General features: G+C 34.4%; 1 pseudogene; it reads left to right on the top strand.

The window, feature by feature from the left end:
- Positions 1-14,734: 14,734 nt before the first annotated feature.
- LOC131035206 (ent-kaurene synthase TSP4, chloroplastic-like) lies at positions 14,735-84,039 on the top strand (annotated as a pseudogene).
- Positions 84,040-144,179: the final 60,140 nt, after the last annotated feature.

Raw genomic sequence — 144,179 nt, forward strand, 5'->3', positions numbered from 1 at the left:
TATTTGAGGATACATACGTTTAAACTTGGCAAAAACTTGTGTTTGAGTCATATCCAAAAAATGTTTCGGATGTGGATCACGGATTTTACTACCAATCCTCCTTCTTACAACATCTCTTTGATTTGGAGAGACCCTTGTGTTATTCTTCCAAAAATATTCAATTAGGGATCTCAAGGCTTCAATAATTGCTTTATCTTTTCATGGTAGTCTACTAGAAAATGCCCATCACTCATTGTTATATGGATCCTCCGCTCTTTGTCGCCTTCCCAAAGCTCTCATTAGAGTTTGTCTACTTATCTTCAATTGTTTACTTTTCTTTCTAAGGAGGTGAGCTTTCTTAGTTTGAGTGCTTACAATTATTGATGTAATGACATGTCGTGTGGCATTACTATCTTTTGTGCCTGAGTTAGAACCAACAGTATCACATGCATTCATCAGATTCTTCACAATAGATTTGTCGCTTGATTCAATCGATGTTCTTAGCCCAAGAATCTTCATTATAGGCCTAAATTTCAGATTTCTCATCATTTCAACAAATAGTTGACATCTTCCTGTCTCATTTAAAGGCTCAAAAAATATTTTCCATATCCGGTTAGCATGTCTTCGCCAAGTACGCTTCGGAAACTTGTCAACCATTGGTTTCAAGACATTAGCATCAATATCAATCAAATACTTAGGCTTTCTATGCAAAACTCTAGGAGGTGTTCTCAAACTTTGAGTTATCTCAAGATTAGGAATGTCAACAACATTAGGGATAGGTGGCATACCTTCAAGCGGAGATGAAAATGATGACATACCTTGAAATTGAGGTGTACAAGATGGTGTAGCTCCAATACTTGATGTCAGTCATGAAGTACTTGCAACATCAAATGTCATAGAGGGAGTGCATTAAATATGAGAGGTTGTAGACACCAATAGTGTGCCAATAAGAGATGGTGTGCCTTCAACTTGAGATGTAAGAGATGGGGTGCCTTCAACTTGAATTGCTGTAGACATGCTCTCAACCTCAGCATTCAATTGTCTCATTTCATAAAGGTTTTGCATCCATTGCCTTTGTGTGGCCAATTTTGTCTCTCTCTTAGATTGGATGGATATTTCATGTTCCTCTTCAATTGGCACCTCTTCAATTGACACCTCTTCTTCTATGGTATTCAATTTCCTTTGTTCATGAAGTTTCTTCATTCCTTCTCTTTTTTTTGCATTCTTAGCTTCACGCTCTTCTAGTGTTACATTTTTTGGTCATTTCCTCGGCATGATGATGATGCTACATATGTTAAAATGGATATATGAAATTGAAATTATTTCATGTATTCCTTTTCTAAATTATTTCATAAGATCTTAAAAAGGATGTATGAAATTGCAAATTTTGTTTTAAACCACCAAACAATTAATTTTCTTATGCAACTTCCTTCAAATGCATTGTTAAATCTAATGTAAATCTAATAGGATTATAATCAATTTTGACTCACACTTTTATTCTAACATTTAAACAAAATAACACTTAATAAGTATTTGAATTCTAAAAACAAGAAAATACTACCTCAATTATCCAAATTTGATGAAAAAACAAAGTTCTTCCTCTTTGACGTTGCCAAATGAAAAAAAAGGTGGTGGAGAGATAATGGAATGTATAAAATAACCTTGCATAAAATGTCAACACCATGCAAAAAGCATTTTTTTGTCTGATCATGCGTAGAAAGAAGACAAAAAGAGAGAATGTGGGCTTGGATCATGGGTCAAGGGTCCCATATAACCATTTTTTAGTGCAGCTCATTTGGCTAGCTCCAAATATGGCGCTAGCCAAATGACTTCCATTGAAATTTTTTACCTTAAACTAAACACTAGCTATATACCCTATAACCCTTTTCTTGTGCAGCTCATTTGGCTAGCGCCAAATATGTATCCATATTTGGCGCTAGCCAAATGACTTCCATTGAAATTTTTAACCTTTGATAAATTTCTACTCTATATCCTATAACCTTTTTTTTGTGCAGCTCATTTGGCTAGCACCAAACATGGTGCTAGCCAAATGACTTCCATTGAAATTTTTTAACCTTTGATAAATTTCTACTCTATACCCTATAGTTTGATAGCCACAACCATAAAAAATAAACCATATGACTCTTTAGGACATAATATGGTGTCTTAGGACACCATATGACCCCTTAGGACATAATATGGTGTCCTATGGGTCATATGGACACCTAAGGGGTCATATGATGTACTATTGGGCCATAGGACCCCATATGACCCCTTACGTGTCGTTATGGGTCATATGGTGTCGTAAGGGGTCATATGGTGTCCTATGACCCCTTAGGACACCATATGACCCCCTAGGACACAATAGGGTGCCGTTATGGGTCGTATGGTGTCCTAAGGGGTCATATGGTGTCTTATGACCCCTTAGGACATAATATGGTGTCATTATGGGTCGTATGGTGTCCTAAGGGGTCATATGGTGTCCTATGACCCCTTAGGACACCATATGACCACTTAAGACACAATATGGTGTCGTTATGGGTCGTATGGACACCTAAGGGGTCATATGGTGTCCTATGGGGCCATAGGACACAATATGACCCCTTAAGTGTCGTTATGGGTTGTATGGTGTCCTAAGGGGTCATATGGTGTCCTATGACCCCTTAGGACACCATATTACCCCTTAGGACATAATATGGTGTTGTTATGCATCGTATGGACACTGAAGGGGTCATATGGTGTCCTATGGGGTCATAGGACACCATATGATGCCTTAGGTGTCCTTATGTGTCGTATGGTGTTGTAAGCGGTCATATGGTGTCCTATGACACCTTAGGACACTATATGACCCCCTATGACATAATAGGGTGTCGTTATGGGTCGTATGGTCTCCTATGGGGTAATATGGTGTCTTATGACCCCTTAGGACACCATATGACACCCTAGGACACAACAGGGTGTCGTTATGGGTCGTATGGTGTCGTAAGGGGTCATATGGTGTCTTATGACCCCTTATGACACCATATGACCCCTTAGGACACAATACGGTGTCATTATGGGTCATATGGTGTCATAAGGGATAATATGGTGTCCTATGACCCCTTAGGATACCATATGACCCCTTAGGACACAATATGGTGTTGTTATGGGTTGTATGGACACCTAAGGGGTCATATGATGTCCTATGGGGCCATAGGACACCATATGACACCTTAGGTGTCGTTACGGGTCATATGGTGTCGTAAGGGGTCATATGGTGTCCTATGACACCTTAGGACACCATATGACACCCTAGGACACAATAGGGTGTCGTTATGGGTTGTATGGTGTCCTAAGGAGTCATATGGTGTCTTATGGGCCCTTAGGACACCATATGACCCCTTAGGACATAATACGGTGTTGTTATGGGCTGTTTGCTTTCCTAAGGGGTCATATGGTGTCCTATGACCCCTTAGAACACCATATGACCCATTAGGACACAATATGGTGTTGTTATGGGTCGTATGGACACTTAAGGTTTCATATGGTGTCCTATAGGGCCATAGGACACCATATGACCCCTTAGGTGTCGTTATGGGTCGTATGGTGTCGTAAGTGGTCATTTGGTGTCCTATGACCCCTTAGGACACCATATGACCCCCTAGGACATAATAGGGTGTCATTATGGGTTGTATGGTGTCCAAAGGGGTCATATGGTGTCTTATGACCCCTTAGGACATCATATGACCCCCTGGGACACAATAGGGTGTCGTTATGGGTCGTATGGTGTCGTAAGGGGTCATATGGTGTCTTATGATCCCTTATGACAACATATGACCCCTTAGGACACAATACTATGTTGTTATGGGTCGTTATGGGTCGTATGGTGTGCTAAGGGGTCATATGGTGTCCTATGACCCCTTAGGACACCATATGACCCCTTAGGACATAATAGGGTGTTTTTGTGGGTTGTATGGACACCTAAGGGGTCATATGATGTCCTATGGGGCCATAGGACACAATATGACCGCTTAGGTGTCATTATGGGTCGTATGGTGTCGTAAGGGGTCATATGGTGTCCTATGACACCTTAGGACACCATATGACCCCCTAGGACACAATTGGGTGTTGTTATGAGTCGTATGGTGTCCTAAGGGGTCATATGGTGTCTTATGACCCCTTATGACACCACATGACCCCTTAGGACACAATACGGTGTCATTATGGGTCGTATGGTGTCCTAAGGGGTCATATGGTGTCCTATGACCCCTTATGACACCATATGATGCCTTAGGACATAATATGGTGTTGTTATGGGTCGTATGGGCACCTAAGGGTTCATATGATGTTATATGGGGCCATAGGACACCATATGACCCCTTAGGTGTCGTCATGGGTCGTATGGTGTCGTAAGGGGTCATATGGTGTCCTATGACATCTTAGGACACCATATGACCCCCTAGGACATAATATGGTTTCGTTATGGGTCGTATGGTGTCCTAAGGGGTCATATGGTGTCTTATGACCCCTTACAACACCATATGACACCTTAAGACACAATACGATGTCGTTATGGGTTGTATGGTGTCCTAAGGGGTCATATGGTGTCTTATGACCCCTTAGGACACCATATGATCTGTTAGGACACAATATTGTGTTGTTATGTGTCGCATGGTGTCCTAAGGGATCATATGGTGTCTTATGACCCCTTAGTACACCATATGACCCCTTAGGAGACAATATGGTGTCGTTATGGTTCGTATGGACACCTAAGGGGTCATATGGTGTCCTATGGGGCCATAGGACACCATATGACCCCTTAGGTGTCGTTATGGGTAGTATGGTGTCCTAAGGGGTCATATGGTGTCTTATGACCCCTTACGACACCATATGACACCTTAAGACACAATACGGTGTCGTTATGGGTCGTATGGTGTCCTAAGGGGTCATATGGTGTCTTATGACCCCTTAGGACACCATATGATCACTTAGGACACAATATGGTGTTGTTATGGGTTGTATGGTGTCCTAAGGGGTCATATGGTGTCCTCTAATCCCTAGGACACCATATGACCCCTTAGGACACAATATGGTGTCGTTATGGGTTGTATGGACACCTAAGGGGTCATATGGTGTCCTATCGGACCATAAGACACCATATGACCCCTTGGGTCTCGTTATGGGTCGTATGGTGTCGTAAGGGGTCATATGGGGTCCTATGACCCCTTAGGACACCATATGACCCCCTAGGACACAATAGGGTGTCATTATGGGTCGTATTGTGTCCTAAGGGGTCATATGGTGTCTTATGACCCCTTAGGATACCATATGACCCCCTAAGACACAATAGGGTGTTGTTATGCGTCGTATGGTGTCATAAGGGGTCATATTGTGTCTTATGACCCCTTAGGACACAATAGGGTGTCGTTATGGGTCGTATGGTGTCGTAAGGGGTCATATGGTTTCCTATGACCCTTTAAGACACCATATGGCCCTTTAGGATGCAATATGTTGTCGTTATCAGTCGTATGGTGTCCTAAGGTGTCATATGGTGTCCTAAGGGGTCATAGGACACCATATAACCCCTCAGGACACAATATGACCCCTAACGACACCTAAGGGGTCATATGGTTTCCTATGCCCCATTAAGACACCATATGGTGCCGTTATGTGTCCTATGGTGTCCTAAGGGGTCATATGGTGTCCTATGACCACTTAGGACAATATATGGTGTCGTTATTTTTCCTATGGTAACCTAAGAGGTCATATGGTGTCCTATGACCCCTTAGGACACCATATGGCCCCTTAGGTGTTGTTAGGGGTCACTTTGTGTCCTAAGCGGTCATATGGTGTCCTGTGACCCCTTAGGACCTAGAGAGAGGAAGGAGTGAGGAAAAAACTAAGGGAAAGAGGTGAGAGAGGGAATTAGATGGGTGTAAGGATGAAGAGGGAGATAGCTCAAGGGATAGGAGAATAAGGGAATTGTGAGAGCTAGAGAGGGGAGGGACAAAGAAGAGTTTGAATCTATTCCACATTTGGCATGCACCAAATATGGAGATTGCCAAATGTGTACATAGAAACCCCCATCTCACCTCTCCCTTCTTTACCTCCCTTCCCTCATAGTTCCATCTCTCTCTATGAACTAGATCTCATATTCTCTCTCTCCCCTTACCTCTTCTCGGGCTCTTCATTCTTATAGATACATACTCTTCTTTGTCCCTCCCCTTTATAACTCTCACAATTCCCTTATTTTGCTATCCCTCGAGCTATCTCCCTCTTCATCCATATTTGGTGCATGCCAAATGTGGAATATGGACCACATTTGGCGCGTGCCAAATGGAATATCCATTCATCACATTTGGCGCATGCCAAATAGGGCAAGCGCCATATTTGGCGCATGCCAAATAGGGCACTCACCATATTTGGCGAGCGCCAAATGTCCCGCTTTGGGAAACACCAAACCTATGGTTTGGATTTTCCTTGGGCATCCAAACCAAAGGTTTGGATGACCATTTCAGGCTCAAGACATGTTTTTGTCAGAACAATGAAAATTTTGACATATTTTTGGTCGTGCTCTCCATCAAGTTTGCACGTGTTTCAATGAAGTTAAAAAAAATACTGTGGTAAACTTGAGCTCCCTCTTAGCTATCCCAAAATGTAATTTATTTCAAATTTTGATTTTGTTAAGTCTTTCATCTATAATTTCTTTTGTTAGTGTGTCTGTTTTTTGTCAAAAACCAACATGCACTATTTTGGGTCTAGATTTTTACACGTTCATCAGATTTTGAAAAAAATTACATTTTTTGAAACTAGACTCCATTCTACAAAATTTCAAATAAAAAAGTTTTGATTTTTGATTTGTTTTCAATGATTTTAGGGGGGAGCACGCTCAAATTTCTATTTTTCAGGATGTGTCCACTTCGAAAATTAGTAAAAAATCATTTACTCATTAAAAAATTAGCTGAAAATTCTGGCATAAACTTCAATGTGTTAGCTAATTTCTCACCGAAGTGATTTTAAAAATAAAAAAAAATAGTTAACATTTTAGGGGGGCCACAACAAATGCTATGTTATGTTTTTTGCGTAAAAACAAGACCACTTTTTGTGGCCTCCCTTTTTGAATCCCTTAATCTCCACCATTTTAAAAAAAAATTAGTAGTTTAGAAAGTAGACTCAAAGCACTCTGACTCTTGTTCTTGTTGCATCTTCAAATTTGGAGTGTAACTATCTTCAATTTGTTGTTGAAGTTCAGACTTTGCTGATTTTAGAAAAAAAGTGGCATCTTAAGACCCCCTTTTGGTACCACAACTTGGTGCACATACCTAAAGTTTCTCTATTTATCAAATAGATAGCAGTATGTACAACATCTACCCAAAAATGTAAGGGCAATCCAGCATGCAATGTCATGCTCCTCGCACGTTCCATGATAGTCCTATTCATTCTCTCTGACACACCATTTTCCTGTAGAGTTCCTGGAACTATCTTCTACTTTCGAATCCCATTTAAGGAGCAATAATCTTCAAATGCTTTGCTGCAATACTCACCTCCATTATCCAATCTGAGACACTTCAACTTTTTTCCTGTCTCATTCTCAACCAAAGCTTTCCATTTCTTAAAAGTTTCAAAAACATCTAATTTTTGTTTTAGGAAATATACCCATGTTTTTTTGATTGAGTCATCAATAAAAATAACATAATAACAAGAGCCACCAAGAGATGATACCTGAGCCGGTCCCCATACATCTGAATGCACAAGCTCTAACTTCTCACTCTTCTTCTCTTTCCCAACCTTGAGAAATCTGATTCTTTTCTATTTGCCATAAACAGTTTTCATAGAACTCTAAATCAATCTTCTTTAGTCCTGGCAATAGATTTTTGGAGTGAAGGATTTTCATCCCTTTCTCACTCATGTGCCCAATCCTATGGTGCCACATTATCGAATCTGTTCTTGCAACATCTATTGTTGTTGTCCCTGTAGTAAATTTATCTATAGCAGCTAAGGTAGAGTAAGTGTTACCAGTACACAGATATAATGTGCCTACATTCGCACCTTTAGCTACTACTAATGATCCTTTAGTGACCTTCCAAATATTGTCTGAGAAGGTAACTATGCAACCTTCACTACCTATTGCCCTGCAGAAATTAAATTTCTTCTTAAATTAGGAACATGTCTTACCTCCTGCAGAAACTAGTCATTTCCATTCTGCAACTTGATCTTTATCTTTCCTTTTCCAACAATTTGATAGGGCTCATCATCACCCAAATATACTTGTCCAAAATCACCTTGAACATAATCTAGAAAATATTTTCTATGGGGTGTAGCTTGAAATGAAGAACCAGAATCTATTACCCAGGAATCATTAACATTATCCAAACATAAGATTAAAGCATCTTGTAAAGTATTACTTGCAATATTAGCTTCCTTACTGTCATTTTCATTTTTTTCTCCTTTGTTTTTCCGAGACCAACAGTCTTTCTTTAGATGACCAGGCTTTCCGTAGTACCAGCAATCTTTCTTTCCTCTAGATTGAGAGCGTCCTTTCTTTGACTTCCCTCATGACTTCTCATTCCCAGGGCCTTTTCCTCTTTCCTTTGATCTTCCTCTATTCTCCACATTCAAAACACTACCCGATGATGTTGGAGTCTCACCTATGCTTTTCCTTCGCATTTCCTCACTTAGGATAACACCAACAATATCATCAAATACCAAAGTATTTTTACCAGAGACAAAGTTACTTATAGCCATAACCAAGCTATTCCAGCTTTCTGGCAAAGAACATAAAATCAAGAGAGCCCTAACCTCTTCTGCAAAGGTAATTTTTACTGAAGACAATTACTAGTAATTGTATTAAATCCATTTAAGTGCTCCGCTATAGATCCTCCCTCACTTAGTTTCAAATTAAACAAACGCTTCATAAGAAATACCTTATTCAAAGCCGAGGATTTCTCATACAACTTAGCCAATGTCGCCATCAAATCTACAGTCGTTTTTGCTTCTGTAATATTGAATTCTATAGACGGTGCAAGGTACAATCGAATGGATCCCAGTGCCTTTCTATCTAAAATGTCCCACTATTCATCTGACATTGCGGTCACTTTCTTTGCCTTTCCTTCCAATGGCCGCGACAAATCCTTTTGATATAGGTAATCCCCCATCTGCATTTTCCATAACTGATAGTTCTGGTCATTAAACTTTTCGACCTTGAATTTGGAATCCTCCATTACTCCCACTCAAATCTGAAAGTCTTGCCAATTTACAGGAAAACCTCGCTCTGATACCAATTGTTAGGGTTTCAAGTAGATCCGAAGCAAATATAAACTAACAATCATATGCAAATTTAAATACAAAAGATAAAGAAATAAAAGATGACAAAGATAACATAGAGATTTAACGTGGTTCATCCAGAATGGGTTACGTCCACTATACACAGCCGTCCAATCTTTCTTATTATCTAGCAAAAATAGTACATCAACCTTACAATGTCTTAAGCATCCCAACCGCTTATAACATACATTTTTAGGGCGAAAAAAAAGTCAGCCTTTTTAGGGTTTTATTACAATGTTAGTTTTTATAAAAAAAATACCCCAAATTTTTTTTTCTCAGGGGCTCCCACCCTCGAACCCCTGCCTGGGGCCCGACTTGGCCCCCAACCCCGACAAGGATATGTGTTGAGTGTACAATACTTTGCTAATCAGTCACCACATTTCAACAAAATCCTCTTCCCATGAAGAAACTTTGGTGCAAGAGGGAAAATGTAAACATGTTAATATTAGTACATCTATCACTCTAGATCCTCCATATTCTGCAAGAGGTTATCTTAATATAAACAAAATATTTTAAGATAAGATGACATTATGTATTTTATTCATGATATGTCTCCTAACACAACATTGAGTAAAGATGAAACTTTAGATGAAGAGAACAACCTATCAAAGTGGACATGGATACTGATGATAGGAATAAAAACCTCCAAAGAAAGATCATTCCTCAATCTATTCATCATGGTGAACCTTCAAGATGTACTTATACAACAAACTTCAAAGAGGTCCATAATTAAAATCTCCCCCCTTCCCTATTAATTATTTTACCACAAGAGAGAAAGCATATTTCTCTTGATGATCACTTAAAAAAATCTTTAAGAGATTTAAAGATGACAAGAATGTTAATTTTCCTCATAGAAAGTTAAAAAGCAATTTTAAGGTAAGGTGATGGCAATATATATTGTCTAAATGATCACACTCATTCTGATTCCATTGTTAATTATAGAGATTTCAAATAATTTTCTCAAGATTTACATGATACCTTACTCTTATTCGCATTACACTATATCTCATGATATTTCTTGATCCAAATATAAAGTGTTGGAAGTTTTTCACCCTTCATCCCCTTGGTTATTCAGTGCAACCCTCAAGGATTCACAACATGGCTTTACCACCTCATGTGGTTTGTTTATCTTTGATGTTTGTATTGGGAGGTAAAAGGTCAATCTTTGAGCACAATGCCAAACCTTTGCTAAAAAATAGTATCAAAGCTCAAGTCATGAGTATAGGAGTTGAGAAAATACAACACCACAGGAGCCCAAATAATCTCTGCAAGCTGAAAAAACTATTACAAGGAGAAGCAATGAAGCAAATCACAGAAGGAAAGAATACACAGGAAAAATATGCTCCAAAAGATGAGAGCTCAATAATCTCCAAAATGTATTGACAATAATAATCCTTCTTCATACAATGAAAAGAAAGAACTCAACCTTTAATAGGTCAAGAAACCCTAAAAGGGAAAACCTAGGTTTGCACATAATAATTAATTAAAATAATTAATTATATGCACCTAAAGTTAGCTTAAGTGTAAAAGAGATAAAGGGAACTTAAATAATTAAACAAATAATGTTTAATTAATAAAGTAAATACCCGAATACTCTAACAATGAGTTTTAATCCCTTTATCATGTTGGAAGGGATTGTTGGAAGGTATGCACCCCTCATCCCCTTGATTGTTTAGGACCACCCTTAGGGATTCACAACATGGTTTGATTTCGTCTTGTCATTGTTTATCTTTAGTTTTTGTATCAAGTTTTAAAAGGTTGATCTTTTGGCACAATGGAAAACCTTGGCTAGCACCCACTTTAGTGGGAATATGAACTTATGCCCATACTCATGGTAAATTAGAAATTAATTGATAGAGAATCTAAGAGAATAACAAGCTAGGGATAGGATAATCCAAAGTTTGAGGGATGTGCAAGACCACAAACCTAGGATCCTATAAATCCATGTAAATAACCTTCAAAAAATAAAACAAAAGGTTCCAAGTCATCTAACACTAATATTACTCTTGATATTTTATTACAATTTGAGCATAAGTGGAGTTATAGAAAAAACTAGGATGTACACTAATTGATGGGGTAAGAAACCATGATACAGTAACTACCAAGGTATGTTATGCTATGGGTACATGGAGAGAGAGAGAGAGAGAGAGAGAGAGAGATAGAGAGAGAGAGAGAGAGAGAGAGAGAGAGAGAGAGAGAGAGAGAGAGAGAGAGAGGGAGGGGAAGGGGCATGAATTCCATTGGCCAACAAGTTATGTTTGATGCTCGATGATGATATTAACCTGATGTGATTAGGGAAAGAGATGATACTCTTATCAGATGATGCCAATATGACATTATCATGGATGGAAATTTGTTGAGATGGATGGCATTGGCATCAAATTATCATCAAGGATCAGGGGTAGCAAGGTGAAAGAAAGGGTTCTTAAAAAGACATGGATGAAAGCAATTTGCCAACATGCTAAAAGTCCAACAAAAAATTCTTAGGATAAATAAATTTGAATTTTGAGGATCAAAGGGACTTTTTTGAGGTATGAGAATAAAGGAAGTGCAAAAATTCTAATGCCCTACACAATCAACATGTAGGAAATATTTCAAGGCCTTCAAGTGAGTTTTTAGAGGTGATTGGAAAGGCATACTAGTATGGATACCCTCAAAATTATAATGCTCTGATAACTTACACTTAATAGTACTAGATTTCCATAATCCATGAGACATTTACTATTGTTTCCTTTGGATTTTATTGTGTGAATATTTATGCAAAAAAATTCATGCAATCAAATCTAGAAGTTGCTTCAGTAAACTTACACTTGGTCATTTATTAGTTTTTTTAAACTTGGGAAACTAAGGTTAAACATGAAATTGAAGCAATAAAATGCCTAGAGGAAAATTATATGCATGAATAGTCCATTTAAAATTTCTTAGATCAATTATATGCCTAGGCCAATCAAAGCAAAAATCCAAATATATAGTGTAGAATACAACAAAATGAAACATGACAAAATGGGGTGCCAACATAGTTTATGTAACATAACTACATATTTCCTGAGGAAAATAAATAAGGCATTAAGAGAACTTATTGTTCCTTATGTCATTATTTACTTGGATGTTATATCTCACTTTTAAATACAACATATGAAGAGCACATAGAAAATCATTAGAAATTTAATAATTTTTATAAGGAGTATAAGCTGTATCTAAATGGTAAGACTGAGCCTATACAACAATTAGTTGTCTACTTTATATATGTGATGAAATTTCCTAACCCATGTTATTAAAACAAGGAGCTTCACAAGAGGACTATTTTTTTGAGAAAAAACTATCAAATATTTTTCATCCATAGCACCACCTTTGTAGATATTAATGAAATGAAACCTACATTACATATACAAAAATCATAGATAGATTTTAATACTAAATGAAAAATGAAAGAAAGGAAATATAGATAATTTCCTACATTAACCATAACATGAAATTATTCTACATTGATCTTATGAGTGAATATGCCACAATGGTATGAAAAATCAATTGATTCCAAGAACCTTTTTTCCTCAATCACACATATTAAAAAAGAATGACAAACAAAACACACAAAAGAGAGAGACTATTGTACCTTAGGAAAACTTTTTTGAAAATCTAGCCTCTAAAGTAGTAAAAAAACATATTTCCAACAATAAAATAGTCACAATATAGTATTACTTTCCAAGTCTTTCCATGGACATTAGCAATTTCAACATAGAAGAAACCATGCAAGTTGTGACCTTCTATAGTAGTAAGTAACCATTATTATTATCCCCATAAGATTGATTTAAGAATAAATGAGAGTCAACCATCTCACTCCATGCTCATCAAGATTTTCTTAACAAAATATCCAAGCTGAATATTAAAGCTCTAAGTTCAACATACAATGAGAAAATACAAGATGACTAAGTGACGAATGACTCGTTTCCAAGCTTACTATTTATAACAGAGAGAGGCATAGGTAAGAGTAAACTCACTTGAATCCTCCTAGCCACTTTTGCCACCATTATTTAATTCCCCAAGAAAAAATAATCAATGCACACTTATGCACAAATAGTTAATTCTCAAACATCTCACAGTGACCCCAATGCTCCTTCATTATGTTGACTTGTAATATGTATCTAAAGAATATTTTGTGAAAGGCAATATTTTAGTAGAGAAAATTGTATTTAACATTATAAATGCACTTAATATGAATGGTCTATTATGAGGAATCATTCATTTGGTGAGCACATGGTTAGGTAAGCACCTAGCTAAGTGAGCTCACTGAAAATATTTTCAAAATATTATATACATTTTATAATCAACCAGAAATAATAATTCTTTCTAAGTAAGCACATGGTTAGGTGAGCTCATTGAAAATGTTCTAAAACATTAAATGCATTTTATAATCAACCAAATAAATAAATCTTACTATTGAACTTTTATATTATTAAATAAATCCATTGAATATTGTGAAAGCATCTTCACTAAACCCAACTGACTGGGACTCCCTAAACGATGATCATACCTTCCCAACAATTAATATAGAAAATAATTTAAATCAAACTACCAGCCACAAATTTGGAGTGATTCGATGAAGTATGCAATAATCAAGACAGAATTGTGGGTCCATGACTGCACAAACCAACAAACCGTCCTTTGGAGCATCTCTCGACTGTAAATTCTGCTTCATAATACACTATATAAATCCTAATGTGTTGTGCTCATAATACACTATATAAATCCTAATGTGTTAGGCTCATAAAGATAACGCAACATGGGAGTACAATACACTAAATGAATCCTAATGTATTGTGCTCGTAAAGATAAGTCAATATGAGAGCACTTAGCTTTTTCAGCATCTCCAGTCCTGCAAACTATACAATTAGCAGGCTGCCGTTTCCATACCCTCCAGCCAGATTTTCTCAATGGCAGTCCAGAACTACAAAGTACCATGTTTTGACGAAGTCTACAGGTTAATAATGCCATTTTGTTAGATATCTCATTTTGTTGCTTAGGACATTTTGCTCATAGTAGAATTTGCAGTTTGGAGGGTCGGATTAATGGTTAATCTACAATTTTAAATGTGTAATTTCCTTTATACAATGATTCACATTGATTTTGTTTCTTTTCAACTGATTTAATCTATTTAATTGTCAGCAGGGTCTTCTAATTACGAGTTCGCCTATGGAAGAAATGAATCTAACAGAAGATCAAATGAGGACGTAGAATCAACAAGCCCATTGTTAATGGAAGATATCTCCAAGGTATTCAACTTTATAGCCACATTTACTTTTATACTTCTGTTGTTGTGCGTTGAATTTTATTAAATTGTCAAGGATTGAAAACCACCATCAGATTTGATAACCATGCATCTCATCGTTTGACAGCTTGTTCAAGAGACGAAAAATAAAACTCAAACTCCATCTACTTCTATGTACATACATCTATTTCTGCTTATGATACAGCTTGGGTAGCCATGGTCCCCTCTTTAGAAAACTATCAATTACCACAGTTCCCACAATGTCTTTCGTGGATAATGGAAAATCAACTCAAGGATGGATCTTGGGGATTATTAGACTTGCATTATATCAAAGATCAACTCTCTCACACTTTGGCATGCCTTATAGCACTTAGAACATGGGATATCGGCAATAAAAATGTGGAAATGGGTAAGAGTCTTCTTTTCCCTCAATCAACTTTGGCCTATAGACAATTTTCATATAAATATATGATAGTATATTTCATGAATATCTTTTTTAGTAAGATTTACATAATGTTTTCTAATTTGTCTTTCTAACTAGCTATAAGGAAGCAAGAAGTAAGAGTTTCTACCTTTTATTTTATTTTATAAAGCATCTGCTTCATCAAATTTTAGTAACAAGCCTTCCTCAGACTTTTTGGCTCAGTCAAATAGCTGATGAACTTGTGATGACCTATGAACCCAATGGAGCCACATCTCCACTAGTCCCGATTTGTGAGTCAACTCTCTAGTAGTCATTGTATTTGAAGGTGCTTTTGTTGGCAATATTTATTGTCTTGGTCACCCAGTCAGCCCCCAATGGATATCTCCCCACCTACTTGTTAGGAGAGAGCTGAAGCAAGACAACTTGGAGATAGATTTGAACAGATTTTGGGATCCAATCCCAACTACCCCTAACATGAAGTGTAGATTGACAGTAACAATTAATTTGGTAGGTTATTTTGAATTTTAATTTTGAGGGGGAATTTTGAATGGAAAACAAGTAGACAAAAATGGAGAACATTCTCCAGTCAATTAGTAGTTGCCAGAAAATCTCCAATAGAGAAGTGCAACTCCAAATTGAGTGTAGAGAATTTTGTGCACTACAACAGCCTATGTGTTTGTGTGTGTTTTGTCCGTTGAGCAAGATAGCTCATGACTGTATGGTGTGTTAGTTGAGCAGAGATTGCTCCTGACCGTGTGCAGCTCCAAGTGAGCATTGTAGTGAGCTTAGAGAAGCTCCACTTTTTGTAGAATAGAGCAACTCTTGATCACTGCCTGTAGAATTGTAATCAATAGTTAGTTTACAGTTTTTATTCTATATTTTATTATTGCTAGTCATTTAATAGAAAGAAAGAAAGAAAGCTTGCATGTCTCCTTATCCGTTATTGACTTTATTCTCGTGGGTGTGTTCCCATCTTCCTGGGAATTGAGATAGAAGTTTATGTGCATTTGTTTGGGTCTGCCCAGCTTGAGAGATTGTGATCTCTCCACATGGTATCAAAACTATACAACTATAGAGCCCTAAATCCTTGTGTTTGGGCATTTGTATTTTTTGGGTGTTTGAGTTTTGTGTATAGGAGACATGGCTGGAGATAAAGGAAAGAGTTTGCAGCAGCCACCATCCTTTAATGGACAAAATTAAGATGTTTGAGCCAAGAAGATGAAGACCATCATGGTTGCAAATGATTTGTGGGAACTTTGTGCAACTAGGTTTGATGATACAACTGACCCAACTCAGTATGCTGCCGTCACAAATAATCAGAAGAACTAGTTGAGGGAGACAAGGAGAAAAGATGTTAAGACATTGAGTTTGATTGAAGCAACCTTAACAGAGGTGATATTTCCTAGAATAGAAGCAACTAACTATGCTAGAAGAAAGTATGGTAAATCCTCCAAATGAGCTACAAGGAGACTAATAAAGTAAGATTGGTGAATCTCCAGATACTTAGAAGAGATTTTGAGAATCTTCAAATGAAAGATAGTGAGTCCATTTCATAATTTCATACAAGAGTCTTTGCTTTGTTGAGCAAGCTGAGAACACATGGAGAAACCATGGAGGAGTAGAGGATTGTTGAGAAAATCCTTCAAAGTTCTCCTTCAAAGTTTGACGCAATAGTGATTGTCATTAAAGAGGCAAAGGATTTGTGAGTGTTGGCAATTGATGAGTTGATGGGTTCTCTTCAAATCCATGAGCAACACCTAAATAGGTCTTCTACTTCTTCCCAAGAGAAAGCTTTCAAAGCTCAAGCTAATGCAAGAGGCAAGGGGAGAGGAAGAAATGGTAAGAGTTCAAGAGGTAGAGGCTGTGGCAATGAAGAAACCTCCAGGAGGGAAAATAGTCAAGAGGGAACAAGCAACTCTCAAAATAACTCCAAACAAGGCAAGAAGAACAACAATTTGAATCAGAGGTATGACAAGACCAATGTAGTGTCCTTTAACTATCATAGGTTTGGGCATTATGAAAGAGATTGATGGAAAAAGCAAGGTAATCAATCAAAGGAAATGTTAATGTGGTTGATGTGAATGTGGGTGAAAATAATCAGTTCACAACCTTCATCATGTGCAATATTGGTGAAGAAGGCAGCTGTAAAGTGTGGTATTTGGACAATGGTTGCAGTAACCACATGAGTGGTAATGAGAGTTTGTTCTCATTCATTGACAAGAATGTCAAATTTGAGATCAAAATGAGGAACAATGGAATAGTTCTAGTTGTGGGAAAAGAATCTATTATGATCCGCACCAAGCAAGGTGAGAAGAAGGAGATTGAGAATGTTTATTTTTCCCCAGGCATTAAACATAATCTCATGAGTGTTGGACAACTAATCCAAAATGGATACAAGTTGCTGATGGAGAAGGGCAAATGTGTCATTTTTGACAAAGATGGGAGTAAGAAAGTTGTTACAGCAGGCCAAATGGCAAAGAACCTGAACTCTTACCATGTTTCTCTTCTTAGCCTGCAGTTGCACCTCCAAAGCAAACATGTATATAAATGCAACAATTGAAGGCCCTCAAGAGTAGCATTGAAGATCCTTCCAAGATATGGGCAGGTATGGACACTTGGGTTATGTTGGGATGAGTTTATTGTCCAAGAAAAGAATGATATATGGTTTACCAAGCATAGAAGAGCCTAGTAGCAAGTGTGAGGCTTGCATTTTGGGTAAGAAACATAGGCTTCCCTTTCAAAAGGGAAACTCAAGAAGGGCAAGAGCACCATTGGAGTTGGTGCATACTATTTTGGTTGGCCCTATGCATACCATATCTATGGGTAGCAACCAATATTTTATGACCTTTATTGATGATTTCAGCCGTAGAACATGGGTTTATTTTTTGAAGCACAAATCTGAAGCTTTTGATAAGTTTTTTTTGTTTAAAGCCCAATATGAAAAGGAGAGTGGAACTTGCATAAAGGTCCTAAAGTCATATCATGGAGGAGAGTATACCTCCAATGCTTTTGTGAATTTTTACAAGCAAAATGGCATCAAGAAGGAGCTAACAACCACTTATATTTTGTAGAAAAATGGTGTGGCTGAGAGGAAGAATAGAACCTTTGTTGAGATGGCAAGGAGTACGATCAAGGAAAAAGGATTGCCAAATAAATATTAGGGAGAGGTTGTAGCAACAACAATATATTTGATAAATAGAAGTCCAACCAAGGCAATTCGAGACAAGATTCCAGAAGAGATGTGGTCTAGGTGCAAGTGGACGGTTGAGAACATTAGAGTGTTTGGGCGTGTGGAATATGCTCATGTGCTAAAGGAGAGAGGCAAAAGTTAAGTGACAAGGGTGAGAAATGCATTTTCATGGGCTATAGTGTTGATTCTAAGGCATATAGATTGTACAACCCCATCATCAAGAAGATCATCATAAGTAAAGATATTGAGTTCTTGGAGAATGACTCATGGGATGGCTCGGTGGATACCTCTTTGTTCACCTCACAAAATGTGCCCATCGATGATGATGATGATGAGTATGAAGATCGAGAATATGTTGTGATAGATCCTAACAGCTCCTGACAAATCATGACAACACCTGATACGAATAGGCAGTCAAGAAGACTATCATAGAATTCTCAAAATTCAATGAGCTTTCATCAAATCAAGAGAGCTCATGATAGGTCTGGATAGCTCTAGACAACTCCTGATAGAAATAGGCAGAAAGGCAAGCAACTAGAGGAAGCCAGAGAATCAACTCCTAAATGCTCCCCATGATACAAATCAGAGTTTGCATAGTAGAGTAGCAGTAGTAGTGAGAGTTCAGACCCCACTCTCGCCTCCCTAATACCAAAGAAGACCAAGAGTCTGAGGGAGATCTACCAAGATGAAAGGTATGATGATGGGTTTGATGAAAATGTAAAATTTGCATTATTTTTTCATAGTGATCCGATTTATTTTGAGGGTTTTATTAAAGAGGAGAAATGGTGCGAGGCCATGGATGAGGAAATAGATGCAATAGAGAGGAATGACACATGGGAGTTAACTGATTTGTCTCCCATCAAGCAAGTCATTGGGGTTAAATGGGTCTATAAGACCAAGAGTAATGCTGAAGAAAGAATGGAGCAACACAAGGCAAGATTAATGGTCAAGGGCTACAAATACCAGTTTGGTAGAGACTATGATGAGACGTATGCCCTCATTGCAAGAATGGAGACTGTGCTGACAGTTATAGCTATTGCAGCCCAACACAAATGGAAGGTTTTTCAAATGGATGTGAAGTCCGCCTTCCTTAATGGAGTGTTAAAAGTGGAGGCTTATGTGGAGCAGCCACCTAGTTATGAAGTTCCAGGTCATGAAGGCAAGGTATATAAGTTGAAGAAGGCTCTTTATGGGTTGAAGCAATCTCCACAGTCATGGTACAATAAGATTGACTCATATTTGATGAGCACTGGCTTTCGCAAAAGTTATTTTGAGTCCACTATGTACTTCAAGACAACTAATGGTAAGATACTCATTGTTGTCTTATATGTTGATGATTTAGTTTTCACTTGGGATGATGATTTCCTCATTTCTGATTTTAAAGAAGCCACGAAAAAAGAGTTTGAAATGACATATTTAGGTCTCTTGAAAGATTTTCTAGGCATCGAAGTAAAACAAATGCATGATAGAATTTTTATCTCTCAAGAAAGATATGCTAATGAGATCTTGAAGAGATTTAGAATGTATGGTAGAAATCCTACACAAACATTAATAACCATAGGTCTTAAGTTGAGCAAGGAAGATTTCAACAACAATGTTGATTTGACCAAGCATAAGAGTTTGGTTGGAAACTTGATGTATTTCAAAACAACTAGACCTGATATAATGTATGCAGTGAGTCTGATTTCTATATTTATGGAGAAGCCAAAGGATACTCATTGTCAAGCGAGTAAGAGAATCCTAAGGTATGTGAATGACACCAAGGGATATGGCATTTTGTATAATATTGTGAATGATTTTAGGCTATTTAGTTACACAGATAGTTATTGGGGAGGAAGTATAGATGATAGGAAGGGCACATTTGGGTATGTGTCTCATATGGGTTTGGGTGTAATCTCATTTAATTCTAAGAAGCCACCCATTATTTCCCTATCAAAAGCTAAGGTTGAGTATATGGCAATGAATGTGGTAGCATGTCAAGCTATTTAGTTGAGAAGAATCATGGCAGATTTGAAAGAAGAATAAAAAGATGGAACAACGATATTTTGTGACAATGTTTCATCAATTCCACTAAGAAAAAATCCCATGTTTCATGGAAGAAGAAAGCACATTGAGATCAGATATCACTTAATTAGAAGTTCAATTGAGAACAATGAAATAAAAATGGAATTTTGCAGGTTTGAGCAGCAGCTAGCAGAAATTTTCACCAAGCCTTTGGGTAGAGATGGCTTTGAGTGCCTAAGAAGAAATCTAGGCCTAGTTGAATCAAATTTTGAGTGAGTTTGTTGACTCAGGACAAAGGGGAGTGCTGGGATTATTTATTGTCCTAGCCATCTAGTCAACCCCCAACAGATATATCCCCACCTACTTGTCAGGAGAGAGATGAAGCAAGACAACCTCGAGATAGATTCAAACAGAGTTTGGGATCTAATCCCAACTACCCTTGATGTGAACTGCAGATTGGTAGTAACAATTAATTTGGTAGGTAAGTTTGAATTTTAATTTTTAGGGGGGATTTTGAATGGAAAACAAGTAGACAAGAAGGGAGAACATTCTCCAATCAGTTAGTAGTTGCTAGAAAATCTCTAGCAAAGAAGTGCAGCTCTAGATTGAGTACAGATAATTTTGTACACAACAACAACCTTTGTGTTCATGTGTGTTTTGTTAGTTGATCAATGTAGCTCCTGACTGTATGGTGTTTTAGTTGAGTAGTGATTTTTCCCAACCGTGTGCAACTCCAAGTGAGCATTCTAGTGAGCTTAGAGAAGCTCCATTTTCTGTATAATAGAGCAACTCTTGATCATTTCTTGTAGAAATGTAATTAGTAGTTAGTTTACAGTTTGTATTCTGTATTTTATTATTTTCAGTCATTTAATAGAAAGAAGGAAATCTTGCATGTCTCCTTGCATGTTGTTGACTTTATCCCCATGGGTGTGTTCCCGGCTGTTTGGGAATTGAGACAACAATCTCTGTGCATTTGTTTGGGTCTGCCCAGCTTGATAAATTGTGATCTCTCGACAACTTTTCCAAGTTGTTCAATTTTCTTCTATAATGAAGGATGAAGAATAACATCACCGAAACTGTTCCAATTTTTTTTTAAGAGACAATTCCCTCCGGTTGTGTTATGAGGCCTATAAATCAAGCTCATATTTCCTAAAATGAAACCTGAACATGGATACTTTCCTCTTGATGACTCATGAATCAATAAAAGTTGATCAAAAATTCTATCAACATAGGTCCAAATCACTCTAGCACCTTCTAGGAAATATTTTTGGGTGATGCCAAACAAATACTCGTATATTTATTGGCCTTTCCATTTTAAGGTATCTTTGGAACATCTCAAGAGTCTAATAAAGGAGGAAAGTATGAACATACAAGTTTTCTATTGAATATTAAATACAACCTAATATGAGAAATTAGATTGAGCTCTAATGAATTATCTCCTATTAGCTCGGTTATTGTATAAAGCATGTATCCAAATGGATGCCTTATAGTGAGATCTTGTCAACATCAATTTCTATTGATTCAACCTATTATTCACTAACTTTAATGGTGTGTGATGATCTATGATTTTCACGTGTATTTAAAATTTTGCATTAGCTTACTACATAATAGTATGTACTCATTAATAAATTTATTCAATATTTTCAATGCAATAAATAATTTTGTTAACTGCCATTTGAACAAAGGAGTTGTTATTATTTACAAGGAATAAGATATACATCAATGAGTACTAATGGTTAAAACCTAATCAATCCTTAAATTGTAGTATTCTATAGAACTAGATATAAAACTTTATTAGAGTTTTCTTGAATAAAATATAGAATTTCATCTCAATTATTATTCTTCTTTTGGTTTTACACCCTAAGAAGATGGATTCTATCAACCTTTTAAAAATCATTATCAATCAACTAGCATATATATCTTAAATTTAATCTATATAGAATAGGTTGAGATATATTGAGGCATTGAATTTTTCAGAATTTAACTTTAATATATAGATTATTAAATTGAAAAAATTCAACACTTTGATATATCTATATATAGATTAAATTTAAGAATATTAAATATTATTATACCCTAACTGTAATGAAATCCTTATCCTAACCCTATTTGCCTAACTAAACTATAACCACAACCTTATTTCAACTCTTATTCATATTGGGCCCTAATTGTACCCTAAGGATATCTGAAAGCTAATAATTTCTTTTTATTTTTGTAATTATTTTAAGGATGGAGTGTAGTAAATATATTCAACTTCATGTCTAGTATAGACCAAAGTGATTTTTAAAAACAACTTAAGAGCTTGGTACCTCTATTTAAAATTAACAAAGCTTAAATCTCTAAAGTGGATTTCAACATATTGAAAATATGAGTGATCTATTTCTAGATTAAAAATGACTATTTAAGAAAATATATCAACCAATAAAAAAATCATTACAATGTTTGGCTTTGTGTTAGTTTTAGAATAAGTCGATAGACATTAATTTTGAGGATGTATTTAGAACTAGAAAAAATATGTATGCAACCTGTTGGTGTTTTTCTACTAAGCTCCTTAAAACCCCTCTAAAGGCTAGCTGCTGTAATGCTAGAGGGTTTTCAAGTTGATGGCAAATGAACAAGGTTAAACCCTAAGGCTTCAACCTTCTACACTTTTGGCTCTGCCAAACCAAGGAGGCTAATCCTATAACAATATCCTCAAATATAACTTTCAATTCCTTGAATATTTATTTTAGGAAAATGTATTCCCCTTAGGGTTTAAGGTGCTTAACACTTTTCAATTATTAAACACCTTAAATGGGCTAACCTGCTGAAACACAAAAAATGAAAATAAAGATATATTTTTATTGTAAGGTTTTAAAATATCTCTGGAATCCTACTTAGAACTTCATAAACTAGTGCCTTATTAGGGCAAATAGAGTATAGATCACCAAACCAAAGAAATTGCGGCAAGCAAAATACAAAAACCTTAAGGCTTCAAATTTAGTACTTTACACTAAATTCCAATTCTATTCTTGATCAAATTCATCTTTAGATTCTATATAAATATAGCAAACTTCCATATTCTTATTTAAAACAATATAAATATTCCCTTTGATTAAAGCCATAAATAAGAATATAACTATGAAAATCTCAATATCTCTAAAACAAGAACTTGCCTTATAATTTTAAAGAAGTAAATGTTGGCATATGTGCAAAGTATGTTTACATGATGATATTGTGTTGTCATTGATGTCATTATGCTGAAGAATGAACTGGTAATATGCTAAAGAGTGAACCGGTATATTGAAGTCAAGCAACTAGCAAGATGAACCGGTATGATGTTGAGAACCGGTATAGTGAAAGATGAACCAGTATGATGTTGAGACCCGGTATAGTGAAAGATGAACCGATATGATGTTGAGAACTGGTATAGTGAAAGATGAACCGGTATATGGAATGTTTTCTATCAAGGTTTAATATGGTATGACTATCGGTTGGTAGTTCCTACCTCAGGGTTTTCGGTTGAAGTGTTTCGATCCTGTGTGATTCAACTGATGGCATTGTGTGATGAGTTGGCAGTGTAATGGAGATCTGATCATCTTGCCACGTCAGCCTTGTGTGCCTGAAGGATCTTGCATTAAGGGGAGTGATCTTATCTACCTTGGGAATGTGCGAAGTCCCCGCAAATGATGGAGAACACGTGATGGGATCACCTCCAGGAAGCGGTGAAGAACGAACGATGGAGAATGTCTTGAGATCTATTCAAGACCATTGTATTCAAATGCAAAGTGTTCAATGGTTAGGATTGAACTGAGTGAATCGCTCAACCTAAAGGTTTAGGGTTTAGGGTTTATGATACAGACCTATCTATTTTATATAAGGTCGATGTTTTGTTTCATGAAAAATTTGCTGGCAAATGTTGAGTGTGTATCTAAGTGCAAAGCTACGTGATTCTTACCAGACTAGATAAGAGGGTTGATACCTGCAGAGTGTGTATGTAGAAGAAAGGAACTAAAGTGGGTTTGCATTGGCATTGAGTGCTATTAACAGATCATTATAATACCTGTTGATCTCTAACCACTTCAACAATTGGAAAATCATTTAACAAGGTAGTTTTAACGAGCTTGTTGTAAATCCTTTAACAGGGTGAGTCAAAGCCATTGGGTTCATGAAATCCTCTAACAAGGTAACCTCTAACAGGGTTTAACCCTTAACTGGGTATTCTAGCCATCCCTTAACCAAGTGATCCCTAACAAGATCAGTTCTTAATAGAACCTATTGTAACAGTCTTTAACCGAACTAGGATCCTAATAGAGTGAACTTCTAAAGAGTTCAAAAACAGCTTGTGGGTATTCATCCCCACCATGGTTTTTCCTAGTTGGGTTTCCACGTGAAAAAATATGTGTGTCATATGTGATGTCTTTTTCATGTGATGCTTTGTTGATTTCTGTCAAGAGGTTAAACATGTTGATCTAGCAAGTCATTATATTTCTGATGATAGATTACTTGTTTATGCACAAGGATAATGTAGAAATGAGGGTGTAGGTTGTGTGGTAAGATAAGTGTTTCCAGTTTATATCTTTCACAGTCTCACTATGCTTAACCGGTAGTATTTTGGTTTATGACCGGTGTTAGTGTTTGCCAGTCAAGCTCATTGTTTGAAGTCAAACTGGTTCAGGAGAAGTTTTTGTACCTGTACTGATTCACCACCCCCACCTCTCAGTACTGGTTTGGTACTCACTGTTCATTATTGTGTTATCAATAAACACATCAACATAGGAGACAATTTCACCAAGAGAACTCTATATTCCATGTCATTCAAAGTTTTAGAAATGTTACAATTTTTTATGACATGATTCCCTTTCTATGAGTTCACAATACAACACTATCTACTCAAACCCAAAAGAACTACAAATCTAGGGACCTAAAACAACTGAATAGGAACCCCATACCATGACTCTATTTTCCTTATATAGAAAAATAAGGGAGTAAAATAAAATTCAATCCATGTACGCTGACTCAATTCTCACCTTGACAAAATCATTTCAAATGACCTTGAATTTAGGATGTCGGGAAATATAAAAGTAAGAACATGCACATGAACAAGAGAAAACTAATCCTTGAAATGTTTTGTCGATACAATTTCTCTTTTACCTATGGCAACATCATGCTAGCACAAATCAAGTTTATTTGTTGGTTTGAGGGAAACATTATTTCCCAAATCAATTTAAAATCTCTATAATCAAGGCTCATCTTCACCTGATATATACTCTTTGTGCCAACTCTCAAACACTTTGTCACTTGGCCAATCTACTTTTAGCATGTTCTCCAACTTTTTGATATTGGTAATATTCTTTGCATCTTTTCAGAAAATTCCATAAATGTACTCAAAAGAATAGAGTTCATCTGCAAGTTCAGTCAAATTTTTGGAATTCAATTCACCATCCTTGTATATCATTGTTGCACCTTTTGATAACAAAGAACCCATTTATCCCTTCCAAATTTCAAGTGAATTGAGATTACCTTGGTCATAATTTACTTTTGATATCAAATTGCATTCCATTTGATCCAAGGCTTTCAATTTCTCCACTAGCTATGCTTCAAACCTCATTGTAAATGCCACCACTTCTTCTAGCATTTTGACTTGGTTGTAAGTTGGTTTGAACTATGGTAGCCTACTTGGTGCCTTTGCTAATCTTTTGATAATATTTACCAAGTTTTGTGTCCTTAGAAACCATCACTCTTTGATTGGCTTTAGGGTATGTGCAGGATCATGAGGGGCCAAAAAGTGGCAATATTTTTACTAAAGTCCTGATTGATAAGTTGATCGAAAAAATATCTATAACTTTCAAATGGTATCATATTTTTTGAATCTAAAAGATGCATTTCATTCTATGCTTTGCATACTATAGGATTAAAAAATAATAATTTGAATTTCAAAAAGTTTTGACCAAGTTATGGTGGTTAGACATTCGAATTTTTAATATTTTTAAAAAGTTGTAGTAAAAAATCATAATTTATTATTTATTTCAAAAAAATACAAGAAAATAGTGTTTCACATCCTAACATGAATCTTGTACTTATATCTAAAATCTTATAAAAAAGTATTATGCTTTTATTGTGGTTAGGGTGGTCAGATGAACACTTGCTTCTTATCTTTTTCCTAAAATTTAAATACTACTACATTGAAATTTTAAATTTTTGTCAAATAGATTTATCTTTTTTTTAGAAAATGACTAGTAGTTTAGAAATGACATTCAATTTGCTAAAAATTCTATTCCTACGTATTTTTGAAATAATATTGGTAACTTACTCAAATTTTTACGTCAAGTTGCCTAACTCTGTGTTCTGAATTTTCATTACCACTTAAAGGCTTGTTTGGCCCACCATGATCTTGTACATACCCTTTATTTGATCAATATGTTGTTGATTCTTTGCCTTGGATTTAATAAAATCACTATAAGCCTTATTAGTATCATTAATTCTTACAATAATCTTTGACACCCTATGGGAAATGATATTAGTTATTATTGTATTAGATAGAGTTGCCTTTGCTCTCTTCTTTGCCTCAATTTTCTTCTTAAGCTCCTTAATTTCTAAAATCAATAACTCCTTATCAACAACAAATGCACTATCTTAATTAGACACATCTTGGATGACAGTGACCTTCCCTACCTTCAAAACATCTATCTCCATTTTTAAAGAATGATTCTCTACAACAAGATCCATGAATATTTTCTTCAACTCCTCATGATCATTGTGCAACTTCAGTGTGACTGCCCTACTAAACTCAAATATTTTAACTCTCATATTTGTTGCTTCTTGAGAAGATGTATCTAAAACCCTTTTCATCATACCACTTCCTCTGAATTAATCATCTCTGAAATAAATCAAGCTTCTAAGTAGGAGAAGCTAAGACCCATACTAACCATAGTCCATACTTAGGACAAATAATTGATCCCAAAATTTCCATTTCAACATGTTCCTCACTTTGGAACATGGTTTTATTCTCACTCCTTGCAACATGGAACATCATTATAGTCCTAATATGCCATCCAAGAAACAACAATTTATTCCTACATCCTTGAAAATTTTATTAGGCTGTTTAGTTGTCATGTCATCAATATTGGCATTAAATTCACTCTTCACCCTTTCCTTAACTTGGTTGCATTCAAATTATGGAACCCTTTTCTTTTCTTCCTCAACTCTTCTTCCATATCCCTCCCTCTTTGATGAGGAAAAAAATCCTTAAATTCTTGTGTTTTAATGAAATTATCATCAATAACAAATTAAGTTCTTATCAATACCTTAAAATCACCAGATGGCTCATTCCCAATCTACAACCTCTCAAATGACCTATCTTCTAGTTTAACAAAAACTGTGTCCCTCTACATTTATTCATGAGGAGAAGATGGTGGTGATGAAGGGTAATCAACTAGGGGAAATCTAACACGTTGCTCTTCTTATTGCTTGACTTCTTTGACCTCTTCAACATCAAAAATCTTGAGTGAGGTTTCCTTCTTAGGTTCCTCAAGTAATTTTTCCTTTTCTACTAAGGGCTCTTTTGAGGTTCGGGGTTGCTTTCCTAACTTTATGATCTCTTTATTCAAAAGTGCCTCTACAGACATAATCTTATTTTTAATTCTTGCCCAGTAATCAAGCTCATCATCAAAGAAACCTCAAAAATTAGGTTCCCTTTGACTCCTTATTTCTTCATCCTTTAGTACCATATCCCACTTCTTTCTCCTTTCAATTACCAATTTAAATGTGTGACAATTATTTGTTATGTCCTCTTTTATTTTATCCTTGTGGTTAAAAGAAGGCACTATACTCAAAAAGTCCTTCTAGATCATACTTTATTGAATTCTCATATCTCATTTTGTATTTCCTTAAGATCATATAAACTTTCTCTAATGCCTCTTTATTTGTTGGATGAAAGAGAAAATTTACATTGAGTTGGAAATAGAGAAAACATATGTTGCTTCTTGAAATTAGCATGGTCCATCTAGTATAATTGCCACATGACTTCAAGAAATGAAATCCGAAGTGGCACACACTTTGGTAAAATATGAGGTGTAACCAGAGTTCCATAAACCTTAATCACATTTGAGCTCATATGAAGGAATAAATATTCCTAGTTATATGAAATCCCAAGGTCTCCTCTCCTCTCAGCTAGCCTAAAAAAATCCAGCAATGACCTAGGAATCCTCTCCTGTGGAAGATTGAAGAAGCTTGCAATTTTTTACACAAAATACTCCTGGAAGGTGACAAAATCTGTAGTAGGGCAATTCATGTCCCATATGAAAGTCCAATATTATAGTGGAAACCTCCTTCCCTGGTTGTCTATTGCCTTATCTTGGAATTTTTCATCCCATAGTTTATCTCCTTTGAACAAGAATAAATGGCATATGAGAGAATGCCATTTGAAGTCAAATTTACTCAAATTTGCCTTTTCTTTGATGAATATTTCATGCATAGCTTCCTCTAAGAACCTTGAAAAATTAGATTTAGTCTTCTCCATTAGGTATTGAATCTCAACTACCATACACATCATACTCACAAGCATTGTTGTTCTAGCATCAAATCCCATCACTTGGCACATCCATAATAGGTATTCACAAAGTAATCTTCAAAAGTATTGTTCTCAAATGACTCTTTCTCAAACTATGAAATTTTAACTAGTTTCTTATTAGGATATTTCCACCTAAACCTTAGAATCAACATAGTCCTATATAACTTGTCATGTGTCCTATAATTGTCTTAAAAAATGGCATGATATATATTCATAGAAGCTCCTTTGTTCAAACCAAAAGCTTGAGCAATCACCCATTTGTTTACATCTATCACTGTGCCACCTTGTGTTCTAAGGATTTCCTTTCTATCAAGATGATAAATTCGGACAATTAGTCTCATAAAATTTGCATCCACAAAGACATTTGAGATAATGAGCTTGCCCAGTTCAAGTGTCCATGCATTGCACACTAGAATCTTCATATCTCTCTTCCTATAAAAATAGGCAAACAAATTTTATCGCATATATGGAAGAGCATCATTCCTTACACCATTCAGGTTATCTAATAACATATCATTCAAACCACCAAGGTCATTAACATTATGTGGGAGCCTTTTCCCATCTAATTATTTTATGAAATCTTCATCAATCTTTCAAGGAAGAGATTTCCTACTACATTTAACCCTTCTACTCATTTTTTAGCTGTGAAAGATCACAAAATAGGGGTTTTGTGCATATCGCTTAGGTTTTTTTTGAACTTACTATGGATACAAATTTTACTTCACTTGAACCCTAGCACTCAATTGTAGCACAAGAACTAAATCAAAGGATCTAGTAAATTTGGAAGTAAGGACAATCACTTACCGCTTAGCTTCGAACACTACTGATTTCTGCTAAGAAAATCCTTACTCTATCTACAATAAACTAATGTATTCAATACTTTGATTTAAAACAACTGGAGCTAAGCATGGTGCACAACACAATCTCAAGAATTTATCTTTCTATTTACAACAATAAAATATCTAGACATGTCAAATTTACTGCAACTCGTGTGTGCTTATTGCACAATGTTAGCTATTTCTTGCAATTCAAATTTCCACAATTGATCAATCAAGAAATTTGTGTAATCGGTCAACTAGAGATATCAAGAATTAATTAGCTTTGATGTAATGCCTGCCAAAATACCCTAGAAAAATATACTAACTAACATGCTAATAGAGACATTTAAAAAAAAACATCTACTAATGCAACATATTAAACTATAATTACTCACAAGCATTAACATCTACAACATTACATAAAATATCTTTAACATTGACATATCCATAACATCATAATTATGCAAGTAGAATACAAAATAACATCTACTATTCCCTAGGGTACTTAAATGCCATCACATAAACAACTCTAACACATAAACACATCTCCATCTACGATACCATTTAACATGCATTCCCTAATCAATTACTTTCCTTCTTAACATGAGAATCATTATTCAACAAATGCATATCCTATCATATCCCCACTATCCAATTGATTCATTTTAAAACACTAAACCAAATGTTCCTAATCCCTTTCCAAAAAATCTAACATGTCATGTTTGTTGGCATTATGTGAACTGGTATGAGAACATAATGACATTGTATGTTGTCATTGATGTCAATATGTTGTAGAGGTGTGAACAGACATATGTGAGAACCGGTATAACACTATGAACTGACATTTGTGCCAAAGTGAAGCGGTGTGCTTGTTCAAAGGTGAACCGACATATGGTTATGGGAACTTGCACATGGAAACATTCAATGACTATCAGTTCGTAGTCTCAACTTTAGGGTTTCCAGTTGAAGTGCTTCAAGCATGTGTGGCTCAACCAGTGACTTTGTGCACTGAGTTAGCATGAAAACAAAGAACAAGATTGTGTTGCCATGTAAGCCCTATGTACATGAAGGATCATGCATGAAGAAGATCTTACCTATCTACCTCGGGAATATGAGAAGACTATAAAATGGTGATAACGTGTGATGGGTTATCAGCTGCCATGAAAATGATAGAAAATGAATGATGGAGATTAATGTAGCATGCTCAATGGTCAGGATTGAACTGTTTGAATTCCTTAACCTATTCAATTTAGGGTTTAGGGTTTATGCTACCGGCCTTACTGTTTTCTATAAGGTTGATGTTGTGACTCTTTCTAGGGTTGTTGACAAAAGTTGTGTCTGAGGATCCAAGAGAAGGGATACATGATTCTTGCCAAACCAAAAGAAGAGAAGTGATACCTATAGAGTGTAAGTACAAAAGGAAAAGAGGAGCTTAAATGGATCTGCATTGGCATTGAGTGCTATTACCAGATCATTGTAATACCTATTGATCTCTAACCACCTCAACAGTTGGAAAATCCCTTAATAAGGTAGCTTTAACCGGCTTGCTGAAAATTCTTTAACATGGTAACTCTAAGCTACAGAGTTCAAAGTCCTTTAGCTATTGAGTTCTTGAAATCCTCTAACAAGGTAACCTTTAATAGGGTTTAACCCTTAATCGGGTATTGTAGCCATCCCTTAACCAGGTGATCTCTAACAGGATTGGTTCCTAGTAGAACCTATTGTAATGTCTCTAACCAGACAAGGCTCCTAACAAAGCAGACTTTCAAAGAGTTCAAAAATAGCTTATGGGTATTCATCCCCATCATGGTTTTTCCCAGTTGGGTTTCCATGTGAAAAATATGTGTGTCATGTGTGAGGCTTTTATTTTGTCACGCTTTGCTATTGCTTGTTAAGCATATGATGGTTCTATGTTTTATGCCTGTCAATAAAACATGTTGAACTAGCTATTATTATGATCTAATGAGAGATCACTTGTTTATGCATAAGGATGAAATGGTAGTGTAGTATCAAGTTGGGTGAAAGGCTAAGTGAGTAACCAGTTAATGCTTGTCTCAGACATTCTTAGCTTTACTGGTTGCACTCTGTTTCAAACTGGTATCTCTATCTGCCAATCTTTTGAAGTGTTTACTATCAAACTAGTTTAAGACTTGTTTTTTAGCCTGTACTGATTCACCCCCCCTCTCAGTACCGGTTTGGTACTATCTGCTCATCATTGAGTTATCAATTGGTATCAGAGTGTCCTCCAGGTCCTCTAAGTTATAAGCTTAACTGCTTGAGGTAAAGATCCCAGTCAAATGATGAAGAGGGAAGGTCCAAAGTTTAATAGGGAAAATTTCAGTATTTGGAAAGATAGGATGAAGATATTCATCAGAAGCATGGGTGCTAAACACTGGAGCTATGTTGAGAATGTCTATGTTGCCCCTACTAATACTCTCACCGATGACCAAAAGAGAGAGATACAAGAAAATGGGCAAGTCATGGAAGCCCTAATTAGTAGTTTATCTGACATTGAGTTTATTGATGTTCAGGACAAGGTAAATCCCAAAGAGGCATGGGATGCTCTTGAAAATATTTATGGTGGTGATGAACATGTAAAAAAGGCTAAGGAAGAAAGCCTGAGAGGGAAGTTTGAAGATATGTGGATGGTTGAAGGTGAGACCATTCAGCAGTATGGAATAAGAATCAAAATAGTTGTTGGAGATATCAAGAGTACAGGTGGTAAAATAGAAGATTCCACTGTGGTAAGCAAAGTCCTGAGATCCCTATTACCGGTCTATGCAATAAGGGTTGCTGCTATTCAGAAGCTGAGATTAATAGACAAGACTAAGGTATCCTTGGACTCCATCATAGCAAAGTTGACAGCCTATGAGCTAAATAGTTTTGATGGTAGTGTTTAAAAGACTGAATCAACTTTTAAAGCCTCTGCTATACCATCTAGAAAAGGAAAAGAAGCTAGCACTAGTGGTGAACCAAGACAGAGCAAAGAAATGGATGATGAGGATATTTTGATGGCATTTGAAGCTCTCCTTGCTAGGAAACTTCTTAAAGGAACTGACAAATACAAATGTAAGCTTCCTTTGAAATGCTTTTCTTGCAACTGGATAGGACATATTGCTATAAACTGTCCTAATGGCGACAACAAGGACAAACCGGAAAGGTTCAAGAAATTCAGTGGAGGAAACCAGAGAAACTATTTTGTGGTAGTTGATGAAGGTGTCACAAACAAAGAATCAGAGGATGAAGAAAATGAAGATATTGTGTTTATTGCTATCAAAGAAGATGTGTCAGACAAGAAGGCTCTTGTCTCCCGGTTTGATAATTCCAATGAGTGGATCATTGATAGTGGTTGCTCTCACCATATGACTAGTGACCAGAACAAGTTTCTATCCTTGGAGGAGTATGATGGTAGTGTAGTTCACTTCGGCAATGATGCACCATGCATGGTCAAAGGCAGAGGGTCCATCTCTCTGAATGGAAAGAGTAGTGCTGACAATGTGTACTGGGTTGATGGTCTGAGACACAACCTTCTGAGTGTTACCTAGCTGAATGACAATGGACTTACTTTGGAATTCAAGAATGGAGTTTGTAGAATCTAAGGAAAAGATGGTGAATTGGTGGCCACCGGCATGTAGACCAAAGGTAACTTATTTCATCTGAATGCAAATATAAGTACATGTCTTATGGATAAATTTGATGATAGCTGGATATGGCATAGGAGACTCTACCATGTAAACTTTGATAACATTGTAAAGGCCAGTAAGATCAAGGCAGTTAGAGGGTTTCTAGTATTAAGCAAATTGAATAATACCTTGTGCAGAGAGTGTCAATTGAGGAAAATGTCTTCCTCAACCTTTAAAGGTAAATCTTTCACTACTGACAACTTGCTTGATCTTGTGCATATTTATTTGTGTGGTCCTATGAAAACTAGAAGTGTGCAGGGTGATAGGTACTTCATGATTCTCACTGATGACTACTCAAGAATGATGTGGGTTACATTCTTGAAAGACAAGTCTGAAGCCTTTGTAAAGTTTAAAGCTTTTAGAGCATTAGTGGAGAAGGAAAGTGGTAAAAGGATTAAGTGCCTGAGAACTGAAAAAGGAGGGGAATTCACTTCCAGTGAATTCAACAAGTACTATGAAGAACATGGCATCAAGAGGCAATTGTCTGCCCCTCGGACTCCACATCAAAATGGCCTAGCAGAGAGGAATAACTGGACTGTGGTTGAAGCAGTAAGAACCATGTTGATTGAAGGAAAGGTAGCTCACACCTTTTGGAGAGAAGCAGTGAGCACTGCAGTCTACACAACGAACCAGGTACTCATCAAGAAAGGTAAGGATAAAACTCCTTATGATTATTGGACCGGTAAGACACCTATGGTTAGCTACTTTAGAATGTTTGGTAGCAAATGTTACATCAAGAGAAGTGAACACTAGAGGAAATTTGATGCGAAGTGTGATGAGGGAATATTCCTAGGATATTCCACCAAGAGCAAATCTCTCAAGTGTTTCAACAACAGGACTCAGAGAATTGTGGAAAGCATCAATGTAAGAATTGATGAAACCTCTAAGAAAACCAAGGAAACTGGTATTAAGCATGCGGTAAGTGAATCGGTTGCAACCTTCTAGGAACCAGTTGCTAGTCAACTGAATACCAGTAATAGTGTTCCTACACCGGTAGATGTGGATGCTGATACTAATGGAGATGAGGATGAAGAAGAAAAGCAAGAGGAATCTATCAAGACCATTCCTCGATATGTCAAGCTGAATCATGATCCTAAGCAAATCATAAGAGATAAGGATGCAAGAATCCTTACAAGAAGAAAAGTCAGAGAAAACTCATGCATGGTCTCTGAACTTGAGCCTAAAACATTCAAAGAGGCACATAAGGATGAAAACTGGATCAAGGTAATGGAAGAGGAAATTGACCAGATAGAGAAAAATGGTACATGGTCCTTGGTACCCAGACTGGAGCGCAAAAATGTCATTGGTACCAAATGGGTCTTCAGAAATGAGATGAATGAGGATGGCACAGTGATTAGAAACAAAGCCAAACTGGTGTGCAAAGGATATGCTCAAGAAGAAGGAGAAGACTATGGTGAAACCTTTTCTCTTGTAGCTAGACTAGAAGGAGTTCGTATGCTTCTAGCATATGCAACTTTTAAAGGCTTCAAAGTATATCAAATGGATGTAAAATCTGCATTCCTAAATGGTGTACTTAAAGAGGAAGTGTATATAGAGCAACCAGATGGGTTTTCCCTATTTGAAGATAGTGACATGGTCTGTAGGCTATATAAATCCTTATATGATCTAAAACAGGCACCTAGAGCATGGTATGAATGCCTGCATTCCCATCTTGTGAAGATTGGATTTGAGAGAATAAGTGAAGATAGAAATATCTACTTGAAGTCTGAAGGAGATCAAATCTTGATCTGTGAGGTATTTGTTGATGACATTATCTTTGGTGGAGATGACAAGATGAGTCATGAGTTTGTAGATGAGACGAAGAAAGAGTTTGAGATGTCACTCATAGGGGAGATTAAGTTCTTCATTGGACTATAGATCCAATAGATGAGAGATGGAATCTTTATCACTCAGTCCAAGTATGTCAAAGAGGTGTTGAAGACCTTTGGCATGGAAGACAACAAATCAGTTGGTACACCAATGGTGACCAGTTGTAAACTATCCAAAGAGGATGACTCGGCATTGGTGGATGAGAAGGAATACCGATCAATGATTGGTAAATTGCATTATGTAGTGCATAGTAGACCGGATATTGCACATGCAGTTGGCATTACTGCAAGGTTCCAAAAAAGTCCAAGAGAATCCCACTTGGTTGCAGTCAAGCGGATTCTTAAGTATCTGAAGGGAACTGTTGACTATGGATTGTGGTATCCATATAGCAAGGATTTCAACTTGAAAGTTTTCATAGATGCTGATTGGGCTGGTAATGTAGATGACCGGAAGAGTACAATCGGTGGTGCATTCTTCCTTGGTGGTAGATTGGTCTCCTAGATGAGTAAAAAGAATAGTTGTATCTCTCAGTCTACAGCGGAAGCAGGGTATGTTGCGGCTTTCATGAACTGCACTCAGACAATTTGGATGAAGCATGTATTGAATGGCTTCAAAGTCCCTGTATCTGAACCGATAAGTATATTCTGTGACAATACTAGTGCAATTAATATCTCCAAGAATCCGGTTTTACATTCTAGAACCAATCACTTTGAGCTTAAGTATCATTTCTTGAGGGAAAAGGTTCAGAACAAAGAGATTGCACTGGAGCATGTGTCCAGTAAGGAGAAGTTAGCAAACATATTCACCAAGCCTCTCCCAAAGACTACATTTACGCACTTAAGAGGTGAATTAGGGGTACTACCCCTTCAGGAGGTGAACTAAAAGCATATGGTCCACATCAGTCCGGTATTGCATAGTCAAATTTATTTTTGATTGATGTGTTGAAGGATGCTACTCCTCAGGGGGAGCATCATAATGTAATAGGGAAGCTTGTGCCTCCACTTTGGCATTATTGTCAAAGGGGGAGAAGATGTGAAGCAGAGAAGATATCTGCAGAAATTTGGGGAGAAGAAGTGAAGTAGAGAGATATCTTTGTATATTGCCATCAATGCCAAAGGGGGAGATTGTTGGCATTATGTTAACTGGTATGAGAACATAATGACATTGTATGTTGTCATTGATGTCAATATGTTGCAGAGGTGTGAACGAGCATATGTGAGAACCGGTATATAACACTGTGAACCGACTTTTGTGCCAAAGTGAAGCGGTGTTCTTGTTCAAAGGTGAATTGGTTATAGGAACTGGCACATGGAAGCGTTGAATGACTATCGGTTCATAGTCTCAACTTTACGGTTTCTAGTTGAAGTGCTTCAAGCCTGTGTGGCTCAATCGATGACTTTGTGCGATGAGTTAGCATGAAAACAAAGAACAAGATCATGTTGCCACATAAGCCCTATGTAAATGAAGGATCGTGCATGAAGAAGATCTTGCCTATCTACCTCGGGAATATGAGAAGACTGTAAAATGGTGATAACGTGTGGTGGGTTATCAGCCACCATAAAAATGGCAGAAAACGAACGATGGAGATTAATGCAACATGCTCAACGATCAAGATTGAACCATTTGAATTCCTTAACCCATTAGGTTTAGGGTTTAGGGTTTATGCTACCAACCTCACTATTTTCTATAAGGTCGATGTTGTGACTCTTTCTAGGGTTGTTGGCAAAAGTTGTGTGTGAGGATCCAAGAGAAGGGATACGTGATTCTTGCAAGACCAAAAGGAGAGAAGTGAAACTTGCAGAGTGTAAGTGCAGAAGGAAAAGAGGAGCTTAAATGGATTTGCATTGGCATTGAGTGCTGTTACCAGATCATTGTAATACCTGTTGATCTCTAACCACCTCAACAGTTGGAAAATCCCTTAACAGGGTAGCTTTAACCGGCTTGCTGAAAATCCTTTAACAGGGTAACTCTAAGCTACTGAGTTCGAAGTCCTTTAGCTATTGAGTTCTTGAAATCCTCTAACAAGGTAACCTTTAACAGGGTTTAACCATTAATTGGGTATTGTAGCCATCCCTTAACCAGGTGATCTGTAGCAGGATCGGTTCCTAGCAAAACCTATTGTAATGTCTCTAACCGGACAAGGCTCCTAATAGAGCGAACTTTCAAAGAGTTAAAAAATAGCTTGTGGGTATTCATCCCCACCGTGGTTTTTCCCAGTTGGGTTTCCACGTGAAAAATATGTGTGTCATGTGTGACGCTTTTATTTTGTGACGCTTTGCTATTTTTTGTTAAGCATATGATGGTTTTGTGTTTTATGCCTGTCAAGAAAACATGTTTAACTAGCTGTTATTATGATCTAATGATAGATCACCTATTTATGCATAAGGATGAAATGGTAGTGTAGTATCAAGTTGGGTGAAAGGCTAAGTGAGTAACCGATTAATGTTGGTCTTAGACATTCTTAGCTTTACCAGTTGCACTCTATTTCAAACCGGTATCTCTATTTGCTAGTCTTTTGAAGTGTTTACTGTCAAACCGGTTTAAGACTATTGTTTTTTTGCCTGTACCGATTCACCCGCCCCCTCTTAGTACTAGTTTGGTACTATCTGCTCATCATTGAGTTATCAATGTTATCATGAATTTCTCAATTAGGCATCAACTAATGCAATCTAGTTCATTTCCTTAGGTATAACCATACATCCTAGAAGCTACTCATTCCTATTCATATTATAGGGATGTGTATTAACCAAGAATAGCATTATTTCTAATAAGAATAGTCATTTAATGAAAACATGCACATCACTCAATCATTTGGTTCCTTCCAATCTAGAATTATGTACATAATGAATATCCAATTAGAGCATAAACATTTACAATGATTTCAAAAAATCATAATCTATTACAATACATCATGATCTCAATCTACTACAAATCCTATTACATTTGATTACAAGATATATAATTTCAATCTCAAATACATAGGATATACAACAAGAATCCATCTACATACAGAGAAGATATGAATCCATATCCACACACAAGAGCATCCAACAAAGAACACACCAATGGAAGAAGGAATCAAACTACCCAATGATATGGAACCATAAGGAACCATGCCCCATGCTAGGATATTACACAAGTGTCCGTATCAATGGAAACTTAGAGGGGGGTTCAATCAATGTTTCACAATTGACAAACCTATTAAGTTGATTCTTAAACCACCGGATGCACAAGAATGAAAGAAAAGTGCAGAACCATAAACAAATCAACCACACAACCATAACACCAATATTTTTACGTGGAAACCTGGAAAGGGAAAAACCACGATGGGATTTGAACCCACAATATTATTATACCATGGCTAGAAGTATTATAATATTACATAAGGGGAATGCACTTGCATTCAGGCACACTGCTTAGAGCTCACTACTCAATTACATAAGAGGGAATCAACCCCAGAGGACTCACTATCCTACAAATGAGATACAGGAGTAATTATAGTGTCTAAACTGGAATATTGCATCTACATATGCCAAATATCAGTTTCGGTCAAGCACAATCTGATCGTGAAATGTTGCTCTACCTTTCTGCCCTGTTCTGTTGCATAGTCATCTACGAGAGCACTAATTCTACATCCTAATACTCATTCGCATACCACACATCCAGATTCACATACCTCATTCCTAAAATGATCATCTAGATTAGAATTTTATGTATGCATAACCTCATAAGATCTCAAACATGTCGGCTTCACAAAAACCGCATAACATGCAACATGAAATGTGTAACCTTAGGTCGAATCAATCCACCCACAAATCAATATGCAGACCCAAAAAAAATGATAACAAGCTTCATACAAGTCAGTCCAAAATCCTCAAACATGAAACAAATTATTGAAATGAACCCTAAGATTCTGCAACACACGTTACACCAAAATAGCTCTACTATAACTGAATTACCAATACCGGACCTTTAATCTTGGTCATTAATCAACAATGATTACCAAGATCACAATATTAGCTACCTCAAACCTTGAATCATCTGCATTTATCACCGCAACCAAAATTACATCACCAAAATAAAGATGTTCACAATGATCTCATGCTTTATCGGTTACTATGTTCCACCTTCTAGACTTATGCCTTATAAACAATATTACTTCCGGTAAGTGAAATCTATATACACCAGATTTAATTTCAAAACTCTGTTACCATCAATGACAACTCCTAGGCATCTCTCATGCATCGATCCTGACCAGAACAGTGTCTCTTGCCAACAACAAGATCCCCAACATAGACTAGATCTAGGCTGACACCTAACAACCAAAGGATACAATCAAGACCATTTAACAAGGCTAACTCAAAGAGAAAGACATAACTCAAGACCTCTAGAGGCAACACATCAAAATAAGACTCAAGGGGCTAGGACCTACATGTAGAGAAAGAGTGTCATCACATGTGACATAATGGGAACCTAGGCAAGGGAGATTAGCTAACCTAGGTCACGAAGGCCTTCCTAATCCTATCCCGAATTACTACCACTGGGCAAGGCATTGGGGCCACCAACCACTTATTATCTTATTAAGGTGATTAAATATTACTACCCAACCCTCATTGAATTAATTAATTAAATTATCACTTGATTACAAGGTAAAATTCCAATGAGATATTCTGGCGATCTAGACTCTAGGTAACCTAGCTATCTACTCCTTGCAACCCTAGTCACTCACTTGGAAGTCCACTCTCCCTAGCATGCACCTAGACCTTAGGGTGACAAACATACACAACATAATATAACATGACCAAGGGCTCTGAACAATACATGACCTAGTTAGCCAAGGTTCTCAATCAGATAAATAACTTCAAATGCCATCATAGTAGCCTCATAAAGAATATACAATCAATGCACAATAACAAGATCATAACCAATATGAGCCTGGAAAAATAATCACAAATAACAAATAAAATCTATTCCAATGAATAAACCAACCCTGAGACAACTGAGGAACCTTGATAATGAAAAGATAACAACCTCTAAGAAGAAACAAAACTAGATAATCAACTCAAAAAACCCAAAAAATGATCAAAACACAAAAGACTAGGTAGTTTAGCGCATCCATGGGAAACAGTAGTGCATCCATGGGAAAGAGTAGCACATACAACACTTCTTTTAGTGCATAGAGAACTTATTTTAGCACATCCATGTTAGAGACTAAAAATCATATAAGATAGAGAAAATAACGCATGTAACACATATAGTGGTGCATATAGCACTCAGAATAGCGCATAAGACTCAACTTTTAGAACATATAACTCATCTTTTAGCGCATACGACTCCTTCTGTAGCGTGTACAAGACAAAGACTAAAAATCAGAAGAAACAAAACATAGATAATTACAATTCAAATAGAAATCAACCAAGTCACTCGCACGATCTCGAATCAATCTAGAAAGGGACATAATAACTTTATAACATAAGGAAATTATCAAGTAACAAAATGAGAATTGAAACGTAGGAATTTCCTCCATTAGAAATTGAACTTAGTTCACGAAAATGCAAGAAATAACCAAACACAAAGGAAGCCATAGAGATATTCCCAAAGAGGTAAAAATTCCAATTAAAGGATTGACAAATAAGTCAACAAGAAAAGCCAATAGATCTTCCTCATACAATCACTGCAAAACATCACCAACAAAACACACAGAGAAAACCATACCAAAAAACCATTCACAACAGTAAAACTAAATTCCAATACAATAATAACACTCATACTCCAAATCATCAATATATTATGCACATTATTTTATATCCTTATATCTATATGAAAATCTTCCCAAGATCTCTCACACATCACACACAGAGGCACAAAGAAGATATTTATTTTCCAAAAAATAAAATGCAATAGAAAAGGAGTAAAATTCTCCAACCTAGATAAATAGATTATGGGAAGACAACCAAATTTGATAAAGCGCAACAATTCAAGGTCTAACCAAACCAAGCATACTCCAGCAAAATCCAAAAATCCAATCTTCAAATTCGCAAGAAAAATTCCCGTGAAGGCTAACTCCGACAAACTCACAACAAAACTCATAAATAGAAAATCAAAGACAAGCAATAGAAAAATGTCGGCCAATCATAAAATTCCATTAAAATACTTCATATCTAGCATACCATAAATTGAGGCAAAATAATATAAAATAATATTATTTAATCTTACCAAACCCACAACCAATGGTAAAATAGAGTAGGTAAATAATTTAATATTGAATTAACCTAATAGGATAAAAAGGAAATAATAATAATATAAACAACCAATAAAAATTTAAACCATGAGCACAAGTAAATATAAAAGCGCATTAATAAAATAAACAAAGGTATATAAATAAATACCCAAATTAACAAATAATGAATATCCAATAATCATTAAATCAATAAATAAATAATTAATAATATAAAATCACTTATTAATATTAAATATTAATGTCAACTATTTATTTAATTTATTATTATAAACTATGTAAATCTATTAATTTAATTTAACAATATTAAATTATATAAATCAATTAATTAATTAATAATTAAATCAATCAATAATCATAACACTCCAAAGCAATCCAACATAGGATAACTCAAGAGACCACTTGACGCTAAACAACAACTTGCACCAAGACACTAAACTGACAAGGGTAATTAACTTAAACCTATAGTGTAGAATAGGATTTCATGTAATCTCCAATCAACTTGCCATTGGGATAAGACATGCTCAAACCTGTGAAGCCAGGTGGAGTTGATGTCTGGTACCTAGAAACCTGTCACCACCAATGCACATACAAAAACATATGCAATAACATATATCATGAAATAGGAAGACAAGTGAAGGAGAATCACAATGTCATATCCTACTCATGAATGAGTGGTATGACATCGTCCCTATCACAAATACAATAGAAGATAATCATAACAACTAAGAACTATCATAATCATCATCATATCCAATATAATCATGAAATGGGATTAGTACATGGTATGATACCATCAAATCATCATTAAGTAGACTAAGCTATATTAATATGATCTATTGTTGTACAAAAGAACAAGATGACTCAGAGAGGGGCACTACATTTGACAACTATCTTTCCTTTTATAAATTTTATGTTTAGAACAATAGGCTTTATAAGACAATTCAATCATTTTTGTGGCCTCGTTGGGACGATCCACCTCTAGAAGATCTCTCATTGTGATGACATGGGCCAATCCAATCAATCCAATGTCTTTGACACATAAGTGCCCCTTCAACAGACCCATCTCTTGATCAAGGAGGAGCGTTATCCTAAAGATCTAACCATTTTGACTTCTCCAACCATGGTGTAATGCCAGCCATTAGATTTCCTTATGTTCTCCTTGGAACCATTACTCAAGATCACCCCTTTGATCAATGGTTATTGTGGCACTATGGCTGCATCTTTTCTAATAAAGATTCTCCTTGTAGTTGAATGCCAACCATTAGATCTCTGTTAGAATCTTTAATGTTGGCTCTACAGGTTGAAAGTCATGTGGACCCTAACATCTAATTGACTGGCTCATGTGAAGGCGGGGACCAAGCAAATAAAAGACAACCACAAGGTGAGTATCCTAGGAAGAGGGGCCAATTAAAATAGGATCAAAAGACCCTTCTCATGACAAATTAAAACCATAAACTAGTTGGAAAATTCACCAGAGAAATATAAGCTAAATAATTGGACTTGAGATAAAAGGCTGGTTTAACCATTTTACTAGAAACCTAGGGTTTAGATATTAAGAGAAAACAATGTCTCCTTTAAGAACAACCCTAACCCCAATGCCAAAATGTAGGGAAATTCTAAAATTTCCATCACAGAGTCTACTTCTCATTGACTAAATTAAAAATTGCACATTTAGTACATGGCATGATGTAGTTTTTAACATTTTAGCTAAGATGTGGAAAAATGAACATTTTTACAACACCATAATTATTTGCATACCCAAATTTCCCTACAACCCTATTAAAATTAGCTATTTAAACAAATTTCTATCTTTTTGCCTAATGTAAAATATAAAAGTGTTTAAGGTTCTAAAGAAGACCATATTGTAACTAGAAATCATAAATTGGCTGACCATAAAAATATTGTAGATAGATTTTATAAACTGCTTATTATAAGAACACAATCATAACCATGTGAAAACTTCATGGCCAAAAGCATCGAGAATAGAAAGATAAAACTAGTGAACCCAACTTAGATATTGTTCACTTATTATGCTTGGTATTCAATTAGAAAAATTAAAGATATGAAGAGATTCTTTTGTTTCTCTTCTTAGAACTTATGCTATCTAAAAAAATGAAGTTACTTTTAACTTATGTGTTTTATAATCTCCTTGCCCAAAATATAATTCTTACAATGCTTCCATGCCTAAATAATAACATACACCTCTTAGTTGTATTTTGGATAATTTTTTACTAGGATAAAATGTAATTGGAATACAATGTAAGTGGGGACTACTAATAGTAGAGATATTATAAATACATCAATTAAAAATATTTAGAAATATTAATTTAAAATTATTTTATTTACATAACTACTATATTATATTATTCAACATAAACTTTAATTTTTTAGCTAATAATTATTTTCTTTTATCTACATTATTTACCTTATTTTTATTTCAAAAATTATTTTAATTTTTAATGTAGGAGCATCCTGGATCGATGAGCAATCTTGCATCAACCAAAAACATTTTCTTTCTATTTTGTTCTTGTTTAGTTCTTTGTGCGGTTTCAGTATTCTTATCGGTATGTACCTGTAGTTGCTTGTTCTTCATGGAAGATCTTGTTTGCAATTCCCTGGTGGTTTCATGTGGTTGATTCCAGATTTCTAGTTCAATTGGGTTCTTCTTTGGTTAGTTATCGCTTCTGTTTGGCTATTTCTGGGTTGCTGGGATAGTTCTTGTGCTTACCGGTTGGTTTCCCTTCCTTCATTTGTAGGGGTAGAGGAAGTAGAACTAGGAATAAGGATTGAGATTTGCATGTAGTGATTTGGTTGATCTTTAGAGTCTCATTTGCGTTGTTTTTGGCTTGAAGCCTGCATATAACCGGTTAGTTACTAGATGTTCTTTGATGATAATCTGATGAATACCGGATGATTGTCGAAAGTTATAAGGCTATAATTTGATCTATTTATGTGAATTTGTTATGTTTTCTTACTGCTTTCTTTGTACATCTCTCTTGCTACATAAGTCAATTGATTGTTTTGAGGGATTTTACTAGTTATGACTGCACCAATTGGTATCAGAGCTAGTTATGGATTGGCTGGTGGAAGAATCATTTCTGAACATTGAGGCATTCCTTGAGGTGGATAGATCATTGATTGGACGCAGGATGGATGTGTGTTGAATAGGTCACAGAGGGGAGGCAATTGAAATCGGTATTCAGATCCCTGAGTTGAGGCAGTTCACCAGAGTGGAAGGAGAGATGGCACCGAGGAGAATAAACCCCTGGAGGGTACAACAGATGATGGAAGACTTCAAGAATGAAGTGAGGAATGAAATCTGGAATGCTTTGGCTAGTTTGTAAAGAAACCCTAATTCTGAGGATGAATATGAGGAAGCCGATGAAGAGCTTGAGAAAGTTGAAGGATTGAAAGATGAGAGAGATGAAAGATTCCTAAGAGCACCAACACAAACAAATAAAATGCATAAAGTTGAGGTTTCTAAGTTTTTTGGAACGTTGAACCTAGAGGATCTGATCAATTGGATCAGAGATTTGGAGGACTACTTTGAGTTTGAGGATGTCAAGGACCTACAAAGAGTTTGGTTGGCACATACCAAGTTGAAAGGACATGCTGCCTTGTGGTGGAAAGAGTTGCAGAAAGATAGAGTGGAGAATGGTGAATTAAAGATCACCCGGTGGAGACAAATGGTTGCAAGGTTGAAGGCCAAGTTCATGCCAGGAGACTATGAACTAGAGTTGTTCAAGAAGTTGCAGATTCAAAAACAAACAAACATGACTGTGAAGGAATATACTGAGGAATTCTACAAGGTGGTAATCAAATCTAGACATAGAGAGATTGACAGAGAAAAGGTGGTGAGTTACATCAATGGACTTTCTTTTAACATTCAAGATGATATGAGTATGTTGAAGGTTTCAATAGTTGAAGAATCTTACCTGTATGCTTTGAAGGCTAAGGAGAAGGTGAAAAGAAGACAACCGAATAAGGGGAAGGAGAAATTCAAGATGAATGATAGTATGAAGAAACCAGCTGAAGAAGAGGAGGCAAAACATAAGTATAGTAAAGAGCCAGAGAAAAAGACACCGAGGAATGGTAGCAGCAATACTGGTAGAGAATTTCTTGGCAAATGTTTCAAGTGTGGAGAAACCTGACATAGATCCTATGAACATAAGAAAGGAATGGCAAGTAAATTACTGGATGGTACCAGATCTGACTGTGTACCAAAGTAAGGAGAATCCCTTATGTTCAAAAGAAAGGATACCGGATCTACTCAGAGGAAGAGTCTTTTCCGGACGGTATGCAAAACAGGTGGTAGGTGTTGCAAGGCCATTGTAGATAGTGGAAGTACTAATAATTTAGTATCTGAGGAGATGGTTGAGAAGCTTGGGTTGAAAAGGCTTGAGAATCCTTATCCTTATGAGGTAAGTTTGTTACAAGATGATCAGAAGATAGAGATAAAGGAGCAGTGTTGGGTGAGTTTTAATATTGGGCTTTTTAGAGATGAATTTTTATGTGATATTGTGTCAATGAATTTTTGTCATGTCTTGTTGGGAAAACCTTGGTCGTACAATAGAGGAGCTCTTTAGGACTATAAAAGAAACCTAGTTACTATTGAAAAGGATGAGCAGAAGTTCACATTGATTTCCTTGAAGGAGAAAGAGAAGGAGGTGAAGAATCTGAGTCCTGAGAAAAGATGCAGGAAACTGGTGGCAAAATTATACTAGAAGGTTTCAAAGAACCGGTGGTAGAGGTTATACCAGAAGGTTTGACAAAACTAGTTGTAGAGGTTATACTAGAGGTTTTAAAGAAAGATATGATAGAACTAGTTGTAGATATTATACCAAAAGGTGACATGAGTTGGCAGAAGGATCTGATAGATGATTCTGATGGACAAATGGAATAGGATGACAAGGAGATGATGGTAACAAACCAGATAAGTTCTTGTGGTATAACCAAATAAGAATTGCCGAAATAAAGGAAATGTTCAGATCTGAGGCAAAGAAAGAGAAACAAAGAGAGTCATAGGTTAGAGAAGCCGGTTGAAGCATTAGGAGAGATAGAGAAGGGATTGGTAGATAAAGAGGATGTTTGGATCAAAAATGAGTATGGGATATTCATTCCAAATCCTTTTAGATGTTCATGAGTTTCCTCTCATGGAACATCTTTTTCTACCTGGGTTGTCTAATACCAGAGCATCCCCGATCGACGAGCAATCTTGCATCAACGAAAAACATTTCCTTTCAGTTTTGTTCTTATTTAGTTCTTTGTGCAGTTTCAGTATTCTTACTGGTAGTTGCTTGTTCTTCGTGGCATATCTTATTTCTAGTTTCCTAGCAGTTTCATGTGGTTGATTCCAGATTTATAGTTCATTTGGGTTCTTCTCTGATCAGTTATCGCTCCTGGTTGGTTCTTTCTGGGTTCCCAAGATAGTTCTTGTTCTTATCGGTTGGTTTTCCTTCATTACCAGTGTGATTCTTGGCAATGTGGATCCATCTTGGGTCTTGTCCGATGTTCTTTGGCATGTGGCCGACCTTCCTACTAAACCACATCACTTGGTTGTTATTTTTGGAAAGATTTCTTAAATCTTAGGGCCGACCTAATTTCACGTTTCATTTTCCTGCATTGGTGAATATAATATTTTGAGGTCGACCCAGATATGTTCTAGTGGGTATAACTATGATGTTATGTAATCATTTGTAGTGGTAGGGGAAGTAGAACTAGGAATAAGGATTGAGATTTGCATGTAGTGATCTGGTTGATCTTTAGAGTCCCAGTTGAGTTGTTTCTGGCTCGAAGCCTGCATGTAACCGATTAATTACTGGATGTGCTTTGACGATAATTTGATGATTATCAAATGATTACTGGAAGTTGTAAGGCTGCAATCTGATCTTTTTATGTGAATTTGTTATGTTTTTTTTTTTTGCTTTCATTGTGTCTCTCTTGCTACATAAGCCGATTGACTCTTTTGAGGGTTTTTACCGGTTATGGCTGCATCAATTTTATACACATGTAACTTTTAATTTTACTTTATAAAATTCACCATTCATTATTTCACTAACTCTTTTATTTTTTTACTTAAATATTATATAATCATATTTTAATTTTTTAATACTTTTGTTTATAATAATTAGTATGTATTTTAATATTTTAATTTTCATCTATTCAAAAAGTATTATTTTTCTACTAAGTAGAAATTAATAAACCTCTATTAAAAATATTTTCCTTTACTATTGACAATCTAATATAAAAATATGTTTGTTTTATTTTATTTATTTATTATATCTATATTTAATTCTGTCAAATATATATTTATAATTTTACGCTTTTGATTTTTTTAATATATATGAGACATGTTTTCCTTTTTCATATACACAATTAAAATGTCTAAATGTATACCCTAATATCATTGTAAAATTTTTTATGATGCAGGGCTACTCCCCTCACACAAAGAAACTCACAAGAACAATAATGAAATTATAGGAAATATGCAAGACATAATTCTTGCTTTCAATAATTTTTGCTAATAATGAAATTATAAAGTTATTTTTGAAATTACAATGGATTTCAACATTATTGGATTCATACAAAACTTAGCGAGATATGATCAAAATAATCAACCTAGAAGAAATAAATACCATGGAATTATTCAAGTTTTCAAATCTAATTTATGAACATAAACATGCTCCTCACTATTCCCACCTATGAAATATCCCTTTGCAAAACTACAACTTCTTCCTTGGAAGCTCTAGAAAGAAGGTTAACCCTTAAATTTTCCAAAACCATGAGTGGTTCCAACTACCAAATTCTCAAGCCAAGATAAGGATACTACAAATGGATTTATAAAATTGTTTAAATTAATCTCCATCAACTAAAACTAGCCACCTCCTCCTTTACCAATCAAAATAGAAAATTTCAAGACTTTCCTAGACCCAAAATAGGCATATTTTTTGAAGTGTGCTTGGGTGCCCAAATTTGAAATATATTAAATGAAAAATATCAACAAGAGTGATTATACAAGGAAATATTCTTTCAACTCACATATCAAATGCCGAAATGGAGGGTTCTCAAGGTAAGCCTTGAAGATGATTCTGACATGTGTTGATCACCCTTGTAATTTGAAACTCTAGATTATGTATATTTATTCAATATCAGAACCTTATTACATAATTTATTCTCTAAAACATTTATTTCTAAACATTTGTGTAAAAAATAAATTAAAATATTATTGGTGGTGAGGGATTTCCCTTATAGGATGGATTCTCCTACATCAAACACTTATGGTAGGAAACATTTTGTGATCTTGGTTTTACAAAATGGAGTTGATAATAGAGCCATCTTTTTTAGTTTTAAACAACCTTCAATTAACTACATCACTATAACAAGAAACTCAAATAAGTTATTTTCCTCTCTTCTAGCACCTAGTCAGAACAAGCATCCTCCATCTCTAACAACTCCACCACAACCTAACGTCCTCCTCCAAATATTTATCAACTCAACTTCACTCCTCTTCTCACCACTCAATATTCCCCTTCTTTGATACCATTGATGAAGGGATGAAAACCCTATAAAACCACACATGTAACTCACTATTGATTTGACTTAAAACCTACTATGGGTATTACCTTAATGTAAAACACATACAAAATGCAGGAAACAAGAAAACCACTTCTCATTAATCTTATCATAATATTTAGAAAATGAATATATTGCATAGTAAATCTACAAATAAATTTCATGGAAGCCTTATAGGCATCAAATAACACTCTAAAATCAGATACAAATTGAAAAAAATAAGTCACAATATCTAAAAGAGAGTACAAGCCAAAACACTTCATCGTCTGATGCATCTTACTACAAAATTGGCTTCTTAACCTTCAACCTACAACAAGATTCAACTTGGCTTCATATATTAATCCTAAAATCTACCCATAATCATATTTTCCTATGTTCCAATTTTCCACCTCTTCAAAGAAAAATTTCTTCTTCCCCTCCAAATTCCCAAAAATCTAAAATTGTAAATCCTAACATGAATGCTGAAACTTGCCTTTTAACCACCAATATAGTTACCAAAGATTGAGGTTTAGTAAGCCCCCAAAAATTCACACCCAAACAAGGTAAAGGCATCTTCTAATCTTACATATTGCCTTCAAATATTTTGGATGCTTTGTCACCTCCACTAAATTCACTTTGCAATCTCCTTTGCACTCATTTTTTATACCTTCTAGCATGTCTCTACTGCAAACGGATTATCTCCCCTGCTCATTGCAGTCAAAACAATATTTGAAAAGTGATTTATTTCACCCTCACCTTTGTTCTTATTTTCTTCTCTCCTTTCAATCTATGCTTCCATTTCTTTTATCTACTACTTCATTTATATCATTTCAACTCTTATATATTCTTGTTCTCTTTCTATGATTTTATCAATTTTTTCTCTAATTTCGTTAGTCTAGAAATTGTTAGATTCTATACAATAATAAAAGTTCTTTTCCCCTTTCACTTTTCAATTTTTGAGGCCTCATAAAGACTCAACAACACAAATTTTTAAAACCCTTAGTTTCTACACATGTAAACTGCCTCACATTCACTTTTTTTTTTTCATAGATATTACTGTAAATTGTCTCATTTGGTGATTTTTTTACAACCAGAAGAACCTTGGCTCCTCAAACCCTCTGAATATTTCTTCTTGTAGGTCGCATGTACACATGCAAAAAAATTCTCACACAATCCAATCCTCAAGCCCTATTACAAACTACCTCTAGTTATATGAATCTATTAACACACATAAGAACTCTCTCTAATACCACTAATACAAGTATGCTTTACTAACACAAAGAAACTCACAAGAAAAAAAAAATTACAAGGAAAATGCAAGGAATGATTTTTTCTTCCAATTATTTTTCTAATAATATAATTACAAAGTTATTTTGGAAGTTACAATAGATTTCAAACTTATTGTATTTGCACAAAAGTTGGAAGCATATGATGAAAATAAAAAACCTACAAGAAAGAAATGCCATGAAATTAGCCAAGTCTTCATATCTTTTTTTTTAACATAAACATGCTCCTTAATCCTCCCACCCATAATCCTCCCACCCATGAAATATCCTTTTGCAAAACTACCAACTCTTCCTCAAAAACTCTAGAAAGAAGTTTAACCCTTAAATTTTCCAAAACTATGGGTATTCTAACTCCCAGATTATTAGACCAAGATATAGAGACTACAAATGAATGTATAAATATGCCTAAATTTATCTCACTCAACTGCAAATCTCCACCTCCTCCTTATCCTATCAACATAGGAACTTTCAAGACTTCTCAAACCAAAATAGGCATGTTTTTCCCAAGAATTCTTAGGCATCAAAATTTGAAATGTATTAAATGGAAAGTCTCAACATGAGTGATTATGCAAGGAAATTTTCTTTCCACTCCCATATTAGATACCAAAATAGAAGATTCCCTAGAAATGATTCCTTCAAGATGCTTCTAACATGTGTCCATTTGTGATTTTAAACTTTAGACTATGAAAAAAATATTTATAAAATATTAGACCATCATTACATAATTTATTCTCCAAAACATTTATTCCTAGACATTTTCATAAAATTTAAATTAAAATATTTTGGTGATTACACTTGCACCATGGATTCTCCTTCATCATTTTATCAACATAACAAGTAAATACTTGGATGCATCAACATAAATCTCAAATAATTGCTAAAAAAAATTTACTATAAGGATTAGCATTGTATAGAGCCTACATTTTTTTTAAATCAATTTTTTTTTCTTGTTTTTTCTACTATTCCAATGAACTTTTTCTTAGCACCACTTTTTGTAACTTGGTTCAATATCCAATTCACATGTGACAAGCTAATAAAAAACCTCCCATACAATTTTTTAAATCCTAAAGTTACACAAAGATTTGAGAGGTTCTATGGCTATGGCGAATATTGAATAACTTGAAATTACTAAACTCTACATGCACTCCTTATGCATATAAAACATAACATTATTAATATATACCTTTATTAAAAAATAATCACTTCTCCATGCTTACATAAGATTTTTATTCTCATAAAGTGTCAAGAACTTGCTAAAAATGGCACATGTGTTCATGCAAATTTTTTTTTAAGGTCAATATATCATCAAGGTGATCAATAATGGATGGAGTGGTTAATGGATTGATAATGGAATTCATCACCCACATGAATCTAGATGGATAATTGATTAGGTTAAAGGGCATGACTAACCACTTAAAATAAATCTATATGACCTTTAAGATTTTGTTTCAAAATGCCTATAGAATTAATATGATTATAATCTAGTATCTAGACTTAGAATCAATCTTTGAAATCTAGTCTAACAATTCATTGGTCTTTAGAAGGTGCTAGTGTTTCTTCATAAAGATATTATTTAGATCTCTATAAGCAATACACAACTACCATGTGCCATTTTGCCTTGTGCTAGTATAATTGCATTAACACAAGGTGATGAGATAGGTTTTATATGTCTCTTCTCCACAAAGTCAAAGATTTTTAATTAACCTTCTCATTTTTTAAAATGATACAAGGTATATATATCAAATAAATGTTCTATTTTATCATGTTGTGCAGGGAAATTTTTTCATGGTTAAAAGATATCCTTATAATATATCAAATTATAGTTCAACTATATGTTTTTGCTAATATCAATGTAGGAGTTATGTTGTATTTTATTGCTACAAGAAAACTTTTCTATTTAGGTCTCACCATCAAAAGCATAAATTTCTTGCTAGAACTTACTATTCTCTAACACTACTCGATGATAGTAAGCAAAATTTTATGTACTGCCTCTAGTATTTGGTATCTTATATCACTAAAATACATTACTATATTTCTATATTTTCTTTAAATAGTATTTTTTATGATAAATATATTGGATACGTAAGTACAAAATAAAATAATTTAGATAATAATGTGACATCATGAAGGACTATATCTTAGAAAGGTTTGATATTGTACACTAGTTGATACTACCAAGTGACATGTTTATTAGAACCTACATGAACTATCCAATAGATTATGGTTGTGTGAAGAATTAGTGGTAAGTTTAATAGTAACCATGCCTAATATAAGTGCCAAAAATCCTAAGAAACTAGATCCATCAAGTGGACAAGAGAGGTTGTATCGAAGAAATCAACCCACACAACTATTTTAGAGGCCCAAAAATCTCCTCCTATAATATTTTTAAATGTAACTGAAAGGAACTATGTTATAAGTGCAACAATTAGTTTCTATAGGAATATAAATCTATATTGACATGTTTACCTAGGTCCTATGCTATAGGGATTTCAAAATAAAACACCAATTCATAGAATTCCCTAATACTCATGTTTAAAAAATTCAAAATTTAAAATAGTAAAGATCTTAAAATTTATCATTCATAGGAAAACACATAATCAAGAAAGAAAAATAGATTTTGTAGGTAAATATATTTCATTTTAGTTATCTCAAAATAGTATTCATTTATAAAAGTTTTCTTCCTTTTAGAATATTGGATTGAAACCTAAGGATATCATGTTTTTCCTTTTCTTGTTTTTGTTTTTCCTTTTCTTTTTATTCATATATAATGTACACCTTTGTTCAACTTTTTGTATGCTCTTTTTTAATTTTTAATTTTATCTTCCTAATAGTTTCCCTTGTTCTTCTTTGAAATTAATAGTTTTATCATTCAAAATCTCAAAGTAGCAAAGCTCTTAAAATTTATCATTCACAATAAAACACACTCGATAAAGAAAATAGTTTTCAAAGGTAATATTTCATTTCACCTTTCTCAAAAATAGTACTTATTTACACACATTTAGTTCCCTTTATAATACTAGACAAAAAAAATTAAGGATCTTGAATTTTTTCCCCTTTTTGGTTGTCCATTGTAACTTTCATCTCTATTCATCTTTTACTTTCCTCTTCTTTATTTTTGTCTTTTCCTTCCTCCTAATAATTTCCCTCTTCTTATTATTATCTATTTTATCTCTCCTCAATTTCTCTTTATTTCTTTTATCCATCCAAAATTCCTCCGAAATTCTCAAAGTTTTTATAAAATACTACATAAAATGGAAGTAGCACATAAAATCCTATTTTAAATTCTTAACAACCTATTTATGGGTTCAAAATTCATACTCATATTTATTCTTCTCTAATTTTCTATGGCACTATTTAATAATGTACCAAAGATTAGGTGATTATTTTCCAAATGGTAAAGAAAATCTAGTTTAAATTATAATAAATATACATGTTGGTAGGTAGAAAAATATACAATGACAAAAAAGCATGATTCCCTTGCATCAAACTACTAGGGTACAAATTTTGTTATCCCTTGATAACTACCTAAAACTAGGTATTGCTACTTTTTCAAATTAGTTGATGTTGGAATAAAATTATTACTACGGCTAACTACTTTATTGTTATATCTTAATCAAGTGGCATCATCCATTGGTCTATTATTTCATGAACACAAAATATACATTATATTGGATTTGATCCTCATTTTTATAACCACTTTAGAGTCCGAAATACTCTCAATCTCCTTCTATTTTCTCTTGAGTAGTTGTTCCATCTATTTTTTGTGGTGTTTCCTCTTTCGCTTTCTATTGCAGTATACCTACCTCATAGTAATTTTATAAATTAGAATTATTTAAAATTGTAGAAATTTTTAGATCTATAGGTAGTTCCAACACATCAACATTTTCTAAAAACTTTTTAATAATTTTACAAATTCAAATATTCTTTAACTTGATCTTGTTATGTGTATGGATTTCAAATCTTTCCTTTCATACATGTGCACACAAAATATATCCCACTTCAAAATTTGATCCTCTTTTCTTCAACTCTAATTTCTCTTCATAGCATTAATTGCTCCAATTGATTGTTTCCCTTACTATGTAGTATAAATCTTGTATTTTATTTACAAAAAATTCTACTCGAATACTTCATAAATGTTTCATAATATTTGCAAGATCCCTTAATTTTAAAATAACCCTAGAACTAGACCACAAACAGTCAATAATGGAGTATTACTTGTAATTTTTATGATTAAATCATTATACATAATTTTATCTTGCAATTAGATCAAATCGCATTGATTAGTCTTGTGACCCCAAAAGAATATTAATACATTTCCCAAGTTTTAACTAATAAATTTGGTCTATTCATCCATTTGAGAATGATATGTAGAGCTAAAATTTAAATCGATATATAAATTATTTCAAAATGGCCTCTGAAAATTTCTTACAAACTTAGTATTAGGGTTTGAAACTATTATTTTGGTAGCCCATGAATCTTAATAATGTTTGTGAAAAAAATTTCAACATTTGTGGTGTTGCTCTTTTTGCAAGCTATAAAATGAGACATTTTTTAGAATTGATCAGCAATCACAAAAATAGAATCCCGATGTAGCATAAAATTCATGATTATATCATCTCATAGTTTCTTCAATATATGGAATGAATGATATAGTTTTGTAGTTTGATTATCTCCTTTGGCATGATGAAAAATACTACATCCTTGCAAAAAATTTCTAACTTTGGACCTAGCCTTGGCCAATATTACCTTTCACCAAGCCACTTGATGGTCTTATCAACTCTAAAATATTTAGCCAAACTATACCACAATAATTTTCTCTTTTAAATTCCACCTCATCGATACTTGAGGTACACATTGCTAGTATGCTTTGAATAAAACAATATATTATATGAAGTAATAAATCCATACTGTCTGATCCACACTAATAGGATCCATACATGTCCATGCATTCTTAAAGTCCAAATTGTAATTCCCACCAAATACCATAGAGAAATAAAGCAAACTAACATGTTAATAGAGATATATTTTCATTTATTTTTAAACATCATCTAAGCTACACATATTATAAACTACTCAATACATTATACTTCATTAAAATAATACAAACATAACCACATGAACATTAATCATATTCTCATGTATGATTAACACAAGTGGAAGTAAATACAAAATCACATTTATCTTCCCTAGGGTATCTTGACGTCATTGATTATACTATCAACATAAGCAATAACATAAAAACCATTATCATAATAAATGCATCCTAATCATGATCATTTTCTCTATTAATTTATCATATATTTGGTTACTACTGATCCTTCTATCATGAATGCATACATGAATAGTGCAACTCTAAAAAATTTCCCATAAGATTCATTTTAAGAATCACCAAATCCAAATGTTCCTACATCCATTAATTCATTCCTTCTAACATCATTATTCCATTTCAAGTGAAACAAATTATATTACTATTCCTTTCTTATTATCTTAATATCCACACAATGCTAAGGACAATACAAATATTCCAATACTAATAATTCCATTAATGAAGCAAACTCAAGATACATAATGATGTTGGCATTTGGCATTATAACAGATAAGGAGAGATTGTTGGCATTTCAATAAGGATATTGAGAAGGTTGTTGATGATTATGGATATAACTAATTAAGGATGTTTACTGTCTTAATATTATTATTTTGTCATTGATGTCAAGAAATTGATTTTCTAATTCAGTATGATGTTGCCATATCTTGAGAAGTATGATTCGATGAGTCTAAAGATGTTGGTAAAAGACACAGAAAGAATATGATGAATAAGGGGAGAAATAAGTTATTCAATGGGAAACTATTACCAAGTTAGACAATGATGAGATCATGATGTTTAGATTGTTTTGATATCATACATATGTTATTGATTGTAAGGTTAATACTATACTATGTTACCGAGCAAAGAACCTAGTCGGTAAACCCTAAGTTTATCGCTATCGGTTAATGAAGGTGGTATGTTTACCAAGTGAAGTTTAGTATTTACCGAGTAATAACATAATTCATTGAATGAATAAAAGAATTATTTAATGAAGGAAGCTGATGAGCTGGCTATGATTAAGTGATTGGTATGCCGTGAATGAAGTTTGTTAAAGAATCTATGGCAAAGGAAAATCGGTAGGAAGATCTACAGCTCAGATTGAACCGCAATACCCTAGCACAAGTTCCAAGAAATGTATGCAAGTTCCAAGGCGGGGTAAAACATTTTCAGATCGAAGGATACATTGAACCTGGTCAAAGTTTGAAGATCTGATGGCTATGGTTGATCATGGGAAATGTGATCAAGGAGATTAAGTGGTTGGCGAATTGTTTATAAATAAGGAACTATTGATAAACAATGTATGCGAGCAAGTGTATGCACAAGGATGCTACATATTCATTACCGAGCACATAAGCATGAAGACCTATTTGAATAACAAAGTGTAGAGCCGAGTAGATGGATAAGATAAGTCCTATATTGTATTGAGCAAATAAGAATCTTCTTTACCATTTTAGATGTGAAGTTGCAGATAGATTTTTATTACTATTATTTTGTAAAGTGATAGAAAATCTCTTAACCGAGTGGACTTAACAGTCTTATTTGTAAAACCCTCTAGGAAGGTGACATTCTAATTGATTTTTTGAAATCCTTTAGCAAGGTCACTTCTAACAAGGTAAGATCCTAATAGATCTAAGGGAAATCCCTTAACTGGGTCACATCTAACAATGTGTTTGTAATCTTTAACAGGATTTTCTTTTAACCGAGCATACTCTAGAAGAGTATATTTCTTAGTGGGTTTGAAATCCAATAGTGGTTTTTCCCTATTTGGGTTTCCACGTTAAATCAGGTGTTATGAGTGTTATGATGTTTATATACTTTTGAGTTTGCATGTTTAGCAGTTTTGGTTATATTACTGATGTATATGTTACTGAGGTTGAATCTGATGTTTTTATGGAAGATTAAGTTTGTATGATTCACCTCCCCCTCTCATCTAATTAGCTTGGCATCTGTACTTAACATTAAGTATAAGAACTATCAATTGGTATCAAAGAATTGGACTCCAGAAGAAAAAGTTTAAAGGTACTTGAGGAAAATATCCAAAGATGTATAAGAGGGATGCATCGAAGCTGAACAAGCCAAGTTTCTCTACATGAAAAAAAAGGATGAAGCTGCACCTATCAGGAGTTGGAGAATATGCTGTATATTATTTGGAGAATGATTTCATCACACCGAGCACCTATCCATTGACAATTGAAGAGATAAAGGCAAAGCAAGAACGTATCCAATTAATGATTGAAATAACATCTGCATTAACCGACTCAAAGTGTAATGATCTAGAAGGTTGCAATGATGCAAAGGCAATGTGAGACAAGCTCATATCTGTGTATGGTGGAGATGAACATGTTGAAAGAGAAAAAGTGGACAGTCTAAGAGGACAACTTGAATCTATGAGGATTAATGAAGGCGAGAACATAACCCAGTATAGTACAAGACTGAAGGAGATTGTCAATCAAATCAAAGGAGCGGGTGGAACTATTGAAGAAAATGATATAACAAGTAAGTTGTTAAGAACCCTTCTACCAGCTTATGCAATCCAAGCCTCTGCAATCAATGAATTGAGATCTGTACCCAATATGCTAGTTTCCTTAGATGCTACTATTGGTAAGCTACATGCATTTGAGTTAAGTAACTTTGATAACAGTGGGTCATTAGTAAATAAAGTTGAATCTGCATTTAGTTCTTTTCATATTGGTGAAACTGATGATTACAATGATAGAATGAGTAAGTACACTAAAGGGGATCAGAGTGGAGCAAGTGAAAGATTTCGCAAGAACATGGAGGAAGTACACAAACTGTATGAGGAAATCAGAAAGCAAGAAGAGTTTGAAGCACTTTTAGCCAGAAGGTTACCGAGAGGCAAAGGTAAGTATAAAGGAAAACTACCTTTGAAATGTTTCAATTATGATAAGATAGGACATATGGCTTCTAACTATATTGACAAAGAATCTACTAAAAAGAGAGATTACCAAGATGATAGATAGAAAGATAATCATTATAGAGGACACTGAGACTTCAGGAGAATAGATAGGAAGTCATGCTTAATAGCCGATGAGGAATCCAATGATGATAAATCAGATGAAACTGATATAGAGGAAGTAGTTTATGTGGCTATCAAAGATGGATCAGATGAAGAAAGGTATGAAGAAAAATCCCTAATATCTCACATGAATACTAATGATTCTTGAATCATAGATAGTGGATGCTCACATCACATGATAGGTGATAAACACAAGTTTCTTATGCTAGAAGACTATAATGGAGGCTATGTAAGATTTGGTAATGATGTACCATGTCCGGTAAAAGGTAAAGGATCCATAACACTTCTTGACAGTGCAAGATGCAATAATGTTTATTGGGTTGAAGGTCTGAAATACAATTTGTTGAGTGTAGCACAACTAAACAATACAGGATACCAAATAGAATTTCAGAAAGGAATTGTCAAAGTTCATGACAAGAATGGAAAGTTAGCTGCTACCAGGACACAAACAAAAGGTAACACATTTCACCTTGACTCAACTTGGAATAAATGTTTGTATGCAAAGATGGATGATATCTGGTTATGGTATAAAAGGTTTTGTCATATAAATTTTGATAATCTGATCAAAATAAGTAAGAAGCACAGAGTAAGAGGTCTACCAAGTTTGGAAAAACTTGAGAATGCTATGTGCTGAGTATGCCAGATGGGTAAAATGACAAGATCAAGATTTATAAGTAAGTCCTACACTTCTAAAGGAATTTTAGATCTTGTGCACACTGATCTTTGTGGTCCTATGAAAGTTCAAAGTTATTATGGTGATAAATATTTCATATTATTTGTGGATGACTATTCAAGGATGAAGCCAGTTATGTTTTTAAAAGAAAAATTAGAAGCTTTTCAAATGTTTAAATGGTACAAGGCAAGAATTGAAAATGAAACTGGAAGACAACTAAAATGTCTTAGATCAAATAGAGGAGGAGAATTCACATCTAATGAGTTCAACTTATTCTGCAATGATCATGGTATAAAAAGACAAGTCTCTGCACCGAGAACTCCACAACAAAATGGAATTGCTGAGAGAAGAAATAGATCTATTGTGGATTGTGCTAGAACCCTAATGATTGAAAAGAAAGTGCCACAAATATTTTGGAGAGAAGCAATAAGCACAGCAGTTTACACCCTGAACCGAGTACAACTAGAGAAAGGAACTTTGAAGACACCATATGAAATCTGGTATGACAAGAAACCTAATGTAAGTTATTTTAAAATCTTTCGAAGTAGATGCTATGTACACAAAGATGATAGAAATGGCAAGTTTGATCGGAAAAGTGAAGAAGGAACATTTCTTAGTTATTCTTCTAGAAGTAAAGCATTTAAATGTCTGATCAAATCATCTAAAAAATAGTAGAAAGTGCAAATGTGAAAATTTATGAATTTGCAGAAAGAAATGATGAAGGAAACTCCAAAGAACAAGAAGATTATGATGAATTTGTCTATGTTCAACTGAGAAGTCTTACCGAGCAGACTGCTGAAGGAAATGAAGAGAATATCCAGTTACCGAGTGATGAAGAAGATCATACAGAGCCTATCGAGCCTACATTAGCCAAGTATGTCATAAGACATCATGCATCAAGTCAAATTATAGGAGATAAGGATGATCCAGTAATGACAAGGAACAAACTGAGCCAAAACACATGTTTGATATCTGAATTTGAACCGAGAAAAGTGAAAGACACATTTAACAGTGAAGATTGGACAAATGCTATGATAGAAGAGATTGATCAAATCAAGAAGAATGACACATGGACATTGGTCCCAAGACCGAAGGACAAAAATGTAATCGGTACAAAGTGGATTTTCAGAAACAAGCTGAATGAAAAAGGTGAGGTCATTCGAAATAAAGCAAGACTAGTTTACAAAGGTTATGCTCAAGAAGAAGGAATGGATTATGGTGAACCTTTTGCACCTGTGGCTAGACTTGAAGGAGTAAGAACATTGTTGGCATATACTGCTTTCAAAATTTTCAAAGTATATCAAATGGATGTCAAATCTACATTTCTAAATGGTATATTAGAAGAAGAAGTTTTTATTGAACAACTTGAAGGATTTGTTGAAGACAAGAATAAAGATAAGGTATATAAATTGAACAAAGCATTATATGGTCTGAAACAAGCACCTAGAGCATGGTATGAAAGATTGCACTCTTATTTGATCAAGATTGGTTTTATAAGGACAAGTGAAAACAACAATATGTACATGAAGAATGATGAAAATGGAATACTGATCTCAGCCATATTTGTTGATGATATTATCTTTTGTGGAAATGACTCTTTATGCAAGAACTTTGGAAATGAAATGAACAAAGAATTTGAGATGTCATTAATTGGTGAGATAAAGTATTTTATAGGTTTATAGATATTGCAAATGAAAAATGATATTTTCATTACTCAATCCAAGTACATAAAGGAAATCTTGAAGAAATTTGTAATGGAGGATTCAAAACTAGTAAGTACTCTTATGACTACCAACTGTAAACTATCAAAGAATGATGAATCTGCATCTGTTGATGAGAGACTTTACCAATCCATGATTGGAAAGTTGTAATATGTTGTTCAAAACAGGCTAGACATAGCACATGCAGTAGGTATAGTTGCAAGATTCTCTGCAGATCCTAAGGAAACACACATGACAACAATCAAGAGAATTTTCAGATACTTGAAAGGAACTGAGGATTATGGCTTAGTATATCAAAAAGGAAATGACTTTGATTTAAAAGTTTATACTGATGCTGATTGGGCAGGCAACATTGATATAGGAAAAGCACAAGTGGAGGATCTTTCTTTTTAGGAGAAATACTAGTGAGTTGGCTTAGCAGGAAACAAGGATGTGTTTCACAGTCAACAACAGAAGCTAAATACATTGCTGTAGCATTGAATTGTACCAACATAGCATGGATCAAACAATTGTTGGAAGGTATAAATGAGAAAGTTATCGAGCCAATAACTATATTCTATGACAATACTAGTGCCATTAACATTTCAAAGAATCCTGTTATGCACTCTAAGACAAAGCACATCTCTATCAAATATTATTATCTTAGAGAAGAAGCTCAAGAGAAGAAAGTGGTGTTGGAGTATGTTAGCACAAAGGAACAAATAGTAGATATCTTCACCAAGCCACTACCAAGGGACACTTTTGAGTATCTCAAAAGAAAGTTGGGGGTCCTACCCCTATCTTCCATTCACTGACTGAGTTCCGTGAAGGCATCAATTTGATGACTCTACAGAATATCTTTTAGGAGTTGATGTTGATTTACACACTTTAGGAGGTTTTCTAAAGGTGTGCAGGAAACAATATAGGGAACATGAATTGAAGACATAAATGCTCTAACCGAGACTAAATTGACACACAACAGTAGAAAATCACTTCTTACAGGAAGAAATTATGTTTTAAGTTCTTTACTTCTTGGCATTATTGTCAAAGGGGGAGAAGACTAAAGAAAAGAGGAGAAGATTAATCTATGGGGGAGAATTCTGATGACAGGGGGAGAGGATTTCAGCATTTCAGAATCTCACAGCACTCCGAATCAATTAGGTCAAATCAATTGGTATTGCCATCAATGCCAAAGGGGGAGATTGTTGGCATTTGGCATTATAATAGACAATGAGAGATTGTTGGCATTTCAATAAGGATATTGAGAAGGTTGTTGATGATTATGGATATAACTGATTAAGGATGTTTACTGTCTTAACATTATTATTTTGTCATTGGTGTGAAGAAATTGATTTTCTAATTCAGTATGATGTTGCCATATCTTGAGAAGTATTATTTGATGAGTATAAAGATGTCGGTAAAAGACACTGAAAGAATATGATGAATAAGGGGAGAAATAAGTTATTCAATGGGCAACTATTACCGAGTTAGACAATGATGAGATCATGATGTTTAGATTGTTTTTATATCATACATATGTTATTGATTGTAAGGTTAATACTATACTATGTTACCGAACAAAGAACCTAGTCGGTAAAACCTAAGGTTATCTCTATCGGTTAATGAAGGCGAAATGTCTACCGAGTGAAATTTAGTATTTACTAAGTTGCAACCGAGTAATAACAGAATGCATTGAATGAATAAAAGAATTATTTAATGAAGGAAGCTGATGGGCTGGCTATGATTAAATGATTGGTATGTCATGAATGAAGTTTGTTAAAGAATCTATGGCAAAGGAAAATCGACAGGAAGATCTACAACTCAGATTGAACCGCAATACCCTAGCACAAGTTCCAAGAAATGTGTGCAAGTTCCAAGGTGGGGTAAAACATTTTTAGATCGAAGGATACATTGAACCTGGTCAAAGTTTGAAGATCTGATGGCTGTGATTGATCATGGGAAATGTGATCAAGGAGATTAAGCGGTTGGAAAATTGTTTATAAATAAGGAACTATTGATAAACAATGTATGCGAGCAAGTGTATGCATAGGGATGCTACATAGTGATTACCGAGCACAGAAGCTTGAAGACTTGTTTGAATAATAGAGTATAGAGTCCAGCAGATGGAAAAGATAAGTCCTATATTGTATTCGACAAATAAGAATCTACTTTAGCATTTTAGATGTGAAGTTGCAGATAGATTTTTATTACTGTTATTTTGTAAAGTGACAAAAAATCTCTTAACCGAGTGGACTTAATAGTCTTATTTGTAAAACCCTCTAGCAAGGTGACATTCTGATTGAGTGTTTGAAATCCTTTAGCAAGGTCACTTCTAACAAGGTGAAGATCCTAATAGATCTAAGGGAAATCCATTAACTGAGTCACATCTAGCAATGTGTTTGTAATCTTTAATAGGATTTGCTTTTAACTGAGCATACTCTAGAAGAGTATATTTCTTAGTGGGTCCGAAATCCCACAGTGGTTTTTCCCTATTTGGGTTTCCACGTTAAATCTGGTGTTATGAGTGTTATGATGTTTATATTCTTTTGAGTTTGCATGTTTAACAATTTTGGTTATATTACTAAAGTATATGTTATCGAGGTTGAATCTGATGCTTTTATGGAAGATTAAGTTTGTATGATTCACCCCCCCCTCTCATCTTATTAGCTTGGCATCTGTACTTAACATTAAGTATCAGAACTATCAAATGATACATCTTATGATCTCTTACAAATGTCACAAACATTATCCTAAAGCATCGTCTACATATAAATATCCATTATCCAATTACACCAAGAGTATATCTCTCAAGAAAATATTACAAATACAATAATCTCATCATGATATCCATAATTACATATTTGATTTGATCAAATACATCCATCTGCTACTATACCCATCCATAAGCTGAAAGTATAAGAATCCACATCCATGCATGAAGCATCTAGTGAAGAACATCCCAATGGAAGAAGGCATCAAACCACCTAGCGTCGGCAACCATGTGGAACCAAAGGAACCAACCCCCATGCTAGGAGATGACACAAGGTCCCACACACACTCTATACCTAGGCTGACACCTATAAACGAACAAGACACAACCATACCAATGATGCAACAAGAGATAACTCAATAAAAATCCAACACATCACATGGCTAATCATAAGAGATAGAAACTCCCAGAGGCATACCAATCAATCAAGAACAAGAACAATAACCAAGGACCATGGACACATGTAGGAGTGGAGTGTCATCATATGTTATCCTCACAAAGAAGGGAACCACCTTGATAGACATGTTTCTGCATTCTATCCTCACAAAGAAGGGCATCATCATGATAGACATGTGGAGCCATCTCAACCTGTGAGAGAACAAGGGAGATTGACTGGACATCTCTATGGCCTTCCCAAGATTATCCTAAAACATCCTCCCTAGGACTAACTCTTTGGGCACAAATCCGTTATTATCTTGATTAGATGAATCCTAATTACCTAGTCTATCTAATTAATTATTAATGTTATCACTTATTTAAATCCAAGAAAACTTTCAATGTGCCCTGGGGGTCTAGACTCTAAGCATCCTTACAAGGAACCTCTTAGTAGCCTATCTCTCACTACCCCAGTCATCACATGAAAGCCCACTCCCCCTAACCATGTTCCAAGACCTCAAACTCACAATGATAACTAGGAGGCTCATATGCTACATCAATAAAGAATCCATATAGCAAGAATAATTAGAAATGCAACTCAATACAAAGATGCCAACAAGGCCAACATATACAACCAAGAGCCTCAATAAGATCTCATACATCAAGTAGCCAAATATAAAGCATAGAACCATCCAAATCAATCACATATAAAAGAAAACCCTCAACAATGAGGATTATACACTCATTAGAGAAATCATAAGCATAACCTCAATAGCAAGCATCTCAACTTGCTAGGGAAAATCATAAACATATCCTCTATAGAAAGGCATAATCCATCTTGTTGGAGCAAAAAATAATATCCTCCACGACAAGGCACAAACCATCTATTAGATTCAATGACAGTCCCAAAGATACTGAGAGGGTGGGGGGGTGAATCAGTGTCTAACCGGTTAGTGGAATATTTAAACCTATTTATAACTTTTCAACCCAAATCAATGTACCAGTAAGAAAGAAATAGTGCAGTAAAGAGAAATAATAGAGACAGCATAAATGCACACCATAACACAAGATATTTTAACGAGGAAACCCAGTGTGGGAAAAACCTCGGTGGGATTTGTGACCCACAATATTTACTCACTGGCGAATATGAATAAATACTACTTACAATAAGGGCCTGCACATGCAGGAAGGCCAATTGCTTGGAGTGCACTACTCCAAAAAGTCTCACTAACTAAAAAATGGATAGTTAAATCCAATACAATGTACTACTCAAAATAGCATCTCAAATGCCTGGTTTAGTATGGGTTTAAGCTCAGTCAAATACCTTAACCAAAATCTTTCATTGTCCACTATATCACTTCATATAATAATCTTCTACCATACAAAATGACCTATGAGATCTCATATATATGAGTCTTTTCAATATACCTAGTCGGCTTATAAATAATTAATTATATTTACAATACAATTCATATAAGCAAAACTTTATCCCATGTCGGCCTGAGTGCCAGTATACTTCATTTCTAGTGTAATCTGGATGCCAGTGAATATGTCTATCGGTGCCAGTGCCTAATGGTGCATGATGTCTGTGATGCCGGTGCATGTGTACAAACCTGTTGCTGGTTGGTTGCCATCAATGACAATATCAACTATTCTCATTAGAGTGTAGAATGCCAACAATCTCCCCCTTTGGCATTGCTGGCAACAGTCATGAGAAAAATCCAAAAGTGCTATCCAAAAAGAAGTGTGCTCCCTTGAGCAAGTGATCTTCTCTGTGCATATATTTTTCTCCATACTACTCCCCTTTGACATCAATGACAAAGGATGTCAAAAAGAATCAAAGAATAAAAAAATGCTACCTCATCGCCTGTAACTGATTGGTTACAATTTGAAAATTGTCTGCCAAAGTTAGATTTAGGCTCTGCATGAATTTGTTGTTGTTGGAGAGAATGGTCTCAGTATGTTGGATCATGCTAGTTAGATAGTGCATTTGTTGCTCTAGTGACCGTTCTCCTTGAACTGTTCCCTTTGATAGCTCAACCCGCTGAGTAATGAGACTGTCCAATTTTGGACCAAGTTTACTTTTGAGTTCCCAGGCTTTTAACCTTTTCCTTTCTTTCACTTTCTCAAGCTTCTGTAACTTCTCCTCAAAAACTGCCATTTCCTGCTCAAAAATTGAGATAAGTCCCGAGGAACCTATCATATTATCCATAATGTCATCAATCTCTTTTTGTGTCTTTTTAATCTCCTCATCAATATCCTCTGTCAAACAATCAGGTTTACATACTTCTTTATACAACTCCTTATACTCCAAAATTGTTGAGTTGAGTACCAGTAATAATGAATCCATATGCTCATTAAAGTTTTTGATGGTTTTCTCAAAGAATTCTCCTTTCTCTTTATCTACTCTTTCCTTTATAGTATCCTCATTCACCTTATCTATAGTTCTGACATTTTTAGCAATGAATTTGGACTATATGTCCAATTTACCTATAGAATCATTAATGTGATCTATCTTACAGGTAGGTGTGATCATCTTCAAGATAGGTAATGTGTTATCAATTTCCTTAAATGCTAAGGCATTGCAATCTATTATCCTCTTGATAGAATCCAATAGAACATCTGTTATGTTTGTGGGTATGAATTCTCCTCTTGATGTGCTTGGTTCTGCTATGGATTTCCTCTCAACAGATGCTTGACCAATTACCTTCCTTATTTCCATCAGTTGCTTCCTCTTTACTTAAATTTTCTTCCAGTTTCTTTGTCTATGTTTGTACCTTTGCTTTTGATGGTTGCTCAATCTATACAAGTACCTCTTCAACTATTGATTTCTCTGATTCCAGTTGCTCTATGTTAGTTATCTTATCCTCTATTGGTTTTTCTGTCTTCGGTTGCTTAGCTTGTGTCGGTATCTCAATCTTCTAAGATTCAACAGTGTGTATCAGTAACTCAAATATCTTATTGTTCTTAACATCATCTTCCTTAACCTTTGCAGTCTTTTTATCCACAACAATGTTTATATCTAGTGTATCCACATTCATGGTGAAAAGTATTTCAGATTCTGGGTTAGTATCATCATGAGTTACTTCATCAGTTGCCTTATCCGGTTGATTTTATGTATGTACCGGTGATGTTGAAGTTAATGGAGGGGTGTCTTGAGATACTGGAGGGATGTTATCTATTACCTTTATATCAGGTACACCACCAATCTTGCTTTTCCCTTTGTCCTTTTGGTATGCCTTAGCAAAAGATTTATCTATTTTCTATCTTTCCTTTTCAACAAAACAGATATCCCATTTGTCTGCAGTCTCATCAGCAATCTCCTTAACTCTCCCAACCATTAGGCTAACTTGCTGATGTCCACTGCTAAATACTGACCGGTTGGCCTCAAAAATTAATTCATCAATTTCCTCCTTTGAATTTATAGGATGTACTGCCAACAATGATTCAACTTTCAACTTCTTATCAAGTTCCATCAATGATAGTCTTTTTGCTTCTAATCTCATATACAGATCATTTGGTAAATCATCTATCACTTCAATCAACACTTTCTTATAGATATCTAAATGCAAAATAATGCTCTCTTCTATTTTTTCCTTGTCTAAATCTTTGTAATAATGATATTATTTATTCACATTGCAAAGATCTCCATCTTGTGTTATCTCATTTACTAGTTCCTCTGGTGTCAAGGTATCCGGTGTCTTAGTCTGTTTCTTCTTTAATGTTAGTTTCTTTTTAGGTTCCCTTACAACTTGCTACTTTTTCCTCAAAGTTCTAGTCCTTTTGGGAGAAGGAGAGGGTATCGGTGAGGGTTTCCTCTTCTTTCTTTCAACTCTTTGAACTCTACTACTTTCCCACAGTCTGTATCCGAAGAAGTAACAAGTGGTGAAACATGAGCTTCCGATTATAATCCTTCCATATCACTAGCAGATATACCACTCAAGTTCATTACATTTTCCTTGATTTTACTTGCCATCTTGGATGCATCTTTGATAAATTTCTCTCTTCTTTTTCTCTACTTCCGCATAGAAATAACACTCTCAATGGTTTCAACATTTCCAATAGTTTCTTTAGATGGTTCTCTAGGTGCTTCAAGTAGTGTTTTAGCATATGTTTCAAGAATGGGCAAATCAACTTTATAACCCATTTTAGTAACCCTAATAGTTCTAGGGCTAACTACTTCCATCCATGTCTCATCACATTTGATTACAAAGCATATTTACTTGTCATGCTTGTCTACTATTCTCTGGGGTAACTTTTCTCGAGCTCTCATCTTAGGTTGAAAGTTTTTGAAGTAATCTGTTATAATGTTTTCACTGTTAGAGTCCATACCATTGATAGCTTCCTTGATTTGTTTGCCTACCAGGATTTCATATCCAAAGTCCTTATGACCAATGTCGGGTATCTCTTTGGTGAAGTAAAGCATCAGACACACAAGTAGGTTTCCAAAATGGAATGTCTCTTTCTTGTCACCCTTAATCTTTTTCAAGTTGTCAATTAATTCATCCTTAAGCCATTCACAAATAAAAATATTAGCATTGTTCTTTACCATCTCATATGCATTATGAATACATAAGCTGAAAACTGAATTCAATCTGTTTGCATGTGTTACGCTGTATCCAAGTACCATACTCACATATCTCATATTAGCATCAGTAATGTCATTAACCCTAAGAGATCTGATGTCAGATGTAGCTCCGATTAAATCCATAACTCCCTTGTTAGGTATTTTCTTAGTTTTGTCGAGCCTGCTAGCGGATGAGGGTAAACCAGTAATTGCCTTGATTGCTTCCTTAGAGATTTTAAAAATAGAGTCAAGCCACAAGAAATCTCCATGAACTCTACTCAAAACTAGACGGACTACCTCCTTAGGAAATTCAGGGATGTTCAGTATCTCAATGATCCTAAGTCTTCAACTATCTTATGCTCTGGTTTAATTAAACCTTGTTCATAAGTAATAAGACCACTGCACATATTCTCCAAATCATCGGTTCCTAGATTTTTAATGTTGCAGTGAATGTACATTCTAAAGTCTTTGGCAAAAGCAACTCCCTTCAAAATTTTTGAAAAAGCTTAGATAGAATCATCTTGCTTGGCAATTTCAGGGATGATTTTAAACATGGGCCTAGGGTGCTTAACATTTTCTACCATAGTAGGGTTTGCAATAAACTCAGGTGCAGAAGATGAAGATGCCATTTCGAAAGATAAATACCTCTTAGCTTGAAATCCTTGAATGCCTGAAAATCACTTCGCTCCTTTGCCTTTAGATTGCCCTTGCTCAATTTTGTGCTCTCTGAATGCATGGTGAGTTGAAATGAGAGTTTTTTGGTGTTATATAACCAAAAAGTTCTTCAAAAACTGCATTAAATGCTCGCCGATTAAGTGAGAACTTAACATATCTACCGATAAAAAAGAAATGTGTATTCTTACCATTGATCGAGGGTAGAATGCATGATTTTCAATTTTCTGCAATACCCCCTAAGGATTATTCATTAGTTAGATGAAGAATCTCTTACCGTTGGAGGGTTACGCTGTTCAACCAGTGCAGAGACAGATTCATCAAATTTCTGATCTCCCTTCTTAATCCATTGTTTTGAAAATTCTTGCTTTATTTTATTTAAAATTTTGTTTACCCTTCACACTAGATCCTTTATTGTTTGCCGGTAAAGTCTTGCTCCTACAAAATTTTGCAATATACCAAATCTTGTTACATGCATAGCCTTTCCATATCCTTGATCGGTTTGTGTTCTACATTGATTAGATAAATATCCAAATCTACCACAAACATAGCATTTCACATTCATTCTGCAATTTTCTGAGTTATGACCAACTTTATTGCATTTGGAACATTGACCGGTGGGTAAATTTGTATTCTGATTATTTCTAAATTTGCATTGATTTTCTCTATGACCAAACTTGTTGCAATTGAAACATTTCCCATTAAATTTATAAGCAATAGGTTGTCTTACCGGTTTATTGTGATCTTGATTGTTTGTAGTCCCGAAACTTTCTCCATGTTCAAATCAAAGTCCAATTGTATCTCCATCAAGTTTTTGTCTTTTCAGCATGTCATCAAGTCTATTTGAACTTTTCTTGAATTTGTCTTTGTGTTCATTTGTAGTGATCAACTCATTTTCAAGAATTCCAACTTATCTTGTAAGCTCCTCCTTGTCATGTTGCATGTGAATCCGATCTGTCTTTAGCATATTATTTTCATGATTAAGTCTCAAATTTTCATTTGCTCCATCATTAAGTCTCCTAGTCAAGTCTTCTTCATTCTTCTTCCTATCTTGAATATCCTTACATAGTCTCATAGTCATATCTCGCATTTCATTCCTCATATTAGTGTTTTCTTGTCTCATCTTGTCGGCAATATTACTAAGAGTTTCCTTTTCATCATCATGTTTTTGCATTTCCTCATGAAGTTACTTTCTCTTATTTCGTGCTATAACCAGGTTTTCTTGAAGTCCTTTAATGAATTCCTTAGCAGTCCCTAGATCATCTTCAAGTTTGATATTTTTCAATTTTTCTGCATCAAAATCTTCAAGAGCTCCTTCAAACTATTTTCTCAAATTCTCCATCAGTACCAGTTTCAGAATCTTCCTCAAGTTGTTAGGCTTTATCAAATAGAGGACCAAGCTCTGATACCAATTGTTAGATTCAATGATAGTCCCAAAGAAACTGAGAGGGGGGGGGGGGGTGAATCAGTGTCTAACCAGCTAGTGGAATATTTAAACTTATTTATAACTTTTCTACCCAAATCAATGTACCGGTAAGAAAGAAATCGTGCATTGAAGAGAAATAATAGAAAGCATAAATCCACACTATAACATAGGATATTTTAACAAGGAAACCCAGTGTGGGAAAAACCTTGGTGGGATTTGTGACCCACAATATTTACTCACTGGCCAATATGAATGAATACTACGTACAATAGGGGTCTGCACATGCAGGAAGGTCAACTACCTAGAGCGCACTACTCAAAAGAGTCTCATTGACTACAAAATGGATAATTAAATCCAATATAATGTACTGCTCAAAATAGCATCTCAAATGCCTGGTTCAGTATTGGTTTAAGCTTAGTCACATACCTTAACCAAAAACTTTCACTGTCCACTATATCGCTTCATAAAATAATCTTCTACCATACAAAATGACCTATGAGATCTCATATATATGAGTCTTTTCAATATACCAAGTCAGCTTACAAATAATTAATCATATTTAAAATACAATTCATATAAGAAAAACTTTATCCCATGTCGGCTTGAGTGCCCGTATAATTCATTTCCAATGTAATCTGGATGGTGGTGAAAGTGTTTGCCGATGCCGGTGCCTACTGGTGCATGATGTCTGTGATGTCAGTGCATGTGTAAAAACCTGTTGCTAGTTGGTTGCCAGTTGGTTGCCATCAATGACAACATCAACTATTCTCATTAGAGTGTAGAAAGCCATCACCATCTTGTCTGAGCTATAATACAATAAAATAATTCATTCTGATCAATGACAACACTAGAAGATCTTATAAAAAATCATCACAAGCCTCGGGTATGAAAACAGAACTAAGAAAATCGACCCAGATTGACAAAAATATCAAACCATAGAAACTAGGTAGAATTGTGCATACACAGAACAATGCAAAACCTTTGTTAAATAAATTAGCACTTAGGCAGAATAGTATAGCATTTTTTACAGATAAAACATTGCCCTTATTTATGATTTTAGCGCATACACAACATACTAGCACTTTCATCTAATGAAACAACGCCTTCGCAAAAACTGATAGCACAAACACCAAATACAATAACTCTTTTACTAAACATATTAGTGCCTATAACAAAGGAAATAATGCTTAAAGGTTTTAATGCTTTTGCAAAAATACTCAGACGGAAATGTAAAAATGAGACAAGGAATAAATCAAACCATAGAGCCATATAGTCTATCAAAAACTCAATCACGAGTGACACAAAAACAATTAGGGATTAATGGGAAACATTTAGACTCAAAGAAAACAATATATGAGCCAAATAAAAAATTCTCTTAAAAACATTCTCCGACAAGATCAACTCAACTAGGAATCAAATAAAATAAACAATTGAACTCTTCAACTAGATAAAGGATATAAATCCAACTCGATCCAATACATTCATTCCAATCCTCACTCAACATCCAAAACAGGGAAAACATAGAATGGACAGAAGAGGAAGCAATGCTGGATCATACACGATAATACACAGAAACAAATCTCTTCAATCAAATAATTATTTTTCTCAAAACCATATAATAAAACTTTATCATAAATTTTATATTCAATAGTTCCCCAAAACTCCTGAAGACAATCTTTCCAAAAAATAAAATTACAGAGACAAGATCAACCAACCTAGATAATAGAAGTAATGACAAAATGGAGCTAGTGAAGTGCAAATCCACAATCTAAAATCCAAGCAAAGCCAAACAAAAATCCAAACTCCAAATATCTAGCCAAAAAATCAAAATGCAGAAGAAAACTCCAGAAATGCTAACCCAACAAAACATAGAGGTGGTCGAATAAATAAGAATTCTTTCAAAAACTATAGCCAATACTCAGCCAATCAAAATATTGAAAAATACAATATAATCTACTTACCCTGCCCAGGTATGACATTTTATTTTTCCAAGGCTTTTTAGCCAATAATCATAAAGGGTAGGTAAGTTATATTATATTTATCACCCACATGCAGTAACAAGAGGAATAATGAAATAATATAAAAGCCAATGAATAAATAATAACCAAGCCCAATAAAATAAACCAAAGGGGCTAATAATAAATTAAAAGCCACAACTAAAATATAGACCATTATAAAATATAAACTCATAATTAAATAAAAACCCACAAATCATTAAACAATAAATAAACATCAAATAAATAATTAAACAATAAATCAATTACACTAAATACAAATTATAATAATAAATTAACATTAACATTAATAAACTATATTAATCATGAATTAATTAAATAAATAACTAAATACTCACAAATCCACAAGAACACCACACCTCAACAAGCTAGCATGATAGCTCGTGCCAAGACAACTGATTGACAAGGGGTGACAACTTAAGCCTAGAATGTGTAGAGAGAACTCATGCCATCTCCATCAACTTGCCATTGGGATAAAGATAGGCTCAGACCTATGAAGCCAAGTGGAGCCGATGTCTGGTACTTGCAATCCTGCAACCACAAATCCACGATACGATGTGTACAATAATATATCATAAATACACAAGCAAGTGATAGAGAATTGCAACGCCATAACCTACTCGTAATGAGTGGTATGACATCATCCCTATCACGAAGACACTAGAAGATAGTTACAATAACTTAACATCAACTCAACATCATGATCATGGAATAGGTTAGCTTAACCACAACATCGTCAAAATCTCATGAGTAATATAATCCATCTAGATATCATATGCATATAAATATCATCAAAGATGAATCCATGATCATAATAATAATCAAGGATAAATGTCATCATCCACATAAGTCATGATATATCATATGTTCATATAAAATATCTAGCATCATCAGAGCATATAAAGTATAGATAGAGTCATAATCATAAATCAAAACATCATATAAGAGTCTAGATAATTCCATCAGTGTATAATCCAAAGATAAGTCGAGGAGGGGCACTACACAAATCATCTTTATATAACTCTTTCATAGAATCAAGGCCAACTACTTTAGCTCTCATTTTAATCAATGATGATGCTTTGTTACCCAAAGAATTCGGTACCTTTTTTGATCTTCCACTTGAATGTTAGAGAATAAATGTATACTCGTAGCTCCCTTATAGTATAGATATCTATTTATGTAATATTTAAAGTTTATTACACAACCTATATTAACTTTAAAATATCTTCTATCTCTAACATGGGTGGTATAGGAGCACTCATATTCTTCCTTTAATTTGTTTTATCTTCTACTCAAACTTGTGTTATCCTTAATACAACTTTTAACCTAGTCATGTATATGATTCTCATAGATCTATTGCATAATTTTCACATACATGTCCACTATTTCTATCTTCTCCTCTACACTAGTCTTTCCCTTTCATCACTCCTTATACTTTTTAATGAATGCAAGATGGGGAAAAAATCTCTATTTCCTCTACCCACTCTTTTCTTAATGAAGTATGCAATCTAGCTTCAATTTGGACCTTGAATTCTCTACTAAACTCTCTTTTTAAATAACTCTCTTTTGACCTACAACTTTATTTTCTTCTACCTAAACTTCACTAGTAAAGAAAAAACCTATATTTCTTCTATGTTTTCATTATCCTCTACCCACTTACTATATTTGAGATAAATTTATCACCCTTCACTTGTTACCTTACTTTTACCATGAGTTGAAAGCTACTCTAATATCAATATGATGAAAAAACTCCCTTTCTCTATCTTGAAAGAATTTATAAATTACTTAAGTGTTCTTATTTTACTTGTTAGTAAAATAGTGTTTTGACCTCGCAATAGTAAAAGGGTACTATGTTGAACACATGATTAGACCGAGAGGAGGGGATAAATCAGTCCAGAATTTTGAAACAGATTAATTATAAATATTAGCAACTATCATAACAGTAACAAGTTAATCATCAACACATGAACATCAACCATCAACACATGAATACTAGATTTACGTGGAAAACCCAAATAGGGAAAAACCACAATGAGAATCTAGCTCACAAAGTGAATATGAATGATTACAAAGTTTTAGGCTCATTACCAAGGAGAAACAATGCCTAATAGACTTGCAAGGGTAAGGCACACTACCTTAGGGAAATATACAAGGACTTGCACAATCGAGGCTCACTACTTCACGACAAGATACAAGTTGTTTATGAGGCAAACACTATCAATCAAGAATGAAGGAAATAGAAAAATTGAATGTGAGAAGGATCTCCTAAACATCAAATTATCCTTGAATTATTGGATCAAGTGACCAACATCATGGAAAACAAATTTGATAACCATCATTGTCACAACACACTATCTCACTAAATATATCACCTTCAAATCTTTGACTTTTGCACTCTCAAATCTACTCGCGCGTCATTCATATAGTCTTCTTATTAGTTCACATGTACAATCCATACATGATACTTTCAAATTATACATTTGCACTCCTTAAATATGAGATAGGTCATTGAAAATGTAATTGAGGGTCGTCTTAAAACAAAATAAGTCTCCCAGACCAAAAATACTCAAAGTGGTCCACTCTAGGAGAAAGAGGGTCCCAAAACCCATCATAATACATCCTTCCAAGATGAATCTAATTATCTACACATTCGAGTACATTTTCCAAAGATGCTACCAAATGTAACATGTAGAAATAGCAATTAGTCAACCAAAGAACATCTGTTGATATAGAATACCTCACACGGATCCCGACACGCCATGGTGAGACCCATAACAACTTCTTAATACATCCTCCAATGTATATCCAGATCAAAAGAATATGATCCAACTAGGATAACTCAATTGATCACACTGAAACATAACAGAACTAAATGTACCAAACTTGAAATAACAAAACTCTCTTGTAGAACAAATAAATCACCAAAGAAGCACACTGAGAATACTACATCATCCACAAACTCATGTATACAAAATCGCAACACAATTTGCAACACATCTAGAGTTCACTCAAGACTTTCTGGACCAATCTGACATACACACTTACTATTAGATAGAAGAATAACCATCTGAATTGAAATGCCACAACCAATACAAAAAATACAAAACTCAATCTACAACACAGACCATAACTACAACAACCAAGAGCATATCTAGAGAAAAATCCATCCAGATAACCAAGTTTGACATCAATAATAACCATACAAGATCATACTCCCAACATACTATTGATACATGAGCGATAGGGGTTTCTGGTCTTGTCCTTGATTAGGAGAGTTGGAAGGGGTTCAACCCTTTTCAACACTAATCGTATGACTAGTTGGAGGTCTAGGGGTAGTGTTCTTCGAAGGGGGTTTTGGGGGCAGCACCCCTAAAACAAAATTTCATTTATAATTTATCATTGTGAATCCTAAGAATTTATCATTACTCAGATCTAAAGGTAAATATTTTGTGTACATTGTTTTCCCTAGAAGGCAACCCTATTTTATGAAGGCATTGTATTACAATTGTGTATTGTTAGGTATTTTTAAGAGTTTGATAGCTATTGTGGTACCCCTGGATCTCCATTTATGATACTGCTATGAGAATATTTCTCTACAAGTATATTGTAATCTATTATTGATTTTTAAACAATATATTGGATGGCTTTTGGAGTATGGGGTTTTTAACCTAGAAGGGCCTTGCCCACATAAATAATTGTGTTATGGTATGCATGTCATTAATGTTTATTTATGTTAAGTTTCAATAACAATTGTAAAGATCTATAAAAGTTTTTCATTACCCCCCTCTCAAGGTTAGTGAAGGAAGTTGTTCCCCTACTTAACTTCCTTACAACTAGCTCTATTTGAAAGGAAATTTGAGAGTCGTATAGAACTATCTTCATCTAAACCCATTAAAGAAAATTATGCAAGAAAGCATTTTGAATAAAAACATAAAATAGGAGACAAGAATAGCTTGAGAAAATCCTCATGATTGAAAACCCCAATGTCCAAATGCATCCACACTCAATGTAGTATCACATGAGAAAATATTACAATATATTTAGACAGTCTGAGCCATCAATATCATTGAAACATCAAGCTTTTTATATGCACTCCATTGAGAAAAAAAAAAAGAATCGTGTAGTTTCACATCCCAATCCATTCCTCTTCTCACATATGCAACGTACGAGAGAAGATAAAAATAGCCAACCTCAACAACTATTCATATGCCTTCTTTTATAGAAATAATCTTACACAACACTACTAAGTGGTATAACATAAACCATAAAACTAATTTTCCAAGAGATTACAAAACCATTTACCTCATTTAATTTATGGTAGTAAGTTTTTCCCTTCAATAAACATTTTTTCTTATATGTAAACCCACATTAAATATTTATTTCTTTGTCACGTATAAGATATTAAGTGGATCTACGATTGTTTAATGTATGTGATGCATGCATCCCTAGATCCCCTACATGCATCATAACTAAAATTAATTTTATATTACAAATTTATGCAAGGTGAACAACGCACCTTTAATATAGTATCTAAGCTTAATCATGAGGTTTGTTTTTGTCTAAGAGATCTCCAACAAAATTCCACCCCTAAAACCCCTATCGGAAGAGCCTAAAATAAAATCTTATCAAATCTATATCAAACCCTATATCTATAACAACCAAAGTCTTCAAACATACCTATAACCTTGAAAATGTCTTTATTTTCTTTCTAGAAAACTATAAATTTAACTCTTCATAAAAAAAAAATTCTCCTAGGTTTAACAATAACATGGAGTTCTTCTCTTACAATATAACAACTAGAATCTAGTACCAAATGGTTTTTTTCAAAATCCATATAGAACTATTTTCATATAATCCCATTAGAGAAATCACACAAACAAATGTTAGAATCCAAAACATAAAAAAATACGTAAACATACCATCAAGATGACACAGGATGTTCCTTGGGAAAACCTTCATTAGATTAAAACTTAACCTACAAAAGAATCCATCCTCAATGTATAATTTCATGAAAAAATATTTTAATAGCTCTCCAATGTCTCTATGAATACCTTTGACACATCAAGATTTATGTATACACTCCATGTAAAAAATAAAATAAGAATTATGTTTCCGCACATCTCAAACAAAGCTTCCTCTCCTCACGTTTGCAATCTAAAAAATGCTCAAACAAGCCAACCTTACCAACTACTCATGTGTTTTCTTTTATTGAAATAGACTTACACAAAACCATCAAGCGGTATTACATAAACCATGTAGCTAATACCATCATCTTACAAAACTATTTCCTACCTTGTTTACTTTTTTATGCTAAGTTTCTTCTTTTAAATTTAATTTTTTAATATTTAAAGTCACATTATATATTTATCCCAATGTCACACACATCTAAAGTGACCTCACAAATGTTTAACCTAGATCATGCATACATGCATGCATCATTCAATCCCTTAGATGTATCACAAATAAAATTAATTTTACTTTGTATTTTATAATATTATGCAAGGTGAAAAATCTTTAATGCAATAATATCATTACAATTGAGGGTATTTTGAAATGTTTCTACTACCCATATCAGCTCCTATTGTAGAGCCTGATCCATTGTATCTCTACCCCTACCACTAGCATTCCACTACCCTCTTCAATGTTAGTTGAATCAACTTGTGTGAAGGTTGCTCTTTCTCACTGCACTTCAGGTTGAGATCTTATTACTTTAGCTTCTCATTTTAATATATTGTCAACCCCTATTCTTGAGTTTGTGGCTGCTACACCTCTTTCTTCTTGGCTTGGGTCAAGTAAAGTAACCTTGTCTATTCCAAATAAGGGCATTATTATAATTTATGGGCTGGCCCCTTTCTCTATGCCTTCCAAATATTTATTGATTTCTCAAGGTGGTGGGTCCTTTGTCTCCCCTATCCATGGCTATATTTTCTATGTTGGGTTCACATGTGACCTCTATGCAAAGTGGAAAACATTGCTTTTGTTTCTCTTGTTTAAGTGTCCTCTCTACTTGAAGTCACTCATGGTTGGCCTCTATTTTATAGTATAGATATTCGTCCTATTATTCTTAGTTCAACAAGATCTTGTAGCTATGCTCAAGAAGCTAGATTAGGACCTACTCACCATCTACATAAGTATGACCCTCTCTTTTATGTAGCAAACCATCCTTGGTGGTGGTTTGTAGTGTAGATGTGGTAAAAAATGTAGATTTCTACTAGCGTGGAGGTCTAGTATGTTGTTTGTTCAACAACTAGCCCTCTTTCATTGAGTTGTATAGTTGGGGTCAAGATTCTTGGAAGCCCCACATGCCTGGTAAGATAGAGATCTTCCCCTATGCAAAAGAGATTTTCATCACTTCTTTACCCTCTTTAAAGTATAGAAACTAGGTGATCGATTAGCTTTGGGCTTTTAAAGAGCACTCCCTCTTGGTCAAACCTTAAGAATATTCCTTTAACCATCTTACCAAGCCACTCAATGTACAATTGGTGTGGGTAGACTTAAAAATCTTCTGCTTTAATGTTAGAAGGATTCTTGCTATGAGGCCATTGACAACCTAGTTGGTCATTTCATGAAGGCCAATGACTTCACTTCTCATATCTAGGGCATTCTACTTTTGCTCACATTTTTTTTGTATATATATGTATCTCATTGCCTCTTAATGGGGATGTAGTTTTGATGGTTAGAGAGAGGCCTGAGACAAAACTGTTGGACTATGAAGGTCTCTGCATCAAATGAAATCATTGTTTCACTATCATTCAATTGGGTTTGGATTTATATCTCTAATGTAAGAAATAAAATACTGTTTGGTGGAAGAATGCTAATGTAGATTACTTGACTATCCAGGATCTAGCTTCAAAGGATGGCTCCTCCTAGGATTCTAATGAGTGTCTAGCTTATAGTGTGGCTATGTCATGCCTCGAGGTTTCTATTAAGGTTTTCATTTCTACCTATTTTAATCCTATTGTGTTGGTTGCTTCTTCTTCTCAACTTTAGTATTCTCAAGTAGTCAATGACAATCTCTTGCCTAGTTATCCTCTTGTTACCCATTCATTTGATGTTGGTCCCCCAGTGTGGGTTCACCTCTTGTTTTCCCTTGTACTGGTATCTTGGATGATAGTATTTCTTGGATTGTAGTTCACAGGAGGAAAAGTCCTTGTACCTCATCCCATACTCCTTGTGTTCTAGAAGAGAAGTTTTTAGTATAGGGTTAGGATCCATGTTTCTCATTTATTCTTACTTTGGTCAAAAGAATATCTTTTTATTGGGTTTCCAAATCTCACTACTAATGGGGTTATCTTTTCTTGCCTCTAAGGATGTCTATATTGTAATGGGTCGAAACCCTTTCCTAAGCTTATCTAATGAAAACATTATGCAATGTGAACAATATACAGTTTCCTAACATTATTCTAGAACCTAATATTTCAATATTAAATAAAAATAATAAATAATAAATAAGAAAGAGGATATCAATAGAGAGACAAAAGGCAAATCATTAAAACTTCCATCTTGAAAGAATGCAAAAATAACATCACATTTTTATAAAAGTAAAAAATATTTGTAAATATAAAAATCTCTCTTATCTAACCTACGAGCATTACTATTTATATCTTAAAAAAGCATTAAATAACTAATAACTACAATCATTCCTTTATCCCCTAAAACAAATAGAATAGTGCTAATATTATTTAAGGCAAACTCCTAGAATATCTTAAATAAAAAGAAAGATAAAACAAGGTAGAGGAATCACATTTAAAACATCTAACCCCAAAAGAAAGATAAAACAAGGCGGAGAAATCACATTAAAGGTGATTCACATTTATGTACCTGTGCTTGTATCCCACATTTCCTCTTGTTTATGATTTAAACTTTTAGGATATTGTTTCATGAAGAAAATCAATTTTGATCCTATTGTTTTATGTATACAAACATAATGTTAAAAGATTTTGAGATCATTTCTGAATTCTTCCACAGGTTTGAGATTTATAACAGAAAATATTGGAAAGATAGAAAGTGACGATACATATAAACCAATTGGATTTTATCTGATCTTCACTGCAATGTTAGAAGACGCAAGAGGCTTGTGCTTGGAGCTCCCTTATGATTCACCTCCTATAGAACTTATGTTCACTAAGCGAGAAGAAATCCTTAAAAGGTAATTTTTGAATTAGCTTAGGATTTCAATGCTTTCCATTCCAAATAATAATTCTTGTTTCCTTCTTCTAACATCATAATTAACTCATTTTTGTAGTATAGGAATAGACCATATGAATGAGTACGATCCACATCTGATTTTCATAGTTGAGGGTATTCGTACTATAGTTGACTGGACCAAGGTCTTAAGACATGAGAACATGGATGGCTCACTCTTTCATTCTCCCTCTGCAACTGCTTGTGCAATAATCCACACTAGAAAATCTAGTTGCTTTAAGTATTTGAATTCAATGCTGGAAAATTTGAGGGATGGAGGTAGGTTCTTGAAAATTTGTGTACATGGTTTGATTTTGTCACGCTTATTAACATTTGATGAGATTTTGTCATGTTCATTCACATTTAACAAGCAATTTTTTTGTTGGTGCAGTGCCTAGTCTATATCCCTTAAATTTATTTTCTGGTCTCCTGATGGTAGATAGGTTGGAGCCCATGGGTATAGAGAGACATTTCCAATATGAGATAAAAGAGGTTCTAGGTGATGTCAATAGGTAATTAATAGATGTTTTCTTTCTTAAAAATGGGTATTGGAATTTCTTATAATTGGGTATTATATGCTGGTTTCCATAGTATTGAAGTCAATATTCTCCTTGGACAGATGCTGGACAAAGAATGAAATAATCGAGGGAATATCATCAGACATAATTGAGACTTCTGTTAGTTTCAGGATTTTACGATGGAATGGATATGATGTGTCTCCAGGTCCTTTGAACAAACTACGACTTATTTCTGTTAAAATTGTTGGATATTTCTAAAAAATTTCTTTGTTAGACATGAGTACCAGTTATGATAGATATATAATTTTTGGCCTGGTAGTTTCTAATTCAAAAATATATTTCTATAGAGTCTAGATATATGTGTACATTTTTGAAATATTTCATGGGCAAATTTAAATACTATTCTTTAAGCTTTGATTTGTTTAGGTGTTTCATCTAATTTCACACAAATTTTTTTTAATAAAACTCATCTATTAATATGATTTCATATAAACCACTTAAATAAATAAAAAAATACTGAAATCACATCATGTGATTTCTATCTTTTAATACATTTTCATTTTGTGCTAACGAAACCAACAATTGTGCAGATGCATTTATCAATTACCTAAAAGAGGGCATTCTCCTAACGTCTCTAGGGAAGAGTAGCCAAGCTATTACAGCAATGCTAGCTTTGTACCAAGCATCTCAATTGATGTTCCCTAGTGAAAGAATTTTGGAAGAAGCAAAGTCCTCCTCCAAAAACTATCTTGCCAAAAGTAAAGCGATTATTGCAATGGCAGACAAAAATAAAGTCTGCAAAGACCTTGCCAAAATGGTACTTTACTTATTTTTTTAGGTGCAAGTGACTAATGTTTGTAATTATTCTTTTGATTGAGCTTTAGAGGATAAATCCATTCTCTGCAGGTTGAGTATGCACTAGGTGTGCCTTGGGTGGCTAGTCTGGAGAGAATAGAACAACGAAGATACATTGAAACATATGGTTTTGACGACATTCAGATTGGAAAGACTTCTTACAAGTAAGTTTTAATGGAGCTCACTCTTATGGATCCCGAAGTTAAATAAACCTTCAAATTACTTTGATTTTTATAATTATATGCTTTGATATCACTTACTTTTGTAGTCGTAAATATTTGTCCTTCAAAATTGATTGCAGGATCCCACATATAGGACTTGATTGCATTTTATCTTTGGCCAAAGAGGACTACAATGTCTGTCAAACAATACAGCAGGAGGACTTGCAGGAGTTGGAATAGTAAATATATATACATATATATGATTAAGGTGGTTTTTGAAATTATGATGGTTTGTTTTAAATAACATATTTTAAGGTTTGAATCGTTGAGATGGTTCATTTGAAATCAAATTAATAAGTGGTCTAATTTGAAAATTAATTTAATTTCAGATAAAATCAAAACTTAAAATATGTTGTATTTATGACAACAATAACATCATAAATATGATAGACTTTTTAATTACACAGAGGTTTTGATAAGGGTTTATGTTGCTGTTTCCAATTGCAGATGGTATGTAGAATCTAAACTAGGTAACCTGGAGTTCGCTCGAAAAAAACTTTTATACTGCTATTTTTCTATTGCCTCGACACTTTTTATCCCTGAAATGTCTACTATGCGCATCGTATGGACAAAGAATGCAGTCCTCACTGCAGTAATGGATGACTTTTACGATGTAGCGGGCTCCATTGAAGACTGCAGTAATGGATGACTTTTACGATGTAGCGGGCTCCATTGAAGAGCTTCAATGCTTTCTTGAAGGTGTTAGGAGGTAATTGTATGATGAGTAATACCCAAAAGTTGAATTAAATGGCTATTATAAAGATATCAATAATTCGTTATAAAATTAATTTCTATTCCAAACACCATTATAGCGAGAAATTAGATAGAGTACTAGAAAAAACTATGTTCTTATCGATGCTGCCTAGAGAGGAGTCACAAACTAATTGTTTGATGTTTCTGATGTTCTGCAGATGGGATCCAACAGGGATATATAGTTCCTCAGAGAATGTGAAGATTTTGTTCTTTGCATTATATAACACTGTCAATGATATTGCTCAAGATGCTTCAACTTTTCAAGGCTGGGATATCAGCATTCATTTCAAGGAAATTGTGTGTATCCTTGCCTTGAATATTAGTTATTGTATAGTTGATTTCCTACAAAGTGTCTTACAAGAAACTTGAAAACATCATTAGAATAACCCTTGAAAACTTTTCTGCGCTTGTTCTTACAGTGGTACAGACTAGCAAACTCAATGATGAAGGAAGCTGAATGGACCAAGACTAGATATATACCATCAATGCAGGAATACCTTCAAAACGGAGAAATATCATTTGCTTTGGAACCAATTGTTCTAATAACAATCTATTTTGTAGGGCCTAAAATTTCAGAACAAACCATTTGCCATCATGAATACAGCTTTCTTATACAACTTTTAAGTAATTGTGGACGTCTTTTGAATGACATTCAGAGCTACAAGGTACTGAATACTTATCACAACCAAGCTTGTAATCTATAAAACTTGCCGAATTTCATCTTTTTTAAGGAATGCTTGGAAGAAGAACTAAAATATTCATATGTTCTGTAGAGGGAGATTGAGCAAGGAAAGCACAACTATGTGTCCTTGTTGATGAAGGAATATCCAGAGACATCTTTTGAGAGGGCGACTGAGTGTATTAGACAGACTATACATGTAAACACACAAACCCTTTTGAGAAATTTATTGCAACCTAGCGTTCTCCCTTGTTATTGCAAGCAGGTGTATTGGGCTATGCTAAAAAATGTACAACTATTCTACCAGAAGACAGATGGCTTTAGATCTCCCTGTGAAATGCTTGAACATATTAATGCAGTTATTTTTAATCCTGTAATATAAAGCTTAGAGGAAATTTTTGAGATAATATCACGTGGTTTTATAAATAAAGGTAATCCTTGTAAATGGTTCAAGGAAATATATAGATTAACACGAAGAATTGTGTAATCTAAATAATTTTATTTTAGAATTATTTTATTTAGTAAATATATGTATTAATTTTTATATAAGAATTATTTTGTTTTATTCATATCATTTAATTTTTTTTAGTTTTTTTAATATACTTGTTTTGTTATTTATCTAGTTGTTAATTTTTTGATTTCCAGAAAAGTTACGATTCATTTTTTTGATATTGAAAAAATATATATATTAGATTAATTTTCTTATACAATTATGATAATAGACGCTTCTCCCTTTATTAGTTGTCTCTTTGAATAATATAAAAAATTTACTCTCTTGTAATTAAGATCATAATGGTAAGAGCACATCACACATACATTTATATAGTGATGTCACACATTCATCAAAAGTGGATATTAGGTGAGTTACTAGATGACTTATACCTAAACATTGTTCAATTGCATAGGTGTAGATGCATCACATCAATAAACCACATTAATATGTATTCATTGCCAAGTGATTTGAAATTAACATTTTATTTCTAGTTTTGGGAGCCACATGGCCAAGCCACTTCAATTATAATGATTGATTAATAGTGTACAAACATTGAGTGATTTTGAACCCATGTAGACCATTTCCATCACCATTTTGCATGGCAGTGTAGGAATTTAGGTAGTATTTTTTCCTCTTTATATGTTTTGAGGGATAAAGATAGGAAAGCTTGGTGTAATTAAAAAGAAGTGTTCAACAAAGAAATTTATAGAAGGGGTGTCTAAAAAATATCAATATTTGACTTTTGTGGGATAGAGGTTGTTTGGAGGTTAGCTTGAAGAAATTTTTCAAGGGATTGCCACATGTGAGAGTAGGAAGAGAAGGGTTTTAATATGTATAGAAAAGAGATCTATGTGTAGAAAACAAGGAATACAAGGGGCAATATAGGATACAAGATTAAAAAGTGGGAAACAATGAGGAGGCCATAAGGAAAAGGCTATAGAAATGTAAATGAATTAATGAACAATAATAAAGGTACAATTGAGAGAAAGAGAAAATAAAAATATTAAGGGAATAGAAAAAGGCTATGTAAAGAAAAGAGAGACGACCATAAGTAAAAGACCTTCATTATTTCTAGTATAATCACCAAATTTAAATTGACAATAATTGGATCTAGTGCTTGCATCTTTTCTTTTAGAAGAAATGAGAAGAAAGAGTTATAAGTTAGCTAAACAAGCCCAAGGGGTTTATGAAAGATCCAAAGAAAAAGTCAAGAAGGATGACAAGTAGTAAGATAGGCCTAGATTCAAATAACCTAATAATTTCAAGGATAAATGTTGGAATTTAAACAAAGCTAAAAATCTAATAAGATACTATAAGGAGGAGGATAAGAATAATTTCTTTTTTTTTAATGACAAGTCTAAGAGATCCTCAAAATATGAAGGTGATTCTCGTATCACTAATTTGGTTATTCATTCATGTACATGTGCATGCCTGATAAACTCTAGTGCCTCTTTCCACATATCCTTACATCAAGATTAGTTTACAATTTATAAAAAATCTAATGGTGGAAAAGTGCACTTTGGAGATGATTCTCATGTAAAAATTGTTGGATATGGTACAGTCTCAAGATTTGGTTCCTTGATGGATGCATGAAGAAGATCAATGGTGTACTACATATTCTTATTTGCGCACGAAACTTTCTTCTTATAAGTAAACTAAATGTGGGCAAGTTCTTTTTACGAGTGAAGGGCTTAAGATTGTTAGAGGAGTTATGGTTATTTCTAAGGGTGTTTCAATTAGAACTCTATTTTAGTTGCATGTATTCATGGTTTAATATAATAGTTCTACAATTATTTTGGTAAATATTTCTACTAAATCTTCAAATTCATCATTTGAACTAGCAACAAAAAGGTGCATCGTGTCTACTTTATGGTCATTCTTTATGGGTATCTAAAGGTACTAATGCTTTGGGGACTAAGCTACCAATAGAGAAAATGTTATTATGATACCAAAGGATGGGTCACATACGTGGGAAGGGTTTAAGGACCCTAAAAAGTAAAAATATTGGTTGGGTTAACTTATCATAATCTTAAATTTGATTTTTATGATCATTACATGTTTGAAAAAGGTAAGTACACTTAATTTTACCCTAATTCTCATAAACATTCTATGGTGTTGGATTTAGTCCATTAGATGTATTTGATCTTATTAATGTTCCTTAAATTGCTAAACCTAAATATTATATTTTTTTCATTAATGATTATAGAAGGACATGGATAGATTTCATTAGAAGTAAATCAAAAGTCTTTAGTTATTTCAAAGCACTTAAAGAACTTGTAGGTGATTATATTAGTAGGAAGATAAATATTTTGAGGGCTAATAATTGTTCTAAGTTATATTTAATATATTTTGATCGATTCTTTAAGGATCATAGGATACAAAGACTAAGAAAAATCTACACACCCCTCAAAAGAATGGAGTTAATGAAAAAAATATGATATTTAATGAGAGGGCTAGGAGTATCCTGAGTGTGGATGGATGAGATTGATTTTTCTAGGTATAATTGGTTGTCATAGCTTATTACTTATTTAGCATATCTCATACACCATCTCTTGCTAATAAGACACTTGTTAAGTTATTATTGGGACAAACGTCCTCATTAAGTCATATTTGATTCCTTTGTAGTGAGACATATAGAAGATTTTCTAGAGAGAAGTTTTCATAGTTGGAGAACAATTCTATAAAATGTGCCTTCATTAGCTACTGTGGTGTGAAAGGTTACAATATTTGGGACCTTTTGACAAGGAAATTTTTGTATAGCATAATTTTTACTTTACAAAATTTAAGTCTTCCTCCATAGTATTGTATTTGTGACCATTTTACCATTTTTTTCCATGCTTTGTCATATCTATCAATGGATAAACATGTTTATTGACATTATAGAAACTCAAAAAATAAATAAATTTAAGACTTTTTTCCCTCTTCTTTGCACTATTTCTCATATTTACTATACTACTTTTGTAGGGGTTTAGTTGTAATCTCCTCAATTTTATAACTATAATTGACACAACTTTTTGATCAAATTATTCAATGTTCATTAATTTGTATACTTAGGTATTTCTATTTATACAAGATAAGCATCTATCATACATATATGATATGCATCTATCCATTAAACATATATACTCATCTATCTATTCAGGATATATATCTACCCAAACATCGTATACATCTATCTATAAATCATATGAATATACTCTCACAAGAGACTAAGACTCATTAGGACCATACCACCTTGAGTCACAATCTAAATACTACCCTCCCCTATTGGGAGTGCACTAAATTTTTCATATTAAGAATTATTGAATATATACATGAATTAAAATTTGAATCCCAACTCAAAATTTGGTCTAAAGCCTCAAGGAATCAAGTAATCCATCCATTAAAATATTCTACATATACAAAGAATATTTACTCATTGTTTATGTTAAACATTTATCTCTCCCTCTTAAAAAAAATGTTTCTCTTGAGTGATTAATATTGTATTACTTATTAAATTGAAAATAACCATTGTTGAGTTCTCCCTAACCTCACAATCGATCTCCTATGTATTGAGAACCTCTACCATTCACTACATTTCCTACATATATGCACATATAGATATACATATATATGTATATGTACACACACACATATATACATATACATAAATGTATATGTACATACATATATATATACATACATACATATGTACATATATATATAGATATGTACATATGTATATATGTGTATATATATATATATATGTATGTATGTATATATACATGTATATATTTATACATACATATTTAGATATGTATATATATATACACATTTATATATATACACATGTATATATATACATGTATATGTAAATGTATATATACATATTTACATATGTATATATATGTATATCTATCTATCTATCTATATATATATATACATACATATATATATATACATACATATATATGTATATATACATGTATATATATACCAATGAGAGATTGTTGGCATTTCAATAAGGATATTGAGAAGGTTGTTGATGATTATGGATATAACTGATTAAGGATGTTTACTGTCTTAATATTATTATTTTGTCATTGATGTCAAGAAATTGATTATCTAATTCAGTATGATGTTGCCATATCTTGAGAAGTATGATTTGATGAGTATAAAGATGTTGGGAAAAGACACAGAAAGAATATGATGAATAAGCGGAGGAATAAGTTATTCAATGGGCAACTATTACCGAGTTAGACAATGATGAGATCATGATGTTTAGATTGTTTAGATATCATACATATGTTATTGATTGTAAGGTTAATACTATTCTATGTTACCAAGCAAAGAACCTAGTCGGTAAACCCTAAGGTTATCGCTATCGGTTAATGAAGGCGGTTTAGTATTTACCGAGTTGCAACCTAGTAATAACAGAATGCATTGAATGAATAAAAGCATTATTTAATGAAGGAAGTTGATGAGCTGGCTATGATTAAATGATTGGTATACCGTGAATGAAGTTTGTTAAAGAATCTATGGCAAAGGAAAATCGGCAGGAAGGTCTACAGCTAAAATTGAACCGCAATACCGTAGCACAAGTTCTGAGAAATGTATGCAAGTTCCAAGGCAGGGTAAAACGTTTTCAGATCGATGGATACATTGAACCTGGTCAAAGTTTGAATATCTGATGGCTATGATTGATCATGGGAAATGTGATCAAGGACATTAAGCAGTTGGTGAATTGTTTATAAATAAGGAACTGTTGATAAATAATGTATGCAGGCAAGTGTATGCACAGGGATGCTACATAGTGATTACCAAGCATAGAAGCTTGAAGACCTGTTTGAATAATAGAGTATAGAGCCTAGCAGAAGGACAAGATTAGTTCTATGTCTATATTGTATTGAGCAAATAAGAATCTGCTTTAGCATTTTAGATGTGAAGTTGCAGATAGATGTTTATTACTATTATTTTGTAAAGTGACAGAAAATCTCTTAACCAAGTGGACTTAACAGTCTTATTTGTAAAACCCTCTAGCAAGGTGACATTCTGATTCAGTGTTTGAAATCCTTTAACAAGGTCACTTCTAACAAGGTGAAGATCCTAATAGATCTGAGGGAGATCCCTTAACCATGTCACATCGAGCAATGTGTTTGTAATCTTTCACAGGATTTGCTTTTAACTGAGCATACTCTAGAAGAGTATATTTCTTAGTGGGTCTGAAATCCCATATTGGTTTTTTCCTATTTTGGTTTCCATGTTAAATCTAGTGTTATGAGTGTTATGATGTTTATATACTTTTGAGTTTGCATGTTTAACAGTTTTGGTTATATTACTAAAGTATATGTTACTGAGGTTGAATCTGATGTTTTTATGGAAGATTAAGTTTGTATGATTCACCCCCCTCCTCTCATCTGATTAGCTTGGCATCTGTACTAAAAATTTAGTATTAGAACTATCAATTGGTATCAGAGCTTTGAACTCTAGAAGAAAAAGTTTAGAGGTACTCGAGGCAAAGATCCAAAGATGTATAAGAGGGATGCACCGAAGTTGAACAAGTCACGTTTCTCTACATGGCAGAAAAGGATGAAGCTACATCTATCAGGAGTTGGAGAATATGTTGTATATTATCTAGAGAATGATTTCATCACACTGAGCACCTATCCATTGACAATGGAAGAGATAAAGGCAAAGAAAGAACATATTCAAGCAATGATTGAAATAACATCTGCATTGATCGATTCAGAGTTTAATGATCTAGAAGGCTGCAATGATGCAAAGGCAATGTGGGACAAGCTCATATTTGTGTATGGTGGAGATGAACATGTTCAAAGAGCAAAAGTGGATAGTTTAAGAGGACAACTTGAATCTATGAGGATGAATGAAGGTGAGAACATAACCCAGTACAATACAAGACTAAAGGAGATTGTCAATCAAATCAAAGGAGCAAGTGGAACCATTGAAGACAAGGATATAACAAGTAAGTTTTTAAGAACCCTTCTACCAGCTTATGCAATCCGAGTCTCTACAATCAATGAATTGAGGTCTGTACCCAATATGCTAGTTTCTTTAGATGCTACTATTGGTAAGCTACATGCATTTGAGTTAAGTAACTTTGACAACAGTGGGTCATCGGTAAATAAAGTTGAATCTGCATTTAGTTCTTTTCATATTGGTAAATCTGATGATTACAATGATAGAATGAGTAAGTACACTAAAGGGGATCACAGTGGAGCAAGTGAAAGATTTCACAAGAACATGGAGGAAGTACACAAATTGTATGAGGAAATCAGAAAGCAAGAAGAGTTTGAAGCACTTTTAGCTAGAAGCTTATCGAGAGGCAAAGCTAAGTATAAAGGAAAACTACCTTTGAAATGTTTCAATTGTGATAAGATAGGACATATGGCTTCTAACTGTCTTGACAAAGATTGTACTGAAAAGAGAGATTACCGAGATGATAGACAGAAGGATAATCATTACAGAGGACACTGAGACTTAAGAAGAAGAGATAGAAAGTCATGCTTAATAGCCGATGAGAAATCCAATGATGATAAATCAAATGAAACTGATACAGAGGAAGTAGTTTATGTGGCTATCAAAGATGGATTAGATGAAGAAAGGTATGAAGAAAAAGCCCTAATATCTCACATAAATACTAATGATTCTTGGATCATAGATAGTGGATGCTCACATCACATGACAGGTGATAAACACAAGTTTGTTATGTTAGAAAACTAGGATGGAGGCTATGTAAGATTTGGTAATGATGCACCATGTCCGATAAAAGGTAAAGGATCCATAATACTTCTTAACAATGCAAGATGCAATGATGTTTATTGTCTTGAAGGTTTGAAATATAATTTGTTGAGTGTAGTACAACTAAAAAACATAGGATACCGAATAGAATTTCATAAAGAGATTGTCGGGTCAGTGCAAGAAGATGAGTCCACTTTTTGGCCAAAAAGTGGAAGTGTTTTCCCTGTTTTTCAGATTTTGTCTCACTTGAGCTTAAATTTTGAAACACTTAGAGATTGAATCTTGGAAAAAGTCATGAATATAAAAGATAGCTCTCTGAGTGTACTTTTCAAATATATAAATTATTTTAATACCCACATAATAAAAAATAACTTTTGAATGGAGTTCTAAAAACTATGTTTTAAAAATCCCTGTTTCAGGACCATACCATGCATGTGTACGACCCACACTTTTTGACACAATTAAAATTATTTTCTCAAACCGTTTTGGAAAATGGTTTGTAACACACTGAAGATTGATGAGCATATTTTTCTGTATTTTTTTTTTAAATATTTTTTTTTTAATTAATTTTTTAATGGCCGTAATTATCTTTTAAAAAATTTGACGTGTACGACCCACATAATTTGACGTAAACTTAGCATTTTTTGAATTTTTTTTTTTTTAAATTGAAAATAATTTTGTGTAGATTGGTGACATATAATTTTTTTTTCAAAATTCATTAACATAAAAAAGTTATTAAATTAAGAAAATTAGTTAATATTTCAAATTTATGAACCTGATTTAGTATAAATTAAATGAAAAATAGTTAAAATAATTAATTTTTAAATTAAATTACATATGTAGAATCTAGACAGTATAATCTAAAATGGGTTTCAATTTTGTATAAAAATTCTCTGATTAGAGGCACGTAAACTATTTCTTTTCATCATATTTGTGCTTTCATTCATGGAGCTTTGAATTTGCAGGTTCATGTCTTAGGTGTGGCCATCCCAGGCCTATCCTGGGCCTAATCTCGAGGCAAGAGGCGGGTTGTGAATTCAAATTTTGCATAACGGGCCCCCCGTTTTATAAACGGGGGCCCATTTTGAAAACGGGGGCTCGTTTCATTTTTTGCCTGTTAGATTTAACAACGGGCCTCCATTTTAAAAACGGGGGCCTGGTATTTAAATAACAGGCCCCCGTTATTAAAACAGGGGCCCGTTATTTAAATAACGGGCCCCCGTTTCTAAATAACCGTTACTGTAAAAAAAAAGATAGATTGCATCGATTTACGACACTATCATTGAAATCCGTACTGACAAATATTTTTTACATCATTTGGCAGTACTTTTAAATATTTTTTACATGATTTTTTGAAGAACTCAGTAAAAAGATATTATTTTTTGAAGACAAGTTTGTAAAAATGGGTTCTAAGCAACGTCAAAAGAAAAAAAAGAGGACAATGACAGTGGACAAAATTCAAGCACAAAGAGAGAAGGAGGCAAAACGCCAATGAGATCGAAGATCACAACAACGACAATTGAATAACACTTCTGAAGCATCTAGTTCAGTGCCCATTGTAGATGAGACCATTGAAGACATCATGATGGATGCAAGAAATGTAGAACCACACACGGGTATGACTGTTGATGCAAATGTTGATGTGGATGCGAATCCTGGTATGTTTTTAAATCCCGATGACTATGATGCCAATCAAATTGCTGATTTAAATGAAGCTGGATATAAATTTCATACACCAATACGAAAAGAAATAAAAATTGAAAATATTACACCACCCTCTCTAAAAGAAAATGAATGTAATTTGTTTACTATTGATAGCAATGTGCTAGATAATCTTAATGGGTTAGTTTCTTGGAGACAAATCAGAACACATGCAAACAGATTATATAAACAATTTTTCTATAATAAAAAGTTAGGATTCCAATGTCAATTAATGCTACAATTAATAAAAATGTTAAAAATGCGTAAAGTCATGAAAAAAAAAGGTATTTATGCAAAACCAAAAAGAAAAGATGAATCATATAACCAAGTTGTATCTACTATTGCCAGTGCCATCGATTCTATAGGAAAAACAAGTCGATCTAAAGATAAGAATGCAGCACGTAGAGTTAAAACGACTGCTATAGTTGACAAAATGATTGTTAGTAAAAGAATGTTAAGTGATATAAGTGGCTATTTGAACTTACATCATAGAACCTTGTCAAGAGTGGCCAAAAGAAGAGACACAATTGAAATTGATCCACTAAACCATTGTTGGAGTTTTAGTGGTAGACTTCAAAGGTCGGACATGAAATTAAATGATGAAACTAAACAATTAATTGCAAAATTTTGGCATGATAACACTAGAGTTTCATCAAATGCTAGAGATGTTTTAAAGTTAAGGGTGGGATCAAAAATTCGTGATCCTCATCCAAAACATCTTCTTGACATGACTCAAACTGAATTCTTTAAAAAATTTAGTGATGAATCTATGTTAATGAATTTACGAATTAGTCAAAGATCATTTGAAAAATGCAAACCCTGATATGTTAAAATCAATAAACAAACAATATCTTGTTGTTGTAAAACTCATGTCCAGTTTCGTTACTATTATGATGTTTTTCGATATATTTGTTGTATGTTGCATGGTAATGATCTTGTGCAGGATTGTGGTGTTTATGTTCCACCTGAAACTATAAAAGATTTTATTGGAAGTTTATTTTGTAAACCACCTAATGAACAATTATTTCTTTCTAGTTCATGCATTTATGGTCTTTGCAATTTATGTGGGAACTATTCTTCGATAGGTGAATGTTTGGATGAACATGTTTCATCTGAGATTGGACAAAAAATGGTTGATGTTAGGAGATTTAAAAATATAGAATACCCTCTAAAGGATGGAAAGATGGGGAAACGTTTAGAATTGATTACAGAACAAAATAGTGTGAATGCATTTATTAGTGAGTTTAAAACTCATATTGTTCCAAAATATGTGAAACATTCCCAACATGCCCGATGGCTTGATGGACAGTTTCACATATGCAAGAACACATTTCCAGTTGGAACAATAGTATCAGTTGTGGATTTTGCAGAAAATTATACTCTAAAACCACAAGAGGAAACTCAATCACAATACTACAACTCAGTGCAAGTGGCCATATTTGTGCACATTATATATAGACATGACCATGACAGTACAGAAGATAACAGAAATTTTTTGAGGGAGTATCATTTCTATGTTAGCGATAATCGATTACACTCTTCAGAGTTTGTCCAACATTGCTTCAAGGTATTTTATGATAATCTTAAGGAAAGAGAAATTGACATGAAACAACATATGATATGATCAGTTAGCTGCACTGGACAATTCAAAAATGCAAGAATGTTTTATTGGCTATGCAAAGTTCACAAGATAACCAATGTCCAACATTTATGGAGTTTTTTTGAAGCGGGACATGGTAAGGGGGAACACGATGGAGCTGGTGCCTGTATAAAAAGAACTCTTGCTAGAGAACAATTGAAATTCGAGGATGCAGTGAAATTCAGAGATGCTTGTGCAGTTGTAGATTGGTGCAATTCAAAGTTGTCAAAAGGATCAACTGAAAACTCTGCAATTTGACGTTTCTTCTGGTTGATAGAGGAAGATAGTATTCCTATTCGGTATGATTGTAATACCATCATTGGATCAGCTAAATGGCATTCGTTTAAGAGTTCTAATTCAAACACATGGACTATATTCACAAAGCAACTTGCTTGCTTTTGTCAATTTTGTGTTTCTGGAGATTGGGAATTTTGTGAGAATAAAGAATGGGTTGAAGAATGGCAACAAAGATCATTGACACCCATAGATGCAAATGATCCACATGAAAGAGCTGATGAAGATATGGATCAAATGTTTGCATCAAATGACTATGATCACATTTCAGATCTTATACAACAAGGTAAAATTATTTTTGAAATTTGTTTTGATTTAATTAATAGTACATAAATTTATGAAATCTTACAGTGTATATTTTTGTTTTTATTTCTCATTAAATATTAAAATAAAATTGTTTTGTGCACAGGACATGTCTATGCTGTTGTTGCACCAGAGGACAATGAAGAGGGGACAAAGTATTGGTTGGCTCGATGTGTAGAGCCAAAACATAAGCTAACTAATCCTCGAGTAGATGATTATGGTTATGACTATCCAACAGGATCTGTGGTTGTTGTTGGCACTTGGCTACGCAAATATCTAACAAGAAAGAATGGATTGCCCGCATTTGAAGATTATGAATTAGAGAAGAAGATTATACATTACTCGCATTTGGTAGTGGCAACTAATATAAAATTGGATAGATATCGTGGCAGGCCTACTAATAAACAATTATGGACTCTCTCTATGGAAGAGCATGAGACAATTATAGATGCTTTGCAAAAGAGAGAGGATACAGATGGTATAACGGAATGAATCTAGTAAAATTTTGTTTCAGGTCTACCACAAGTACAAGGCATCAATGAAAACAAAGTTATTTAAATAGATTATTTATTTTATTTTAGATATGTCTTCTTGATTACATTTTGTGTACAATATACATAAATGAGAGACTATTAATCAAATTTATGAATGAGATAATTATGTTTTAATCAAGTTCTATTCATTATATTTGTTAAATGATACTTTTTAATTTAGAATATCTTATAATTATAAGATATGTTTCGATACTTAGTTCAGGATGTATGCACATTTAGTTTATCTAATCACAAGAACTATTTAAATGAAATTCCAAAAATAAAATTACAAGTCCACATAATGCCTATAAAGTTGTTTAAGCACAGCTTCCATATATAAAATTTCAAGTCCACATAATATATAAAGTATGCACAAAATTTCAAGTCCACATAATTTCAAGTCCACATAATATCTAATGGGCACAATACACATAAAGTATGCACATAATATATATGATCTAATCCTATTATGAAACTATCCATATATATAAAGTATGTGTGTGCACGTGTAAACAAATATGTAAAGCCCGTAAAATAAACAGTAAAATTTCAAGTCCACATAATCCATATAATATCTAATCCATATATATGTCTAGATGGTAACATGATGTTCACTCCACATAATATCTAATGTGCACAAAATATATAAAGTATGCACAAAATATATATGATCTAATCCTATTATGCAACTATCCATATATATAAAGTATGTGCATGTGTAAACAAATGTGTAAAGTCCATAAAAAAGTACATATCAAAGCCAAATAAATAGTAAAATCTAAGTGCTATCATCAATAACATCTCGTGGTCTCTTGTCCCTGGGACGTGGTCCAGATCCACCTGTCTCATGCTGTACAATAAAAAAATAATATTAAAATATTACTTGAAATTAACTATTAAAAGAATCATTTATCAAATATAGTAGAATTCATAAATTAAGTTACAAACTTACCATATGCTCATCAGATCCTCTAGCAGTATCTCTCTTGTCCTCGGGACGTGGTCCAGATCCACCCTTCTCATGCTGTACAATAAAAAAATAATATTAAAATATTACTTGAAATTAACTATTAAAAGAATCATTTATCAAATATAGTAGAATTCATAAATTAAGTTACAAACTTACCATATGCTCATCAGATCCTCTAGCAGTATCTCCTCTAGTAGTATCTTGTGCAGTATCAACACCAAATGTAGTGCTAGCTAACTCCTGTACAAGGTCAAATTCAAAGTGTCCAATTAAATCTTAAATTAAGAGTCAAAATAAGATCAAATTAAGTATTACATATTAATACCTCAAAGGATGTCGATGTGCATTCAAATTGGCTCTGATCAAAATTATGAGGATAACCTATCCTAATGGTAGTGTCCACATGCATACATGCATTTAATGAAATCATATTTAGTGAACATATATATGTGTACTAAATAATTTCAAGTTAAGTTACAATATTGTAAGAGTTCATATTTAATTTAAGAATTATAAGAAACATACCATAGATGGTGTCACAATAGTCAGACCCTCTTCTCGATGTGATGTAGAGGGTCCCTCATGACCTGAATCCTGGAGAAAGAAACATTCAATGTATCAACATGAAAATTTATATAGTATACGATGATAACATATTAACTTAAAAAGATCTAGTACAATGTCTAGATAGAAATTTATACTATACCCCATAAGGTGTGCCGAGTTGTGTTCCAGTAGATGCAATATTGACTCTAATATTAGGTGTAGTCCTTATCTACATAAACAAAATTTATTTAATGAAGTATTAGATTGTATAAAAAAAGAGATGCACTTAGTTTATACCTATATTTAATGAAGTATAAAAATATTGACATGTGTACATGTATATATATATCTATACCTGGTCAAGATGAACATCCGAGCAAAGAAAATCCATATAAGATGTCATCATACTATCATCTGCTACATCATGCTCATCTGGAACTGAAGTAGATCCTACAACAGTAGTAGGACCTACACACGTCTCATGACAACTCGAACACATATGTGGCATCCATCGAGGAGCAGACGCCATGTGAGCAGCTTGCTCACTCAGGTTACCTGTGAGGGAAGTCAAAGCATCTAATGTCGAAATATATGATGAATTTTGGACATTTGTAGGAATCGATGGAGCAACAAGTGGAACTATGGGTGGATCCGGTATGGGATTATTACTCCGTGCCCCTAATCTATGCTGTGGCATTCCACGACCAACACCCTGGAATTACTTAATATCAAAATAATTTGGTTTTTGGTTCATTACAAACTCATAGTATAATTTCTTCAAAAAATAAAAAGGGACCTCATAATTACGATGTTGTGGATAATCAAAAACCATCCACCATCTATCCCAAAAGTATCTAGCCATTTCTGGATGCACACACCACCTAATTGAAATTCTTTTCTCGTTAGGTTGCATTGGTTCTCTTGTTTTTGGGTTGGTAAAATATAGACATAAATGAGCTTTGGTTATTTTCAAATCAGTGATTTGCCTATAAGTTAAACCATCAGCATAAAAATCACGCAACTCTTGTCATCGTCTATGAAATTGATCTAATTGAGAATGAATAGATCTAACTGACTCGACAACAGTTTGCATTGATTTTGCAAAGTCTACAAGATGGGGTGGCGTGACTTGCTCATTTTGGATAGCAGCAATGTTTTGTTCAATCACTTGTAGGTTTTCATTAATTCGTTCTCTTAAACAAATTTCATCCAATCTAGGGGGTGGTGGTGGTGGTGGTGGTGGTGGAGGTGGAGGAGGAGGAGGAGGGGGTTGTGGTGGGGGATTTTCACCTAATAGTTCATCTATGTCAAAGACATCCATGATAACAAAGAACTCCTGCATATATAAAGATATACATGAATTATATACAACTCTATGTCAAAGAAGAATCTATTTTACTAAATTAAAAAAAACCATTTATAAATAGTAACATTTCTATGTTGTTGAATGAGATACACATGAAATATATAATATAATATTGAACTTAAAAAAATATACATGTACATACTATTGAATCTTGAAATATAAAATTTGCACACAAAACTTAATAAAAACTTTCAATGAAACATCATAAATCTATTATATATTCAATTTAATAAATTCATTTCTTGTAAAATGCATCAACTATTAAAATCAATATAAAATATTTCATACATAAGATCAATAAAGAAGTGAGAAATAAGATGATCCTCCTTCTAGTGTAAGAATATATAGCATGGAAACAATATTACTAAGACAACATAATATTTTGTTAACTTTAACTTAAAGTTATTTTGAAAAATGCACGTGTGTGTTTGGATGCTCCATATTTCTAGTGTTTTAGTGTACATGATAATTTATTAGAATTCAATTACATAGTTTTGAGACAATTGCCATCAATTCATATTACATTGATTAGTCTTCAGACAATCTTAAAAAAAAACTAATCTCCCATGACTATAAATGACATACTTAAAACATATTATATTCTAAGTGGTTGTCATGTAAAGACAAAACATCAAAACTTTTGAAGAGTTAAGCATATTTCACCATTAAATTTCTCCCATAATCAAATCTACACAAGATTATAATTTACAAAACCTTCAAAAAATATTATTTTCTATAAATCATTTATTATAAAACTCCGCAATCATTTGTTTTCATATATAATCTTTCTATAAAATTTAAGATATCAATTCATACACAAATTCTCTTACAAAGTTGAATAAGAAATGAAACTCTTACATAAAAATCAACACAACATGCCAACAATTAAAAACAAAATTAACCTTGCAATATTTACTTTTAAAATAATCAATTTCAACAATATTTTACACATGCATTTATAATTATCAACTAGAATATTATTTTGACTAACATTCCAAATAAAATTCCTAACATACTATATGATCCTCATTCCTAAATTCCACTATCATACTTGCAAGCACTTAATTATTAAGTCAATGAACAAACTACAACTCAATGAAGCTAAAAAAGTGATGCAAGCCTATTTTTAAATATCCCAATTCCTTTCGCTGACCTAATACTTTTAGTGGCAACCATTTTAAAATTTCGTATTAATCAAAGAGAATATTTGGGGGAAAAATGCAGTGTTGGTACTTTATGAAAATAAAGGTTTTTAAGACTCTAGAGACTTGTTCATCACAATATTTTATTGTTTAATATGCAAAATTTTGAAAGATTTTGATATGTATAGACAAATTAAATTTTTCATATAATTAGAGGTGAAATCAATTTTGAATTCTACCTCAATGATTGAGGGGATCTTACAATTTTGACTTTAAATATAGCTTCATTTAAACTCTTTCATAAATAAACTAAAATAGAAGCTATAAAGAATTGCTAAATTCTAGCAATATATGTGTATGCAAGCAAGCATAAAAAATCAATAAAGGACTTAAACTATGAATTTCAAACCATTATGCTATGCATAAGTACCACCTTTAGATCGAGTTAAAGGATAATGTATAAAAGATGAAAGACAATAGTATCTCAGAAAGAAAACTCTTGTTGTAGCTAAAGGTTGATGGCTTCAAGATGGATTTGTGACCAAGATAGGATGTAAGGTGCTTAAATTGGCAACATAACATTGCATTACAAGAGTTCTTGAAAATAGCTCATATAATGATTTATTTATAGTCATGAAGGATAGAGGATTAAAGACTAAGATTGTTTTGAGAGATCAATGGAGTAGATTGATTGAAAGGATTGTGTGCACTAGAACCTTCCAAGTGGCAACTTATGTTTGGTGCACATGAGGAGTTCATGATCCAAGAAATTTTTGAGGAAAAGGTCTTCTTAGGGGCATATACACCAAGATGTTGTAAAAAAAGGTAGCCAAATGACCAAAAAAAGATAAACACGAGTGCGTTATTGGGAAATTCATTTAACGCATTTGAGGTCTTTTTTGTAGTGATTTTTTCTTACACTATCTTAGGCTTGTTTACGCAATCGTAGGTTCATTAGGACTATCCTAGGTTCATTAGGATTGTCCCAAGTTCATTATGGCTTTCTTAGGCTCATTAGGACTTTCTTAGGTTCATTAAGACTGCCCTACATTCATTAGGATCATTTGAGGCTCATTGGGACTATCATATGTTCATTGTGATTGTCCTAGGTTCATTAATTTAATTCGTGTGTTCATTAGGACTATCTCACGTTCTCAAATAGCTTCAACTAATATAATTGATCCTTTTATACCATCACATGACATAATAGGACCATAATAGGACCTTTATGCCATGACATGGCATAAACCTAAGCCTAAACTTTCATGTCTAAAATTTGAAGAGTAATGTTAATTACTTTTAAGGTTATACTAATTTAGTGGTAACTTTTGTATTGCCTAATGAGGATTAAGAACAATTTAGGTACATATGTTCAGTTTTATTTCAATTTCATTTTTGAACATTTTTGTTTTTGTTTCCATTTCATTTTCGATTTTTTGTTTGTGTCAATTTCGTTTTGTTAATTATCTAGGTTTGGTTTTGGTTTCTAAATTTGTTGATTACGGTTTAGGGTTAACTGTTCAAAAATATTTTAGATCAAAATCAAGAATTTACAAATATAAAAAATAATTTATTTATATGCTACTATAAAAAAAAACTAAAATAATAAAAAAAAAACTAAATAATACATAAAAAAAAAAGAAAAATATACAAGAAAATTATGAAATGTGAAAATAGATGACTGAATGTGTACTTGGGATAGTGGTGGAGGCTTGAAGTGGAAACCATAGCACGAGGGCCCCTTTTTGATCTCTTCTTGTCAACTCACTGTCACAGTGAAAATGAAAAATTGTCCAAAAAAATGGTAAAAATAGAATTCAAAAACATGGGCCCGTTTTTTAAAAACGAGCCCCTATTTTGTTTATAAACGGGGGCCCGTTTTATTTAGCTTCGGCACCCCGTGACCTTTCGGCTCAGGAGGCCGAACCATTAACGGGCCCTCATTTTTTATAACGGGCCCTCATTTTTTGAAAATGGGGGCCCGTTTTGCGGAGCACGTTTTCCAATGCACAGACTTCCGTGAATTTGTGACTCATTAGCTTACACATACCCTGTCAAAGTTCATGACAAGAATGGAAAGTTAGCTACTACCGAGACACAAACAAAAGGTAACACATTTCACCTTGACTCAACTCTAAATAAATGTTTGTATGCAAAGATAGATGATATCTGGTTATGGCGTAAAAGGTTTTGTCATGTTAATTTTGATAATCTGATCAAAATAAGTAAGAAGCACCGAGTAAGAGGTCTACCGAGTCTTCAAAAACCTGAGAATGCTATACGTCGAGGATGCCAGATGGGTAAAATGACAAGATCAAGCTTTACAAGAAAGTCTTACACTTCTAAGAGAATTTTAGATCTCGTGCACACTATTTTTTGTGGTCCTATGAAAGTTCAAAGTTATTATGGTTATAAATATTTCATATTATTTGTGGATGACTATTCAAGGATGATGTCAGTTATGTTTTTAAAAGAAAAATCAGAAGCTTTTCAAATGTTTAAATTGTACAAGGCAAGAGTTGAAAATGAAACAAGAAGACAACTAAAATGTCTTAGATCAGATAGAGGAGGAGAATTCACATCTGATGAGTTCAACTTATTCTGCAATGATCATGGTATAAAAAGATAAGTCTCTGCACCGAGAACTCCACAACAAAATGGAATTGCTGAGAGAAGAAACAGATCTATTGTGGATTGTGCCAGAACCTTGATGATTGAAAAGAAAGTGCCACAAACATTTTGGAGAGAAGCAATAAGCACAATAGTTTACACCCTAAACTGATTACAACTAAAGAAAGAAACTTTGAAGACACCATATGAAATCTGGTATGACAAGAAGCCTAATGTAAGTTATTTTAAAATCTTTGGAAGTAGATGCTATGTACACAAAGATGATAGAAATGGCAAGTTTGATTAGAAAAGTGAAGAAGGAACATTTCTTGGTTATTCTTCTAGAAGTAAAGAATTTAAATGTTTGATCAAATAATCTAACAAAATAGTAGAAAGTGCAAATGTGAAAATTGATGAATTTGCAGAAAGAAATGATGAAGGAAATTCCAAAGAACCAGAAGATTATGATGAATTTGTCTATGTTCAACCAAGAAGTCTTACCGAGCAGACTGCTGAAGGAAATGAAGAGAATATCCAGTTATCGAGTGATGAAGAAGATCATACAATGCCTACCGAGCTTGTATTAGCCAAATATGTCAGAAGACATCATGCATCAAGTTAGATTATAAGAGATAAAGATGATCCAGTAATGACAAGGAACAAACTGAGATAGAACACATGTCTAATATCTGAATTTGAACCGAGAATAGTGAAGGAGGCATTTAATAGTGAAGATTGAATAAATGCTATGATAGAATAGATGATCAAATCAAGAAGAATGACATATGGACACTGGTCCCAAGACCGAAGGACATAAATGTAATCAATACAAAGTGGATTTTTAGAAACAAGTTGAATGAAAAAGTTGAGGTCATTCAAAATAAAGCAAGACTAGTTTGCAAAGGTTATGCTCAAGAAGAAGGAATTGATTATGGTGAAACTTTTGCACCTGTGGCTAGACTTGAAGGAGTAAGAACATTGTTGGCATATGCTGCTTTCAAAAATTTCAAGGTATATCAAATGGATGTCAAATCTGCATTTCTGAATGGTATATTAGAAGAAGAAGTTTTTATTGAACAACCTGAAGGATTTGTTGAAGACAAGAATAAAGATCAGGTATGTAAATTGAACAAAGCCTTATATGGTCTGAAACAAGCACCTAGAGCATGGTATGAAAGATTGCACTCTTATCTAATCAAGATTGGTTTTATAAGGACAAGTGAAAACAAAAATATGCACATGAAGAATGATGAAAATGGAATACTGATCTCAGCCATCTTTGTTGATGATATTATCTTTTGTGGAAATGACTCTTTATGTAAGAACTTTGGAAATAAAATGAGAAAAGAATTTGAGATGTCATTAATCAGTGAGATAAAGTATTTTATAGGTTTACAGATACTGCAAATGAAAGATGAGATTTTCATTACTCAATCCAAGTACATAATGGAAATCTTGAAGAAATTTGGAATGGAGGACTCAAAACTAGTAAGTACTCCTATGACCACCAACTGTAAACTATCAAAGAATGATGAAGCTGCATCTCTTGATGAGACAGTTTACCGATCCATGATTGGAAAGTTGCAATATGTTGTTCACAGAAGGCTAGACATAGTACATGCAGTAGGTATAGTTGCAAGATTCTCTGCAGATCCCAAGGAAACACACATGACAGCAATCAAAAGAATTTTTAGATACTTGAAAGGCATTGAGGATTATGGCTTAGTATATCAGAAAGGAAATGACTTTGATTTAAAAGTTTATACTGATGTTGATTGGGCAGGCAACATTGATGACAGGAAAAGCACAGGTGGAGGAGCTTTGTTTTTAGGAGAAAGACTAGTGAGTTGGCTTACCAAGAAACAAGGATGTGTTTCTTAGTCAACAGCCGAAGCTGAACACATTGCTACAACATTGAATTGTACCAACATAGCATGGATCAAACAACCATTGGATGGAATAAATGAGAAAGTTATTGAGCTAGTAACTATATTCTGTGACAATACTAGTGCCATTAACATTTCAAAGAATCCTATTATGCACTCTAAGACAAAGCACATCTCTATCAAATATCATTATCTTAGAGAAGAAGCTCAAGAGAAGAAAGTGGTGTTGGAGTATGTTAGCACAAAGGAACAAATAGTAGATATCTTCACCAAGCCACTACCAAGGGACACTTTTGAGTATCTCAGAAGTAAGTTAGGGGTCCTACCCCTATCTTCTACTCACTGACCGAGTTCAGTGAAAGCATCAATTCGATGACTCTACAGAATATCTTTTAGGAGTTGATGCTGATTTACACACTTTAGGAGGTTTTCTAAAGGTCTGTAGGAAACAATACAGGGAACAAGAATTGAAGACATAAATGCCCTGGCCAAGACTAAATTGACACACAATAGCAGAAAATCACTTCATACAAGAAGAAATTATGTTTTAGTTCTTTACTTTTTGGCATTGTTGTCAAAGGGGGAGAAGATTGAAGAAAAGAGGAGAAGACTGAAGAAAAGAGGAGAAGACTAATGTATGGGGGAGAATTCTAATGATAGGGGGAGAGCATTTCAGCATTTCAGAATCTCACTGCAATCCAAATCAATTAGGTCAAATCAATTGGTTTTGCCATCAATGCCAAAGGGGGAGATTATTGGCATTATAACAGACAAGGGAAGATTGTTGGCATTATAACAGACAAGGAGAGATTGTTGGCATTTCAATAAGGATATTGAGAAGGTTGTTGATGATTATGGATATAACTGATTAAGGATGTTTACTGTCTTAATATTATTATTTTGTCATTGATGTCAAGAAATTGATTTTCTAATTCAATATGGTGTTGCCATATCTTGAGAAGTATGATTTGATGAGTGTAAAGATGTCGGTAAAAGACACAAAAAGAATATGAAGAATAAGGGGAGGAATAAGTTACTCAATGGGAAACTATTACAGAGTTACACAATGATGAGATCATGATGTTTAGATTGTTTTGATATCATACATATGTTATTGATTGTAAAGTTAATACTATACTATGTGACCGAGCAAAGAACCTAGTCGGTAAACCCTAAGGAACCTAGTCGGCAAACCCTAAGGTTATCGCTATCGGTTAATGAAGTATTTACTGAGTTGCAACCAAGTAATAACAAAATGCATTGAATGAATAAAAGCATTATTTAATAAAGGAGGTTGATGAGCTGGCTATGATTAAATGATTGGTATGTTATGAATGAAGTTTTTTAAAGAATCTATGGCAAAGGAAAATTGGTAGGAAGATCTACAACTCAGATTGAACTGCAATACCCCAGCACAAGTTTTGAGAAATGTATGTAAGTTCCAAGCTGGGGTAAAATGTCTTTAGACTAAAGGATGCTTTGAACCTGGTCAAAGTTTGAAGATCTGATGGCTATGATTGATCATGGGAAATGTGATCAAGGAAATTAAGTGGTTGGCGAATTGTTTACAAATAAGGAACTGTTGATAAACAATGTATGCGGGCAAGTGTATGTATAGGGATGCTACATAGTGATTACCGACCACAGAAGCTTGAAGACCTGTTTGAATAACATAGTATAGAGCCCAGCAGAAGGACAAGATTAGTTCTATGTCTATATTGTATTGAGCAAATAAGAATCTTCTTTAGCATTTTAGATGTGAAGTTGCAGATAGATGTTTATTACTGTTATTTTGTAAAGTGACAGAAAATCTCTTAACCGAGTGGACTTAATAGTCTTATTTGTAAAACCCTTTAGCAAGGTGACATTCTGATTCATTGTTTGAAATCCTTTAACAAGGTCACTTCTAACAAGGTGAAGATCCTAACAGATTTGAGGGAAATCCCTTAATCAGGTCACATCTAGCAATGTATATTTCTTAGTGGGTTCGAAATCCCACAGTGGTTTTTCCCTATTTGAGTTTCCACATTAAATCTGGTGTTATGAGTGTTATGATGTTTATCTACTTTTGAGTTTGCATGTTTAACATTTTTGGTTATATTATTGAAGTATATGTTACCGAGGTTGAATTTGATGTTTTTATGGAAGATTAAGTTTGTATGATTCACCCCCACCCCCTCTCATCTTATTAGCTTGGCATTTGTACTAAACATTTAGTATCAGAACTATCAATATATATATATATAAGTAAATATATATGTGTGTGTGTGTGTGTGTGTGTGTCTATATGTATATGTATATATATACATATATATAGATATATACATACATATATACATATACATATATACATATATATAGATATATACATATGTATATATACATACATACATACACACACACACACACACACACACACACATATATATACATATATACATGCATATATATACGTGATAAACTTATAAGGCATTGAGAGAGGGGGTGAATCAATGCAAGAAAAAACAACAACACAAAATTGATCACCACTTTTATCAATTAGAAACTTAACAAGCATGCAGGGAAAATAACCACATAAGCTAACACTCAATAAAGTGTGCAACTCATAACACAATGTTTTTCACATGGAAACCCAAATGGGAAAAACCATGGTGGGAATTTGTACACACAAGATCAACTATTTGCAGAATAGGGATCTAACTGGTTATGGTCTTACAACTACTCTATTAGGAGCACACTCGGTTAGGAGTGTCTTAGCCTATCTAGGAGCTATTACAATAAGGCCTATTGTGACTAGCCCTGTTAGGAGCTACCCAACAATGGGATTTAAACAACACAAGTTAATGTGTGACCCTGTTAAGGGATTTCAACCTTCAGAACTATGAGGATCCTCTTGCACCCTTTTAGGAGTGACCTTATTAGAGGATTTTATCTTGTTGCAACTGTTAGGGAACAACAAGTGACTGATCTTCTATTAGCATCTATGTGCCTGACTAGATCCACTTTAGATCTCCTTCTAACACCGACTAAACATCAATACAAAGCTTCCTCTTTCACCACACAATCAGATTTGTACTATATATTTCTTATGTGATACATCATCACACACTATACTCCTTTTTATAAATTGCTCTACAAAGCCGGTTAAGAACCCTTGGAACAACTTCCTAGGTTCAATGTATCTAGTCAATCTTGCACATTACACTTTTCTCATGTCGGCCACAAACAACTTAACTCAAAAGTAAAATGTTAATTCTATTGGTTTACTAATATAGGTGACTCTATTCTACCAGTTAACTGTTCTTCAAGACTGACTACTCAGAATATCATAACTCGCTCAATCCCAAAGAGGGAAATTTTGTAATGTGACACTTAGACAAATTTTTTCCTAAGTGTTGTCATCGATGCCAAAGGAGGAGATTGTGGGATTGATGATGTTTTTTTTTTGTAAGAGGTTGATTGATGACTTGTATTGTGTTGTCATTGATGATAGCCATGTTTTGTCACTCATCTAAGTCTTTTATTGCAACTGGTAAAGCCTAACTGGTAGTGGAAGTAGTTAAACAGGGAACCAGTAAAATAGTGACAAAATTATGTTCAAGTGACTGGTATGGAAAATTGGTATCAGAGCCTAATTAATTTAAGGCTTAACCACTTGAGAAGCATCCTTAAGGCTATCATAGGGGATATGAGTTATAGAGAGCTTTGTAACTGGCGTGTAGAATCCGAAGAAGCCCTAGGTGAGTGAAGGGCCAAGTATAAAGCTTCATTGGCTAAAAGGAGAGATTTGGCTGAACAGTTGTATGAAATTAGTGAAAAAGTTCATCTGAAGAAGCTAGCATTGATGCATTGGCTAATGAGGTGAGAAAGATGAATGATGATAAGTCAAATCTAAGGAGAGAGCTGAAAGCCCTAACTAATAGGATGAGTCAAGAGATGGAAGCCTAGAGGGTTATTGAAGACAAGATTAGAAAGAAGGATCATGAGATCTCTAAACTGAATCAGGAGATTGGTGCTCTGATACTAATTGATAAACTTGTAAGGCACTGAGAGGGGGGCTAAATTAGTGTAAACAAAAATAACAACACAAAATTGATCACCACTTTAATTAATTTGAAACTTAACAAGCATGCAAGGAAAATAACCAAATAAGCTAACACCTTAGTAGGATCTTCATTCTTCTTCGTAAGAATTTCTCTAAGAGACATAGCTATGTCTAGATCAGGCTGAATTTCTTGTTTTTATTTTTTTTCCTCATGAAGATATGCATGTAGAGTACCAATCTCCTAATTCAGTTTAGAGATCTCATGATCCTTCTCTCTGATCTTGTCTTCAGCAGCCCTCCTGGCTTCCTGCTCTTTAATCATCCTAATAGTTAGGGCTTCTGTCTCTCTCCTCATATTTCACTTATCATCATTAATCTTTTCCACCTCATTAGCCAATGCATCAATGTTATCATTTTCAGATGAACTATTTTCACTAATTTCATACAACTATTTAGCCAACTCTCTCCTTTTAGCCAATCAAGCTTTATACTTGGCCCTTAATTCACCTAAGGCTTCTTCGGATTCTACAAGCCAGTTAGAGAGCTCTCTATAACTCATATGCCCCATCACAACCCTAAGGATCCTTCCCAAGAAGTAAAGCCTTCAAGGAATTAGGCTCTGATGCGAATTTTCCGTACCGGTTGCTTGAACATAATTCTATCACTATTTTATTGGTTCACTTTTTAACTGCTTCCACTATTGGTTAGGCTTTACCAGTTGGACTAAAAGACTTAGATGACTGACAAAACATGATTGCCATCAATGACAACACAATACAAGTCATCAATCAACCTCTTACAAAAAAAATCATCATCAAGCCAACAACACACACACACACACACACACACACATATATACATATATATATATATATACATACATATACATATATACATATACATATATATATACATACATATACATATATACATATACATATATATATATATATACATACATATACATATATATATACATATATACATATATACATATATATATATATACATATATGTATATATATGTCTATATATATATGTATATATATGTGTGTATATATATATGTGTATGTATATATACGTATATATGTATATATATGTATATATATATGTATATGTATATATATATGTGTGTGTGTATCTATATGTATATATATATGTATATGTATATGTATATGTATATATATGTATATATATATGTATATGTATATATATATATATATCTATATATATATATCTATATATATATATATCTATATATATATATATATATATAGATATAGATATTGTACATGGGAATCATGGGAAACATCAAAGCCATCAATTAGGTCATGACAAAAAGCAATTGATGTAAGGTCAATTCGATTAGGATTAAATGATGAGGACTGATAATTGATTAAGTGTCGATATTGATTGACAAAGATTGATGACCAATTGATTCATAATTGATAAAATAACAAAATTTATAGCAAACAAAAGACAAAAGATCAATGACTAATCAATTCAAAATTGGCAAAGATTTGATGATTGACTGAGACTGATGACAAATCGATCAAAGTTTGATAAAAGTTCAAGTTGATGAAAGGTCGAATGACAAAAGACCAATGACAAATCGGTCGCAAATTGATAAGGAATTGACAAATTGATGACATAAGTGCTGGCAATTGACACTCATCCGGTAAGGTTCATGGCATCATCAGTTGTCATTGATGGCAAATCATCATCTCAAGGTAAATGGTTTCACTATTTGGCTAACCAACATTCATTAAAGTAATCGATATTGGTATTTACATTGCTCTATGTCGGCACCAGCACGAACACCGACATTCACTTCATACTTGGCTAAATCCTAATCCCGGTAACATGTCCAGATCTCAGTAACGTGTATATGGAACCTAGTAATGGATAGGACCCGACTAAGGAAATATTTTATTCCCAATTATGTCTCATGGATTTTGGTGGTAATGTATGATGGTCGACTTGGTCATTGGATTTATGTTTGATTTTCAATATGTTTCGGTAGCCAGCTTGTTTATATTTCTTGTTGAAGCTGACATGGTTAAGTTAGATGGATATTTTAAGAAGGTCACCTCAGTGATAGATCATATATATGTTAGATGAACATATGAGAGCTTTTGATTGCAAATATTTCAATGAGTTTTTATATGAATTTTGGTATGCGATTGGAAGTGACTGTGTGCAGTTTCACATGCACAGCTTAACCGGTAGCAGAACAGAGTATCAAAGAACCAGAACACATAGGAGGTTATTCGAGAATTCACCGCAACTTATCCAGCATGGTTAGATGCTATTTATAAGTTCATTTTCAGTTGTAAACACTTTTTACTATTATGTAAGTCAGTGAGACTTACTATATTTTGTGTTTGAGTAGTGAGCTCTAATCGGTTGACCTTTCTACATGTGCAGACCCTCTTATGTAATATTTGTATACCTTGATCAAGTATATAGATATTGTGGGTATCAACTCCATCATTTTTTTTTCCCTTTGCATGGTTTTCCATGTATAAATATTTGCATTATTGTGTTTCCTTTAATTGTGTTATTTTGTGTATGCATTCTAAATTTATTTTATGTTAACCGGTTAATAAGGAATAAGTTCAAAACTAACTTTACCGGTAGAACATTGATTCACCCCCCCTATTAGTGTTCTTTGATTCCAATAAATGGTATCAGAGCTTGGTTCCTCGGAAGAAGTTTAGCCACTTGAGGAAGATCTAGAATTTAGAATCAATGGAAATCGGTCTGCAGAAACAACTTAGACTTGCTCTTGAGGATCTTAATAATGAGAAGATGAAGAAAAATAAATTAAAAAATGAATTGAAGAAATCCCATGAACACATCATTTAATTGCAAGGAAATATTTCAATTGTCAAGGCTAAGAGAAGAGAACTTTGTGATCCATTGCAAAATCAGAGTAGTTATGAGGAAGATTCTATCAAGGATCATTGTCAGAAACTTACACAGGAGAGCATTGTCTTGAAGAATGAGATGCAATCTCTAACTATGAGGATGTGCAAGGAGATTGAGGATAGAGAGAAAAATGAAGAAAACCTATCTCAAGCATTGAAGGATAGATCTAAGGAATGCAAAATATTGACTCATGTGAATGATATGTTGAAACTTGAGTTGACCCAGTCTTGGAACAATGAACATGAACTTGAGAGACATATTATTATCATGAGAGATGATTTGGTTATTGAAAATGAGTACAAGGACAAGTTGAAGGATAACTCAGCTAAGCTTGATGAACTGTTGAAGAATCAAAGAGATGCTAATGACAAAAGAGGTCCTGGTTATGAAGAAGAAGAAAGCTCATGTATTGTAGAACAAGATATGTCAACCGGACAAAAGTAGAATCATGTCAATCGGAAGCAAAAATCACCGGTAAGATAACCTAATGCTCACAAAATTCAATGGTACATGCTTTATTTGCAATAAATATAGTCATATGTCTAGTCAGTGTAGAAATAGGAATAATCAGCACAATGCATCATTCACCGGTCTTGGAAATGTAAGATGTCATACATGTAGTAGATTTGGACATATGGCTAACCAATGTAGATAAAAAGGAAATCAAGTAGATCAAGGAGCTAACAAGGTAGTATAGAAAAACAATATTGTTCGATATGCATGAAAAAAAATTGGGCACATTGCTAAATATTCTAGAAGTAAGAATCCACTGACAACTAATGGAAATGTAGATGAGAAGGGAAAAGAAAAGGTGGAAGACATTAGGAAACAACATGAGATGAGGTGGGTAAGAATATCTGATACACCACCAACTGAACAAATGGGAGAGTCATCAGGTCCTACACTGATAGCAGATACAACAGGTAACTAAGGCACTTGACCTTAGGGGTAAGCAAATCATTTAAGATCATGCAAATACCCCAGATTAGGTCTGTAGTCAAAAGATTTTGATTGTAGATGGATATTGAGGAGATTTTATTGGTTTACCGGAATCCACTTGCAGATCATGTGAACCATTCAATCCCAGCTGACAATATTTATTACAATAAAAAATTAGGGTTAACGGTGATAAAAAGGGAAGTTAAGTTATTTTCTTCACACAACGATCGATTATTCAAATAAGCGAATCTCCAGAGAATTTCAAAGTTCTAGAGAGAATTGAGTGAGCACTTTCTTTTGAGAAATTTGATCTCCCACCAACATTTTTGAGGTATTTTTGTGTTATGAGAAACCCTAGCATTCGTGTCTACTTGCAATGGCTTCATCTTCATCTAGCATTGATACTCACTTGATGGTTGAGATTAAGAACTGCCCTCATCCCATTTTCAAGAAATGTCCGCACAAATCCCGTTTGGATGAGCCATTAGGTGCATTTTTCGCAAATTTATCATGGAGTTCTTCATACGAAGGATATTAGGGCATACATCCACTGTAACATTGAAGAACTTGGAGATTATGAGTTTTCCTACATTTTCACTGAAAACCTAATTTTTGACAACTAGCTAAAACCCAAATTTGCACATTTATAGAGGAAGGATTTCATGTAGTTTATAGATTTCCTAACTTTTGATGAGGCAGAATGGGTATGGTATATTTTGATCTACATTCATGAATAATTCATCTTGTTGGACCGACCGTACAAGATTACTAAGGAAGTTATCAATAATGTCACATTTCTTCACAAAATTGGAGGCATTTTGGGTACTAGATGTAAGTTATCTCACATTGAAATGAATAAGCTTGCTAGCATAACTTTTGATGGAAGATCTATGAGGGTAGATGATCTCAAGGACATAGATGTTAAATTTGCAGAAATGGTTATTGGTTTTAAGGTGTATTAGTGAAACCGGTTAAACTCTGTAGGAGGCAACAACATTTTGGTTTCTTATCAAATGGTAGAGGAGGATGTCCATTATGATCTATGTGGTGTAATTCTAAAGAAATTCATGACTAACTCGAAGAAGATCAAGCAAGACAAAAATAATACTTTCTGATATGGCTCCTTCATCATTTTCCTAGTATTTTACTTTTATGGCATTGTTCCCGGTTTTGGAAAGACTCAGTGGGCTTTTGATCGCCCGATAGAAACCCAGATAGCTCAAATTCTAGATAGACAAGGTGATAAGGATAAGAAATCCAATCTATGGGTATTTTTCAAAACATTTCAGGAGAAAATGAAGAATAGGTCTCGGATTCCTAAATCTATAGTTTAGAAATATAAGTATAATTTTTTTATGGTAGATAAAGATGAATGTATGATGGAAGTTGTACAACCTAGGACTTTATGGATAATGCCTATGGGTTATGAGGTTGAGGAAGTTACTATGGTTTCCTATGCACAACACCTTTTGCAGGCACCGGTAGATGAAAAGGAAGAGAAATTTGGAACTACTAAGGAGAAAGGACTTAAGTTCATCAGGAACAGGTAGCTCCAGAAATCCAACAGATGACTTGGCTAGCAGTAGTTTCATTCATAAGTGAAGGTGCTAACAGATCTAAGGTTGAGCAGCATGTTAAAATTTTGGAAGAGTAGAGGAAGAAAGAGTTAAAACAGAAGAGGAAAGAGGAAAGGGAAGCTCAAAAAGTAGCTCAGGCCACACCCAATATGGTTTGGGTTACATCAGAAATATCCAAACAATCAAAAGTTGAGCTTGCCAGTTAGACACTGGTAGAGGCACCCAAGAGGCAACCTAAGGCAACCCGACAATATGTTTCTTTTAGAATAGAATTAGATACTGAGATCAAGGAGGTTACCAAGGGGAAAGGCATTTTTGCTAGATTGGGAAGGGAGAAGAAAGAAGAACCAAAGGCTCAACCTATCAAGTAGACTCCTCAGAGGCCAAAGATCACCATTGTACATAAGAGAAAATATAAATCAGATGAGAAAGCTAAACCCAAATCTAAATGAAGAACCAGTAAGAAAAAGATGAATGCACAAGATTTGATTGTATAGATTGTAAATGATGGTAATTTAGATAACATTTCTTCATTTTTTGACAATTTTGGTGAGGATAGGGAGCAAATCGAGGAGGCTATTCTTTTATATCTTGATTCATTTAGTAGGGCATTGATAGAATTAGAGAAATTTTTTCCTAAGGAGTTATTTGATAGATTTGAGGGCAGAAAGATACACACTTATTCTTTGGATAGATACATTAAGGAGACCGAATTGGTCAACCTTTGTCATTCTATTACTCCTCTAGAAATGGATCATTATATTTCAATCCCAAGTTCAGAGTTAACAGTCTCATGTTGGGCAGACTTGAAGAAATAAGAAAGGAGACAATTGATGTATGGGTGAGAGTTCTTTTGGGTCTTGGCTCTCAGTTAAGTTCCAGTTTTGTATAATCATAGAATATTCAGTTACCTAAGGATATGAAACTGGCAAATAAACCAACTATAAATGCTAAGAAACCAAGCACTCAACCAGATACCACTATACCAGTTACTAAGTCCCATTTTGAAATAGAGGATATCCCAACAGATAATGTATAGATAACAAAGGATGCAGAGGCAGATGTAAATAAGGATACAGGTGTAGAGTATACTCATGTTTTGGGTGAGGAACCAAGTGGTGAAGCCACTGGTGCACAAGAGATAAAGGATACAAAGGTTATCTCTCCAACTGATAAGGGTAAGGAGACTGTGGTGGATATCTCTTTCGGCTTGACAATTGACACTTCTACCATAGCTAAATGAAATTTACCAGAAATTTCCATCAATTTTGGAAAAACCCTACCATATGATGTCACCGATAGAGAAGATTTTGGCAGCTATAGCTCTTCAGGCACATGCTACTCAGAAATTAGCTCAAGCAGAGTCAAAGGCCAGGAAATTGATTCATCACAGTTTTGAGGTTTCTAACCAGTTAGTCCTAGAATTTCAAGCTTTAGATGGTGCAAGCTCTTCAATTAAATTAGAGGAAATCATTGATTTTATCCCTAAACACTATGATTCTTTGCTGAAGATCTCACTAATAGAGGCTAAAGAAAGTTTTACTGTTGCCCGAAAGTTAACATTTTTGGAAATGATTGATATGGGTAAGGAGAAACTTTAGACTTGTTTGCAGTCCATTGATGTAGCTTTGGCTGAAGGAGGTAATGTTTATAAGACTTGTCTAGATTTTGATAAGCTAACAGGCTCCATAGACAAACAGTTGTTTGACTATAGGAAAAACTTAATTCAAATTTCTAACTCCTACAACTCGACAGTTAATTTGACAAATTCTTTGGATGGTCCAATTTTGATGGTTATGGATCAAATTCTTGAATTAGAGAAGGATAGAGACATGATAATAATGAAAGAAAATGATATTCAGAATCGGATTGCTCCCCAGCTTGATAATCTGGTATTTCATAAAATAGAGTGCATTTCTAACTTGCAAAAGGAGGATCCCACTACTTCAGATGATTTTTGTTTTTGATTAAGGGTCAACAGTTTTTGAGGGGACATGAAACCCCATAGGTTTTGAAGGAACCCAAAACCCTCATTTTTACTAGCATCTGAAACCCATAGTACAATGCTCCTAAAAGAAAAGAACATCAACATACCAGCAGCCAAACCACAAACTGGACATAAAATCATCCCTAACACATAAACAAGGGTTTTACAAGCCTCCATTAACCTACAAATTTTTCCATGGGTGTATCCAGGAACCTATCACATTCAACAACACCAGATTACAATAGATCAACATATACTCACAATCTGGTATAATAGGGTTTTTAAAGGCTCCCCTAACCTTCATCCTGGATTTTAAACTAGCTCCCAAAAGCAACAAACAAGGGTTTTCCCACGCTCCCTTAACTTGTAATAAATTTTTTAGTCTGCTAACAACACAACTAACCCTTAACCAAAAACCACAACTAGTGAGACTGGGTCCTTTAAAATTACTAGCATCCAACTTGCCTATGAGAAAAACAAGGCTCCCATGACTAGCATACACAGAAAAGAAAAAAACCTAAAAGCACATGTGGGGGTTTTTAAAGGCTCCCCTAACCTTCAAGACATACACAAGGAGGATTTTGGAAGGCTCCCTCGAACCCGAAAAATGTCTGGAAAGAAGGGACAAAAAATCCTAGACCTTACCATGAAGACCCACAAGAACGTAATGGCAGGTAGGCTCAATGAGTAGCTCGAGCAACAACCTCACCCAAAAGGCCTTCTCACACCATCTCCCCACCTCAATAGGGAAGAGGTCCACGTCAATAGGACAAGAAATAAGATGGATCATCAGCCCCAAAAACTCTCTTGCAACAAGCAGAAACTTGATTGCTCCCAACCACCAAATATTTGCCTCAATAGGAAAAAGAGCCACCTCAAATAGGCTACGAGGAGAGAAGCCCAGAAGCCCACACATATAAGTCATGTGCCAGCAAAAAAAAATCCCCTCCACCTCTATAGGAGGACTTCCTAGAAAAGAGAAAAAGTCGAGCAACCTCAAGATAAAAATAGCACAAGATATGCACATGAAGTCTTCGAGAGAAAGCTTGGGAAAAAAACCCCTCAGAAACACAAAGATCTCCCTCACAGAGACCCCCACCAGATACAAAATCTACCCCAAGGGGAGAGGGGAAACCAAGAAGAAAAGACAAAACCCAACATTTGGAGTGCCCCCAGGATCCCAGACCACTAGGAGAGAAGAAACGATAGACAAATCAGAGAAGGCAACCACCACAATCTCCATAGCATCCAAGCCTTCCTCTGCACAAAAAGCCTCAAGCACAGAGAAATGTCACACACCAGAAACACACCACCCATTAGAAGGAGAAACAACCAAGCAGACTCCATACCATGAGATCAGCTCCCAGGCAGAGAAATCACACACATCAGCCCTCAGAAGCAACGTCGCACCAGTACAGCTCACCACAAAGGTAGCCCCAAACACCGTGTCCACCACATATCTCTTACTAAAGGCAGAGCCCCACGAAATGACACAAAAACCAGGCCCAAACGAAGAAGACACAGTTGAGACACCCTCAAGGAAAGCTAATGAGAATAAAGGGAGGTCTACATCAGTATTGCCATCTACATCTTCAGATCACTCTGCATCCCATGATAAAACCCTATTTGCACCTCACCTTACTCTCCTACTCACCATCTCACTCCTTTGTAGATAATAGTAACTATATTTTTGTTAAGTACTAATAGTTTAGAAATATGTAATAATAATAATATGATAATATAATATATTACTAAAAAATTGGTTTACTTTTATTATATAAATTAATTCTTATGGTGGGAGGATCTAGGCGAAGCTATAATAAAGTGGGGCAGAGCTACAATCTCAGGGAAATTTTTAGGCTTATAGGTCATTTAATGACTTGATTTCTACTAGGAATGCAAAAAAGAACATTCCAGTTACATTCCCAAACAATATTTCCTTAACCCACAAGGTTTGGTCAAATCCTCAGGGAAGTTCAAGAGCATAGGAGAAGATTTTTAGGGACTAGATCCAATATGGGTTTCCCTAGAATAAAATGTTGGTATTTTGATGATAATTAGTCATGATTGTCATTGATGTACACACACTTATTAATTTATGCATTATTATTAACCGGTAGTCGTTCCAACTAGTATTGCATGTCATTATGAATATCTCAAAGCGGAATGAAGACCCCGAGTGACAGTTAATATTTTGATTGGAACACTATGTTCCAAGTTTTCCAGACTTCACTTGACAACCGATAATCAGTATACTTTGTTAATTGGTATAATGTGTGATGAGTTATCATTCACCGACAATTTGGTGGTGTTTCTGTGTCATGTTACCAAATATGTCTAGATGCACTGTACCTAGGAAATTGTAGTCTAATCTTATTGGACTGACATGAAATCAAGTTCCTATATGAGGACATCATGTCTAGGGTGTTAGTGAGTGTGATGTGCAAATGAAGATAAGGTCTGTGTGAGAAAAGGTCTCACATAATATAGATAGAGAGTGTGAAAATATAGAAGACTGAAGTAATGCTGGAATGAATTAACAAGAAGCTTCCAAGGATCTAATCAAGAATTATGTGCTACTATCTAGATCATTCACTTGTTGATTATTAACATCTTTGACAAGTCTGAAACCCTTAACCGGGTAGGCCCAACCAAGCCTATTGTAAATCCTCTGACTAGGTGCTTCACAGTTGTGGATCTAAAATCCTCTAAAAGGGTAGTATTTAACAAGAATCATCTCCTAACAAAGATCTGGATTCCTAACAGGATCTATTCTGGTGAAGAACATTGTAAGGCCTTAACTGGTCTGGTTACTATTCTGTAGATAGTTGACTTGTGAATTTTACTCACCATGGTTTTTCCCATTTGGGTTTCCACATCAAAAATATCTTGTGTTATGGTGATTGTGCTTCTGTGGGTGAATGCTTTATTTGTTGTTTGGCTTATTTATGTTTTAATCGGTTTATTATTTAAACTGCTACTCTGGTCAATAGTTAAACTGCTTGAGAGTTTGTTTACAAGTTTGGGAATACTAATTCACCCCCCCCTCTTAGTATTCGTCAATTGGTATCAAAGCCAACCTTTCTATAAGTCTAACCACTTGGAAGGAGATATGGGGGAATACAACATGATGGAACTCACTCATTATCTTACTGATTCTGAGAGAGCCTATTATAAACTCAAAGTAAAATATAAAGCCTCTCTGGCCAAGAGAAGAGAACTTGCTGAGCAGTTGATGGAATTTACTGAAAACACCTCTTCTGATGAAGCAGATATGGATGCCCTAGTTGGAGAAGTGGAGAAAGTAAATGAATCCAAAACTAACCTAAGGAGGGAGTTGGAAGGACTAACTATCAAGATGAGTCAAGAGCTAGAAAATAGAAGAAAAGTTGAAGATTTGGTAAAGGACAAGGAGCATGAGATCTTAAAAATGAAACAAGAAGTTGGTAGCATTATTGCCTATCTGGAGGAAGAGAAAGTCGAGAAAGAAGAAATACAAGATGAACGAAATTTAGCGATTTCTCACAATGAAACCTTGATGAAGACCAATGATTCTCTTTCCAAGGAACTTACTGAGACAAAGGAGATACTTGCTAAGTTCAACCAAAGTGTTGTTAAGATATAACAAATTCTGGAATTGGTAAAGCCATCAAAGAATACCATTGGACTTGGTTTCTCTGGGTATGAGGAAGGTGATACTTCTAGAACCAAGAGTGATGCACCAAAGGAGAAATTGGCACCTAAGAATAACAACAAGAGTAAAGGTATGCAAAATTTTTAACCTATTTTCTTTAACTGTCTTAAGGAAGGACATACTACCAATATATGTAGAAGCAAGGCTTACAATAAATTTCCTTACTTTCAAAACAATGTGGCTAGAACTGGTAGATTTAATGGTCACTGTTATGCATGCAACAAGTTTGGGCATAGAGATTTTGAGTGCAGGTCAGTTATGAAAAACTCTAGAAGTTATCCACCAAGAGCTAAAGGAGTTGTCCCAGAACCTCCTATGAAGTGGAACCCTTACCGATACAGAACCTATGACCACTGGTCAAATGGTTATGAAGTGGAAATAAGTTGGAAAGCAACTTGTTTGATTTGTCATGGTAGAGGTCACACTGTTGCAACATGAAAAAGGAAGAATGAAAATGTGAACACTGGACCATGGAGAACACCTGGAATGGATATTCTATCATTGCAACAAACTAGGACACATTGTCAGAGCATGCAGACTTTGAAAGAATCTATCTAGAGACATACTGATCAACCCAAAAGGAAAGATTTATGTTGAAACCGTTTAGGTGGATATGGATAGAACTTAGAAAAAGAAATCTAAAGAAAAGCCACAAGATGTACCAATTTCTGCACCTAGTGTGGAAATCCTTGAACCGACGAACTGAGCTTCGAAAAGCTTAAAGGGGAACATATCGGTAAAACACCTTTATCGGTATTTGTTACCTGTCAATCGACAGATGAAATGAAGCAGTAAAAGATAAAATTATGGTTTAATCCCTAATGGTGATGCATTTATTATGGTAGGTGAGAGCATGTTTAAAAGTGACTTTTGTTGTCATTTTTACTTACTTATTTTTGGAGAAGAATTTTTCTAGTCTAAGCTATGCAACCAGAGCGATTCATCTTGCATTCGAAAGAATTCAGAAAGGAATCTTACACAAGATTTTATAGCCACTTCAAGCTATCAGTGTGAAAGTCAAAGTGGTAAATAAGCTTCTGAAAAGGTGTGTTGTGCACACCAACAACAAACCCTAGTTCAGAGTGTGAAGGTATTTTCCGTTGAAACATTCTTATTATTTGGGATCTTCTAGATATGTCTTTTGCAATCCCTTCTAGTTCTACTGAACCTGAGGATGCACTTGAGTTTCTTAAAATGAAATATAATGCCCTATCTCAAATTCCCATTGGATTCATTACCGAAGTTGAATTTTCAGGATATATTGATTGCAAACTAGAAGACCTAGGGTCACTAGTAATTTAGTCCCAGCTGAGTTTGTTCTGTGGAGATGATAAAAAGATTAAACCTGAATATAGAATAATAGAGAAGAAGAAATTGCATAATGCAATATACTTTCTTGAAGAATTTTTAGAGGAACACATCATGATTATCCTTAGTAGGGTTCATGATGATAAGATGTACCTTGAGTGAACCCATGACATATCACCAGAGGCAATTCATGTCGTCACCAGATTCTGCAATATTGGGGAGGTCCCTATTCTTCGAAAGATCCCCAAAACCAAAGTAACAGAGCTCACTGGTTCTATGAGTGACCAATGGGTAATGACGGTCAACACCATTGAGGATGATTTGGTGAACTATGCATGTATAGTAATTGGGTACATAATATTCTATGCTAGCATAATGAATTCGGTTCCTTTAGCTACGGTGCATGCCGCCTACAGGATGATAAAAAAATGCAGAATGTGACTTATGTACATGTATGCAGAAACAACTCATAGATAACCTAAAATCAATCAAATCGGACAAAACCTAGAGGTTTAAATTTGGTCAACTACTTGTTGGTTTATTTTTCTACTTTCAAGGATTTTTCCCTAGAGTTGGTGATATTCAACGGTCAACTGACCTACCAATTTCCAGACAAATAAAGTAGAGTTTGCAAGTAGTAGGAATTGCATATCCGAAGACTCTGAATAGATATTTTGATGAATTCAAACTAAAAATGAACCAGAGAATAAGAATATCTAGTGATTTGATGAAGATGACATCTATTTTACAATCAAAATAGATCATTGCATAATGGAAGCGGTCAAACCCAGAAAAGATGTAGTTGGACCTATAGGCTATGAAGTGGTAAATGATATATTGATAGGGTATTCCTCTACCCTACTTGCTCCACCACTAGATCCCAAGAAGAAGAGGACCGGTACTTACTTAGAAAGGATCAAATCTATTGAGGTACCAAAGCAGAAAAAGAGTAAAGTAGTGCCATCGGTATCGACACGGTTACATCTACTGCCAGTCTTAAAGTGACCAAGAGGTCACCAGCCAAAAAGAAACTAGAGGCTATTCTGGCAAAGGTATTCAAAAGAAAGAGGAAAACCAGGAATAACTCACCAGATTCAGAAGGTACTGAACCAGAGGTAGAAATGAAGAAGTCAAGGCAATCAAGCAAGAAGACGTCAACCGATAATGTACCAGCCACCTCTGCACCAATAAATATAGATATTTCTTCTTACAAACCTATGACACATTGTCAAAAGACCATAAAGAATATTAGACAAAAAGTTCTGGATGATTTAAAATAATATTTTGATGATTTCAATGATAGTGAAAAGGAGGATATTTAACAAGAACTTATTAAATATTTATGTATTAATGATTGGTCACCTTCTAAAATTAAATCGGTTACTTCTAAATCTTTGTATGACTCTTTGGACAACAAATGGCACATTGCCATTGAAAAAGAGCAAGACATCAGGGATAAAGTTTTTGCTAATATTTTCCAGATGCTTCTAACTCAGAATCATTTGAGATTATTGAAAAATACAAAGGCATTTTCTTCATGCGAAGAAGAAGACTTCAGCTACTCGGAGGCAAAACTTCTGAAGTGGAAAAAGACACCCATTTACAGGTTAACGCTTCTATCAAAAGGCAACAAGTATCCAAAGCCAATTGGCAAGCTGAGCAAGAACCCGACCTATCCACAGTGAAACCGGATGAAGTCCTTAACAGTCTGAGTGAAAGAATGGTAGAACAAAATGAACCCATTGATGTTGATGCACTGGACATTGAGGATAGGACTCCAGATAAGGAATCAACAAAAAGGAAAAAGAAGAAGAGAAAAGGAGAGTAGAAGAAGAAAAAGTGAAGGCCGCCAAAGTAGCTCTAGAAAAAGAAGAAGAGAAGAAAAGACAAGTGGAGATCAAGGCAAAAGAAGGAGGACAGACTCCTAAGGCAACCAGAGATCAAACCAAGCAGGTTGATTCCATCGGTCACACTGATTTGACTCTTGCCTATCTGACTCAACCGGTTGATGAGATTGAGATACTATGAAGCATTCAACTACAGGAGAGATTGGAAGAACCGAGGAGAAAGAAGGAGCAGGATGTCATTCAGTTTGTTGTTGACACCCTTTCCAATCTAATCCCCGATACTAACCTCCCCAGTACTGATTCCTCCCTGATCAAGCTCAAACTTCTTTGCACAGTCGTGGATGACTAGATACAATGTTTGGAAGATGTTGCCCAGGCCACTGCAAAGAAAAATCATGACAAGGCACTCACAGTTGCCTTAGTAAAACAAATGGATGAGGATAGGGCACAACTGATTAAGCAAAAAGATGATATAAGTTCAGCTATGGGTGAAGGTAACCTACTTTTGAGTAAAATATGTCAGCCTCATTTATTTTGTGAAGATGCTCTAAAACATAAGATTCAATTACAATCGGAGTTACAGAAGTATATCAGCAACTTCAAACTACCCTATGATCTATTCATAGCCTATGGAAAAATTGTTCATATTTACCAGCATCAGATTACAAAGCTTGACTCAGAGGTCTGCCATCAGACTCAAGATCTATAGGAACTTCAGTTGCTCCTATTGCCAAAATTACAAGTTCTTCAGAAGTGCTTCCTGAACTTGGAAGCTATTACTGTGACATTGGAAATGAGCACCATCGATGCAATGGAATAATTATCCTTCCAGATGAAGACCAAGAGTGAAATTGCTACATCACTTCTTGAGTCATGGTCTTCAGACATGAAAAATTTCATGCAAACCTTTAAGTCTCTTTTTGAAAAATTTCACTCTTTATTGTCATGAACACTTACATTGTTTTATATTATGCAAAAAGGGGAATATTTTGCATTACTTTGTCATTGTTGGCAAAGGGGGAGTAGTGTATCTTAAATTTTTTTTTGCAAGCATTACAATTTCGTACTTGTAATTTTTGCAAAGGGAGTAGTGTATATGCTTAGGGAGAGTAATTTTCATTACGACATCTATTTTTTTGTTTTGTAACCACTTAGATGTCAAATTTTTTCTAAGTGTTGCCATCAATGCCAAAGGGGGAGATTGTTGGTATTTTCATGATAATTAGTTGTGATTATCATTGATGGACACACACTTATTAATGTATGTGTTATTCTCAACCGGTAGCCATTTCAACTGGTATTGCATGTCATTATGAAGATCTCAAATTGGAATGAAGACCCCGAGGAGCAGTTAATCTTTTGATTGGAACACTATGTTCCAAGTTTTTCAGTCTTCACTTGACAACTGGTAATCGGTATACTTTGTTAACCGGTATAATGTGTGATGAGTTATCATCCATCGACACTTTGGTGGTGTTTCTATGTCATGTTTCCAAATATGTCTAGATGCACTGTACCTAGGAAATTGAAGTCTAATCTTATTAGACCAACATGAAATCAGGTTCCTATATGAGGACATCATGTCTAGGGTGTTAGTGAGTGTGATGTGTGAATGAAGATAAGGTCTTTGCGAGAAAAGGTCTCACATAATAGAGATAGAGAGTGTGAAAATATAGAAGACTAAAGTAATGCTAGAATGCATTAACAGGAAGCTACCAAGGATCTAATCAAGCATTTTGTGCTACTATCTAGATCATTCACTTATTGATTACTAATATCTTCGACAAGTCTGAAACCCTTAACCGAGTAGGCCCAACCAAGCCTATTGTAAATCCTCTAACAAGTTGGTTCATGATTGTGGATCTAAAATACTCTAAAAGGGTAGTCTTTAATAGGACTTATCTCCTAACAAAGAGCTGGATTCCTAACAGGATCTGTTCTGGTTAAAAACATTGTAAGGCCTTAACCGGTCTGACCTTAACCGGTCTGGTTATTATTTTGCAGATAGTTGACTTGTGAGTTTTACTCACCTTGCTTTCCACATCAAAACATCTTGTGTTATGGTGATTGTGCTTCTGTGGGTGAATGCTTTATTTGTTGTTTGGCTTATTTATGTTTTAATCGATTTATTATGTAAATTGGTACTCCAGTCAATAGTTAAACAACTTAAGAGTTTGTTTACAAGTTTGGGAATACTAATTCACCGCCCCTCTTAGTATTCAACATAAAAAACCCTTGGACTCCTCCAAGAAAGATGATGTGGGTTCAAAAGGCCTAGAGCTCCAGAATAGGAAAGCTTCTCTAGATCAGAAGTTTCAATTGGCAGAAGAATCAACCTCGAATGTAAATTCAGGGAAGGAAAATATCCCAAAAGCTAAAGCTCGGAGTTCTCATTTGGGTGGGGACCCATCATTCAATTTTTTTTAAGGTCTTTCATACTAATAAGGAATTAAGATTAACTTTTCTAGAAATAGCCTTATTTACATAGATTCAAGATCTTCGATAGTGAACTTTAATATGTAAGTTCAAGAACATTTCTATTGATAAAAAGGACTCTTTCAATGGATAAAATAACATTGGTCTAAAGTAATCAATATTTTATTTATAGATCAAGCAAAAAGATTCTTTTTTGCAACATTAAATTCTAAAGAATGGAGAGACTATGCTTTTCAAATAAAGCACCAGTATTAAAATAGTTCAAGTTTACTTAAGAAAGCTTGGCATTTGAATTTTAATCCTATTTCTGCCACCATAAAATTTATCCATATGTGGATTCAGCTATATAGCCTCCCTCTAGAATATAGGGAGATTGAGATCCTTGAATTTGTTAGAAACTGAGTAGGTATTTTCATAAAAACATGATTTTACGTTTTATGGTAACCTTAATATCCTAGTATATTTATGTTAGCTCATGGATAGAACTAGGCCTTTCTCATCCTTGCAAATTCATTCCAAAAATGGGTGCTAGAATCAAAAATTATTTTATGAGGATCCTAACTCAATCTGTGGCATATGTCATCTACTAGATCATTTTTCCTCATCTTGCCCCGATTCTCCTAGCATTAACAGTTTGGATCATTTTGATCTTGAGCCCTTTTTATTCTTTTTCCTAAACAAGATCTTTCATTTTCTAAAAGGATTGAAGTAACAAATCTTTTTCTAGAAATTGAGGTAAAACACTTTATTTTAGCATGCTCTATGGAGATCAAAAAGATGCTACTAGAGAGGCTATTCATCTCAAACAAAGGTCTCTCCCTACATGGAACTAAGATTTGGCAACCAGAATCACATATTCTTAGTGGTCAAGATAGAGAGTCAACTTTGACAATGTGATCAGGTAAGTTGTAGATAGGATCAATAGTGAGAAGTTCCTTGATGAAAGATATGGAGTCATTTGTTTAATCATGCTATGAGGAATCCCAAGACAGTCTCATAGAGGAATTGGTAGATCAAGTTTTAGGAGAAGACAAGGAAAATTAAGATCTTTCCATCACTTTAAAAATGGGAAATTACTTTCAAAACAAAATAGAAATCCAATTTCCATTCCCCTTCCCTACCCAAAATAATAGAGCCCAAATACTCAAAGTAATAAATATAGGGTTACTTTCTGAGGCCCCATTTTCTGTGGCTCAAAAAATGGGTTGGGATAAGAGGGAAATTAACTTTATAATTAGTTTCTTTGATATATTAAGAGATGTCAAACTATCCTTTTCATGCAATTACAGAATATGGAAAGAATTATGGGTGAAAGATGGAAATGGGATCAGAAATTGCTTATCAAGAAATTATATCAATATATCTATATGTAATAGAACTCAGTTGGAAGTCTCGAAGGAGTAAGTACAGGTCAAAGTTAATTTGGGAATTATGAGTTAAAATATATGATTAGAGCCAAATGTTGGAATTTTAGAGAAAAGAAGACAAAAACCTTATAGGTTTAAGGAGAATTCAAAGTTGGCATCCATATTAAAAAGCGTTCTCACCCCACAAGGCACTGAGAATTGGAAACTAGAACTACATATTATCATTGGCCAAGATAGAGAGTCAAATTTGACAAAGGAAATGAGTGAGTCTCGATTAGGTTCAATAGAGAGAAGTGTATCATTGGAAGACATAGATTCATCTATCCAAACCTGCTATGAGGAAGCCCAAGACAGTTTCACAGAGGAATTGGCTGATCATGGTTTAGGAGAAGACAACGAAATTAAAATTCCTTCCAACACTTTCATATTGGGAAAAATTAGGGACACATTCTTAACTCCAATAAGGGGGGTGATTGGTAGACCACTAGGGAGTATAAAAATGAAAAAGGAGAATGAATTTACTGTAACAAATTCTCAAACAATAGAAGCTCAAAGTCTCGAAATAGATAGGTGAAGTTCTATTGGGCTCTTGGAAAAGAACAACTTGAAAGGCTCACAGTCTATGGTAGTTAGGAAGCTTGACTCTTCAACCTCACTTTTATGTTTAAAAGGAAAAGAGAATAAATAGTCAAGAACTAATGACTTGAGGTAGAATGACATATGTAAAATGATTGGATGCAGGGAACAATTTTTTACTCTGAATTTATCCCCTTCAGATCATAGGAAGATTGTCACAACAGAGGAAGAGAATTTGCTTATGTTGGAATTGGAAGTCGTTTGTGACTTCTTAGCTATTTAAGCTCCCCAACTTGAAGAGAATGAGAATTCTGAGAAAGAGAAACAATAAATAATTTAAAAAATTATATATCTAGATGAAATAGAGGAGGAAATTAGATTCATATGTGGAGAATTAGGGAATCTGGACGAAAATGGAAACAACAAGGTAAGGGAAGTCTTGGGACTTTGTGAAAACTACCTAAATAAGGAAAAACTAGATTATAGGCAATCACCAAGAAATAAGAGAGGGAGGAAGTCTCTATTGAACCTTATGAAATTGGATGGAGAAGCAAATGGTAAGATGAAAATTATAACCATGTGGAATTTAGGGAAAGGGAAGGTCCTTCCCTTGGATAAATGAAGTTATCATCTTGGAATGTTAGGGGAATGAGTTCCCCTAACAAAAAACATTTGGTTAAATGTTGTATTAGAACTTTAAAAGTATAAGTATTCATGCTTTAAGAGACAAAATTAAATGCAAAGTAGATGATAAAATTCAAAAAGAAATTAGGTTTATGGGAGGTTGAGCTAGTAGAAGATGTGGGAGATTCACAGAGGTTGGCCATATTTTGTAACCTAGGAGAGTGACTTTTGAGTTCAGTTAATAGGAAAGAGTCATTGGCCAGGGGGCTCTTTAAGAAATATTAATGGAGACCTTAAATTTGCAATATTGAATGTATACATAGGCCAACTACTAATAATCAAAATTGGAATTATGGAGAGAGCTAGAGATTTTATTTCAAAATATCCCTAATGAAAATATTTTCTTAGGAGGATATTTCAATGCTATTCCACACCTGTCAGAAAAAAGTGGGGGCATCCAAAAGGAGTCTCAATATCAAGTGTACTTCAGGAGTTGGTTAGCAAAGAATAATCTAATGGATCTAGAAACTAAGAATGAAATTTTAACATGGAATAATAGGAGATTGGTTTTCAGCTACATAGTAGAAAAATTAGACAAGTTTTTCTTCAAAGGAGATCTTAGCAAATTTCGCTTTGAGTTTAAAGCTTTCTCCAGCTTGTTTAAGGGATAGATTCCACTTCATCTATAAATATGCAACATTAGGAGAAATGGCAGAGAGGATGCTCACCCCTCATCTTGCCACCTAGGAATTGTGGGTGGAAGGAGGAGGGTTGTATAGTCATTCCCCCATAGGTTTGAGAGGAAGGAGGAGGGTATCTTTGGGGAGAAAAAACCTTTCAATTGTCCTTTTACATTTGAAAAATGTGGATGAAGGGTCAAAATTTCTTTGAGTTGACATAAAGATGTTGGAGGGAAGAGCAATTTGAGATCTCCAAACTTTTTTGGTTTTGTGTCCAAATTAAAATCAATAAATTTTTTTTTAAAAAAACTGGAACAAAGAATATTTCTCCAACATCTTCTCAACGAAGACTAAAATAGAGGAGGAGCTGGACATTTTTTAATGCAAAAGCAATAAGGATGGGAATCGATCAGAACAAATTTCTTAAAGAAAAGGACCTCCTTAATGAGTATGAGGAAGTGTTAGCAAAGGAAGAGAGTTTTTGGAAATTGAAATCTAGAGAAGTGTGGTTAGTGAAGGGAGATATGAATTCAATTTTTTTTCATAATAGCACCAAGTATATAAGGGGTCTCAATAGGATCTATAAACTAAAGGATGAATTTGGGAATATGAAGGAAGATCCTAAGCAAATAGCCAGATAATCAGTTTTATTTTTCATTGAGGTCTTAAACAATTGGGAAAGGTCTTAGTATTAAGCTTGAAATACATTAATTAAACAAGATTCCAAGGTTGATCTCAGATGAATAGAATAAGATGTTGATAGATAAGTTCATAGCTTAGGAAATTGAAACAACTCTCAAGAAGCTAAGTTCACAGCTTAGGAAATTGAAACAACTCTCAAGAAACTACATCTAGACAAAGCTCTAGGCTTTGATGGGTTTCTTGCAAGCTTCTTTAAAAAATGTTGGCATATCTTAGGAGAGGAAATGAGAGATGCTCTATAAGAAGTAAAGAATTCAGGAAGGTTTTTAAGCGAGATTAACAATAGCTTCATAACATTAATCCCTAAGAAAAAGAAAGCTTTGAGTCTACATGAATTTAGACCTATATTCCAATGTAATACCATCTATAAAGTCTTGGCCAAATCTTTATCTTATAAGATAAAGAAGATTCTTCCACTCATTATCTCACAAGAGAAAACTATATTTGTGCTAGGGAGATAAATATTTTATGGAGTGATAATACCTCAAGAGTCAATCCACTCTTTTACAAATTAATAAAAAGCCAAGCACAATAATCATGTTGGATATTAAGAAAGCATGTGATAAGGTTGATTGGGGATTTTTATGTAAATTTATAGAAGATTTTGGGTTTTCAAGAGAATGGGTAAATTTGAGTCTATTAGAACAATGAAATGAAATCAAAAGTATTTTTCATGCAAAGCACCATCTCAATGTGAGAAGATAACTTGAGGTGATAGAAATCCTCCAGCCTTTGATGCCAACAAACCCCAATTCTGAAGGATCAAAGAATGACCATTCTGTTGGTATTTTGTTATGGTTTTGTCATTGATGTCAACACCTACTAATACACCTACTTTGGAGATCCAGCAACATTCACCGACAAGCAAGTAAATTGTGCAACAGTTACTGGTATATTGTTCACCGGTACCTATAATGATATGGAAGACACTTGGCAATGTCGAAGACATCATGTGGACACTTTATTTTGAATAAATAATCATTGGTATATTCATATTTGCATATTTGCTTTTACTGGCAAATAGGTCTAGGTTATCTAGGTTTACACCGACAGGTTTATCTTTTCCAGATCAGCATGGCACGCTATGGAGATGATTTATTATTGTTGTAAATGCATTAAGCCATCATGTTCAATTGGTTATTGCATCGGATATTATATTGTTTGTAAAATGTTTTTATTGTAATATCTTGTAGAGCTAACCTACTAAAATTGGTCTTAGGGTATGGTATAAATGTAAGATCTTATTTGTAAGATCAAGTGTGGAATGCAAAAAATAATTAAGTAAAGGTATATGCGAGATCAAGTAGGGATATACATGAAGACATCATTTGAAAGTGAAGTTAGGTTTTTGTAGAAGCATATCAGCATTACACCGGTACTGAATCTAGCATATGAAGATGCTATTTTGTGCAGTACATTCTTATTGGATTTAACCATCCAACTGTAGTCAATGTGACTCCCATTTTGTGATTGAGCAGTGAGCTCTAGGTTGTTGGCCTTTCTACATGTGCAGACCCCATTTATGTACACATACTATCTGCAGTAGTATCATTTGATTGTGGGTAAGGTTTCCCACCATGGTTTTTCCCCTTACAAGGTTTCCACGTACAAATATTGGTGTCATGTGTTGTGGATGACTTTATGTTTATGTTACAATTTAAAAATGGAAAATGCAAAATCATGAATAGAACTGGTTTCGAAATTGCAACCGGTAATCAGACTAGAGGCAATATGTTTCATTTGAATAACAGTGAAAAGGCATGCTTAATTGCACACATAAATGAAAGTTGGTTATGGCATAGGAGACTATATCATGTAAACTTTTACTGCATGGTAAAAATCAGTACTTCAAAGGCAGTTAGAGATCTACCTAAAATTGTGAAACCTCAGAATACAATTTGTAAGGAATGTCAATTTCGAAAACAAGTTAGAGCTAGTTTCAAAAGCATTCTAGAAAAATCCAATAATGCTCTTGATTTAATTCACACTAATTTATGTGGTCCAGCTAGAACTAGAAGCTTACAAGGTGATAGATATTTTATGCTAATTATTGATGATTATTCTAGAATGTCTTGGGTTACTTTTCTCCGAGAGAAATCAGAAGCACTTGAAAAGTTCAAACTATTCAAAGAAATGGTTGAAAATGAAACTGGTAAGAAAATCAAATGTGACTTTAATACATTCTGTGAAGTGAATGGAATCAAAAGACAATTATCAGCACCTTGGACACCTCAATAGAATGGAGTTGTTGAAAGGAAAAACATAACTATTTTGGATGCAGCTAGAAGTATGTTATCAGAAGCAAATCTACCACATGTGTATTGGAGAGAGGCAGTTAGCACTACTATCTATACATTCAACAAATTTCCCATCAAAGGTGAAACCGGTAAGACCCCTCATGAACTATGGTTTGGTAATACTCCTACTCTTAAGTATTTCAGAATTTTTGGAAGTAAATGTCATATTAGAAGAGATGAGTATATGGTAAATTTGATCCTAGAAGTGATGAAGGAATATTTCTTGGTTATTCATCTAAGAGCAAGGCATATAGATGTTTTAATAAAATATTGCAGAAAATTGTTGAAAGTACAAATGTAAAGATTGATGAACAATTCAGAGGAACTTCAAGGTATATAGACTCTGAATCGGCAACAGAAATTATGACAAATGAACCTATACTGAATCCACCAGTATAGAATTAAGATCAAGTTACCCTAGTATCATCAGAAGATTCCACAATAATTGAAGAACAACAGTAAACTAAGACACTCTTGTATGTAAGATTGAATCATTATGAAGATTAGATAATTGGAAATAAATTTAAAGGAGTTATGCCAAGAGGAAGATTGGCAAATGAAGAGGTATGTCTTATTTCTTAAATTGAACCATCATCTATCAATGAGGCATGTGAAGATAAATTTTGGATTAAAGCTATGGAAGAAGAATTAGGACAAATTGAGAAAAATAATACTTGGACATTAGTTCCCCAGCCTAAAGATAAAAATGTAATTGGAACTAAATGGGTATTTAGAAACAAACTTAATGAAGATGGTAAGGTTGTCAGAAACAAAGCAAGACTAGTGTGTAAGGGATATTCTCAAAAAGAAGGAGTTGATTACAATGAAACCTTTGCACCGGTAGCCAGAATTCAGGTAGTTAGATTATTCTTGGCTTTTGCAACTCACAAGGATTACAAAGTTTAGCAAATGGATATTAAATGTGCATTTTTGAATGGAGATCTTGAAGAAGAAGTATATATTGAACAACCTGATGGATTTTCTTTGACAGATGACAATGATATGATTTGCAGGTTAAGAAAAGCTCTGTATGATTGAAACAAGCCCCAAGAGCTTAGTATGCAAGGTTGGATAAGTATCTTTTGAAGATTGGTTTTACTAAAGGAAATGCAGATAGCAATTTATACTACAAAGTAACTAATGATGACATCTTGATTATTCAAGTATTTGTTGATGATATAATCTTTGGAGGAGAAGATGGATTATGTAAGGAATTTTCTCTTGAAATACAGCAAGAATTTGAAATGTCTATGATTGGAGAAATAAAATTCATTTTAGGTTTGCAAATTTCTCAGACTGATAAAGGTATATTTTTCAGTCAATCCAAGTACTTGAAAGAATTACTAAAGAAATTTGGGATGGAGAACTCTAAACTGGTAAGCACACCCATGACTACAAATGACAAATTATCTCAAAGGGATGAATCTACACCTGTTAATCCAACTAGATACAAATCTATGATAGGAGGTTTACTGTATCTGACACAAACCAGGCCTGATATTATGAATGCAGTATGTATTGTTTCTAGATTTCAGAGTAATCCTAGGGAAAATCATGAATCAACAGTGAAAAGGATTTTTTGGTACTTACAAGGCACAACAAATCTTGGATTATGGTATCCTAAAGATGAAAATTTTGATCTATGTGCATACACAAATGCAAATTGGGTAGGAGATATAGATGATAGAAAAAGCACCACTGGAGGAGCATTCTTTCTTGGAAAGAGACTAGTTTCTTGGTTGAGTAAGAAACAGAGTTGTACATCTTTATCAATAGTAGAATCAGAATATGTTACAGTAGCAACTAACTGTACACAGGTATTATGGCTTAAGAAAATGTTGAAAGACATAAAGGTAAAATGCAAGGAACCTATTACTATATACTATGATAACACTGCAGCAATTGATATATCTAAGAATCTGGTATTACATTCTAAAACAAAACATGTTTCTATTAAACTGAATTTTCTAAGGGAAAAAGTTGAAGAAAAGGAGATAAAACTAGTTTATGTGAATACTAAAGAACAGGTTGTAGATATTTTCACAAAACCTTTGCCTAAGGAGACTTTTTAGTATCTCAAAGATCAGCTTGGAGTCATACATCCACCAGTAGAGACTTAGACAGTTGATGATTGTCATCAACTGGCAAAATTAAATGGACAAATCTTTTATTCCAGTATTTGATGAGGAAGCTACTTCTTAGGGGGAGTGGTTGGTATATTGAATTGATTGGTATTTTGTATGAACTTGACTGTTTGTGACTTTGGCATTTGATGTCAAAGGGGAAGAGATATCTATGGAAAAGCACATTATCCTTTCGGGGAGAGATTATGAAAAAAACATTTAAAGAGAAAATGGTATGAGAGATTGGTATTGTTAATCCCAAGGGGAGAAATGGAGATTGTTGGTTTTTATATTTGGCATTTCTGTTTTGGCACTTTGATGGTTTTTCCATCTTGTGTTGCCATCAATGCCAAAGAGGGAGATTTTTGGTATTTTGGTATGGTTTTGTCATTGATGTCAACACCTACTAATACACCTACTTTGGAGATCCAACAACATTCACCGGCAAGCAAGTAAACTATGCAACAGTTACTGGTATATGGTTCACCAACAGGATATATTGTTCACCGGTACCTAGAATGATATGGAAGACACTTGGCAATGTCGAAGACATCATGTGGACACTTTATTTTGAAGAAATAATCATTGGTATATTCATATTTGCATATTTGCTTTTACCGGCAAATAGGTCCAGGTTATCTAGGGTTACACCAGCAGGTTTATCTTTTCCAGATCAGCATGGCACACTATGGAGATGATTTATTATTGTTGTAAATGCATTAAGCTGACATGTTCAATTGGTTATTGCATCAGATATTATATTGTTTGTAAAATATTTTTATTGTAATATCTTGTAGAGCCGACCTACTAAAATTGGTCTTAGGGTATGGTATAAAGGTAAGATCTTATTTGTAAGATCAAGTGTGGAATGCGAAAAAGAATTAAGGTATATGTGAGATCAAGAAGGGATATACACGAAGACATCATTTGAAGGTGAAGTTAGGCTTTTGTAGAAGCATATCAGCATTAAACCGGTACTGAATCTAGCATATGAAGATGCTATTTTGTGCAGTACATTCTTATTGGATTTAACCATCCAACTGTAGTCAGTGTGACTCCCATTTTGTGATTGAGCAATGAGCTCTAGGCTTTTGGCCTTTCTGCATGTGTAGACCCCATCTACGTACACATACTATCTGCAGTAGTATCATCTGATTGTGGGTAAGGTTTCCCACCGTGGTTTTTCCCCTTATAGGGTTTCCACGTACAAATATTGGTGTCATGTGTTGTGGATGACTTTATGTTTATGTTTCATACATTAATCCTTACTAGTATAGCAATTTACTATTAACCCTATCTACCGGCATACTTAACTAGTTTACCGGTATTAAGCATTAAGTTGGTTAATAAGTTTTTGGTTCAAATTTATTAGACAACTGATTCACCCCCCCCTCTCAGTTGTCTCTAGGACCTAACACATTCTTAACTAGTGTAATCATAAATGAAAGTATCATCATTTGGTGGTTCCTCATCCTCAAAGTAGACCAAGTTACATCTATTTTATTAATCCTTTAATTATCCTTTAAGAACATCACTAGCTCAAATTCTACGAGGCCAAACTATGTGACCCTTTTTCTTATAGTAAAAACATACAATTTCTCTTTCATTTGTGGTTGACCTTTTATTATTTCTTCATGAATATAATATATTTTCCTATTGATAATTAACTTCTATATATTCTATATTTATTTATTTTTCTTCTAGTAAAATGGATAAAAGCATATCTTCTTTAAATTTTGTGAAGTTACTTGACTAAGTGTAATTATAACATCATTAAAAAAGTTGGAGGAATATTTTTTAACATTGCCATCAGCATCATCTACTAGAGTCTTGATGTTTTCTAGTTATCTAGTTATAAATTTCAAATTACTACTGTGATCGAAGATAGGGATTTCATCTTCCATTTTGAATCTAAATAATTAAATTTTTAAAGAAAATCTGTATTTACTTTTTCTCCAAAAAATTTAATCAAATTACCCCAAATTTTTGTTGATTATTTTATCATATCTATATGATGTAATTCATTGTCAAAAATGGCTAAACCAATAATAGCCTTGATTTTAGCATCTCTAATATTCCAAATAAATAGCATTTGATAGATATGAATATTTTTTCCTTTCTGCCAACTATTCCCAATAAAATTTTATATATTAAGTACATTTGAATTTTCATTAATTAAATATAAAATTTAAAAACACAATATTTTTCAAATCAGTATCTCACCTCAAATGCCTTGATTCCTCAAATAATATGGTGCAATCTCAATTACTTTTTCAATGCCTTCAAATTGTATGGCTTTAGAAACTCCCAAAGGAATTGTATTAGAAGGTGTGAAAGATTCATAATATTTTTTACCATCCTTCTATGCTTAGTCCACATCTCCTATGTTAAATGTCAAACTTCTTTATTTCACCTCTAATAGTTCCACAAAGTTCACCACTTTATTTATGCACCCAAGAATGGCTATGTTACCAAAATGTCGGACTAAATGTACTAAAAGATTTCATTACATAAAATGCAGAACATATATATACAAGGAGATACAATTGATGTAATTGTAACAATTGCGTAGTTGTTTATAGACATTGTAATATTTGATTGCCATGTGGCTTTTTCTATTCTCGTCTATTAGCGATCACACATTCCTAAGGATGAAGGTCATCATGTTTTATCAATTTTTTTGTTGAACACCTAGAATACTAAGAGGGGAGGGATTAATTACTATTCTCTTGAATTTACTAAAATTTTTAAACAACCAACCACATAACATTACTTAGATAAAGAAATAGAAAGATAGCAAACAAAAGAGTACACCACATAACATAGAGATTTATACGTGGAAAACCCAAGATGGGAAAACCAAAATGAGGGTTAACTCTTAGTAATACGTAATCGGTTATAGTAATACAAAAATAGGTGGCACACTACTAGACAAACTCACTTTCCAAAATATGATGGCTTACAACCAATAGTGCAAAAATGAACTCTTATGTTGCATCTATCATATGCAAGAGATACAGTTCCAATTAAGTGCATATTTTATTTTACAATTGTTGTACAAAATCACTTTTACATTCACTATATGATCGCAAATGCTATATACCATATCATTTGACCAAAAGGATTATTTGTCTAACCATTGCTAGATAAGTACACTATATAGCAAATAGGTCTTCATGAAGTTGGCTTTAACTGGAGTAACGGATAAGCTCCAAAAATCCTTTACATGCCATGCTATTATTCTCAAAGAAGTCAACCATGATACAAAAAAGACTTCCTCCATAATCTTGAAATACAAAACATCTAACCTGTCGATGATTCCAGATAGGACCAAACTAAAAAGGATGTGTTGCATTAACTGATAAAAATAGAGTACCTTATTACCAGACTCATAACAAACCTATAATCATGCATCAACATCGGACTGTTCAGATGTAGTCATATAGAGAGGTGTGCACCATGATCAAGAAGCCTTCTAAGATTTTCGGACCAGTAATCATGCTAGATTGTTTTGCATGTGAAGTTTATGCTGAAATATGCCAAACCAATGTTGCCAGATCCAAAAACATCAATGACATTAATGACAATATTCTAAAAATCTCCCCCTTTGTCATTGATGAAAACATTGTATATATGTGTACAAAAAGAAAAATAAAATAACACATATGTTCACCCTATACATATTCACTTCTTTTGTACAGTTGTTACAATTTTATATTTACATATATTCACTCCCCCTTTTACATCAATGGAAAATGGTATGGACATTGATTGTACAAACAAAAAGGAAAAACTCCCCCTAAGAACAATAACCATAAAAAAAAGGTTAGCTAGAATATTATTTGATCTTATGAATGTGTGCAAACCAAATATCTCTATTACTGGTCCATTGTTGAACGACATCTCTGAGAAGAGCAACCCAAACCTAGAGAGACACAAGTGTATTTTCAGCATCTTCAATGGAAATGGGTTCAGAGAAGGTCAATAGTTGTGCCTTAGAGAAATTGTAATTCATCGGGGACATGCAATCATTAAACATGTCCCTTAATTTTCCAAGAGGGATAATGATGTTGTCCCTCTACTGTTGAAGCTTGAAATATCTTTTATGAAAATCTTCAATAATCATCCTTCCAGATTTAGAAAGGTCCTGAGCTAGATGAAACGAGACAAATGCCTCCTGATTTTTTGACTCAATTGTGTCAATGTCTTTCCAAATAATCTAGGTAGCAACTAGCTATTGTAGAATATAAAGATAGATTATATTACCAATAGAGAGACAAGATTGATCTTGCGCATTAAGTTGACATAGATCTCCATTTGTTGCTGCACATTTCATTTTCAAATAAAATAATAATTTTTCCTTCTCAGCCTCCTTTTCATGAGCTATCCAAGATTCTAGAGTGGAGGAATAACTTTTGAGAGATTTTACTAGACACTTTAATTTATCCAGACTAGAATATGATGGATCAATTGAATTGCAAGGAATAACACTTTGAAGAGATGATATCATGTGCTCAATTACTCTATTCTTTTATTTGGATTCATCAAATACATCCTTTTCAACTGAAGCTTGAATGAATTTACCAGTATGAAACTTTTGCAAGGAATCAATCTTATTGAGATCAAGAAGAAACATGGAAGAATCAATAGGTTTGGATGATACTTGACTGGAAAGAAAGTTTTCCAATGTGTCATAGCTAGAGCTGGCTTCCACCCTTTTAGTGGTGTCAGCTAGTGTAGCACATTCTTCAAATGAAGCCTTTTCTTCCACTTCCTTCTCTTCCACATCCTTTTCTACCACTTTATCCTTTTCTCTTTGTTCTCTTCCACTTTTGAACTATTGGTGGTAACATTTAGAACAATAGTGGCATCTATTGCATTTACTAGAGGATTTTGTTTCACAACAGTGACATTAGGCATAGTATTCTCATATACAACATCATCAGAGATAAGCTTTTCATTAATAATATTGTCAATGACATCTTAAGTAGACATATGTTTTGGACCTTCAATAACCAGTAAAATCCTAAATTTTCTTGAAATGGATATACATATTCTACTATTTTTTCTTTTAATATATCCATATCTTGTGACCTTTCCATAAGAGCATCTAGCCTTTTGTTTGTCCTGAGTTCTGTTATGCATATTTGTACAAGTGTGTAGCCTTGTCTTTCTTAGAAAGAGTGTTTCCAACAACCTCTAGAGCATTTCTCCATATTTATTTGTCATCTTCTATAGTTTTTCTTCTTATTTCATTAAGAATTTTCCAAAGATCTTGAGGAATATTTTTCTTAAAATCTTCCAAATTGACATTTAATCTAACACAATACTGAATGAAAGTATTTACAATTGTGTCTTTGTCTTTATTGTCAGCTTCAATATAAATACTACTTACTTTTTATAACTGGCCTTCAAGAGCTATCATATTAAACACATATTCTAATTCAAAGGATTCCATTACTATCTACTTACCTTTTCCTTTTCGAGAATGAATCCATAATCCATCTATATTATTTTCTTTTTTTGATGCATCTTCGTGAGACTTAACATCAATGAGTTTCTTGTTTCCACTCTTGGGATTCTTTAAAAAACATGGAGAAGGGTTTTAAGTCTTCCTCTTGATGGGGTTTTCACCTTCTTTACTTGGAGAACCTTTATCTTTCACCAGAGAACAAAAAGGAGCAATGATCTTGCCAAAACTCTTGATTTTCTCCACTTCCTGAGCAATGAGGACGTATTTCTTTAGAGATTCATTGATAGTCTTATGAATAGTTTTCTTCCCCGTCTTCTTAGTTAGCTCCATATGAATTTTCATGGTTTTTCTTCTACCATCCCCAACTTCTCTTTAGACTCATCAATTGGACTTTCCAACAAGACTCGTGGAAGTCCTCCCAATATTTCTTCCAAAAATCTATATCCCAGAGCCAAAATCCATTGATTTCTTGGAACTATGACTTCCATAGTGCATTTATTTATTGAAATAATAAATGTGATATCATCTTTGTAATTTTTCATGAAGGATCTAGGGATTCTTTTCTTGTTGTGCAGTTTGAGATGGAATATTTTGAAGTAGCTAGTAAATGCCTCTTCTTGTTCAGAAAAATCTATAAATCTTCTCAAGCAATCTGTAGTTTGATGAGTTATTAGAGTGCCTTCTATCTATTGGCATTATGTGAACCGGTATGAGGACATAATGACATTGTATGTTGTTATTGATGTCAATATGCTAAAGAAGTGAGAACCAACATATGAGAGAACCAGTAGAACACTGTGAACCGGCATTTGTGCCAAAGTGAAGCGGTGTGTTTGTTCATGATGAACCAGCATATAGTTACAAGAACTGGCACATGGAAGTATTGTATGGCTACTGGTTGGTAGTCTCAACTTCAAGGTTTCCAGTTTAAGTGCTTCAAGCCTATGTGGCTCAATCGGTGACTTTGTGTGATGAGTTAGCATGGTAACAAAAAACAAATCGTGTTGCCACGTAAGCCTTGTGCATGTGAAGGATCTTGCATGAAGGAGATTGTTCCTATCTACCTCGAGAATGTGAGAAGTCTGTAAAATGGTGATAACATGTGATGGGTTATGAGCTGCCATAAAATTAGTGGAAATGGATGATGGAGAATGTATTGAGATTGGATCAAGAACTGTTGCATTTAATGCAGTATGCTCAATGGTCAGGATTGAATCGTTTGAATTCCTTAACCTAACAGGTTTAGGGTTTAGGGTTTATGCTACCGACCTATCTGTTTTCCTATAAGGTCGATGTTGTGTCTCTTTCTGAGGTTGTTGGCAAAAGTTGTGTGTGTGTATCCAAGAGAAGGGAAACATGATTCTTGCCAGACCAAAAGGAGAGAAGTGATACCTGCAGAGTGTAAGTGCAGAAGGTGAAGAGGAGCTTGAGCAGATCTGCATTGGCATTGAGTGCTATTACTAGATCATTGCAATACTTGTTGATCTCTAACCACCTCAACAGTTGGAAAATCCCTTAACAAGGTAGCCTTAACTGGCTTGCTGTAAATCCTTTAACAGGGCAATTCGAAGCTATTGAGTTCGAAATCCTTTAGCTATTAAGTTCTTGAAACCCTCTAACAAGTTAACCTTTAACAGGGTTTAACCCTTAACTGGGTATTCTAGCCATCCCTTAACTGGGTATTCTAGCCATCCCTTAACCGGGTGATCTCTAACAAGATCAGTTCCTAGCAGAGCCTATTGTAATGTCCCTAACTGGACAAGGCTCCTAACAGAGCGGACTTCTAAAGAGTTCAAAAATAGATTGTGGGGATTCATCCCCACTGTGGTTTTTCCCAGTTGGGTTTCCACGTGAAAAATATGTGTGTTATGTGTGATGCTTTTATCTTGTGATTCTTTGATATTGTCTATCAAGCATATGATGGTTTTGTGTTTTATGCTTGTCAATAAAACATGTTGAACTAGCTATTATTATGATCTGATTATAGATTACCTGTTTATGCATAAGGGTGAAATGGTAGTGTAGTCTTGAGTTGAGTGAAAAGCTAAGTGAGTAACCAGTTAATGCTTGTCTCAATCATTCTTAGCTTTACCGGTTGCACCCTGTTTCAAACCGGTGTCACTGTTTGCCAGTCATTTGAAGTGTCTACTGTCAAACCAGTTTAGGACTGTATTTTTGCCTGTACTGATTCACCCCCCCCTCTTAGTACTAGGTTAGTACTATCCATTTATCATTGAGTTATCAATTGGTATCAGAGCATCCTCTAGGTCCTCTGTGCTATAAGCTTAACCACTTGAGGTAAATATCCCAATCTAATGATGAAGAGGGAAGGTCCAAAGTTTAATAGAGAAAATTTCAGTATATGGAAAGATAGAATGAAGATATACATCAGAAGCATGGGTGCTCAACACTGGAGCTATGTTGAGACTGCCTATGTTGCTCCTACTGGTACCCTCACCGATGACCAAAAGAGAGAGATGCAGAAGAATGGGCAAGTCATGGAAGCCCTAATTAGTAGTTTATCTGACATTGAGTTTATTGATGTTCAGGATAAGGTAAATCCCAAAGAGGTATGTGATACTCTTGAAAATATCTATGGCGGTGATGAGCATGTAAAACAGGCTAAGGAAGAAAGCCTTAGAGGGAAGTTTGAAGATATGTGGATGGTTGAAGTTGAGACCATTCAATAGTATGGAATAAGAATCAAAACTGTTGTTGTAGATATCAAGAGTACAGGTGGTAAAATAGAAGATTCCATTGTGGTAAGCAAAGTCCTAAGATCCCTATTGTCGGTCTATGAAATAAGGGTTGCTACTATTGAGGAGCTAAGATCAATAGGGAAGACTATGCTATCCCAGCTATCCCTAGACCCCATCATTGCAAAGTTGATAGCCTATGAGCTAAATAGTTTCAATGGCAGTGTTCAAAAGACTGAATCAACTTTTAAAGCTTCTGCAGTACCATCTAGAAAAGGAAAAGAAGCTAGCACTAGTGGTGAACCAAGACAGGGCAAGGAAATGGATGATGAGGAGATTTTGATGGCATTTGAAGCTCTCCTTTCTAGGACACTTCCTAAAGGAACCGGCAAATATAGAGGTAAGCTACCTTTGAAGTGCTTTTCTTGTAACCGGATAGGACATATTACTATAAACTGTCCTAATGGCGTCAACAAGGACAAACCGGAAAGGTTCAAGAAATTCAAAGGAGGAAACCAGAGAAACTATTTTATGGCAGTTGATGAAGGTGTCACAGATGAAGAATAAGAGGATGAAGAAAATGAAGATATTGTGTTTGTTTTTGTCAAGGAAGATGTGTCAGACAAGAAGGCTCTTGTCTCCCAGTTTGATAATTCAAATGAGTGGATCATTGACAGTGGTTGTTCTCACCATATGACTGGTGATGTGGTTTGCTTTGGCAATGATGCACCATGCATGGTGAAAGGCAGAGGGTCTATCCCTCTGAATGGAAAGAGTAGTGCTGACAATGTCTATTGGGTTGATGGTCTTAGACATAACCTTCTGAGTGTTGCCCAGATGAATGACAATGGCCTCACTCTCAAATTCAAGAATGGAGTTTACAGAATCAAAGGAAAGAATGGTGAATTGGTGGCCACTGACATGCAAACCAAAGGTAACCTATTTCTGTTGAATGCAAATATAAGTACATGTCTTATGGCTAAATTTGATGATAGCTAGATATGGCATAGGAGACTCTGCCATGTAAACTTTGATAACATTGTGAAGGATAGTAAGATCAAGGCAATTAGAGGGTTGCCAATGCTAAGAAAACTAGATAATACCTTGTGCAGAGAGTGTCAATTGGGGAAAATGTCTTCCTCCACCTTTAAAGGTAAATCTTTCACTGTTGGCAACTTGCTTGACCTTGTGCATACTGATTTGTGTGGTCCTATGAAAACTAGAAGTGTATAGGGTGATAGGTACTTCATGATTCTCACTAATGACTGCTCAATAATGATGTGGGTCACATTCTTGAAAGTCAAGTCTGAAGCCTTTGTAAATTTCAAAGCTTCCAGAGCATTAGTGGAGAAGGAAAGCAATAAAAGGATCAAGTGCCTGAGAACTGATCAAGGAGGGAAATTCACTTCCAGTGAATTCAACAAGTACTATGAAGAACATGGCATCAAGAGGCAATTGTCTACCCCTCAGACTCCATAGTAGAATGGCCTAGCAGAGAGGAATAACTAGACTGTGGTTGAAGCAACTAGAACCATGTTGATTCAAGGAAAGGTAGCTCACACCTTTTGGACAGAAGCGGTGAGCACTACAGTCTACACAATGAACCGGGTACTCATCAAGAAAGGTAAGGATAAAACTCCTTATGAGTATTGGATTGGTAAGACACCCATGGTTAGCTACTTTAGAGTGTTTAGTAGCAAATGTTACATCAAGAGGAGTGAACACCAGAGCAAATTTGATGCTAAATGTGATGAGGGAATATTCCTAGGATATTCCACCAAGAGAAAAGCTCTCAAGTGTTTCAACAATAGGACTCAGAGAATTATGGAAAGTATCAATGTAAGAGTTGATGAAACCTCTAAGAAAACTAAGGAAACTGACAGTGAGCAAGTGGTAAATGAACCAGTTGTAACCTTCTGGGAACTAGTTGATAGCCAATCGAGTACCAGTAACAATGTTCCTACACTGGCAAATGTAGATGCTAATACTGATGGAGATAAGGATGAAGAAGAAAAGCAAGAGGAATCTATCAAGACAATTCCTTGGTATGTCAAGTTGAATCATGATTCTAAGCAGATCATAGGAGATAAGGATGAAGGAATCCTTACAAGAAGAAAGGTCAGAGAAAAGTCATGTATGATCTTTGAATTTGAGCCTAAATCATTCAAAGAGGCACATAAGGATGAAGACTGGATCAAGGCAATGGAAGAGGAACTTGACCAGACAGAGAAAAATGGTACATGGTCTTTGGTACCAAGACCAAAGCACAAAAATGTCATTGGTACTAAATGGGTTTTCAGAAATAAGCTGAATGAGGATGGCATAGTGATTAGGAACAAAGCTAGATTAGTGTGCAAAGGATATGCTCAAGCAAAAGGAGAAGACTATGGAGAAACCTTTTCTCCCGTAGCCAAATTGGAAGGAGTCCATATGCTTCTTGCATATGCAGCTTTTAAAGGTTTCAAAGTATATCAAATGGATGTAAAATCTGCATTCCTAAATGGTGTACTTGAAGAGGAGGTGTATATTGAGCAACCGGATGGGTTTTCCCTATCTAAAGATAGTGACATGGTATGTAGGCTACATAAAACCTTATATGGACTAAAGCAGGCACCTAGAGCATGGTATGAACATCTGCATTCCCATCTTGTGAAGATTGGATTTGAGAGAACAAGTGAAGATAGTAATATCTACTTGAAGTCAGAAGGAGATCAGATCCTGATTTGTGAGGTATTTGTTGATAACATTATCTTTGGTGGAGATGACAAGATGAGTCATGAGTTTGCAGATGAGATGAAGAAAGAGTTTGAAATGTCACTCATAGGGGAGATTAAATTCTTCATTGGACTACAGATCCAATAGATGAAGGATAGAATCTTTATCACTCACTCCAAGTATGTCAAAGAGGTGTTGAAGACCTTTGGCATGGAAGATAGGAAACCAGTTGTAAACTATCTAAAGAAGATGACTCAGAATTGGTTGATGGGAAGGAATACCGA

Source organism: Cryptomeria japonica, chromosome 5 (genome assembly GCF_030272615.1).
Source record: "Cryptomeria japonica chromosome 5, Sugi_1.0, whole genome shotgun sequence".
NCBI classification, from domain to species: Eukaryota; Viridiplantae; Streptophyta; class Pinopsida; order Cupressales; family Cupressaceae; genus Cryptomeria; species Cryptomeria japonica.